The sequence below is a fragment of the Phasianus colchicus genome, chromosome Z, assembly GCF_987193195.1.
Source record: "Phasianus colchicus chromosome Z, bPhaCol1.hap1.1, whole genome shotgun sequence".
Classification (NCBI taxonomy): Eukaryota; Metazoa; Chordata; class Aves; order Galliformes; family Phasianidae; genus Phasianus; species Phasianus colchicus.
The window spans coordinates 31,177,294-31,291,867 of record NC_143476.1 but is presented as its reverse complement, the minus strand read 5'-3'; the positions used below and the strand labels follow the sequence as shown (position 1 = coordinate 31,291,867).

General features: G+C 40.3%; 4 protein-coding genes and 1 long non-coding RNA gene across 5 annotated transcripts in view; 3 read left to right on the top strand and 2 right to left on the bottom strand.

Moving 5' to 3' along the window:
• Window positions 1-30,011: 30,011 nt before the first annotated feature.
• On the top strand, window positions 30,012-31,979 carry LOC149912788 (uncharacterized). The gene is made up of 2 exons (XM_090131272.1): window positions 30,012-30,131; window positions 30,298-31,979. Exon 2 carries the CDS (start codon window positions 30,380-30,382, stop codon window positions 31,406-31,408), a length of 1,029 nt encoding a protein of 342 aa, XP_089987398.1. The 5' UTR covers window positions 30,012-30,131; window positions 30,298-30,379; the 3' UTR covers window positions 31,409-31,979.
• A 1,677-nt stretch (window positions 31,980-33,656) lies between these two features.
• On the top strand, window positions 33,657-36,276 carry LOC149912787 (uncharacterized). Its single transcript, XM_090131440.1, has 2 exons — window positions 33,657-34,162; window positions 34,329-36,276. The coding sequence occupies exon 2, from the start codon at window positions 34,411-34,413 to the stop codon at window positions 35,482-35,484; it is 1,074 nt and encodes a 357-aa protein (XP_089987566.1). The 5' UTR covers window positions 33,657-34,162; window positions 34,329-34,410; the 3' UTR covers window positions 35,485-36,276.
• Window positions 36,277-47,678: 11,402 nt separating this feature from the next.
• Window positions 47,679-70,912, top strand: LOC116239742 (uncharacterized). The gene is made up of 5 exons (XR_016461647.1): window positions 47,679-48,234; window positions 54,074-54,176; window positions 60,549-60,630; window positions 67,771-67,838; window positions 68,618-70,912. It is a non-coding gene; the product is annotated as an uncharacterized LOC116239742 (long non-coding RNA).
• Window positions 70,913-109,573: 38,661 nt separating this feature from the next.
• Window positions 109,574-111,866, bottom strand: LOC116236670 (uncharacterized). Its single transcript, XM_090131555.1, has 2 exons — window positions 110,890-111,866; window positions 109,574-110,723 (listed from the first exon to the last, which is right to left on the bottom strand). Exon 2 carries the CDS (start codon window positions 110,639-110,641, stop codon window positions 109,613-109,615), a length of 1,029 nt encoding a protein of 342 aa, XP_089987681.1. The 5' UTR covers window positions 110,642-110,723; window positions 110,890-111,866; the 3' UTR covers window positions 109,574-109,612.
• A 981-nt stretch (window positions 111,867-112,847) lies between these two features.
• The window catches only part of LOC149912786 (uncharacterized), a 3,452-nt gene continuing 1,725 nt past the window's right edge, over window positions 112,848-114,574 (bottom strand). Inside the window, exon 2 of the mRNA XM_090131146.1 lies at window positions 112,848-114,574. This exon is cut by the window's right edge and continues 167 nt beyond it. Within this exon, the coding sequence (XP_089987272.1) occupies window positions 113,631-114,574 (944 nt within the window). The 3' untranslated portion in view covers window positions 112,848-113,630.

The following is a 114,574-nucleotide window of genomic DNA, read 5'->3' as shown; positions in this document are numbered from 1 at the left end:
AACAAACAATAATAAAAATAGTAATAATAATAATAATAAAGGAAAAATCACAAGATAAAATAAACAATTTTTCTTTTATAAAAGGAAAAACAGTGGTTTTCTCTTTTTTTCGAACTTTAGAGTTTGCATGTAGGTTCTCACGTTTCTTCTTTATTTCCACCACACAGGAATGTACCCTTGAGCAGGACACACTGCCCTCATTTCCAGCCCAAGGACCAGCCACAGCACTGCACAGGCCATGGGTGTCCCCTTTGTCCTGCATCAGCACCCCCTCATGCATAGGGAGGTGTTTTACATACACACAATCAAATTACTGAAGAGACAATTTTGACTGTAGAAAAAGTAGTTCTATAGGATCATAAAACTCATGGAATTTTTATTCCTCTCAACAATTAACTGGTTAATGAATTGAATGCTTGAACTGGAAACAAAAAAAAAAAGAAACACAAACAAACAAACAAAAAAGCACATTTGTAAAGACAAACACATAACTAAAGCAAAAAAATTTCAGTTTAAATTAATGACAGCACCACCCAGGGTGGTAATCAGAAGAAGTTAAACCAGTCATATTCAACCCACAGCTCGACCCTACCTGTTCTGCGACCACTCTGTACCCCATGCCAGCATGGCAGCCGCTCTGCCCCATCAAGAGCCCTCGCCTGGTCCCAGGAGTACACCCATTGCTCACAACAACCACACAGTAGTGTCATGGTCAAGTATTTCACTTTTTTTAAGTTTTTGTCACTCTCTCTTTTCTTATGTTTTAGTTTTTTTTAAAAAAAAGGTTTTGTGCACTTATACACAATATCTATATTGCAACAAGGGATGCTCCAAAGTGCCTCCTTTTTTTTATGGTGTGGGCCAACAACATTAAAGGCAGATGTTGGTGGTACAGTCATGGAGGTTGAAGCTTCCTGCAAATATTCCATTGCGTTCTGTTGCCGCATGACAGATGGCAGCAGAGGGGCAGTCCTACAGAATGGTGTCTGACAGGGAATAGCATATGAAGCAAAAGTGTGTCACTGAATTCCTCCACGCAGAAAAATTGGCACCCACTGACATTCACTGATGCTTCCTGAGCATTTACGGAGACCAGCCAGTGGATGTGAGCAAAGTGAGGTGGTGAGTGGTGCATCTAAGAAGACAACTTTGCTGGTGCAGATTTTCACAAGCATGATATGCAGGCTGTTGCTCATCACTGGTGAAAATGCATAGCTAATGGTGGTGACTACTTGCAAAATGGTGTTTTGCAGCTGAGAATTTGCTCTGTCAAATAGTGTTATTGTGCTCTTTGTATCTATTTTTGCTTCTATGGTAATAAATAGGAGGCATCACTTTTGGAGTGACATATGGATTTTATATCAGCCCCAAAAAATTCCTCTTCAATCAGTGCAGCCCAGGCAAGAGAAGAGGTTGGGTGCCCACTGACTTGTGATAATTGTTTCATATTCAGCAATTGATATTCCTGAAGGAAGGCTTAACATCAGCCTTTACAACCAGTGAACACAGTCGCTTGGTATATGACACAACATAAACAAGCTGTGGCTGAGAAAATGTTTACAAGTTTGACATTTTGACCACCAGCACATTTGTGTCAGACAGTAAAGGCAGTGAATCTTTAATTAAGTCTCTAAATAAAGTTGCCAGAATTCCATAGAACTTACACTTCTGCACACTTTTGAAAATTAGGCTGTGGAATTGAAATAATGTCAAATCATGAAACAGTTATCTGTTTGGTCATTTCCTAATACACAGCATATGAGAGTTCATGCCACCATTTTATTTCTTCTCCCATCTTCCTGAGTTCTTAAGTAAAACTACAGCCTTTTCTTTCCTGGAAGGTAGCATTTCATTTGCTAAATATAAGTTTGACATTAAAATAAATGATAATGTTAGTACAGTTGAGGGAAAAGGCAGTATTTAAATGGTCTTTAATATTTCAAAATGAAATTTAAAATAAAAACTCCTCCTCAATCATGATTTTAATAATTTCAGGGAAAAATGGAAAATTTTATGATTAGGGTATTCCACTGCTAATGAACTTTTGTAATTGCATTGCACCACACTAGCTACTAATCTGACATTTTGAAAATTGACAGATTTCCAGTAATAATTTAACTCACAAAAGTAATGCAAAATGTACATTCTTAGCAGTATTTCATTTTTTCCCCATTGCTTCTGTCTGTCTGAGTTGTCTTGGGGAAATCAGAATTTGCATCTAAGCCCTAAAAGATCCTAAATGAGAACTGGGTCCTTGTCACTTTCAGTAGGAAGATTACCTCACTGATCCTGAGCGTTTCGAAATTAGACCATAGAAGCCCAATTCTGGGGTTATCTGGATCCCCTCCCTTCAATTCTAACAAAACTAAGAACATATTCTGATAGTTGCTGAGAAATAGCCACATTATGCTCATGGCTTATCTGGACAGAAAAAGATCAGTGCCAAAATTCCAAGGCTAGGATCTGTCAGTAATATGGTCAAAAGTGGAAGAGTTTAATTGTTTATTAGAAGCCTGTTAAGATGAAGACTAGTAGGATATTGGGACAGGCAGTGAGAAAAGTACTCATGGCATTCAAATCTAGCTACGTAGTCTTTTTTCTTCATTCTGTTTTGCAAAAAGCAATACATACAATACCACAACTGATAGTACTAAAATTGCTAGGAGATATTTCTGGGATATATATATTTAGCCTTGTGTCTTTATTCCTACTTATACATACTTTAACATACCACCATTTTATAAAAGTTCAAAGAAAAAAAATTTGCCTTAGATGGAAAAATGTCTTTCCAATGTTCAAAAAATGTAATCTATGTTCATATAGGATTTACAATATAGCGATTGCAGTTTAATTACGCTTACAGATGTGATTCCCATTGTGGGTCTCTGTAATACGGTCACCATCACAGTACCACAATTCCAGCTGCCAAGAAGGAATACGAGAGCTGAAGCCAGCTAAAGCTTTTTGCTCTCTGATTCTTTTGTTATATTATTCAGCTCCTATACTATACATCGATAAGAAACACATTTTCAGTCTTTATCATGTTGGTCTCTCTAAGTCATGAAAAAACACACCACCATTTGATCCTCTCACATGAAAAGTCTGTCTTTCTAAAATGAAGGCCACCCTCCAATCACCACTGTATTGAGATACAATTATTATTTGCAACATAGTCAGTCACAACCCATGCTGTTCCCCAGGCTTCACAGGCATTATTGCCTAACACAGACCTGTTAGAATGCGTCAAGAAGAGCACACAAATGTGGTCACAGGGCTAGAGCATCTCTCCTATGAAGAAAGTTTGTGGAGCAGAGCTTGTTCAGCCTAGAGAAAGAGCTTATAAGAAAGATGTGGAAAAAATTTTTAGTATATCCCATAGTGACAGAACAAGGTTTTAAAACAGACATATGGTAGATCTAGATTGAATATGAAAACAAACAAACAACAACAACAAAAAAAACCCTTCTCACTCAGAGGGCAGTGAGGCCCTGGCATAACTGCCCAGAGAAATAACACAGTGTGGATGCTCCATCACTGGAAGTGCTCAGGACCAAAGTGGATGGAGCCCTAGACAGAGTGATGCATGGGTGGCAACCAGTCCATGACTGGGTAGTTTGGACTGGTTGGGTTTTAAGGTCCATTTCAACCCAACCATTCTGTGATTCTATGTCCAACCTCAAAAAACTTAACAGGGAGGCTAAATTTCTAGCTAGAAAACTAACTCTTTTATCAATATGTTTTCACTGACTATTAGGAAGCAATGAACATATGACTTGGATATCTCACTTTTTGATTAAAAAGGAGTGAAATGTTAAGTGAAATGAATATCACCTTGAAAATATTGTTTTCCCACCTAAAAGAAAAAAAATATCAAGAAATGAATTTATACCACAGATCTGAAACAATAACGTAGGAAATTTCAGTAGTTATTTCAGCTAGGAATAAAAAATGTATTTAACTTGTTTTTGGTATGTGACAAGGAGCTTCAGTAGTTCATCTTCCAAATTAATGATTTATTGAGCCGTTTCAGAGTGCAAGGTAGTCTAATCACAGATTGGAACTAAGGGAAAGTCCAGACTAGTGCAAAACCTGATTACAGACATTATGCTTTGCACATATGGGAAAGTAATACTATTTTTTGTGCATCTCTATTTAAAATCTGAACTTTTCAGAAGGTGTAAAATCAGCAAGAGACCCACAACATCTATTTTTCATAAGTCTGCAGAAAAATAGTTGATTATATTAAAATGAGTTTCACCACACATTAGCTCTCAAACTAACTGAAGCATCTTCAAATGATGGGGTTAGCACTAATTAGTTAGACAATTAAACTGGCCAGGAAGTTGTAAATCTCTCTGTTCCAGAGGCTTCACAAGCCTTCCAGAGGATTCACAAACTCCTACCTGAGCATTTCAACTGTCTGTCTGTATTTTTAGCTAAACTGTGTAGATTGCAAATGTGCAATAAGGTACAGCAAGTATTCTATTTTCCAAACATTTGTTTTATTTATTTAAAAAAAAAAAATAGCAATGAGTTCACTTGTGTCTAAAATGACTGGAAAACAGGTCAGTAGGAGAACAATTGGAGATACGGGTGACAGCAGTGTGTCCTGGAATTCAGGAAGGCATAATGCATTTTGGGATGCATTAAACACAGCACAGCCATCCAGTCAGAGGCTGTCTGTATGTTTGAGGCACTGGTGTGCTCTCATCTTGAGTATTATGTGCAAATTTGGTTTCCAAAATATAAAAAGGATGTTAAAGTACTGAAAGTATCCAAAAAGGCAACAAAGCTGGAAGAAGGGCTGTAAGGCACAATCCTGAAGAGAGGCTGAGCACACTCAGGTTGCCCAGTCTGGAGAAGAGAAGGCCAGGAGGTAACCTCACTGCAGCTCCCTGAGGAGGGAAGCAAAGCGAGGTGCTGGGCTCTGCTCTTGGGCACAAATGACAGGATGGGAACAGCACTGAGTTGCACCAGGGGAGACACTGGGAAACTTTTCTGTACCATGAGAGTGGTCAAACTCTGGCACAAGCTTACTTGTGAGAAGGTGGGTGCCTTGTGCTATGTCTCAGTGTTAAAGAAGTGTTTGGACACTGTCTAAAATGTGTTCTGTTGGATGAGACAATCTTTGAAGATCTCTTCCAACTGAACTATTCCATTCCATTTCAACCTACTGAACTGTGGGCTAACAGTCCAACTATTTTTCTCTATGTTTACACAGGTACCTGGAACCCATGACAGAGTTGTTACAGTTCAGCAAGTTGCCTCGTGCTCACAGCTCTCCAGTTAGCTTTAGGATTAAAATAAAACATAGAACAAGACTCTTTGAGGAAGTCCAGAGTAAAAGCTCTACCACCTTTAAGAGTATCTGGAATTGATCCTTTAATTTAATTTAACTGAAAAAGATCTCAGATCAAATCCCTTCAATTAAACTAAATATTTAGAAATATATGAGTTGCAGGCTATCATAGATATTAAGTAGTGGGGAAAAAAATGTCTTGGGTAAAAGCATGCTAAGAAAAAAATCTTTAAAAGTTTAAGTACATCAGAACCTCCTAACAATAAAATATGTCTGGATCAATATTCCTAGACAACGACTTGTGATAGATGTTAGGAGAATCTATTGAACTGGTAAGAAAACACACTAATCAAACCCTTGTAAGTCCCTCCAGTGACAATGTTCTGAATGTGTAGTTAGTTTCAATATATGTATGTTTGATACAGTGCAATTTTTATCACCAGTCCAAAGAGAGATATGTAATCTGTTCCCATATAACTTCAAGACTGTGAATACCGTCCATCAGCCTGTAAAATATCTTAGTATTGATCACAGAAACAAGGCTGTCTTAAATAATTTATGCTTTACATTAATATGTATCATGATTTGAATCATTAAAAATGATCATTCATGTGAATGATTTAATTTTTTTCTTATGATGTCATTAAGATCCATGAAGTCAATCCAGCACACATTAAAGTTCACAGAAGAGCTTCCACTGGAATCAATGAGCTCTGAATTGTCTTGTAATTGCTAATCAGACAGAGACTAAGAGAAATTCCCTGTATCGTTATGAAGTTTTATGCAAGCACATTCTATGACTGCTGTGGATTTCTTTCAAAGAAAAGATGCCTACCTTTAGAGACAGTTGCACATAAACTGTGAAGAATAATTTCTCACTCCACTGGCCTCAACCAAAAAATGCAACATTTGTTCCAGAAGAACCAAGAGATATGTAGACCTGAATCAGAAAATTTCTCATTATCTGAGTAAGATGATATAGGATACACGCATCTGTTGTCATATATTTTAATAAAACATTTAGACTTGAAGACTAGGAAACTATCATATCACTTCCTTCTTTTTTCACATGCAGGCTTTCTTCTGAATGTGTCTCAGGTCAGCTTTCAGAAATGAAGTTTATGTGGTCTATAAACTTAGAGAATAAATCATTCAGTAAACACAATAGCTAAAAATTAATTGTCCATTCTCAAGACTGTCTGCCCTACCATAGAGGGCACGGTTACAAGGACAAACATCTACACTATATGGGAGATATACATAATCCATAGGCACCAGATTATCAGCTCCTTACCTCTGGTGAACAGCAGGATTGTTCCAGTGATGTAACTTGACAACAAATAAAGGGAAAAATTGTTCACTTCTACAAAGGATATTATGGGAAAGTTTTGGTAAACCCAACAAACACTTGAGAGGTTGAGTTCTATGGATCTAACACCACATGCATCTTTGTTGAGGCCTACCATATAGGGATTTTGTGTGGTTTAAATTTCACACACTGGCTGTATCAAGAGAAGCATGCTCAGCAGGTGGATGGAACTGTTTCTACTTTGCTCTCATGAGATCCCATCTGGACTACTGTGTCCATTTCTGGAGTTCCCAGCACAAGAAGGACATTGAGCTGTTGAAGTGGGTCCAGAGGAGGGCCATAAAGATGATCAGAGGGCTGGAGCACATGCCTTATGGGGACAGGCTGAGAGAGCTGGAGCTCTTCAGACCGGAGAAGTAAAGGCTCAAGTGAAGCCTTGTAGCAGCCATCCGGTACTTGAACGGAGCCTACAGAAAAGCTGGAGAGGGACTTTTTATAACAGCATGTAGCAACAGGATGAAGGAAAGGGACTCTGAACTAGAAGATGGTAGAATTAGACTAGATATTAGGTAGACATTCTTCACTGTGAGGATGATGAGACAGTGGAATAGGCTGCCAAGAGGTTGTGAATGCTTCTTCTCTGGAGGCATTTAAGGCCAGGATGGGTGGGGCTTTTGACAATCTGGTCTAAAGAGAATTGTCCCTTCCTGTATCAGGGGGTTGGAACTAGATGATCTTGAAATCCCTATCAAGCCATTCTATGGTTCTATGATTCTACCTAAGTGAAAATTAAGAACAGTAAGAACTGGACTTGGCAAAGCTTTTCCTTCTTCAAAATTCATAAAGTATTCTAAAAAGAAGGTAAATGAAGAGGTTTAAACACACTCTGGAAAGCATTTTCAGTCTCCCTTGTGGCTTGTTACCAGATTTTTGGTGCACCAGGAGTACAGAAAACTAATCTATCTACTGACACTATCTGTCCTTACCAAAACAATTATCAACAGCAGCAGAGTCCTGGTAACCAGGATGATGCAGCTCTTGTCACACAAGGAGGTTATTTTCCATGAAATAGGATGTAAAATGTGGTTATCTCCATTTCTTCGCTTAACTTTCAAGATTTTGCCATACTGATTTGAAAAAGTCTTCTCAAGTTCTGACAGGTCCAAAGTAACTTCAAATGTTTTTTCTTGACTAGATTATATCATCTGTGGATGTGCCTGTGCATGGCAGTAAAACAGTTAATTTGAGTAAAGAGGCCTATTTATATAGAGAAGACTATATGAAGAGATTGAGGTGATTTCTTCTCAAGAACCTAACTGATAATGAAGCTACAGTGAATTCTATGTATTCTCCTTCTAACAGGTACTGCAAAAAATACCATGACTGGTTGGATAGATGAAGGAGGAGCAGTGGATGTTACGTACCTTGACTTCAGTAAGGCTTTTGACACTGTCTCCTATAACATACTGCATAAGCTTAGGAGGTGATAAAATAGAAGAGTGGACAGCAAGGTAGACTGAAACCTGGCTGACTGGCAGAGCTTGGTGCAGAACCTGGTTGGAGGCCTGTAGTTATTACTGTTCCCCAGGGGTAGTTACTGGTTCCATCTTGCTCAACATCATAAATTACCTAAATGAAAGGACAGAGTGCACCTTCTGCAGATGATACAAAGCTGAGATGAGGCACACCAGAAGGCTGTTCTGCCATTCAACAAGACCTGGACAGGCTGAGAGTTGGTCAGAGAGAAACCTGATGGGCTTCAACAAGCAGAAGTGTAAAATCCTACACCTGAGGAGGAGTAACTGCATGCATCAGTACAGGTTAGGGGTGGACATGCTGGAAAGGAGCTTGGCAAAGAAGGACCTAGAGATCCTAATGGATAACAATTGGCCATGAGTCAACAGTGTGCTCTTGTGACCAAGAAATGGCCAGCAGGTTGAATTAGGTGATTCTCTCCCTCTACTCTGCCCTGGGGACAAATGTGGAGTACTGTGTCCTGTTCTGGGCTCTCCAGTTCAAGAAAGAGAGGGAACTGTTGGATTGAGTCAGGTAGAGGACCACAAAGGTGATTAGTGACCTTTATGACAGAAGGCTGAGAGACCTGGGACTGTTCAGCTTAGAGAAGAGAAGAACAAAAAGAAATTTTATCAAGGCTTATAAGTATCTACAGGCTGGGTGTCAAATGGCTGGGGAGAGACTCTTTTCAGTGGTGCCCAGTGACAAGACAAGGAGGAATGGGCACTAACTGGAATACAGAAAGTTCCATTTGAATATGAGAATGATCTTCTTGACTTTTAAGGTGACCAAGCTCTGGAAGAGGTTGCCCAGAGAGTTGTGGAGTCATCTTCTTTACAGATATTCAAGGACCACCCAAATGCCTAGGTGTGTGACATGTTATAGGGAATCTAGCAGCAGAGTAAATTTGACAGTCTTCAGAGGTCCCTTCCAACACCTACTGCTCTGTGATTCTGAGATTCTCTGATGTGAGAACCTTGTGATGCAAGTGATGGAGGCAACAGAATGGCACTGGAATTATTTAAATCACAGCAATAAATAATTCCAGTGAGTGACTGAAGACTCTTGACTTAGACTTTGTGTAATTAGTCAACCTGGAGTCACTTAGTGGAAACTGAGTCTATTAGAATGCTAATTGCTTTGCTGTTCCAAAACACGTGTGAAATGGAAGGCAACAGAAAGTCTCAAAGATAGTAAGACATCAAATACGAATTTCTCAAAGGAAGTGGGAAAAAAAAAAGAGAAGGACAGCCTGTGTTTATTTGTCCTCTTCTTTGTCTCATAATACATTACAATGGAATAGACTGTATGCACCACACTTCACAAAGTATCCTCTGTGAATGAGCACTAGCACCCTTCACATAGCCAAACATGTGCAAACAAGCACAGCAAAACAAAGGAGGCTCTCAGGGTCCTGAATGATGACTCTGATGTGTTTTGAGTTTTGAAAGAAGTGTTTATACAGGGAGATGAAGGCAGGACAGACACAATGCAGCTGTGAATTTCCAGGGAGGCTTGATGCCTTGCAGTTGCAGGCAGGAGAAGAGAACAAGGTGGTGCCACAGAGATCAAGATTAAAGGTCTTAGAGATGTTTAGTTTGGCTGGGATTCATTGCCGACATGAATAAATACTGGTATTTGTTTTAGAGTTCTGGCTGTGCTCTATCTATGGCTGTCCCATTTCACTAATTCATTATTTCCTCTCTTCAGCTCTCCTTCCCGTTATCCTACCTACTTCTGTTCCTTTTAACATCTCACTGTATTTTCTGCATTTATCCTCATTTCCTAAGTGTTACCTTTGCCATTCTCTATCACAGCAGAATCTCTAGATTAAGAAAGTATCCCATGTGTAAGGCCAAATTATAAAAGCTAGTGTAAAAAGTATTTAATTTAGTGAATGAAATCCTTTCACATCTCATAAATAAAATACCTGGCAGTTTTTTCTTAGTTTATTGAGATATCATTTAAAAGCCATTTGAGAAAGAAATTCAGTGCAGGTAGCAATATAATCCTGCGGCTTCCTTGCTCTTGAAGAGAAAATAAAGCACCAGTATCATTTTCCATTCTATCATATTTTGGCAATATCATCAAAATCAGTACAGTTTCATACATAATTGTAAAAGATTAAATGAGTTACCAACCCCTTTTCAACTATGGATAATTTCTTACATCATGAAGTTTCATACCGAAAACATAAACAGAGACAGACAGTAGCTAGAGCAACATCTAATTCTGGTGATCAATCACACAAACATAACAAAAAATGAAAAGTTAATAATAAAAAATGTAGTGAACGCTAATATTTCAGGTTACTCCTTAATAGAAATACTCTGACACAACCTTTTTGCTGAACACTTGTGTGCGATGTTCTTTTCAACATGTTATTCACAGGAAATTAAGTAAGGACAAAACAGGTTTCTTGTTGCTATGTTTACATACACTTTCTCAAGATAAAGTACTGCAGTAAAAAAGGCAGACTGTCCTAAGTATAGTGTATAGATTTGAAAAGCCTCTGGTTTTGTATAAGTGATGAAAATAAATCAGAGCAATATCTACACAAAGCTACAGTTTGATATATGAAGAATCCTCATGGCTATGTGTTTATGATACGATGAAGTCTAGACCTCCAGTCACAAAAAAAAAAAAAAAAAAAAAAAAAAGCATTTTGCAGTTGGGCTAAATCTTCATGCACTTGTGATTTGTAACTAACCTGCCTGTTTCCAACATGGAGAAACTTCATGATCTGTATGTATATACAGAAAAATTCTGGCAATGTAATTCATCCCTTAAAACAAAGTTCTTTTCTAAGTGAATGGACAATTAAAAAAAGGTTTACCTACCCCAGACAAGGACAGTGTATCTCAGGGGAATTAAATATAGGATGACTATGAACATACAGAGAGCTACAATCTTTGCCAGCCAGCTCAGGAATGGGACAGTCCAGTTGAATATGCTAAAAGAAAAATAAATAGAAGTCAGAACTTTGGTCATAATTCGTAAAAGCCTCTCTTGCTAAAAATCTAAACTTGTTGGCAATTCTTACGTATCATCTATAAGGTATCTTAAATTGCATTTAATCCAGGAGGAAAGATTTTGCTGACACAAATAGAACACCTCTGGCAAACAAATATGTGTATATCCCTAAATTCTTTGACACAATGCATCTCTGCTTATTTCCTTTATCAAAGCTGCCTTTTTTAATTATTACTTTTAAATAACACTGCTGTTAGACTTCACCATAGGATTCACTGCTTTACCTCAATCCCTTTATTCTGTTTTCTTTCCCTCAGTTAATATCTTTCCTAGTTCCAAAATTAACATGACAGGATTGTCATTAACTTAGGGCTGCTGCAGAGCAAAAGTAAATAAAGATGAATTTTAACAACTGATTAGCAAAAAAGAAAGCTTCCCTCAAAAATAATAAAAAATAAAAAAATAGCTCTAATGTTCTGTAACACTTTGTTCCTCAGACACCACATCAGCACTTGCTTCTCTATTCTTTCTCCAAAGGAAGCCAGAATTCAGCAAAAATGCTGAATAAGATTGGCATAAAACTGGGCATCACCACCAGCAAAAAGGACAATTTCTCTTCATTTTTACCGGACTACACATGAAGTCAATATCTCAACACTGAGAGTAGATTGATGTCATACTGTACTATCTACAGTATCTAGTACTATCTAGTTTGAATTTATTTTCTCAGGATATAAAATGTAAGGGAAATTATTTTATGATTAATAAAAGGCAGGGAAAAAAACTGATTAAAGAGTTGTTGAATATTTTGCCATCACAAAGTGCATGCTACAGTAGTCTCGGCAATTTACTCCAAAAATGAGCACCTAAGAAATTAGCTTAGGTTGCATTGCATTTTTTCTCCTCATGATTAATTAGCAGCATATTGGTTCACTTGTTTTATTGATATTTTTGTGTGAGCCAGATTGGATGTGGAAAACATCATTTAACATTAAATCATCTGATGTTATTCCAGTGACACAGGTTCTGCAACTGTATTGTCAGGATTTCTTGCAAAGATGAAAGAATTTAGGTACAAAACAAATGTTGAAAAACAAACCATCATTTGTGTGAGAAAGAGATGGTATATTCAGCAACTGAATATAATTTAGAAATCAGTTCTGAATATGCAGTGACAAGATGAAGGTCAGTTTCTCAAGAAACATGAGAGGCCTTATATTCACAGTTAAGATTAATAATTATTTGTATCACAAAGAAGCATTTCTGTGAATTATATATACAACCACTAATACCTACCATATCAAGAGCTGAACAGCAACACTGAGTGATTTCTGAAATTATTTATTTAATCTTTATTACATCTTTGAATCATTTCTAATAAGAACACTATAGCTCTGAGGAATAAGAGCAATATAGCTTCTGAGGTGGTGCATAGATCTAGTGCATTTCCTTTACTTCCAGGAAAAACATCTCTCTTAAATTCATTCATGTAAAACATATATTGTCAATACTGGAGAAACACAAAAACAATCTGTTTTCTAATTCAGCACAAGCTAGCAATATGCTATAATTTAAAGACATTCTTCCACTTTTCAAATACATGTAAGCTTTATCTCTTCAGTTAAAATACATAAATTCTGGTCTCTCTGTAAAATTATCTCGATTTATAATTAATTGTGTGAGAAAAGAATTACGTGAATGTAACAAAAACAGTATCCTCTGCAACAACTCTGGAACACAACAGTGATTACTCTAAGAGGTCCTGAGGCCATTTCTCTTTACAAATATTTTACAAGATCAACTTGTACCTTTTTTTGGAAATACATCTGCTTTTAATCATTCCCTTAAAACAAAAACAAACAAAAAAAAGCAAGAGACAGAAAGAGACAGAGAAAGAATCACTACTTCCCTACCCCTGCACCTCCTGAACTTAAAAAAGAATGTTAGCATATTCAAAAGCAGGAGTAGACAAAACAGTACAGGAAAGTGGAGACGGACAGAAGGGTAAGGACCCAGCTTTGCTTAAACTACCTCCATATGACCCACAACTATTAGCTACTTTTTATTTCCTGATCCAAAGATTCATGGAGGAAGTAATCTGGGTTAGGAAAAACTGCATTCATTTTCTTCCAGAAAGATCCCCATGCTAGCAAATACATCGTGTGGGCCAACTTGAGCAAACCGAGGCTTTTAATCATCCATTTTTCAAACACTACTGATATCACCTTTTCCAAAGAAAGATGGGCTGTGGAATTCAGTTTCATTATTTGTATGGCTACAAATTCAAAGTTTCTGGAAATAGTTGTTATTTACAGATAAAATGTATTATGCAAAGCAATTGACAGATTGATTACTATTTAACTTCCAAGATTTCTTTGCTTACAGAAGTCTTAAGGTATCTGAAAAGCAAAATGTTTTCTAGGGGATGACTTTAAGCACAAACTGTGAAAACAGTGTCAAATTGATATTGACTGAAATGTACAAAAGGGAATGATTGCAAAGTAAAGACTTGAAACCAAGTCCTTCTGCTACTTCACAGTAAAATGCAGGTTACAGGTTGATGAACTAATTGGGCAATAAAACAACTTAATACTAGTATATGTTTTTCAGACACAACTACATATTTAATCATTGAAAACAATGCCTTCTTGATGACAAGGGCACACTGCTGGCTCATGTCCAGCCTGCTGTCCACCAGGACAACCAGGTCCTTCTCTGTAGAGCTGCTCAAAAGCAAATATTCACACAAATGTCTGTTTGTTGTTTTGTTGTGTTCTGTTTTCAATAAAACCAACATTTGCAGCTAAAGCAAAAGCTTTGACTGTGTGCTGTATGTATATCTGTTACTTTGTAAAAGACCAAGTAGAAAAAGTTACCAGCTTATCTTCACTCAGCTTGGGGGAATTTACTTTTGAGAAATAGATGGTAATTTCTGAGTTGAAATGATAATGAGTGGGGATAGTCCAGAAAAAAAAAAAAAAAAAGGAAAGCAAGCTACTATTAAAATCAAATATAAAAGCAAGCTACTATTAAAATCAAATATAAAATATAGATGATTAATATAATGCTGGCATGATAACTGAACAAAGTAAATTGCCTGAAACACAAAAGTCTGCTAGTCTTCAGGCAATATTAACTTGGTCACTGAATACTCAAAACATAGAAAGTATAGCAGAGCATCACTAATAATGCTATTTATACTAAATCTTACAAACAAAGCAGGATTTTTTTTTTTTTAAAAGGAGATATTCAATTTACAGACAAAGCCACATTTTTAAAGGAATATTTCTATTAAAAAAATAAACAAATTATTTTACGCTGTCACCATATCACACACATTTCCCCATGACACTTTTTTTCTTCATAATCTCCAAACTTGCATACAGTGTTTCTGAAAACTTAAAGGTGCTAAGATCCACAGATACCCAAATCCTAGGAAAAAAAGGGCTGGGAAACCTTTTGGGAATAATGAGCTGGACAGCAAACTAAAAAATCCTTGTAGTTTAAGAGTGCATATTGGGCATTAAGCAAATCTATGGATGAGACATGATTCTACGAGTGAGCAAAAGGAGCAATCAGCAGCATTCATCACTGGAGAGGCTGAAGAGTTGGTACTGATGCACCCCTGCTTGAAGTGGACCCTTTTCAATACGGAGTTCTTTCAGGAGAGAAAACAGAAACAGTAAAGAGAGTTGAAGAACATCTCTCCCCCCACTAAATCCCTGATTCCTTCCTGACATTTTCACAGATGCCAAATAAACAAGTAGGATGACATCATCTTTAAAGCTTTGCCTGCCCCAGCTGCTCAAATGTGGATATGAGTTCCAGAGTTCCAGGCCATCAACTCCTGCTTCCCCAGTTCTGCTACTGCTGCCATCTGACTGTTAGATTGCATTGCACATGATCCACAACAAAGTGTTGAGAATAACTTATTCTATTCCCACTGTCCTTATCAGCAGAGTAGGCCTCCAAAAAAAAATCTATTAACTCATCATTTACTTTAGTACCACGGACAAAAGAAAGAAGCACTAGCCAGAGTGAAAGAATTTAACAACAGCGCTCATCTTCACTTTTCAGCATATGTTGTTGTTGTTGTTGTTGTTGTAATTGTTATAAATATTATTATTGTTATTGGTTAGTAAACAAAGTTTAAATGTTTTTCAGCCCTGGTTACAAACTCAGTATCCACCTGCCATCCAACAACAGCCGGGAATAAAGCTGCCACATATAATGTATTTTTTCTCATGTGTGTCTGCTTTCCATAGATTTCATTATTTCTCCTGGATTTGCCCTCATTGTCATATCCAGGATACAGCAATAAATAGTAAACAGGGAGAAGGGCTGTGAAAATTGTGTCATGGTCAAAACAACACACTTGAAGGTCAAAGATAAAAAAGAAGAGAGAGAAAGAGAGAGAGAGAGAGGATAGAGAGACCATCAGTACTGGATCCAGCCAATACCAATGGCAGTGTTTGGGGCAGAGTGAGTACCTGCTTACGCTTGCATGTGCCCTTATTTATCAGTCCCAATTTCTGAACTTCTGGAACCCTCTCTCACTCCACTTCTAAAACTGGTTGCACGACACCAAGCCTCTGCTGGTGACTTTAACTGTTTCTTGGGCATTGTTTTGGATCCTTCTCAGTTCCAGGAGGGATTGAGACAGCAGCTAACTCAATGGAAGACCAGGTTCTTCTACATGGCTTAACTCTCTTGGGGCATTGTCCATACCTATAGTACAGTCACTTGGAGTTCATCCCTTACCAGATACTGTAGATTAAATCAATTTTTTCAAAGGGCCACCTTCATATGGGATGATGCTTACTACACTGAAGTTATTTTCTGTTAACCACGTGGAAGGACTGTTTATGCACTCTTACAGAGCAGGTAGCAGTGGATATCCACAGAAAAAAAGCAAAGATCAGGCAGACTCTTAGACTTCTCCATATGGTTTTCAGGCACTGGGAGAACTCTGGTCAGAAGCTTTCAGTGTGACAGGATAACTCCTTAATAATTCTTAATAATTGACTTTTTCTTCCATTAGCCTGTCCGTTTTCATTCTAAAACGACTAAACATTAAGCAGCACTGCAAGTAGTTCAGCCATTTCACTGCATGTTCTTTTAGAGCCCCTGGGCAAACACTATTCAGTCCCCAATAATTTGTTGTTATTTTTCATTTTGTTGATTTGTTCCATAAATTATTTTACCGATGCTCCTGATGTGAAGCAGATCCTCTGTCACAGTCCCTTGTGCTCTTCCACAAGGCACATAGATGAAAAAAAAGCTATGTGTGGTAAAGTGTAGAGCACTACAGCGGGGGACGAATAACCTCATGAACCAATAAAGGCTGCGGGTTGACTAGTTGAAAAGGAGCTCTGTGAAGAATGTACGTGGATGAACTGGTTGGTCATGAGCCAGCAGTGTCCCCTTGTGGCCAAGAAGGCCAATGGGAAGCTGGGGTGCGTTAAAAAGAGCAGCAGGTGAAGGGAGGAGGTCTCCCCTTCTAGTCTGCCCAGTGAGGCCACATCTGGAGGAGTACTGCATGCAGTTTTGGGCTCCTCAGTTCAAGAGACAGGAAATTACTGGAGAGAATCGAGTAGATGGCCACAAAGATGATTCCAGGCCTAAAGTATCTCACTTATGAGAAAAGGCTGAAAGACCTGGGACTGTTTAGCCTGGAGAAGACAGAGTGAATCTTATCAATGCTTACAAGTATCTAAAGTCCAGGTGTCAACAGGATGGGGCCAGGCTCTTTCCAGCAGTGCCCAAGAACAGAACAGGGTATGATAGAGGACTGGGACAGGATGCCCAGAGAGGTTGTGGTGTCTCCGTCTGTGGAGATATTCAAAACCTGCCTGGACATCTGGATGCTTTCCTGTAGAATCTGCTTTAGCAGGGGGCTGGACATGATGATATCCAGAAAACTCTTCCAACTACTAGGATTCTGTGATTTTGTAAAGGTGGTAAGAAAGTTTGTTTCTAAGAAAGTGAATAGGGAAAAGGAAAAAGCACTAAAACTGCAATTGTTGGGTATTGCTCTTAGTTTATTTGCAGATGTTGACAGGACCAAAGCACAAACATTTACTGAATTCTGTTAAATACATGCTTTCTCCATGCTTGACATTTTTTAAAGAATAGAAGACACTTGTACTTTTTGTCGTCTCCCCTCTCTCATCAGTACAACAAAGCAAGAGCAGGGGATATTTTTGTGTTTTGTTGAAGGCTCTTTTGTTTTACCTTCATATCTCTTTCTGTTTTTGAAGTGTTACTGATATTCAAGGCTTTTTGCAGTTGAGCAAGCTGAAAATAAGTTACTTTCTTCACTGAGCTGTAGTTATTTCTTCTAGGTCAAAAAAGGTCTTAGAAGAGCTTTTTACTTCTGCCACTGGCCACTGTAAATCAGCACAGCCTTGCCGTCTGTAATGCACAGATAGGAACAAACTCAGACTATACTCATGTTTGAGTTTTAAGGGAAACAAGGTCTTGTTTACTGACTAGAATGTCTGACAGGGCAGGGTTTGTGAATTACCACTTCTTCCAGGCCTTATCTTTCTGTTTGTGTGAAGTCAAACTGTTGCTGCACTGAACAAAAGTCCTGCCACTGCATTACTTCTTCTAAGCTACAAATTTGACACCACACAGACACTGTGCTGGCTTTGATGTGAACTGCTCTGGCTTTCCCCAAAGGTGAGCCCAGCATGCAGTGATTTTGATCTTGTGTTTTCAAGAACTAACAAAAATGTCTTATCTTCCATATTTTATCCAGCTTCAGAGAAAACAAATTCTCAAACCTTTGCACTACATGAAATGCACAGGTTTTCCAACATACTGTTTATTTTCTCTGCTACTTCATAGCTGAGTGGCATGAAAAACTCCATCACACAATACTTAGAAAAACAGAAAAAACTGTGGTATTCCAATCTTGGTGACTTGATGAAAATTTCTAGCTGAAATAAAGCCTTGTATGGATTTTACCTCATTTTCCTAGAGGATGTATGGATAGCCTGGGGACACACCTTCAGAGGGCCAGCTGCAGGATCAGGGCTTACCTGGCAGAGAAGCTGAAAGTCACAAAGTGATTATGGTAGCTTCACTCACGTACCTAACAAAAGTTAGGTATCAAAGACCAAGATATATATAATCGGCAGAGAATGGAGAGTTCATCAGGTCAGAGAGGACAGAGAGCATCACTGTAACATTGAAATCAGTGCACAGAACAACTTTCTTATAATTCACACAGTCACATTTTTCCATGAAATATTCTGCTCAAAGCAAAGTCAAAATTTAGTGCCTGTGTGCAATCTGCAATACATAGAAGTTAGTTTACATAAGAAAACCAGGTAATAATTTAGTATTTTGACAGAATTTCTGCAATTTGTGTGAATGTTCTTTTAATAAGTGTAGAAGTCACTCATCCTAAGCAAAACTCTAAAGGAGCACTTCATGAGGCAGCAAAGTGACATAAAATAAACACAGAAAATTGTCTCATGTCATCTCAGGAACAGATAATATACTGTCATTAACAACACTGCAAAAACAATTGCCCAGTTAAAACCTTGATGTCTCACTTTAATTAGCTCAGTAGTTCGATGGGTTTATACAGTTTAAAATTCAGGGAAGAGAAAATAATAAGATTCTGTTTGTAACTAGAAATTTGCAAACTGGCTATTAACATAGCACTTAAAATAAGCATTTCTGGAAACCCTTTTCTGATGGAGTGATCCAAAACCTACTGGAGTTTTTCCAAGATTTCCATGCTGTTATCAGGCCTAAAGAAAACTGGGAGTGATGAACCACACAAGGAGTATGATAGCATAGAGAAGACTGGTGGTAATATAAGAATGGAAATGATGCAGAAAATCACACTATAAGAGAAATAATAATTAGAAGAGGCAGGAGGCATGGCACAAAGGACTGGTAGGTCCAGGTCACTGTTAGTGGGAAGGTGTTGGCAGGCAAAGCCAACGGAGAGATACTGCAAAGCTGGTCGCTGAGGATAGGGACAGTGAATTGGGGATAGCCAGTAAGCATGTAGAAATAGCTTCCTTCCAGCAAGTAGCTACATTATAAACATACTCAGTATTAGAGCTCTGTGACACAAGTGATGACAGTCTAAAAATATTTCCAATTTCTTAATGAAAAGGGGAATTATTTACCATTTCTGTTATCAAACAACCCTTGCAGATTGCAGTGAGAAAAACCCTGATGTTAAACAGGGTTTAACAGTTTGTTGTGATTTTGAGAAGCATGTTTATGCCTGAAAACCTTGTCATTAGTGTTGATAACATTCTCTTTTTCTAAAATGGTGTTTGCTGTGGATCTGTAGCCCAGGAAATGGAGCATGGGCACAACTAGCAACAGCAGGACAGTGTAGGCAGAGGATGCAGCCTCTGTGGCCACACACAGCTCATCCCACATTAGTGAGACATGTGGACCTGGAGCTGGATTAAACCTCTCTGAAGTGGAAAAAAGAACAAAAAAGGGTGTTTTGCACAGCTAAAACTCACTGCATTTAGTGAATTTGGATGTAAGTAGGTCTCACAGACTGATGAGCAAAGACCCAGCATACAGCTTCATCAAAGAGTATGCAAAAATAGCTTCCAAGTCAGAAAATCAGATAAAAGTGAGAACATACTTCTACAACAGAGATTTCTTCATAATAATAATTTTTATTTTATTTTATTTTCTGTTTTTGCAACAAAACAACCTGGGCTGATAATAATAATATTTCTGATTTACTGTAAACAATGTGATGATTTCAATTGTAACAATAAATTCCTGTCTTTATGTCTCAGCTGTGTTCTTGTTCTGTCTGTAATAAACATCATGGACACTTATAGCAGGTTAAAAAAGCATTTACACATTTTAATTCTTCTAATATCAGGATACAGCAATGATTATTGTATGAGAAAGAGGAAGTTTTTAAACTACTCTCAAGAAATAAATTGCATCACTTTGACTGAACCTTGGAGATTAGGGGAAAGAAGAAGCAACAGAACTGAAGAGATGAATACAAGCTCTGAACATCTTTTCAGGGCTGAGACTTGGAAATCAATCAGATAAGGCACAAGAGGCAGTGTTACAGGAATCAGCCCTGTGTGGAGCTATGAAGCTGCTCCAGGAAGATAGGCCCTGTGCAGGGACACAACTGCAGCCACACCATAGGCCATGGTGGCAGCTTGATCCCAGCACAGCACAGCAGGAGTGATGCTCTGCAGTGCCTGGCTGTCACCTGGGAGCTGTGCTGAGATGCTGCCTCCCCACTCCTCCATGAAGACTATGCTTGTTTGCAATCCCTGCAAGGCCTCAGAAAAGGCTGAAAGCTCAAATAGTCAAGCAGCAGGCAGCCTTGCTCTCATCACCAGTTCACTGCAGATTTGTTAATTCAATCAATGCACTCTTTCTGCTCTGCTATCTGCTTTTCTAACCCAATTTCCTCAGACCTCACCTGCTTGTTCTCAGTACAGAGAATGCATTTGTTTCAGTGTGAGAAAGCAGCCACTGCTAAATGTGGAGCTGGCTGCGCTGAAGCCAGTCCTGCAGGGAGATTGTTTGGGCACGTGCTAGCAAAAGAGAACACCAAATGATGCCCTCACAGGCAAGGGTGCACAACCAGATACGTGCTGCCAGAGGAGACCTCAGCACCAACCCCTGCTCCCAGGGCCACTTCTGAGCAGCAGGCCAGACCCCGAATGGGGTTCACACACTTGATGTGTTCCTTCAGACATTTGTTTTGTGGATTTCTGGCCTCCAAGAGCCCTGCTAGAGGAAATGTGTGTACACATATTCCTTCTGCCATCCTAGAGGGAAGGAATACAATCATGATAAGCATGATAGGCATGCTGTACAATCAGCAAGTGTGATTTCTGAGGAGATCAGTTTTGTAGAAGAGCACAGAAATGTATTTAAACTGCTACAGGTGACAAACATGCTACTGCCAATGCAAGGTATCCCAATCAGAAAGGACTGAAAAAAAAAACCTGAGTGAATTGGTCAGCACTAGAGATTAATTATACACTGCTTTTTCTAATAAGACTGCAGGTCTGCTCTGGTTCTGTAGCTGACAATGTCCGTTACTGTATTAGCACCAAATTATGCTGCTCAAACCACCTATGTCAGAACCACTCACAGAATTTTTAATTCATTGCCACAAACTGTTTGTATGTGAGTTAATAACAAAGATGAAACATCAGACATTAAGCACTGGGTCAGCAATGTGTTGTCTTCTACATCTCCCTGAAAAACAGACTGGGTGAGGCTGAGATGTTTACTTCTAAAATTAATTTTGTTTGTATATTTCCAAGTGTGCACTATAGGCTGATCGCTCAGAAAAATTTCAGTTATAAAACTGCCATGTGAGCTGTAGTGGGTCATGACATACTTTCAGAGTTACAATATTGCTACTTTGTTCAGTGTCATACATATGGTCCTTCTAGTTAAGTCAGTTCTTCAAATGAGGTGCTGTCAGTGCAAAACAAGTGAACAACTGAAGTGGACCCAAGTTAGAATACACGTTCCCAGAAAAAAGCTCTATCTGCTCAGATTCTCCCCTTTATTTGTTCCATATTGTTGCTATGTCTGAAGTCAGTCCTTCACACTGCCCTATGATCCTCATTCAGTTTTTCCTTTGTTCCCAATTGATCAAAATTTTAGGCATATGTAAGTACTGTGAAACATATGTGAAGCTACCACTTTCACTTTGGCATAAAAGCCTAGATTCCTTTAAAAACCTGATCCTTAGTCTTCCAGTGTTCAACGTATCCCAACACAAATAGCATTAAAAACCTTTGTCCTTTGCTTGTAGTTTTCATCCTCTGTAACTAGCATGAAATTCTTCTGTCAGTCCTCTCATTTATTTCAGCAAATTCTCTCTTCATAACAGTTTTGTCATTTTGGCTTTGGCTAAAGGTTAAGAAAACCCCTCTGTCTGGTGTTGATCAGCCAGCAGGGAATGCTTACAGCGTCTGCTAGTCAGCCTCTACTTTACCTCCCAAGAAACAAAACAAGTAATTCTCCAAGCCAGCTTCCCACAACCTGGAGGGCCTGGGATTTACAGCTTGTTTGAACTCTCCCAGATGGCAACACACCAGGCTGTTGCAACACCATACTTGCTGGCTAATCCAAAGACACTTCCTCATACTGATTTATTTGTTCTCTCAGCTTCAACAAGATATTCATTTGTCTCTCTCTCCTCTCTGGCATTTTCCTCCAGGTCCAAAGATGAAACAGATTATGCCTTTTACCATTCCTGTTCACCTATCAAAACACATACGTCTGAAGAACAAAAATCACATATGATCAAATGGATCAGACCTACTTGATGTTTCACATCAGTGACTTATGAATGACCTTGCAAATTTTGTTCAGATTCAGTAAGCACTTTCACAGAGTTCTCCAAGCTATTTTATCATGTGGGCTCCAGGGAGAAGGAGAAGGAAAGAGTGTGCAGAATGCTTACTCAGAGGAGGTGGACTACTAGGTATGCCCTGTAGACCAATACATCTGTGAATAGGAAGGTCTCCGCAAACAGTTAAAGTCATATAAGTCTATGCTTGGTAACGTGATTTTCCAGCTCTTGTTTTTATGGGTTTTATTCAGATATGCAGTAGTTATGACAGCTTTGAAGCAAAATCATTTCTGTCCTGACTGTGCTGTCCAGAAAGAATGTAGCTTGTGGAGTATGGAAAGCACTTCAGTTGTCCTTCAAAGCCCTTGGATCAGTCTGACATTAAAAACAAAAGAAGAAGTGTGAATGTGCACTTGTATTTATATAAAAATGACTTAGCATGCACTCCTTTCCTACATAGTTACTGATAATTCCTTCTGTTTTAATGTATCAAAAAGTGACTTGCAAAGGATGAAAGGATAAATGACAACCTGCTTGGTTTTATGAGGAGTCAAGAAACCCCACCATCTCCACTGCACAGTTTTGCTCTGGAAGTCTCTGGGAGAATCTGAGATGAGTGGATGACACATGACAAGGCTGTGCTGCCATTCAGCAAGACCTGGACTGGATGACAGTTAGGTGGAAAGGAACCTTATGATGAGAAGGGCAAGAACAGAGATTTACACCTGGGGAGGAGCAACTGCACATTTCTGTACAGGTTAGTGTTTGAACTGCTGGAGAAGAGCTCTGTGGACAAGTACCTGGGGGTCCTGGTGGATAGCAGGTTGGCCATGAGCCAGCAGTTTTCCCTTGTGGCCAAGAAGGCAATGGGATCCCGGGGTGCATTAAAAAAATTGTGGCCAGGAGATTGAGAAAGATGATCCTCTCCCTCTATTCTGCCCAGTGTAACCTACTGTAGAGAACCTGCTTTAGCTGAGAAATTGGACTAGATGATCTCCAGAGGTCCTTTCAATCTCTAATTCTGTGTTTTGGTGATAATGTGATCTCCTGAGTCTTGAAGACACTGTTAGGTTGATACCAGCCTTATCATGCAGAACCAGGACAACAGTTTGGAAGAAGAGAAGCAAAACTAGAATATATTTATGAAAGAGGAAAATGATGTGAAAGAAAATAAAAAATACAAAAAATACTTTCAAAGATTCCTTTTCAATTAAAAATAAAAACAACAACAACAAAAAAACCAAACACAAACCACACAACCCACCACTGTATTACTTCATTACAGTACACAATTTGTTTCAGAATGTAAGATTCCATGTATTATATTTACATGTCCAAATTCAAATCTATTTCTTATCTAATAATAGAATCATACATACAAGAGCATAAAGGGAGACAGAAATACTGAACAGAAAATTTCCAGATACATCATGAAAGATTTATAGTTACTAAGGTTTTTTATTGAAATTATTTTTTAATGTTCCTAAAAGCAGTTCTCCAATTTATTTATCATTAGAAATCCTTGTTCTTTTTCTTCAAAAAAAAAGAGGTAGTAGCAATTCACCTTTTTTCCTAAGACAAACTATGAGAGCCCTTCTCCCTTCTGCTCTTTCATTTCTTTCTTTTCATCCTCTGCTACCTGTGCCTACTTTAGATGCTTCTGCCTTTGAAACTCCTCCTGTAAACAACAACAGGCATGAAAGTAAATATTATTAGTTCACCTGAGAATGAAATGACCCTCATCTCTGTTCAAAGTAACTAAGAATACATATATACATATATACATATATACATATATACATATATACATATATACATATATACATATATACATATATACATATATACATATATACATATATATACATATGCATATATATGTATATATACATGCAGGGGTTAACAAAAAGACAAAATCTGCTTTGTTTCACCAGATCTGTAACTGAACTGTTAAGTGAACCCAAAACTTGTTACAACAAAATCTCTCTCCATCACTTTCCATTAGATTCTCAAGGACAGAGCCTTCCTCTAGTTTTTACTCAAAATGAAGAACTGGAAGGTCTGTAACAAGCATGTGCCAAAGTAACAAGTGATCACCAGATCGCCACTTCATGTATCACATTTTTGTATCACATCTCATCAACTGGGACAGCTGGCTGCTGAGCAAAATGTACACGCATATTCACAATACCAGAAATCTACTTATTTCCCTGAGATTCTAAGAATCCTTCAACTGCTTGCTTTAATGTAATTTTCAGATGAAGATCTCATATAATGGTCAGATACTAATTGAAGTACTCTATGTCTGTTCTCTGCCATTTTAAAACAATTCTTTTTCTTGTAAGACAATATCATTTATTTGCTGTTTTTTGCCATATGATCTGCCTAATGCTATTTCTTCTTTATGAGAACATATACACGTGAAGTCTGAAAGTTATTTTCTCAGCCAAAGCAGTCATACAAATCAACTGCACTTTTGCATAAAGAAAAGAAAACAAAACAAAACAAAAAACCTGTATAGCACTGTTCTCATGTATCTTTAGATCTTAAGAACATTTCCCACAACCTATAAATCTGTTTTATTGAAGACTGCACTTAATAGTGCAATTAATTAAACAGCTACAATGGGTAAGCTGTATTTGTACACAGTCTCCTCTCTGTAAATCTCACCTCTCCTTTTCTTTATTCAAAAAAGCTAAGAAGGCATCTGTAAAGTATTTGAACTCAAGTTCAACGAGAAATACTGGTATAATGGTTTTATGATTTTTGGTTATTGGTATTCCACATCATAACATCATGTAGTGCACTGGGAGTTAAACTGTTAATGCTCCAGTTCCAGGTACCTGTCCGGAAGAGAAGAACTACACAGCTCAGGGGGCTTTGCGGTCAGAAAGGAGATATAACCCCTGGCAAGATCATCTGACCTCTCTTCTTCATCAGGCTCTCTTCCCTGCTGCTCAACTGGACTGCGCATCTCACCTCAGCATTATGGTGAGGCCTATCCACTTTCAGACACTCTCTCTCATTATATTTTATTTATTTGCTTCAGTTCTAATTATTTTGTATTACGGTGTGTTATCTTGCATTCCGATACTATATTTAGTAAATTAGTTTGTTTCTCCTCAGATCGTTGCCGCTGTTTTTAATTATTTTGGGGTCCCCTGTTTCCCTTTTCTGGAGGCGTGGATAACTGGGATGAACCAGCTCATAAACAACCAGGATTTTCCAGATGAACCAAGTGCAAGACAATCCAGTCTGGTATAATACACCATTTTCCTTATGTTTTGAGACAGAAAAAAATCTGGATCTGCCATCTCCAACATGTTATTTTATATCCTTTTATTATCTACATCTATAGTGACATCTGTATTTGTATCAATTTACCTATATGTGATACTTGCTCATTCTGCAATACCCAAAGTTAAAAAAAATGCACTCAGATGCCTAATAATCGTAATTTCAACCCTATGCAATCAGTGACTGTAATTACGAACAAAATTTCATGATAAGATTAATTAAGTTTCAAGAGTTGGATTATTATTCCTCCAATAAATTTATTTCAAATAAAATCAAATAAAAATATGTCTCTAAATCAGGGCCTCAAAAGTACTCATTTCCTCCTTTTTCCCCCTACAGTTATGTGCTCTGATGAACTCCCCACTGTGCTAAGGGAAAACTGCCCACACAAGCAGAGAGACTTTTAGTTAGGTCCAGCTCATGCACAGTTTTGATGGTGAAGGTCCGGCAGCCCAGAATGATGTAAGTCAGTTCTCACAACCTTGAGTTTTGCCCTTGGATTCTGCATTACAGTTCTCAGAGTTTGGAATAAAAGTGTTAATTAATAAGCCAGTTTCTTATACTAATATCTGCATATTAAGATCTGAACAAATGTTTTAACAGAAAACCCACAAAATATTATCAGATACAAAAGTCTTTCCAAGTAAGAAGCAAGTGAAAACATCCTCCAAAGTTCCTTAAAATTAATTTAGCACATACTGGTGGATTCTGTCTTTTCTTTTTTTCTTTTTTTCTTTCTTTCCCCATTGTCAATAAATGAATTATTTCAGTAAATGCTCCTATTAGTTTAGCTGGCTGCCTTGCCAGGTTCCTGCAGAATGGTTTCACACACAAAATCATGCTTCACAGAGTTTCTTTCATAATATTTAGAAGGTTGAGACTTTGAGGTGGTTTGATTTCACAGATATAGCTAAAATAAATTCTAAAATGTTACAAACATACCCTTTGAATTTCCTGTTCAAATGGTGGCAGGCTCTTTCCATTTAAAATCTATAATATTTACAGAATTGTAACAGATGTTATAATTGTGTTGGACATTCTGAATTAAATCCATAATGAGAACACTTCTGTGCATTCCTTCTACTTCATACCTTATTTGCTTGCAATAAATTGGGCATGCAAAGCTTAGAAAGGCTTTTGATTTTTCATCACTATGTAACTGACAGCAGAGGTGCTGTTTACATCTTTAATTTTATGAAAAGGAAAAAAACCCAAAGATGTTTTTAGCTTAACAACTCTGCAACACTTAGCAATAGGGGGAGTAGTTTGTGGCTGAATAACTTTGAATCCATAGCTTTTTCATTTATCACAATGTCCCAGTGGAGGAACTGACTGATAAGGAAATTTTCTCTGTAAATCTATAGGAACCAGAGAAGGACAAGAGAAAGGTGTACAGTACTATGCTTGAGCACCTGGGTACAGATTTCACCTTGATAGTGCCATTTAAAACAGCTTTTGCATTTAATCTCAGCAAACAAAGTCTTGAGATGGCTATAACACTAATATTTTTAAATTTTTGCTTTATTTTTATGTGATATCTAGCAAGCCTCCCTTCATGGATAAACAAATCTCTAGGAGTTCTGATAAATTACTGTCACTGAAAAAACAATAACATCAAGGTGGAGCCTTACTAAGTAAGAGCAACATACAAAGGCATAGAGTAGGATAGCTTCAGTGTACTAACCAATTGACCACAAAATAATGATGAGCCCCTGAGAATGTTCATACCATGGTTAAGATAAGCATGCATCACTGTAGATATTTCTCAGTGATGTGGAATTTACAGCCTCCAAGGTTGTCTTCTCTCCTGCTAGCCTCTGTATCCTTCCTACTTTCAGACAATGAATGTTCTTCTTCCTCTTTGGTGATGAGGGTGGAGAGCTAGCATACCACCTGCATAATTCATCAGTAACCTATCGCAGGTTTATGCTAAAGGAGCATCAGCACTTCAGAGCTTTGCTGAATTGCATGTCATCCAGGTTGTTAAGAGACTCAGAAAACTTTTTAAAAAATTGTGTTACAATATCATTTATATTCAGTTAATCATGAACCTGGTGTGATAAGCAGATCATAGAAGCCTACATCAAAACATTCCAGCAGCCAGACAGAAGAAATACACTCATCTCTGAGAAAATTTATCTGAAATGGAAATATGTTTTAATAACACTTTTTTTTTTTTTTTTTTCCTGTCATTCTGCACTGTGTTAAGGAACTGCTATTTCAAAACATATTACATATTCATACTGATGTATCAAGATGTCCTGGCCTAAAAATAAAAAATAAAGATCTCAAGGATCATCCATAGTACTTACAGAAGAGCAAGAAGACAGGTGGGGATGTGGCATCATGCAGTTAAAGACAGAAGTAATATTGTGGAAGAGAAGAAGGATCACAGAATCATAGAATAATAGAATGGCCTGGATTGAAAAGGACTGTAATGATTATGTAGTTCCAATCCTCCAGCTATGTACAGGGTCACCAACCACCAGACCAGGCTGCCCAGAGCCACATCCAGCCTGGCCTCAACTGCCTCCAGGCATGACGCATCCACAGCCTCCTTGGGCAACCTGTTCCAGTGCGTCACCACCCTGTGTGTGAAAAACTTCCTCCTAATATCTAACCTAAACCTCCCCTGTCTGAGTTTAAAGCCATTCCCCCTTGTCCTATCACTATCCACCCTAGTAAACAGTCGTGCCCCCTTCTATTTATGCACTCCCTTCAAATATTGGAAGGCCACAATGAGGTCTCCCCAGAGCCTTCTTCTCCAAGCTAAACCAGACCAGTTCCCTCAACCTTTCTTCACAGAAAATATGCTCCAGCTCTCTGATGATCTCAGTGGCAGACTTCTGGACCTGTTCCAACTGCTCTCTGACTTTCATGTGCTGGCGGTCCCAGGCCTGAACGCAGTATTCCAGATGGGGCCTCACAAGAGCCAAGGGGGACAATCACCTCCCTCTCCCTGCTGGACATTCCTCTTTAATGCAGCCCAGAACACAGTTGGTCTTCCAGGCTGCAAGTGCACACTGCTGGCTCATGTCCAGCTTCTCGTTTACCAGGACTCTCAAGGAATTATTCCCCCAGTCAGTGTAAACACGTGGGACAGCCCCAGCCCAAGTGCAACCTTGCACTTGGCCTTGTTGAACCTCATTAGGTTCACATGGGCCCATTTATCCAGCCTGTCCAGATCCCTCTGGATGTCTTCCTTCCTTCCAATGTTTTGACTGCACCACTCAGCTTGGTGTCATCTGCAAACTTGCTGAGAGTGCACTCAATGCCATCACCTATGTCGTCAATGAAGATGTTGAAAAGCACCAGTCCTAAGACCATAGGATTATAGTCCTTCCCAGCCTGTTTCCAAATCTGAATTTGGCCAGGACAGAATAAATAATGACTCCATATATAATTCACTTAAGAAATATATCATATGTAAAATTTCTGGCAAGTTATTTTGAAAACTGGCGTAGAGCAGTGAATATAATTTCAGCTGTATTTCATTCCATCACAACCTTTACTGAAAATAGAGTTTTACTTACTGCCAGCCTGATACAAAATAATGTTTGTAAAAACTTTCCTGTGATTTGCATCTAATAGCTCAGAAGAAAGCCATATTTTACTTTCATTCAGAGATTAAATATGACATAGTTCATAAAATAATCTACATTTTAAAGCTTCAGACCTACCCCGCCTCCCATAGACTCACGGCCCATTCCCCACAGGAGGGATGCAGTACTCCGAAAGAAACATATTCTCTAACTGATAATGGAAGATAATCCTGGAAAGCACCAGGAAAGAGCTGACAGAAGAGCAAAGAGGGAACATTTGAAACAGAATTCCTGAAGCAAAAAGAGGAGAATGCCAAACCCAATTTCTACCTAACACATTAATGAAAAATCCACGATTTACTACTGAGAAAACGAGGAAGTACTTGAACAATTAGAGTTGGTTTAATCAGAGAAAAAGAAAGGCCTGTGCATTCATGTCAAATGTCAAGCATAAAAGGTTGACAGGAATGGAGGGGAAGGTACAGCAAAACAGGAACAGGAAAAGGAGGCAATATCTGAAACACGGATGGGTGCTGTGGGGGCGGACAGCCCATTGTGATGTCCCCGAGCAACAGGCTGTGACATCACCGGGTGACAATTGTGACAGCTGTGCCCTCACTGCTCATAGTGGGGTGCCGGCAGAGCCTGGCTCAGTCTGGCTCGTTCCTGGACCGTGCTGAGCAGCTCTGCGAGGCTTGGAGGTCGAGCAAGTTCTTGGCTGTGCTGTGCTGGGTCGTGCCTGGGGCTGCTCGCAGCATCTCAGTGCCTGACCCCGCAGCATCGCTCCTGTTTCCCCGGCCCTGCCTAGTGCAGGCAGCTGGGACCCTACTGAGCACACCCGCAGCAGCGGAGGTGAGTGGTGCGGGGACACCTGGGTCCCTCAGGGCAGCCGTGGGGAGCCTGGCCCCGTGCCAGCGGGGAGCACGAGACGGCCCAACAGTGGGCTTGGGGGGGCTTTCTGCAGAGGACTCGCACACCCTGGGACAGCGAGTGACTGTGACCTCCCTTCCTCTTGCAGGGCGAGACACCACCGCCGCAGCTGCTTTGAAGGAGAACAACTCGTCATCCTCGGTTCTCCCAGTGCCTGCAGCGAGAAGATCATGGCTGCAGAAGAGGCATGGATGTGTCCTGTCTGCCGCGAGGTGCGGCAGGACGTGGCCCAAGCTATTCCATGTCATCACAGCTTCTGCTTTGGCTGCATCCAGCGGTGGGCGAGGCTGAGGGACAGCTGCCCGCTGTGCAGGACAGCCATGGAGACCATCCGGGTCTCCGTGCGGGGAGACAATCGATACGTGGATTGTGTCGTCTCCCCGCCTGCAGTGCCGGTGCCCGTCGGCTTCGGCACCACCACTGCCACCGGTCCCGACAGCAACGAGGACCTTCTTCCACCCCTTCCACCACTGTCCCCTGAGCCCATGGCGGCGGAGCCGGAGAGAGTGGGCGGCCTCCTGCTGGGGGAGTGGGCGGCACTTTTCAGGGTCCGACCAGACATCCTCGACCCGGTGCTGCCCTGGCTGGAGCGGGAATTGTGCCGCAACGGCGAGCTGCGCTGGTGGCAAATCAAATGTCACAAGAGCATGATTGTGGCATTCCTGTGCCAGGTGGGGCCGGACAGGGACATCCTGGTCGACTGCACAGAGCAGGCCCTGGGACCCATCACCGCACCGCTCATCGACGGCCTCATCGCAGCCATCGAGAGCCGGTGCAGCCAGGCGGCCCGGAGGCTGCTGGGCCTCGAAGACCCCGGCGCTGCCCAGGAGCACGAGGACGGCTCCGAAGACCCCAGGGCTGCCCAGTTGCAGGAGGACGGCCCCGCGGCCCCGTCCGGTCCCGGCACCGCTCCGCAGGGGACCGTCGACCCCAGCGCCGTGCCCTCCGGCAGCTCCGCGGGTCCCGACGCAGAGGAGCTCCCCGGCACGTCCAGCGGGGCCCTCGGCACAGGTCCCGGCGAGGAGCCGGCTCCCGAGGCAGCCGGTCCCTCTGCCCAGCGCCGCAGCCGCGGCCCCTCCGCTCGCGGCCGGGGCAGGAAGCGCTCGGCTGGGGGGCGCCGGCGCCCCACCAAGAGGAGGGCCGGCAGCGCCCAGCGCGATCCTCCGCCCTGCAAGAGGCGGCGCCCCCGGCCCCTCTAGCGGGGTCACGCATTTCCAATAAAAGATTAGAACGCACAAGCACGAGTTGTTCGCAGTGTCTGTTCTTTCCGAGGTTCATTCTTCACGCACACACCCTGCACACACTCTGCCATACGAGAGCGGTGCTCTCTGCACCCAGTGTGGATGTGCTGCCGTTAAACAAACCCTTCTCCTGGGCCTTTTGTAGGGAATGAGCTACAAATCATATAACCGTGATACACACTCATGGATAGACTGCAATATCATTCATGTTCACCTCCACTTCTCAGTCCTGAGTCCATCTCTATTTTGTATCTCATCCGAGCCATATCATGTGCCCACCAAGTCGAAGATAATTCACCTGTGTTGTCAAGACCCAAACTTATGTTGCCAGTCCAGACCTAGCTGTGAAACTTCAATTCTAGTAGCCCAATCCAGCTGACAGCTGTTTTGATGTATTTCAGTGGCACAACCCTTTGGTACGTCAGCTGCACGTTTCTGGCACTCAGCATACCTTACAGCTGCACAGGATCTCTGGGATGCTGAGTCACACAGGCTTTCGGTCACCTGGGCAAACCCTCTGCAGATCGGGTCAAATTCTTAACAACCAGCACGTGATGCAGTCGTAACCCAGACTCAGGCTTTACAGAAAAGAGGATGAGTTCTTGACCTTAGAAAGAAGATGATGGTGGAAGCATCTCTGCCCACTGGGGGATCATGTGTTCAGTCCAACATCTGTGGCAGTCTAAGCCCCAGCTGGGGCTTGCAGCTGCCTGGTTTTCTGGAACTTCTCTGTTCCAGGACAGGTGTCACCTCCTCCTGGCAGCCCCGCACCTGGGCACTGAAAACACTGATGGGTTTAATCACCCTGCCAAACAGTGCTCCCCATACCCTCTTGGTGGCTCAGCACTTGGGTCTTGATACAGACGCCCTTTATCACCCTGACCATGGGTGTCCGCACACCCCGCGCCAGAGTGAGGGAGGAAGAAGGGCACAGAGGTGCACCTCAACTCTGCTCACACAGTGTGGATATCTGCCTTCTTGCTGGTGATGCTAACCACACTGCCAGGGGCCAGGAGTAGGACGTACCGGTCACTGTCCTTCTTAATAAAGTTTTAGAAATGGGTGCAGCGTTCTCTTTTCTTGTCAGTGGGGACATCTCCACTGCCATTACTTTTCAATTCTGATAGCGAGTGGCTTATCAAGTCCATCTTCCAATTCCTTGAGGACTCTGGAATGGATCTTGTCAGTTCCAGGCATGTGTCCCAGGCTCCTCGGGTGGCCTCAGACTTCATCTTCTTTAGTGACGTGAGGAACTTTTTTCACTCAGAGGGGGGTGACACACAGGAACAGCTTGCCCAAGGAGTTTGTGGATGCCCCATCCCTGGATGCATTCAAGGCCAGTCTGGCTTTGGGCAGCCTGGTCTAGTGGTTGGTGACCCTGCACATAGCAGGGGGGTTGAAACTAGATGATCATTTTCAACCCAGGGCATTTTGTGATTCTGTGATTCTATAAACTCGGTTCTCTTGGTGACTGGCAATGAAAATTGGTCACCTCAGGTTGAGGGATGAGCCCTGCATGACTCTGCTGCCGAGCCCTGACAATACCCCAAGAGACTCCTAAGCCACAGGAGAGTGTCTGATGTCACTTCTCTTGATTTGATAGGTGTCTCAACCAGTCCTGGAAATGGGACAAGAGAAGCCTCCAAAAGTCCAGGTACTGGGACCTATAGGTAAGGACATGTACAAGTTTAGGGGGAGCCCTTTCCCTCCACACCTGACACGCCACTTTCAGCTCAGATGCTGGATCCAGGACTGGTGATCTCTCTCCATGCCTCCCCGTTTCATCCTTTCCTCCTAAAGTTGCTATGGCAAGATTTCCAAACGTTAAGTAACTTAAGGCTTGCTTTGATTTCCCATAAAACTGTACAGCTTAGGTAGATATACTGGTGAGAGGGCCAAAGCCTACAGGATAGATAGCTGTTCTATATAAATTTCCCACTAAAATACATGTTTATATATGGACCATCACTGTTATTTCACATCAAGCCATCCCAAAGGAATTCAGGAATCTTACCTGCACCCAGTCCCTACAGGTGGGATGCAGCACTTAGAAAGAAAGATATTCCCAAACTGAGAATGGAAAGTATTCCTGGAAAGCATCAGGAGAGTGCTGACAGAAGAGCAATGAGGGAACATTTGAAACAGAATTCCTGAAGCAAAAAGAGGAGAATGCCAAACCCAATTTCTACCTAACACATTAATGAAAAATCCACAATTTACTACTGACGAAACAGAGGAAATGCAGGAACAATTAGAGTTGGTTTAATCAGAGAAAAAGAAAGGCCTGTGCATTCATGTCAAATGTCAAGCATAAAAGGTTGACAGGAATGAAGGGAAAGGTACAGCAAATCAGGAACAGGAAAAGGAGGCAATATCTGAATTACGAGTGGGTGCTGTGGGGGCGGACAGCCCATTGTGATGTCCCCGAGCAACAGGCTGTGACATCACCGGGTGACGATTGTGACAGCTGTGCCCTCACTGCTCATAGTGGGGTGCCGGCAGAGCCTGGCTCAGTCTGGCTCGTTCCTGGACCGTGCTGAGCAGCTCTGCGAGGCTTGGAGGTCGAGCAAGGTTTTGGCTGTGCTGTGCTGGGTCGTGCCTGGGGCTGCTTGCAGCATCTCAGTGCCTGACCCCGCAGTATCGCTCCTGTTTCTCCGGCCCTGCCTAGTGCAGGCAGCTGGGACCCTACTGAGCGCACCCGCAGCAGCGGAGGTGAGTGGTGCGGGGACACCTGGGTCCCTCAGGGCAGCCGTGGGGAGCCTGGCCCCGTGCCAGCGGGGAGCACGAGACGGCCCAACAGTGGGCTTGGGGGGGCTTTCTGCAGAGGACTCGCACACCCTGGGACAGCGAGTGACTGTGACCTCCCTTCCTCTTGCAGGGCGAGACACCACCGCCGCAGCTGCTTTGAAGGAGAACAACTCGTCATCCTCGGTTCTCCCAGTGCCTGCAGCGAGAAGATCATGGCTGCAGAAGAGGCATGGATGTGTCCTGTCTGCCGCGAGGTGCGGCAGGACATGGCCCAAGCGATTCCATGCCATCACAGTTTCTGCTTTGGCTGCATCCAGCGGTGGGCGAGGCTGAGGGACAGCTGCCCGCTGTGCAGGACAGCCATGGAGACCATCCGGGTCTCCGTGCGGGGAGACAATCGATACGTGGATTGCGTCGTCTCCCCGCCTGCAGTGCCGGTGCCCGTCGGCTTCGGCACCACCACTGCCACCGGTCCCGACAGCAACGAGGACCTTCTTCCCCCCCTTCCACCACTGTCCCCTGTGCCCATGGCCGCGGAGCCGGAGAGAGTGGGCGGCCTCCTGCTGGGGGAGTGGGCGGCACTTTTCAGGGTCCGACCAGACATCCTCGACCCGGTGCTGCCCTGGCTGGAGCGGGAATTGTGCCGCAACGGCGAGCTGCGCTGGTGGCAAATCAAATGTCACAAGAGCATGATTGTGGCATTCCTGTGCCAGGTGGGGCCGGACAGGGACATCCTGGTCGACTGCACAGAGCAGGCCCTGGGACCCATCACCGCACCGCTCATCGACGGCCTCATCGCAGCCATCGAGAGCCGGTGCAGCCAGGCGGCCCGGAGGCTGCTGGGCCTCGAAGACCCCGGCGCTGCCCAGGAGCACGAGGACGGCTCCGAAGACCCCAGGGCTGCCCAGTTGCAGGAGGACGGCCCCGCGGCCCCGTCCGGTCCCGGCACCGCTCCGCAGGGGACCGTCGACCCCAGCGCCGTGCCCTCCGGCAGCTCCGCGGGTCCCGACGCAGAGGAGCTCCCCGGCACGTCCAGCGGGGCCACTGGCGGGGTTACAGACGAGCTCCCTGCTGCACCCAGCCCCGGGGAGCGGGAGCATCCCGGCCAGGAGCCGGCTCCCGAGGCAGCCGGTCCCTCTGCCCAGCGCCGCAGCCGCGGCCCCTCCGCTCACGGCCGGGGCAGGAAGCGCTCGGCTGGGGGGCGCCGGCGCCCCACCAAGAGGAGGGCCGGCAGCGCCCAGCGCGGTCCTCCGCCCTGCAAGGTGCGGCGCTCCCGGCCCCTCTAGGGGGGCTTCCATTTGCGGCATAAAGAAGGACGTTGTATTGTTAATTAGTGATAAAGCTCAACAATAACTTGAGCCAGAGTTCTACGCCCACAAGGCGCCTAACTCTTACATGAAACCAGTCTTAATTGCGCGGAAAAACTGTTGTGTTGCGCGGTTATAAAATGTGGTAAACACCTACAATAAATGCCTTTTGTTCAACACCAGAGAAGGAATCCGCACCTCATTTGCCTCACCAGCAAGAGAGCCCGGGCCGCCCTGCGACATACACTCATTTCTAATAAAAGATAAAGACACAGAAGCACGTGTTGTTCCCAGTGTCCGTCTCTCCAGACGGTTTGCCCTTCATGCCCACACCCAACACTGTGCCACATGAGAGCCAAGTGCTCTCAGCACTGCTGTGGATGTGCCACCATTAAATCCTTCTCCTGGTCCCTGTACAGGGTGTCAGCTGCAGAGCCACTGCAAGTGGGATCCTCTGAGGGGAGGGCGAAGGCAGACAAAATACTGGAGCTGAGTAGTTTTGGGCGGGCACTGCTCTGTATTCGCCTGGCACAAACATGGAGCAGCAATTTGTATTTCTAGAACTACCACGGTGACAGCATAGGAATGAGAAATCGGAAAAACAGGGAGATGAGTTGGGGGGTGGGAAAAGGTGTCAGATGTAGTTGTGGGACAAGTTATTCACTGCAAACAAATTATTCAGTTTAGGTTGAGGGTTTTACCTCTCTACTACACAACTCACTGTTGATGATATTTTCCTACTCATTTAGACTTCCCCTATTAGGGTAACATAATCTTCTGGTTTTACCATCTGAAGCTTTTCTGTAATTACTTCACATAATGTATGGAATATCACTTTTGCCAATTTATACTGTTGTCCTGGTTCTGTTCTCTCCCATCTCCTTGTACCTTCCCCCCCCCCCCACTCCTTTCACTCCCAGTATAAGAAGCTGAAGAACTGAAACGCCCTTGGCTCTGTGCAGTGCTACTCAGCAACAACTGAACATCAGTGTGTTGTCAACATTGTTTTCTCTTCAAGCCAAAACATTCCAGACTATGAAGAAAATTTGCTCTGTCCCAGCTGAAACCAGAACAATATCCACATCTTATTCCATAGGATTTACATCATGTTCATGTTCCACAATTTTCTATGCATCCTAACTAGTTACCAGTCTTGCATTTGATGTCTACACACACATTTTATTCCCATGGTCTGTGTGCCATCCCTGTAAATTGTCCATGGAGTTCATTCAGTCCATGACTTTGGGCTCCCTCCATCATAACAGTCACTTGAGGCAGAACAGATGATGCACGCTGAAACCAGTTTGCTTCCATCAGAATTTATTCTTTAATCTGGATCATTCTTCATGGAACACTAATATCAAGGCGTATAGCAACCACAGCAGTGATGGCATGCAGAATTATGTAGCAATTAACAACCTACGATTCAAATTATTGGCTGTTCCTACTCAACCCAGTCCTTGAGGTACACACTGAATATCACCATCCTTCTGCGTTACCCACCACATGCATGCAGGTCCCTGAGCAAAAGCAATCCCGCAAATAGGCTTGCCAGTGCCAGAGGCAGAAATAACCCAGACTGTCTTGCCTACCATGTTCTCTATGTGCATCACAGAGATTTCATCCCCTTCTATAATACAATAGGGCAAATCCAGTCCTGTTGGTAGATCCACAAGAGTTGACAAACCAGGTTGCTTTTGCTAAATTTGTTCCTGATGTTCGAATTTTCCAGCACCCACTGCTGTCAACTGTTGTATTGTTTGCAGTTTTTCAGACAAAGGGAGTGATTGGATCTTTTTCGAAAGAACCTGAAAAGGGCTTGAGGATATGGGTGCTGGGAGGCAGGAAATAATATGTCTGTGTTCTATGGCTCATTAAAATGCTTTTTGAAGGATGTCACCACTCTGTCAGCGTAAACTGTCAGATGTCTTTTGAGACAGAACTCTGGCTGTTCTGTCCTGGTAGGCAGAATATGTAAGTCTAGGTCACAAAGAAAATTAAAAATAAGAAATTTTAAGAAGTCTTAAACAAACAAATAAGGACATTACTCTTCTTGCTATGTTCTCACTTGCCTGTCTTTTAATGATCATGAAATTGGATTCAATATTTGGAGCTTTTTTTACTAGGTTTGATATACTTTTTGAAATCCAACCACAACAGAATAAGCTAGGACAAAAACACCATGCCATTACCTAGCTCATCCTCCTGGAAATACAAGAAGATTGTTTTTCTACTTTCAAGCACTTATTACCCGCAATTATAAATTACTCCAGGAAATCAGAATTTCAACAATTAAAACAGCTCATTGCCAAAAGTGCTTTTTACTGTTGGGCCTATGTCATAAGAACTGTAATTGTCCTGGCACTTATACTCAGTCTTAATCCCCCCAGAAAGCCAGTCATTTCTAGGCTATCCAGTTCTGCTGAGCAATACCAGGACACAGACTGCTTCACTGCCTTATGCTGCCCAAACTCCTGCCTTGTTATTTCTGTGGCGAAATACCACAATGGTTCAACCAACTATGCCAAGAAAACGAGAGCCAACATTCCTATGAGCATGCTGTCTTCCCTTTGCAAGGAAGAAACAGTGAGAAAGCAGCAATAGCCATCTTACAGAGAGCATGCACAGTGCTGCTGATGCTCCTGCTGTGCAGGGAAAGTTCTGGAAGATCCCACAGTTTTAAGCACTGGCTCGGCAAACAGCTGGGCATCTCCAAGGACTTTCAGCCTCCTGAGGTAAACCCCCTACTTCAGGGAATCATTCTTATCAGCAGTCTAGCTGTGTCTGATCACAAAAAACACTTATAGCAATCTTGGTCTTTGAGTCAACACAGGTTTTCTAAAATTGTTTATACTCTGGGTTTAAAGCAGCTGAATTTTGTTTTCTTCCTTAGGACACAGTGGCATCTAGTGGACCGAAAGGGAGGGGATGAAGCAGGCAAAAGGTATGTAAAAACAAGATTTATTGCAACAGTACCTTCATATTAAACTGTTTTTACACATCCATTCAGAGATTATGGAAATTTTCAACTCCACCTGAGACTTTGTCGATTAAGAATTTTTAGAGAGAGAGAGAATTAGATGAATATCTATATTTCTGAAGCTGTCCTGATGGATTGAAAATAGACACTGAGATACAATGGACACTCTTAGTTGTTGCCATTCACATATTAACTGCTTTTATTAAACCAAAAAACCTTGCAATCCTTCCGTGGTTTTGTGACTACATTTGTGTTGAAATGCTTTCTTTATTTAAGGTCTGAGTAGATGAGTCAGAAATTTTGTTACTTATGCTGTTCAGTGACTTCATTTCAACTCCATTGAAACCATGCTGGGATGGGACTATACTCAGTTAACTGAGTTTTAGGTTTGGCTAATGCTGGCAATCTCAGTGATTAGAAGAATTTAGTAGTAATATACTTGAGAAATCTGGAGCCTAGATCAACCATTTGTTTTGATATCTTCAACTTGTTAAAATTTCACATCCAGAAATCTTGCTTTTTTTTTTTTTTTTCCCCCAGTGATTTTCTTTTTTGTCAATATTTGTCACAGTGGTGAGTGGTAAAGATCTCTTCTGTTACTGGAGCTAAGAAAAAGGGGGGGCAAAAGAAATATCTTGAGATTATTAATGCACAGACATTGAGCTAGTGAAATGGTCTGTAACTAATGTCTCTAACTCACTGAGTAAGGACTGTATTCCAAAGTTATCGATTTCATCTTAATGAGAGGAAAAACTACATCTTTCCACAGCTGTTTTCAAGCAGCTTTCATTAGAGACCAGTCCAGCTGGAAATCAAAATACCCCACTTTGGTTTCAAAGTCAGCACTAGGTCTGTCGCTAGGTAATACTCAATTTCTTTTCAGTATTGAAGTTAAAGTCCAGGTAACCTCCAAGAGCTTCTTTCTAGTTTTGACAGTCTGCTTGCCCTTGCATATAAGAAAAATAAAAATGACTGAGACAAGACATTCATATGGTACACTTGGTAGCTTTAAAACAAATGTTACTCATAGCCACTAAGGAATCTATTTTCCCTTTGAAATATGGATGCAATATTGTTAGCAATAATGGGAGTTAAGAACACAGCCATAGGAGAAAAAGGCTCATGTGTGAAGTAAGGGAGGTTCTAACTTCTACCACAAAGAGAAAAAAAAAAAATAACACCATGACAAAACCTATAAGAAAGCACAAGAAAGCAATATTATTATTATTGCCAATGGAAGAAATGTAATGGATTTCATCACCTTCAGTCACCTGTTCACTCTCACCATACTTGTTTCTGTACATTAGTGGAGGAGAGGAAAACAAAAAGTGAAAACCAACTGAATGCTGTTTAGTTGGTTTGGGAATGCTGGGAAATACAATTAATGCAGCATATCATTGATTTGGAGCCTTACCTTGCAGAATTCTATGATGACATATTAACACATTTAAAATACTCTAATATGTTTAGACAAAATAAAAGGTGAAGAAAAAAAGTTATTTTTTACTAGTGAAGAAGAAATTATTTTACTTAAAACCCTCTTTCTTAAAAACTATGTAGCTCTTGAACGCAGATATGGCAAACATCTATGTTCATAAGAGCTGTTGCAGAAACACTGCATTTTTCATGAGTTACAAGGAGATCTTAAGTCTTGTCATTAATCTCTTGCCAGAAACAAAAAGGAGGGCATGTAAATTTGGATATGTCTAGCTTAAAAGAAGCCTAGTTTTAGATTAAATGAGATATAACATAAGTTAAATCAATAAAACCCTCTTCAGCAGAGAGGTTGAGAAGAGTAATACAATGCTAATCAAGATTACATGATAGGTTATAGTCTTGTATTCCAACAGTCTATATTTGAGCAAGAAACTAACATTCTTTTGAAAATCTAGTATATATTATCACGTCCTATTCCTATTGCAGTATGCATCAATGAGAGAAATCCTCTGACAAAAACTCAGTAAAAATGGATATTCTGCTTGAAGCAAGATAGCTTTCATGGAGTAGTTGCCCAGATTTGCAAACCCATACCCAAATTCATGTACAGAAAGCCAGGGCTGAGCAGAGGACAGTGTATTACCATTAGAAAATATTCGTAAGGAGCAAGACCTGCAATAGAGAGCTGAGAAATAATAATCAGTAACAGATGTTAAGGATTACATGGTGAGTGAAACAAAAGAAACAAACTGCTTCATCTATGGCTATGAATATTTTACAGTGAAGATCTCTGAGCTCACAGAAAAAAAAAGTATGTTTTTCATTTTACAGCCTATTGATGTGTCACAGCCATGAAAAAACATAATAAACATTGGTCTCCTAGAGCCTCAACTCACTTAGCTGAAACAGATAAAGACAATATGTAATATTCAGAAACATGATGAAATGAGAGCAAGGAAAAAGTGATTTTTGAATCACTACAAGGCCATACACTGGAAAACCTGTCTGGTATTCTTTGTGTTCCTTCAGAGCTTCTGAATGCTGCTACGTGTTTGCAAAGACGTGTAAACAAAAACACTTACATGAAACACTATCTGCTCCAGCTTAAATGGAGAGATAAGGATGATACGTTGCAATACTCGACCTTGAAGGGTCAAGGTCGAAGGCATCATTATTCCTCCCTTGTCTACCAATGTTGTCAATGTTGTAGAAGGTCACCAAGTTGGCCAGGAATGATTCATATGCTGAACTGATGTCCAGAGAGACTGGGTTCTGGAGGCCATATCTTCAATAACATGCTGGATTATTTTGCAATTCCTGTTATTGTAGCTATCCACACTTGTCAGACATTTTAAGAACTGCATACCCTCCGCCTGGCTTTTATTCCCATGCAAATGGTGACTAGTGCACATCCAAGTCTATTCATAAGAATAGGATACAGGGCCATCAGGATGACTTCAGTGATTGTTTTTTCCCTTTCTTTTGTGGTTATAAAACTGTAACTTTCTTTTCTGGTTACCTGTGAGGTGGTTTCAAATCCATGGTGATTGTTCAAAGATACTGGAGTATATTGTTCCGTAAGGTTTCCTGTTAACCTTTTCCTTTTCTTTCCTTGTAAGATTTCTATAACGCTGCTTCCTATCAGTAGGCAGATGTGTATTCTGAATGCACTCAGATTAAAGTGTACCAATGCCAAAATATGTCTACACTTAATTAACAGAAAAAAAAAAAAAAAAAAAAAGAGAGAGGAAAAACAATAAAAAATAAAAAATTAAAAAAAAAAAAAAAGAAGAAGAAGAGGAAAAAAATCCCTGATCTGATTACCTCACATCTTTTTCATTACCCAATAACTTGCACAGTCTTGTGCTTTTCTGGAGTTCTTTATTAATCTTTCATTATCGCATAAAACTGTCACAAAAATATCCTGTTGATTCGAGAATATTGCACAAATGCATGCCTAAATGATTTGCACTGCTGATGTGTTTTTTGTTGTGTGTTTTTCTTTTTTTTTCCCAAGAGCAGAAGGGACTCCCCACCTTCCCAAAATTTTCCTGTTCCATTTTTAAGAAGTGGGGAGAAAAAAAGCAGAAAACAAAAATGTGCTCGTGACGTCTCCAACCTGATAGAAAACTTGTGTGGGGAAACAAACAATACTCCAGCATACCTTTATGTGATGTAACATATGGCTGAATGCTTTAAATAGTGTGTGTATAATTTGGAGTTACTAACTGGGATAGCTAAATAATTACAGATGAAATTTAGGCTCCCAATGAATCATTGCTTTGCACATCTTTCCAAAAGTGGTCTTAGCTGTCCTTCTGTGACCACGAGTACCTTCGCACCACACAGCAAGAATCAACAATGACAGTAACTTTCATCATAGAAATAGAATTAAAAAATACATAGGATGAGATTTGTTGAAGCAGCTGGAAAGTATCACAATGAAATTCGGAGAATTGATGGTTCTTTCTCCTCTACTGTCTTACCCTACTTCCCAAACAAATTATTTCTCTGGCAAAATGCATGATAGTTCTTTTTGGCTGAGAACTAACTTTCAGAATAGACCTTCTGCCTAATTTCAGTTTATTCTATGCTAGGATACAAAATGCAGCACTTACTTCTTTCCAGTGAAAAAATATACCAAATTTTAAAAGCAAGTTTTGGAAGGAGAATAAAGTATGTCACACAGTGGTGTACTCCATACACCAGTATTGTACTGGGAATTTGTGAAGAATGAAGTTACGTACTTAGGAGCAGAAGATAAATATTTTCATGGCTGTTAATTTATATATTAGCTGCCAAGTTCTTAACTGAATTACAGCTTAATGTATTTCTCCTCAGCAGTAACTGACTATATTTTCAAAAATTGCCATTGTTATTGTATCTAATAGAAGAACAAACAGAAATCAAAGTAAGAGTTATTATTTCATGAGAAGAGAGCTAAAGATGTGCTCCATAAAGTCCATTATCTCTCAGGATATTTTATTAATGATATTAATATCTGGGAACCACATTAAAATAATATCGCTCATTAATCTTAAAAATATATTGACCACATATGCAGTCATCTCCATTTTGTCATGACAAGCCAAGCCTCTAAAAGAGCCAATACCTGAAGAGCTAATTGTGAGGAAAGCCAAAAACAGATACCTCACCTTGTTTTTTCCAACAGTTTCCACAGCTTTTTAAGAGTGAAAAGAGATGCCAGTCATCCATTTCCTTCTATACTTTAGCTTGCACACTAGAGTCTACGCTGAGGCACTGTGTTGGATACAAGAACATTTCTGTTACAAGTTGGTGTCGAAATTTTTGCCAAACATTTTGAACATCCATTTCATTCAGATATTTTCATTTATTGCCCATGTGGGTTAATAGCCTCAGTGTCACCCCGTGGTCCTGCCTAATTCTATGTAGCTTTTCTAAAGTCCCAGCCATGTTTTTATAACAGGAAAGGTGTAGTGTCACATTAAATCAGATCAGTCTTTGTGGAGACAAGGTGCTACTGTTTGATTTTGAAGAAGTCAGACATGGTTGATCTAAATTATTTCAGTTATGCAAAAATAAAATCTGCCATGCCATGGCACCATGGGATTTACACTGAGATAGTCAGTTCCACATGAAACTTGCCTTTCAATGGAGTCTTCAGCATTCATACCACTACTTCCTTGCCAAAACATGGAAAAATAGAACTGTCCATTCATTTGCCTGAATTAATATTGACAAATGGATAAACTCTTGAAAACCTCAAGATTTCCTCAACTAAATGCCTGGAATGTGATGTAATCCTCTGCTAAACTTTAAATCGATTAGTTAATCTCCTACATTTTTTTTTCCAAACATGTAGTTACTGTTTTTTCCCGTTAAACCTTCTAGTCTTTTTGACAATGGAAATAGAAAAAATAAATGTGATTCTTTCTTTTCTAGTTGTTTTTGTGGTTGAACACTGTTAAGTGCTGTTCTTTCATCAACCTTCTCTTTTCTACATTCACTGCTCTGATTTTTCCAATACTTTCTTGGAAGGAAAATGAAATCAACCAGTTAACCTAGCTGGAAAAAAAATAATTTTGTTTCCCTACATATTATGTTGCACAGAATTGTTTAAATGATGTATGTGTGTATGAGAAGTAAAGCATGTCTTTACCTTGAAAGATGGAATTGAGAAGTATATTTGCGACTTTCTAGAGTTTCAAGTTAAGATTTTGAGTTAAAACAATATGGGCTTGTTATATACTGAGATTTTCAAAAGGTACTTTAAATATTGGTTGCACAACAGAAGTTATAATTATCCAAGATTATTTTTAAAATTCTTAAAACTCACAGTTGGCAGACCAAAAGGCTGACATTCTAGGCAAAGGATCCATCTTACTCTCTTTACTTTAAATGTGTCTTTCAATCTAACATTGACATAGAATGAGTTTTTGCTTTGTTTTTCTAGTAGAAGAATTCATTCAGAACAACTGGTATTTTTTCTTTACCCATTTTGAGTTTTGCTTCTTCAGTATTTGAAAATATTGTGGATATTGCTGAAAAATAGTAATAGATCCATCAAATCCGGTTATTTTGAACTAAATGGATGCTAAAATGGGATTAAAGGTCATCTAGGAAGACTTTTTTGCCTTTTGATTTAGTGTCTCCTTTGCACTTAAATACACTAGGTTACCAGGCTAGAACAGATATTTTCAATATGGGCCAAAAGCCTGCAAGTTTAGTGTTTTAGGTCTGAGACCTATTAAAGCATTGATTTTGCTGCCACTGTTGCTGCCACTCCCTTACTGAGTTAGGTAACAACCAATTATTAGCTATGAGGCTATATGCAGAGAAGATGATCTGTATATCTTAGTCTTGAATCATAGAGTAGTGCAGATAAAATACACTTATATCCACTACTGCATTTGTAGGATGTCTGTACTTTCTCTCAGCAACCTGAATACAAATTCTGATCAGCACATAGAAACTTCTTGAAGGTCAGGAACAAGTTTCATCTTTACTATTGTTGAATGATGCTAAATGTTAAAATCATCTCTACTTAGAAAGGTATAGGGTATGAGCTAGCATTGACATTTAGAATAATATGCTGCTGCTGACATCTTGTGGAAATGAATGATAAAGCAGCTGGGAAATTTTATTTAGGACACAACTACAGCTGAATGAATAAATGGTAAAAAAGATCACCTAACTCCGAACATTATAAAATGTAAGAATTCAACAAGGTATGCAGCTATCCTGAAATAAAAACTGCATTCTCTTTGTTCGTTAGAGGAAATGAAAGGCATATATATGAGAAAACACAGGCACATTTGTTGTTTTAGATAAGAGATGAAACTGTTTTGTTGAATTGGAGAACAGGCAAGTGAAGAAGGTAAGCTGCTGTTATTGGCGGTAGAATAGGAGACAGTGAAAAGAAATGAAATGTGAAAAGAGCTGGAAGAACTACTACAGTCTTACCTTCCTTCCCTCCAGCCTTCTTAGGATCAGCATTATGGCATTTTCCTATTACGAAGATAACCATAATGGGGAAAGCAGATATTTTTAGGGTTGTTTTTTTTGTTTGTTTGTTTGTTTGTTTTGTTTTGTTTTTCATGACCAGGTGGTCACAATATGTATTTCATCTGTATAAATATATAGATATGTATATGTAGACACACTCACAAAAGATGGAGGTGTATTCTTCTATGCTAAAGAAGAGTTCAGGAATACAAAGTTTTTATTTGCATGTCTGTATTATTGCTACTTAACTGTTTTTAAACAACCAAAGAATCATTAGGATAATTAAATTTTATTTTTTTTAAGATGAACAGAGTATCCAACTGTTTCAGAGTGTGACAGAAGGCATGCTGACAGACCTCACTGTCATCAGAACAGGCTATTGCAACCAGCCTGCAATACTGGGAGCATTCCAATCCAATATAGCCTACCATAATCATTTGACTTCACTTTCATGCCCCATGCAGCATCTTCATTGAAGCCTGTTTTCAAAAGTGTGCATTACATTTCTCGCTGAGCATATATGCTTCTGCCCTATTACATACTTAATTGCTTTATGTGCCAATATACTTGATTCTGTGTATGCGGGTGCATGTGCATATAAATGAATTAAAAATCGTCTTCTGATGAGTTCTGCATTGATTTCACTTTTATTTCAAATTGCTTTAAGAGCTAAAAGGTATTGTATATTCTGCATGAGAACTTTACAATGATAATACTGATAACGGATATGAATTTTCTGAATTTTCCATTGGTAATACATAACTAAACTGTATTGAAATCACAACACAGTGACAAAGTGATTCATGTAACAGTTTATCACTGTCTAAGCACTTGCATGCCACAGCAATACAGAGCTCCATATTGCAGAATATATATTGCAGAATCTCTCTAAAAATGTGAAATAAGCAACAGACTATTGGTAACACGTTTTAAATTCAGTGCAGTTTTGTAGGCTGACTGTTAAAGGAAACTGTAACAATGTTCATCCTGCCAGCAGTACAGTTTCCTACTCATACTTCTACAATATAAGTCTTAAGACTTTCAGGCAGGATGCTATAATTATTATTATTATTTTTTTTTTAATGTATATTTTGCCTAAATGAAGCACAAACATTTTATTAAACCAGAGCTGACTAAAGTGAGACTGGGTCTTAGAAAACAAACTAAGTTTATGAATAAGTCTGGGCAATCATCATCATGAAGAATAAACCTGTTAAAGAAACTAAGCTATCCATAGTAGAGCACATAGCTAACCCATTGTTTTTTAAATTCCAGTGCAGAATGTCATCTGGAAAACCACCCACTTTACACTTTTTAAAGCTACCATTTTAACTTTTTATTACATTTTAAAACTTATTTACAAAATTTTGTTGTGACCAGTCATATGTTTTAAATTTACTTCTAGAATCATCCAGAAGTAAACACTAAAATTTCTGCCTGTGTACTATAATAGTTTCAAATGGAACCAAAGCTATACATCACAGCTTAAGAAGTTGCTTTCCATAATAAATAGCTTGCTTATTTTAAAATTTGGAAAACAAGGTAGTTAGTAAGCATTAAGAGGATTAGATAGGTGACATGGTTGTATTCACCAGCACAATACGTATATTTATGCACTATGTTTATGTTATTTATTTTCATGCTTCTAAACCACAACTAATTAGATGGCATAGTGCATCTGTATGTGGTTGAAAACATTTAATACATTGAATGCATTTTGGAGTCCCAGTAAAATTTCTTGCTGTGTGGACTTGTGTAGTGCACTACTCTAGAGACACACTAGACAGCCTTGCTCAGCACACTTCCTCCTGTAGCCAGACCCAACCATCTGTGTGTTTTGCCCAGGCTAGATTTTGTCCTCAGGTACAACATCATGGTAATACAGTAATCTTTGTGGATTTACTCCTGACATCTCTAAGGATACAAAACTATTTTGATGGCATGCATTCTTAAAAAATGAGGTAGTCATCTTCCTCCAGTGTAAAGGAGATGTGCTGATTTTGGCTGGCCTCAGGTGCTCCTCCTCAGCAGAACAGGGGAAGGAATGTAAAACAAAAAGCTTGTGTGTTGAGATAAGGACAAGGAAATCACTTAACAATTACAAGTAGGAAAATAACTGACTAAATGTGGGGAAAAATAATTTACTGACACTCTAAGTGTGTTTAGATAGCGAGAAACAAAAATATATTTTCCCCATTCACTCTTTTTCCAGGCTCATCTTCATCCCTTCACACCCATCTCCTTTACCTCCTCTTCCTCTCTAAGAGGAGTTGGGGGTATGGGGAACAGGAGCTATGGTCAATTTGTAACAGTTCATATCTATTGATCCTTCTGCTGCACCACAGGCTGCTCTCCTGGGGCTGCAGCTCCAGCCAGTACTGCTCCTGAGTGGATCAGGCCTCACCTACTGCTGCACCGGGGCTCCTCCGTGGCTGCAGGGGGAGATCTGGATGTACAGCCTGCTCCTCCACGAGCCTCTCCTGGGCTGCAGGGAGCTGCTGCTCGGCGCCTGCAGCACCTCCTGCCCTCCCCCTGCACTGCCCTCGGTGCCTGCAGGGCCGCTTCTCTCCCATTGCTCACCCCTCTCTCCCAGCTGCTGTCACACAGCGGTGTTTCCTCCCTTAACGCTGCTCTCCCAGAGCACAACCGGCATCGCTCACGGCTCAGCTCTGGCAGTGGCAGGTCCCTGCTGGAGCAGCTGGAGCTGCTCTGCTATCTTGGGGCACTGCTGGGCTCTGCTCACACAGAACATCCCTGCAGTTGCTCTGCTTAAATATGAAACCATGAGTACTATTAAAGTATATGGCAGTGGTGCTGAAGGTATGGTAAGTGGACCATGAGGCAGCAGTACCTTGGGGCCGAGAGGGCCAGCCGTGCCCTGGTGGGCTGCGGGCCCAGTGCTGCCACTGGGCAAGGGGAGGGACTGTGCCTCCTGCTTTCCAGCACTGCGTGTGAGTTGGCTGCCACAGTGTAAGTAGGGCGTAAAGCTGTTAGAGAGTGACAAAAGGAAGCCTAGAAAGATGGTGAAGGGTCTGGAGGGCAAGGTGTATGAGGAGCAGCTGAGTCCCTTCAGTTTCCTCAGAGCAGAGCAGAGGAGCTGAAGAGAGGCCTGATGGTGGCTGCAGCTCCTGACAGGGAGCGGAGGGCAGCGCTGAGCTCTGCTCTGTGTGACAGCGACAGGGCCCGAGGGAATGGCATGGGGCTGTGTCAGGGGAGGGGCAGCTGGGGGTCAGGGAAAGGGTCTGCGCCACAGGCGGTGGGCACGGCTAGAGTTCAAAGTATGTCCAAACGCTTTGAGACACAGGGTTTGAATTTAGAGTGGTCCTGTGTGGAGCCAAGGGTTGTCTTCGATGGTCTGTATAGGTCCATTCCAACTCAGGAGATTCTATGGTAACCAAACAGAAAGTGAGCTTTCATCTGAAAGGTCTTATTTTTGCGCTTTCCATTTATTTGAGAAAAGATAAAGGCTTCTGACCGGAAAATAATCCACTCAAAAGCAGTTAAGATCTTTAATGTGGCTCTTTACTTGGCTGTAAAGGGTTTTTCGCTTAAATCTTTATCTTAGGTTCTTTCTAGTTTTGTTGTTTTTATTATTATTATTATTTTTTTTTAAAAGCATTTAAAAAACAGATGGGGGCAAGCTGATAGTGCTGCATTTACTGTTCTTTACTGTTGTGTTCAGTGACAGCCGGCATATGTCTATTCCATCCTAAACAATACTATCCAAATCACAAAACAACACCACTGTCAGCAGATTATTTTTGATTATTTATTCATCAATGAGAACAAATGGCTCCGTGCAAAGCACATAAAAACAACACCTTGTAAAGCTGGCAAGAAAACATCCTAGTTTAAATTTCTATGACTCGATTTTTAAGTGATACGATGCAATAAAAAGATAAGAAAAGAAATAAAACAAGTACTATTTGCTACAGATTTCTTCTGCAATATGAACCTGAGTGAACATTGATCTAAAAAATAAATAATAATTTAAAAAAAAAAAAACAATGCTAAGTTTGTACAGTATTTAGTGAGCTTAACATCTAGAGAAAATTTTCTACTCGGAGTAGTTTATGGTTAAAGAATCGAGAAATATGAAGAGAAGAGGCTGCATACCGGGAAGTTTTTTAGGAAAAAAACCTGCAAATATGATATTGCATATAGACAGAATATCCAGTGTTTCAATACTGTCACATTTCACTGCTAAAACTGTCAGTGTTGCCTTGTGCCACGCTTGCCTCTTGTTTTCTCAAAATCTTCAGATCATGGTGAGAATCAACATGCATTCTGAACACCCAAAAGATGATCAGATACAATATTCTGACTCAGAAGCTTTTGTTCAAAATGCCACCCTTGTTTTACCTAAAAAATATAGCTTTTAGTAGTTTGATAGAAATACCATTCAGAGTGTGCGGAAAGAAAGGAGTGCTGGGGAGAAAAAGAGATCCTGCACAGAAGAATGTGAATTGAGACTGAGGCAGGTAGCCAAACTTCTTTCAATTGCCCTGGAAATCAGTAACATAGAAGAACCATTCATTTGCACAGTATGAAAGCAGGTGTGCAATATGACTAGAAGGGAAGAAATGGCAGTGTGTAGTCTGAAAAGGTGATAAATGCTGTAATTGTTACCTGCCCCACTTGGTCTCCCCAAGCTCGAATTTGGCTCAGAAAATGCTGAAACAAAGAGGTATTATTTAGGTCATTAGTTATATTCACTTTTGCAGAATGGTGGCTTTGAGTGTACAAAATTTGTTCCAGACTGTGTTAGTTAAAAGGTTTATAGCACTTTGAAAATAAACTGTAACATCTAAAAGCTAAATTTCAACAACTCACAGACCAAGGAGTCAGAAGAAAATAAGTGGTACAGAAAAGAAAAACAATTAGGAGAGAAGAGACAAAGGTGGTTTCCAAACTTGCAGTTCATCATGAGATAATAATGGGATGTTTAGATCAGTCATAAGATTTTTAGGACTTATGACAATTTCTGTAAAAGACTGACAAGTCTGCAAGGGACTTGCGTGCTTCTTTGTGTATGAGAACAGTTCAGCAGTATTCCCAATTTAAAGTTTCTCTGTGCCCGAATAAAACTAGTAGTTATGGTAGTGGAGAGATAAGAAAAACCAAATAAGGGATAAACATCCCATGACATTGGAAATGACAACTGTAATCTCACTGGAGGAAAAAAGAGACTGAAATATATTTAAATCTTTTCCATTTTGCCTGGAGGAAGGATGCAAAGTCAAAACAAATTTCTGTTTTGAAAACTGAAGCTAGCAAAATCTTGTCAACCCAGTAACTTTTAAAAGTTGACCCCTAAGAGTCTTTTGGAGCAACTTCCTAGGGAAATCACTGCATTGTTTAGGATGGCAGAAATCTCAGGACACATTGCCTCTTTCAGTTGCGGTGCTCTGAAGTCATATTAGTCTCAACCTGTTTTAACATGAATTCCTAAACCCCTGATTTACACACGTAATTAAATTTGATTTTTTCAATCAAATTGTGGGTTGATTGCGTAGACTGCAAGGAGAAGAAGTTCTGGAAGAGATAGAACATGGCATGAGATAAAAACAAAATAGTTACTATTTATTAAAATTCCCTCCCTTCATTGCAAATGAACATTCAAATATGACTAACAGAATGTAGCAAACAAACACAGTTATTTCAGTAAAAAAATATTTTCTGTTCTTCCACATAAATTTAACACCAAAACAAATGTTATGTGCTCTTAACCACTTGAAAGAACAAAGCGTCCCCAGAGATGGTGATGCTTGAAGGCAGAAGGCCATTCTTCTTATTGTTCAAGCCTTGTGGTAAATAAACAGAATTTTGCAGTGTCATGTTTTCTCTGGATTAGACAGTAAATAGTATAGAATTAGAGCACAAAATGTTGCGTTAGTTACAGCTGCTCTACTTGAATTTTTAAGTAGTATGACTAACAACTTCGTGGCCAACTAAAGCACTGAAGTGTTTTATTTATACTTTGTATTTATACTTAGAAAAAAATTTGCTAATCACTAGAGCAACATCAAGTGCAAAAATTATCTGGCATGGTGAATTAAGTTCTTTATACTGTAGAAGGTCTTACTGAAAGCTAAATTGGACTGAAGTCCAATATGACATCTCTCCTCAGCACCAGACTGATTGATGTAGTAATAACTAAAAGGCAACAGTTTCTTTTTTTTCTTTTTTCTTTTTTTTCTTTTTTTCCTTTTTCTTTTCTCTTTTCTCTGTCTTTTTTCTCTTCCCTCCCTCCCTCCCTCCCTCCCTTCCTTCCTTCCTTCCTTCCTTCCTTCCTTCCTTCCTTCCTTCCTTCCTTCCTTCCTTCCTTCCTTCCTTCCTTCCTTCCTTCCTTCCTTCCTTCCCTCCTTCCTTCCTTCCTTCCTTCCCTCCTTCCTTCCTTCCTTCCTTCCTTCCTTCCTTCCTTCCTTCCTTCCTTCCTTCCTTCCTTCCTTCCTTCCTTCCTTCCTTCCTTCCTTCCTTCCTTCCTTCCTTCCTTCCTTCCTTCCTTCCTTCCCTCCTTCCTTCCTTCCTTCCTTCCCTCCTTCCTTCCTTCCCTCCTTCCTTCCTTCCTTCCTTCCTTCCTTCCTTCCTTCCTTCCTTCCTTCCTTCCTTCCTTCCTTCCTTCCTTCCTTCCTTCCTTCCTTCCTTTTTTATTTTTTCTTTTTTTCTTTTCATTTGTTTCTTTTTTTATGCTTAAATATGAATGAAAACAAGATAATATGTAATGGGTACATTCTTGCACTGACATTTTAAAAATTGAAATTTTATTTTTTTATGCAACAAACAAAAAATTTACACAAAAAAAAGTGCAAATAACATGTGGCCTAATTAGTCTCCTGTTCTGCCCAGGTTTCCCACATTTAAAATATGAAACAAAATGGATAGCCTTTTCATTGGTAATTAACAGTGTGATACCATTCCTATCAAATTGATTGTTGTGGCATCTAATAATAACAACCTCATCCTATATTTATGTTTGATCCCTGAAATATCAGAACATTTCTGGCATTTAAGATGTTTTTGATAGTAAAAAAAACTGGGCTTTTCTTCTTTTTGTTTTTGTTTTTTTTAATATTCTGGGAAACTTGTAGTGTAAAGAAATGCAGAAAAGATCATTCTGAACAGAAAAGTCTAACTAAAACAAGTCTCATATGGTGAATAGAAACAATAAAAAAATAATTTTATAACCAGCCTGACTGGTAAGCAAAAAGGTGAAAATCCATTAACAATTTTCCATTGTATCAAGAACTGCCGAGGTATGCAGTGTTGTATTTGAAGGAGTGCTTTCTATGTGCACATACAACATTTAAAACAAAACATTTTTTCATAAGCATCTTTATTTGATTCTTTTTACTCCAAGGGTGTTGTGCAGAAATCTGATTCAGACTGAATGCCATCTGCTGAAAAACACTGGAAGGGAATTCTGCCATCGCTTTAATGTCTTTCATGTAAAAGACAGACCTAACTCTAGATGTTCAAATTCATAAATGCAGCAGGCAAACTTCCAACTGTGTAGACAATAAGAACAAGTTCTTCTATACAGCCTGATCTGCCTGCCTGAGGGTGGCAAAGTTTCCCAGCAGGTTCTCTCTCCTTTTTCTGACCTGAACTGTGGTATCTCCAGCAAGTCTCTTTAGCAGGAGTGGTTCTCTCTACACTAGCTCCACGGGTCATACTACAATAACCCCTGGCTGTACTCCCAAGTACAGAGCACTCTGCATCTCAGTATAACATGCTTCTTATTTCTATTATTTCTTCTCTTGTAACTAGAACACCTCCTTGCGCCTCCAGTAGCAGTATCTCCATACAGTGATACAGTGACTAGTCAAATCAATACATAACAGAATTAGTATTTCTAAACTCTGTTTATTCTGAAGAGTCTTCCAAAACCTGTTCTTGAAAGAACAGATGAAAAGAGCAACTAGACAGTGATTTACAAAAGAAAAGCAAAACCATACTAAACAACAACAGAAAAAAAATAACCAAAACAGGAATTTCTCCTTAAGCTCTGGCTTTAAATATTTTATGATTCTCCCCCTAGTATAGAAAGATCAGGTGTGACTACAAGAGCAAATCTGTTTAAATATGGGGCTTGAAAACCTACTCTCAGCCTGTTGCACACAGTGATTATCCAGCTGAATACTATTTGTGTAGTGCAAACTGAGTTTGGAAATATTGCACTACTGCGGGTATTACTTCTCTTAAAAAGCAACTAATCAATTTATCTAGCTGACATCTCTCAGTCGTCATTCAGAAATATAAACTGCACTTAGGTTTGCAAACAGCACTCTCCCAAATCAAATACACAGACCAGAACGTCACTACTCAAACTTATATTCATGACACTGAGACTGTAGGATTTCATGCACAAGTACGTTGGCAACTAACCCTCCCACATGTGCAGGAAAGGCTTCTGTGTCAATGGCCCACATCTGATGATCGCAGAAGTGCGGTATGGTGTTCTGATCTGCTTCTATTTGTCTCTTATCCAGTAATAATACCAGTTAGCCAGCACTGGTCACCATGCTTGACATGCAACTGGAACAAGGTTCAGTGTCTTGTCACATAACAGTGAAATTACATTCATATTAGAGTAGTGCTAAAAAGGCATGCATTTGCTTAGCAATTTATCTTGATTCCTCCTTTTTCCTTTTTTCTATCTAGCATGGTAGAGATATATGGAAGTAATTGCAGAATCTATCAAAAGAAGTTACTCCGACCAGAGAGCCCACAACATGAGAGTGATTAGAATTACATGCTAAAAAAAGTAAGTACTTCTTTGTCTATTGTATTTTGATTACAGCTATGAGCTTTCAAAAGCAACACAATTATTCTCTAATTGCTAGCTATTACTGTGCTATAGGCTGAAGAGAAAATTAAAGATCTAAATTTCATTTGAGCTGGTCTGGCACAGTGGTGACAGAATCCTTAATACCAAATGTACTGCAGCTGAGCCAGCATTTCTAGAGAATAGCAGGGTACATTTTACAGACTGCGAGTAAACATCTGCTATTCAAGCCTCAACTGTGTGCCAAAGGCTTTTGCAAAGATGTTTGTCTGAGGCAGATGCAGCCTCTTTCAGAAAAGGCATGTGCTTTGACTTGTTTTATACTGTTAGTTTTTGATAAAAGCCTAGCAATAGCAGACAGAAAAACACACAGCATGTCAGAACAAGACAATTTCTGTGCTTGTCAAAAAATTTGTGGCCAGTTCTCAGAAAGGGAGCCAGTATAAGTTACACAGCCAAACTAGCAAATGTTGCAGATCTGAATGCTCGTGTATGGATTTCAACCCAGCAAATTACTACTACTTGGATGTAAAAATCAGCCCCTGCTTTTTGCTGGTTGAGGGCTTGGGTTCATGATTATGCCTGAGAATTAGTTAATTTGGAAACAAGATCTAGTACTTGAGAGATGTTCTATAAGCTCAGAATGAATCCATACTAAGAAACTTTATTCTTTTTTAGAAGTTATACATTTCTCTAAAAAATGATATTTAAAAAAAATGAAGAACAAAAAAATACTGGTTACTGACTTTCTGAAAGTTTGTCTGACATTTTCAGTACAAATATGAAAAAAAACAGAGAATTCTTCACCTTATCCACAACCTTTAATCACATTCAGACTTATACCAGAGATTTTTGTCTGCTGTATTTATAAGTCCTTCACTCTGAATTCAGATACATTTATGAAAACATTTAAAAAAACACAAGAGCTGACAGTGAGAGCAGTGCTCTTGCGGAGTGTATACATGAAGCAATTAATTGCAAACAATAGCACTGTAATAAAACAAAAGATTAAAAGATTGTTTCAGATAACCAATAGTTACTGCAGCCTTCATGAAGAATGGCAATTCCACGAATATCATATACCAAAAGTGATGTACACAGAAATGTATTTTAGAATTTATCTCAAATTTGATTTATCTAAAATTTATGTAAGCAGTTCTGGTTTGTTGGTGACAATGGTTTTGGTTTTGGTTGTTGTTGGTTTTTTTGTATGTGTGTGGAGGGGGGGTTGGGTTTTTTGGGTTTTTTTTTTTTTTTTTTTTTTTTGAGAGGATTTATTTTATTTTGTTTTAAAGCAAAGCTTCATCTTTGTATCACCTAAAATAATGGAGATTGATTAAAATGGGAGTGAGAAAGACACATTCTGACATTCTGAATAAGAACATGTTTTTCAGTTTGCTAGGTGGATTCTGATGAGCTACCAATCCAAGTGTTTTTGTTTTAGTTTGAAGAGGCAGATAAAAAACAAATACTGTTGAGCTGTCTGCCCTGATGACATTGCCTACACCTTATCTGAAGTATGCGTTTGTTTTCTTCCAAAATTATGGAGCAGGACACCTCGTCTATCCATAGCATCATGACCACTGAACTATGGCACTTTCTTGTCAGTTAGAGCAGCTTTATGTAGGATAACATATTGTGTACTTGAAGAACAGTGTGGACATAGCTCTGCAACCAAAAGCCACTTTTCACTTCTGTAGGAAAAAGTGGTAAAAAGTCATCTCCCAGGATATTCTGTACTCTGTTAGCCCTATCACTTTAGAGGTAAACAGGCAATTACAGCTTAAATTCGTAGTGCATTATGGATTAGTAATGCCTTGTACTCAAGGTACCCTTCAAGATCTATAGATTTCTTCCTACTTTAGATCTGAGAGGGATGTGAGCATCACCCAACTAATCTATCCCAGTTTGTGGGACATCAAATCAACTATGAAGATTATCCAATTCCAGCATTCACTGCTCATCTCACTTAACTTTGGTACATAAACTTTCAGGTCTAGCTGAAAGTTTTGGAGAGAAGGTATCCCTGGAGGGAATTTTTTCCCCTCTTTTGAGATATTTGTAATGGCAGAGTGAGTTAGAATTGAAGTTAACAGACACTCAAACAAAGCACAGTGGACACACAGCGCTTTACCAGTGTCTTTTCAAATCAAAGCCAAGAAATTGTGAAGAGCTACAAAGAGAGAATAAAAAGGCTCTCCATTTTCTGGCTGAAAGAAACTCATAAAGGCCAGGGCACAAATCGAAACCAGCAAAGAAAATTCAACAAAGTATTATAGGTATGAAAGAACAGCAGCACTCCATAATTAATTGCTGGAAAGCAATAAACAAAATTTTCATCTTTTTAACTGATCACACTATAAGTATCCTAAATCTGTCAACATATCTCAGCACTACTTTCAGACTGTTTTAATGTCTGAGTTCACTTGTAATAAGTAACAAGCATCCACAGCATGTAGAAACTGTTCCTAAGTCTCTGCAAGGCACAATAAAAGTCTTTGTGGGGATGGTATATAGCCACAGGGAGAAGCAGGTGTGGAGTATTTGAAGAAGTTTGCAAGGAGTATATGCTTGACAAACCCTGTCAGAGGTCACTGTTAGGTACTGTAGTTAGAAAAGATAAATTTCCCTTTAGTCCTGGTTACCTCGACTTTTTTTTGTTGGGAAAGTCACATGTGTCTTCCTCTTCTCATACAAAAACCCCGAATTCTTAATTAACTCAGCAGGAAATACAGATGAAAAGCAGGACATGACATGAAAAACAGATACTATCCGGCTTCACTGGACGGACTATGTTGAAGGCTAACAATAGGCAACTTACAAGCCAGTTTAATATAATCATTCCCATGTAAGCTTAGCAATATAGCCAGAAATAACTATGGCACTGTTTTAAACTATAATGATTTTTTAAAATGTCACAGTGAGATCACTTATGAACATACACACCAGTAGAATTACATCTACATTAACAAAAATGCCCTTTTCTTAGTGTACTAGATGTTGCTTTCTGAAGAGACTTATTTATTACTATTTTAAATAAGTTTCTTCTTTAAGTGGTTTATTTGTTTATTAAAGTGTATTCAGACAGGAAATATTTGAAGAAGAGTCAATTGCTTTGTCTCACACTACAGCATCCAAGACAGCTATAACAATAAATGTTGTTTAGATCTCAGCTCTGTAAGCATATTATAATATAATAAATCAGTACATAAAGTTTTAAAATATGCCATAAAATCTGAACAATTTGCTGAAATGTTTGTTTGTTTTTTTTTTCCATTTTTGCACTCTAATTAATTTTTAGGGAAACCAAACATGTGGAATGGATATCATTAAACACTGACAAGGCTTTGAAGCCTCTATAAATTTGGTCATGCCTCTCTACTCACAAAGGAATGAATAAATCCAAGGAAAACAATTCAATGATGTCAGTATAACTCCATTAAAACTGAGAGCAGAATGATGCTCCAAATAGACATAGCTCAGCCTCTTCAAGAACATGCCATAAAACTGTGAAATAAGCAACTATCTTATACTGCTCAATAATGCACAAACTGTATACAGCTGACGTTCACAGCCTTTTGAGGCTTCTGCTGCAAATTATCATGTCAACTCTGTTGAGATCAAAGACTTCCATTCTCATGTAATCAGGGTATAAAATCCAGAAAACCTTGGCATTGTCAAATGCTGAAAGCAATTTGCTCCATGGTGCTACTGCCTATTGCTCCTGGGCAGCCATTATGATAGTCTGTCCTCTGGTTGGACTCTGTTCTCCTAGGTCTGCTCTAAATATGAAAACATTGCAGAATGTCCCCAGAGATGGCATTTCAATTTTCACTGGTTTTGTAAAACAAATAAACTTACTTCTGGGCATACATAACAGCTTCCTCAAACAGTTGGTCACATCTTAGTGAAGATCATGCAGTATATCATGTTGTTTTGTAAATACTGTCTGCTATGAAAATTTTGATATTAAACTATTAGGTTTGCAAATGTAACACTAACTAAAAATGCTAACAAATAACCTACTATGCTGCCATCAGCAATTTAAATATTTTTTTTTAAATAACCGTATCTTAATGCCAGATGCAACTCAAGATAATCAGCAGAAAAGAACCCACTGACTTCACTGTACAGTATTACTAGCTTCCCAGACCTTTGAGGATATAACCAAGCTAGATATAAGGAAAAAAGAAGAAGTATATTAAAAAACAAATTAGTACATAGATTTGTTAGCATCTGTATGTTGAATTTAAAACAAAACTTTCATTTCAAACACTCTTCTTGGAGGTAAAACATTGATTTTTTTTTTTTAATTTTTTTTTTTTTTTTAGAAGAATGAGTCTTCCTTTAGCAGATCAAGGCCACAAGTTTTTCTTGTAGATAGTTTTGTTTTTCACTAGAGATGTCCATTCATTGATTCCCAATGTCAGAAAAGAAGTTGGAAAGACAAACGAAGACAAAAATCTTCCCTTTGCTATTTACCTTTCCATACAATTGCTTTTAGTGAGGCTGAGATCTACGTTGTAAAATGCCCCGGAAGGAAAGTTTGCCTTCATAAATGGTGGACGCTCTGGAAAATATAGTTCAATCCTCTTGGGAGCCTCCTATGAAAAGCAATCTAAGGGTGGAAAAGTTTCTGAATAAACCTTTTTCCTCTACAAGTCATAGATAATCTACAAATTAACTACAGCTTATCCACAGACAATTCATGTATTTTCCTTCATGCTGGGAGATGAATACAGGTAGATATGAAATCAAGAAGTAAAGAAAATATTTGCAATTTTTACAGTTTTTTTACTTCCTTCCCTCACTTAAACACTTACCGTTTCAACTCAAAATACTTCAGACATATCTGCCCAACAACAGCACAAGTTCATGGCAGTGAAATTCTCTTGTGGCTCTTCTTACCAGTTCATGGAGAGCACAACAACAGCTGAGAACTTGAAAGGAGGATGCACTCTACTCTGAGATATAAGCAAGCAGTAATTGATCTCATTTATTGCATTCCAGAAGCAGTTTGCTACACAGGCTAATCAGAAGAGATAATGCTGTGGCTTGATTGTCAATTTTGCTCTAGTGCTAAGCTAAGCAACAACATAATTTATTTTGTCCAGGATTATGTGCTGAGCATTTTGAGAATTAGGTGCTCAAATACAATTACAAAATCAAATTGAATTTATAACACAAAGGGATCAGTCTTTCCAGATTTGCACTTACAGATTTAAGTACTACAATTTCTAATCAAGTCAGTGTTCTAAATCCAAAATACTAGGCAAATGCATCTTGCATACCTATGCTTAGATTTCAATAAGGATTTTGGTAATAAATTTTTAAAAGATATTGAGAGAAAAATCCATATTCATTATTTGCAGTTGGAAAAAAAAAAATCACAGCATTTAGAAAATGTGGATGAAGCTCTAGATATATACAATTCATTAATGTCAACAACATGTGGCTGGCAGAAACCTCGACTTTGCCTCTGCTCCTAAGGCATTTTACATTTAACTTTCTCACTTTAAAAAAGTGTATCAGCCTTGAAAACACTTTTCAAACTATTGTGACTGTAGTTTTCCCAGCTGCAGCTACTCCCCCTCATGCATTCTATTTCAGCTTCCTACTGAGTTGGTAATAGTGATGAGGAGTATGAGTGAGAACATAAATGATCTTGCTAGATACATCCCAATAAAAGTGTACTATAATTTGTACTATGCATTTGGGATCACTTAATAATTGCATAATGTGTACTGTCTTTTCTTCTTTTATTATACTGTACAATCTGTGCGAATTGACTTACTGACTGTAAAAGTAGAAAAAAAAAAAAAAAAAAACAGGTAAAGATGGAATATAGAAAGAAAATATCTTTTATAGTAACACTGAAGAATCCTCTCAAATATAGCAAGGTTTAAAGACTGGTTCCTATCCAGCTTTCACAAAGCTGCACAGCACATGAGACAGGGTGCAAGGCAGCATGTGCACAAGCTGTTATAAATATTTGTTTCAGCACTGATAACAATAACAACTCCATGTGTCAGTGAAAGTGACCTACCAAGCCACTTGAGCTGAATAGTAAAGTCATTCAGCTACATGGTACATGACCACAGAAACCTTAGCTGCTGTTCTGTCTTACTCCTCCAAGGTGCTGCAGGATTTATGTGTAGTGACACCTGAGAGCAGATTTCCAGAATTAAACAAAGCAGCCTGAGCTCTCGTATCTTTCTCAAGTAATTACTTACTGACTAGAGGAACAATCCTATCCAGTCCTTCCTAGCCTGCTCTTTTTCTTTTCAGTTTATCCCTTTCTATGTAAACTATAATTCTGTTTATATGTTCTCTACTTGTTCCTTTTCACAGAGAGAACATTAGATTTGCACAGGAGATAGAGTCGCATGCATTCCTGCTGTATTAAGAAGTACAGGAGGTTTGAAACACTACTGTAAGTAGGGAGTGGAGACAGTGTTTTGCCTGATATTCATAATTGCGTTCAAATACTCAGCTGGATTCATAATTCTGGTCTTTGAACCACAAGAAACTAACTCAAGTACACTCTCTGTCACATCTGTCAGCATCGTGCTGCTGTGCACTGCAAGCATTTGTCCATAAATACTCTATTCACAGCCAGTAGGATCAGGTAAAGATGGGGTAAGCAAGCAGTGGGCCTGGGGATGGCTGCAAAAGGAACAAAATATCACTGTGCAGAAGCTGCCAGTGAGTTCTTTCATTATAAAGCAGCAGGCTTTAACAAAACCGCAGGATCTTGTCAGTACCTGAAACAAGGGAAATGCCTATGCAAATATTTTGCTGGGATGTGTTCAGAAATACAAGTATTTGCATCTGGAAAGGAAGAAATACTACAGAAATAGCACATTCACTCACACACAAAAGCAAAGCTGAATTACATCTAAAAAGGCAGAATAGTATCAGCCTGAAGGCAGAGATTTTTAGCCAACTTTTGCTTGAAAATGGCTTGGGACTGTAAGCAAGGGGATTAGCACTTGTCATTTGATTTTTCTTACTTCAGAAAAGATGGGGATTTAGTACAACCTTTGCAAATACACATGACTTCATCACAGTTGCTTCAATGCACCAGTGATCTATAACATTAACAAGCCTTCAAGATTTGCAACTTTGAACCAAAGAGAAAATAAAACTAATTAGTTCCATATTTGGACTCAACCTCTCCATATCTGCAGTCAATTTGATAATATTTTAGTTGTTTTTCTGCATGCCTCTTGCCCTCCTACAGCTCATTGGGTTTGGAGAAATGAGTCAGCAGGTCATGGAAGATGGGGAGAAGCTCCTTGTTAATGTTCACATTACCTTCTGGTAATATTATCATGTATCAGGCACCGTCCCAGGGATCAAAGCCAGCACTAAACTCCATCTTGTGCTTTGTTTGGTTCTGACACAGCACAAAGCAAGGGAGACTAACAGCATTTTGGAAGTGGATAAAAAATGTTGACAAAAATCCTCTAAACCTGCTTGCTCTAAACCTTTTTATGGCAAAAGCGAGTTTTGAGAGAGCCTTGGGTTTCAAGACATCAAAAACAGTTGTTTTCAGAAACTGTATGAGGTCTCAGAGCAGATCTTTGTGGTCCTCAGAGCAGCTGCAGTGCCCAGCTGTGCAAAGAAGTACAAAACCTGAGCTGTTACTCACAGGTTTTCTAAAGGAGATCCAAAAATGGTAAAAAGCAGAATGGAAAACCAAGATTAATTAGAAGCCTACAGAAAGCTGAGATGAGGACGAAATGTACGGAGAAGAAAAGACTGATGTTTTTACGCTATTTCATTGTTTTGAGGAATTTACTTTTTGCAACCTCAGGCACTGGCTTTCAGGAGTCTTGCATTGTCATCTTCACGTGACAGGTGTGACATGTAGTATTTTAAGAGCGACCTGACCACAGAACTGCAATTCACAATAAAAGTTACTGTGAATAAAGGTTTTTGCTGAACCTGAGTGGTCAGAAAAGTAATGGATTGGATAATGGCTATGAACTGCATTAATTGCAAAAAAAGAAAACATTGCCCATTCAAATGGATGAAAATTATAAGAAAATTACCATAAATAAATGTGGACATTAGTAATCAAATACAAAGCTAGTAAGACAATAAAATAAAAGATTTATACAAGTAGTTTAAAAAAATGCACACAATTATGTGTTGTCAATGAAAAACACTTGATTTCTAAAATAAAATGTATTTTATAAGAAGATGATGACACTAGAAGAAGTCAGGTGATGAGGGAGCAACCTCAGCATGTCAGCATCAGGCCAAAGGGCTGTTACAGAGAGAAGAAAACTGACCACATCTGCCATGATGGTCTTAAATCATTCAAATCTGAGGTCAAGCATAGCAGTGTATATTCCGTATGCGCTGATACAGATTCTCTAAAGCAGAAATGCTGGATCAACTACTTAAACCAGTTCATTAGAACTTTTCCATGAATGTTTCTATTCTTATAGCGCTGTTTACAGGAAAATTTATTTTGATTGAATGGTGCATATTCTGCTCCAGTCCACACCAATTTAGCCTGTACTACGGCAACAAAATCAACCTAATTTTTTTGAAAACTGATCAAGAATAAGATGCTGACATAGCCTGTTTCATGACATAGCCTGTGTAAAGTCTCATCCAATTTCCTGGTTAAGTAGATATAGTCTCTAATTTTAATGTGCTGCTATTTCTTCACCAATTAGTATCAATAACAGTTTGAATGAATGAGTCATTTTGCCCTGCATTTTTGCCTTACAGTGCTAGAACTTGAGATTTTCATTGTTCTTTATTAAAAATAATTCTTAAGATAAAAAATAAGATTACAAAATACTCTTCAATGTAAATTTCTCTACTGTAAGTTAATTATAAGTAAATTATTTTAGAACTGTACTTGAAAATGTAAACCTACTGCACAAGGAAATATCAAAAAATTGGTATGAAAGAAAGAAAGAGATAAAAACAGGATTGTACAAGCCTTAGAGAAACAAAACTTTGCAAACCTATACTTCACTATGTTTGCATTTTGATAGCATAACAAATTTGAGTTTTCCCAACCATCATTCATCTGAAAGGTGGAGAATCCCTTTTTCCAGCTCTGCATCTTATATGAGACAAAGGATTAGATCAGATTTCTTTTTAGCCTTTTTACTTGTGAGCTACAATGGCAGAAAAAAAAAATACCAATATCTGTTTTATTTCATTTTTTTTTCTCCCTCTTCTGTATGCTTTACCTTGTTTTTATTCTGTTTCAAAAATACGTTCTGAAACTACATGCTGAAATCACTATTGACCTTTTTCCACCTAGATTTATTTTTACAGTTTTTTCAGCAGTACTAAGAACACAGTTGAGTATCAATCATCAGCATTCAGTCTTGCACAATAAACTGAAGTGATGTATCAAATTCATTTTTAGGGATATAGAAATATCACCTGGTATTTTGAAAGATGCAGTCATTTTGATTGAGACTAGAGATGTGAAGAATCACAGAATCACAGAATCATAGGGGTTGGAAGGGACCTCCAGAGATCATCGAGTCCAACCCCCCTGCCAAAGCAGGTTCCCTACACCAGGTCTCACAAGTAGGCATCCAGGCGGGTCTTGAATATCTCCAGAGAAGGAGACTCCACAACCTCCCTGGGCAGCCTGTTCCAGTGCTCCGTCACCCTCACCGTAAAGAAGTTCTTGCGCACATTTGTGCGGAACTTCCTGTGCTCCAGTTTCTGGCCGCTCCCCCTTGTCCTGTCTCCGCACACTGCTGTAAAGAGTCTGGCCTCGCCACTCTGTCCCCCACACCTTAGATATTGATAGACCTGGATCAAGTCCCCCCTCGGTTTTCTTTTCTCAAGGCTAAACAGACCCAGCTCACTCAGCCTTTGTTCACAGGGGGGACGGTCCCGGCCCTTCACCATCTCTGTGGCCCTCCACTGGACTCTTTCCAAGAGATCCCTGTCTTTTTTGTACTGGGGAGCCCAGAACTGGACACAGTACTCCAGATGAGGCCTTACCAGGGCAGAGGAGAGGGGGAGGATAATCTCCCTCGACCTGCTGGTCACACTATTTTTAATGCACCCCAGAATGCCATTGGCCCTCTTGGCCACAAAGGCACACTGCTGGCTCATGGCCAACTTGTCATCCACCAGGACACCCAGATCCCTCTCTGCAGAGCTCCTCTCCAGCAGGTCATCCCCCAACCTATACCGGTGCATGCAATTACTCCTCCCTAGATGCAAGATTCTACACTTGCTTTTGTTAAACCTCATCTGGTTTATTACTGCCCAGCTCTCCAGCCTGTCCAGGTCTTGCTGAATGGCAGCACAGCCTTCAGGTGTGTCAGCCAATCTTCCCAACTTCGTATCATCAGCAAACTTGCTAAGGGTGGCCACTATCCTCTCATCAAGATCATTGATGAAGATGTTGACCAAGACCAGATCCAGCACCGACCCCTGAGGAACACCACTAGTTACAGATCTCCAACCAGACTCTGCACAGCCAATGATGACCCTCTGTGCTCTGCCAGTCAGCCAATTCTCAACCCACCTCACTGTCCACTCATCTATCCCACACTTCCTCAGCTTTGTTATAAGGATGTCATGGGAGACAGTATCAAACGCCTTGCTGAAATCAAGGTAGACTACATCCACTGCTCTCCTCCCATTCACCCAGCCAGTGACAACATCATAGAATGCTACCAGGTTGGTCAAGCACGACCTCCCCCTGGTGAACCCATGCTGACTACTCCCGATAACCTCCTTTTCTTCCAGTTGTCTGGAGATGGCATCCAGCACAACCTGTTCCATCACCTTTCCAGGGACAGAGGTGAGGCTGACTGGCCTGTAATTACCTGGATCTTCCTTCTTGAAGATCCCTTTTTGAAGAGAGTGACATTGGCTATCCTCCAGTCCTCAGGCACCTCCCCCATTCTCCAAGACCTCTCAAAGACAGCAGAGAGCGGTTCAGCAATCACCTCCGCCAGCTCTCTCAGCACCTGTGGATGCATCGCATCAGGTCCCATGGATTTATCAACACTGGTGTTGCCTAGGCACTCTCAGACCGCTTCTTCCCTGACTAAAGGGAAGTCTTCCATTCCCCAGACCTTCTCACTAACCTGCAGGGTCCGGGATTCCCGAGTGAGAGCTTTTTCATTGAAGACAGAAGCAAAGAAGGTATTGAGTAACTCTGCCTTCTCAGCATCCCCCGTTACCAGAACACCCCCCTCACTTAGTAGGGGAGCCACATTCTTCCTAGTATTCCTTTTACTGTTAACATACTTTAAAAAGCCTTTTTTATTATCCTTTATCACCTTTGCCAGATTCAATTCCAGGCGGGCTTTAGCCTTCCTCGTCACATCCCTGCAGGCCCTGACAACATTTCTATATTCTTCCCAAGTGGTCAGACCCTTTTTCCACATTTCATGGACCTTCTTCTTTCCTTAAAGTTTGTGCACGAGCTCCTTGCTCATCCATGCAGGTCTCCTGCCACCCTTTCCTGATTTCTTGCTCACTGGGACGCACTGATCCTCAGCTTGGAAGAAGAGCTGTTTAAATGCCAACCAGCTCTCACAGGCCCCCTTACCTTCTAAAACCCTAGTCCATGGGATAGCTCCAGGTAGAGATCAAAGTTGGCTCTCCTGAAGTCCAGGGTAGCAATCCTACTTTTTGCTTTGCTTCTTCCACTCAAGATCTTGAACTCCACCATCTCGTGGTCACTACAACCCAAGCTGCCGCCGACCTTTACTTCCTTGACAAGCCCTTCATTATTAGTGAGAATAAGGTTGAGCAACAACCCTCTCCTCGTCAGTTCCTCTACCACCTGCATTAGAAAGTTGTCTTCAACACATTGCAGGAACCATCTGGACCGTGCATGCCTGGCCATGTTGCTTATCCAGCAAATATATGGATAATTGGAGTCTCCCATAAGCACCAGCACCTGGGATCATGACGTTACTTCCAGTTGCTTATGGAAAGCCTCATCAACCTGCTCCTCCTGATCAGGGGGCCTATAGTACACTCCCACAACAACGTCACCCATACCAGCCTGCCTCTTGATTCTCATCCACAAGCTCTCCACTGCTACACCACTGTCCCCCAGGTGGAGTTCAATACATTCTAGCTGCTCTCTCACATAAAGAGTATTTCCACCACCCCGCCTCGCCAGCCGATCTTTCCTAAAAAGCACATAGCCCTCCATGACAACATTCCAGTCATGTGAGCTGTCCCACCATGTCTCTGTGACTGCAATGAAATCGTAGCCATGCGACCGCACACAGATCTCCAAGAAGTCTTCAGCTGGAGAAGATTGGAGAAGCTGGCAGAAGAAAAGGGAGAAACAATGTCTTCCTCTGCCAGTGGGCCTCTAAAACTTCATGTTTTTACCAAAACTGGATAGTGGATGACTACTAGCAGACCTCATTCCAGAGATCCACAAAGTACCACCAAACTCTTGGACCTTATGCATTCTACATCGTCTAGTTCCCTTTTTCCAATCCTCTACTCCTTGCAGTGCCTATATGGCTCTCCTGGCACCTTCCCACTGAGTCTTCTCCACAGCTATGACAAGTGTAATATTCCTCAGTTCCTCCTTCAGAAAGCATCTATAAAATGTTTTATCTGTGGCATGACTGTTAATTGATCTTGAATTTAGAAGGTCACGGGTTTTCTAGAAAGAGGAAAATGGTGAAATCAGAGTAAACTGACAGGGATCTTAATTTGTCTGTTGCTGTGATGCAAGGTAAGGAATGTATTCTATCATGGATTTATTTATTTTTTTTTTACATGACCAGTAGAGGAGACACATTTGCTGAGGATATATTGAATAATCTTTTTAAGTGGAAATTATATCAAAAGGGATAACTGTATTGAATTTGAAGGGTTTGGGCAAACAATATAAATGGGAACAAGACCAAGTTTGTTCTGTTTTGTTATCCAGTATTCTGGTGTTTTGAAAAAGAAGGGGGATTTTTGGAGCCATTTAGAATGGAATAGGGTGGTTCAGTTGGAAGGGTTCTTAATGATTATCTAATCCAAATGCCTGGCCACTTCAGACCTAATTAAAAGTTAAAGCACATTATTGAGAGCGTTATCACAGAATCATAGAGTTATCCCAATGCCTGTTGACCACTGAATGGCATGGGGCTTTCACTACCTCTGCAGGAAGCCTGTTCCAGGGCCTGACTATGCTCATGGTAAAAAAGTTTTTTTCAGTGAACATCCCCTGGCATGGTTTTGACATCTGAGCATCCCCCGGCACGGTTTTGACAAAAGCAAGAACCGAAAATACTCTGAAGAGGCTACAAAACTCTCAGAAGCAAACAATTTTTTTTTTAGGATTCAATAATATAAGCTTATCTGTAGAAATGTATATTTGCTTCAAGAGGCAAAGGAAACTTGCTGTTTGTCCTGGCTGGCAGTCTTCTGGAGGAATGTATGGAATTGAACACATATTCCTCTATGAAAAGACTGTGAGAAACCACCACTCACAGTACATAAGACAACTCCCTAAATAATTTAAACCTAAATAATTTACCATAGTGAAATGTTGCTGATATTTGCACTGATATGAGCTTTCATCTCTGTGCATTTTCAGGTAAGAGAAGGAGCCCTTCCAGCTAAATAAAGAAGAAACTCAATGGAAATCCTGTTTCTGCAGAAGAGGTATAAGTACTAATAAACATTTCCTTGCAGAATTTTTCTTCTCTATAAATGAAATAAAAGGTTCATTAACATGACTAATTAATTTTGTCCTTTATTCTTCATTTCAGTTTTAACCTACTAATATTCATAATTAGGTTCATAAAAAAATCATTTTTTAATGGAATGGAAAAATATGAGAAAAAAATCATTCTAATTAGACATAGCTATTATTTCAAATACGCAATAGATCTCCAATTGGATACTATGGGAATTATCATCCTTTTTGCTATTGAAATTAAGAAATCATTTGATAACTCAACTTTTCATAGATTATTGAGGTTTCAGGACATTTGTTTCTCTTAATTAGGTTGTTTAAGTACCAGACAAGATTTGCTAGCAGAATACAAAAATCCTTCTGGCTCTAAAAGAATTAATTGTACTTTAACTATTATTTTGACTTTTCAACATTTTTATAGTCCAAAGACACATATAACAATTGTATGTCAATTATTCCCTTCATCTGTGTTGCCTGCAAACTGCCTTAAGGAGGTTTAATTCCTCCTGTAATCTCTTCTCAAATCTTATTTTAGCATGGCTGAAATTCTGCCATAGTTACCAGAGGTGTTTAAATAAAATTTCTTCAATCTATTAACTCTTATGATGGAATTAGATTTTCCATTTTTAAGTTACTGTGTGAGTAATGCCAAGGGCTGCAACATCATAGCCTGATACTGAGGTCAGAACAAAGAACTTTTAGCACAAAGCAAGAACAGAAATTTCTAACTTTGAATTCATTTTAGGCAGAGGATTTTCCTGCATCCCGCTGTCTGCTGGCATTTAGCCACTTTCAACAGCAAGTACACCAAGAGCAGCTGCTGGATTCTTCCAAGGCAAGATATCGCTATCAGTAATGAACAGTCACTGTACATGTAAATTGCCTGCGAAAGGGATTGAAAATAAATTCTTTTGCTGCTCCTGAGTAAGGCTTGCACAGGAAAAGCATAGCTAAATTAGTAAATATTTTTGTTTCTATTAAACTAATAAATGAGGCTGCTAAGTGACCAAATAGTTCTGAAAAACCTTCTCAGAGTGTCATACATTGTCATACTGACAATGGTTAAAAAAATTTAATGCAAGCACCAAGTAAATCCCTTTTTCCAGCATCTTATATGAGACAAAGGATCAGATCAGATTCCTTTCCAGCCTTCTTACTTGTGAGCTACAATGGCAGAAAAAAAAAACAACAAATTTTCAGTGGTGTAACCTTAATTATATTTCAAGATCCCACATTTTATCCATTATTTCATAATGGGCCATGTATCTGAGAGTCGCCCTTATATTTCATCTAGTTTGGGTAGATCTGTTTCCTTGGTTGTTGCTGTATGATTCTAGATTATGTAGCTAACATAGTTCATTTATTATTTTTCTATAAAATTAGGTTGTAGGGAAAACTTTTCCTGCTTATTGTTTTTATTAAGGAAATTGAAATACTTGCATTTCTTCTATTGTACATTCAAAATCTTGTTTCAAACTAATTTCTGAATAAAAGCCTTAATTTACTGCTCATTTCCTTGAAGCACTTAAGAAACAGACTCTAAAAAAGCATAGTAACGTCAGTGTATGAGAAATTGATGTATATCAGAAGTAACAAAGGAATAAAATTAATACATTACTGTGAAATTAATTGAAAATTACAGGGGTTTTTAATAGGGGGGTAGAAGAGCAAGACCAATTCCTAGTTTGAGACAGTTTCTTGACATTCGACAATCGATACATCAATTTTAGTATATTCTCCTTTTAGCACTTTCCCAAAATTCAGTTTGAGGCGTTTCTTTGAATGATGCCAGAACTTCAGATTTGCACAATACTTACTTACTTATTGATTGATTGATTTGTTTGGCTGGTGGTGAAAATTGGCGTGGTAATCCTGTCAATTGAAGTCCTCTGAAAAACCTCATGTTGCATGACTAGAGATATCAAGGCAGTGAAGCTAGATGTATAAAATGCTGGTGTGGGGTGAATATGGCTAAACTGTACATGCAGACAGATTTTAAGCACCAATAAAAATTGGTTGCGAAAACATATGACTGCAATTGAGCAGCTTTAATCACCAAGACACTGATGCTAAAAAACTCCTTTTGAGTGTTAGCATGAAACTAATGCGGTATGAGAGGAGCTTTCAGCAGTTTAGATGAGCGTTCGCTGCGTAGCAGACAAATAGGCTTTGTGCCCGAGAAGCTTCTCTCATAATCTCAATACCAGTGACATCTGGTGCCCAATTTGAGACATTTCTGTCTTTAATTTCTCACAACTCCATTTTAATAAAAGTTAAGTGAGACATACACCAGTGATGGCCCTATATCCCATAAAATATGATTCCTTATGAGAAGTAAACACATTATCTTGGAAACCTGCATTTTGTTTACCTGCTTTCTAATAAGAGGGGCCGTTCATCAATAGTCATTGTCCTATTAAACTTTTACTATTAATTTGAAGGCTAAAGTACAGTGGCTAAAAATCAACTTCAGCAGAAGCCTGTAGATTAGGTGGGGATAAGAGAATTAAAGCAGACTTCAAGTGGTCAAATCTCATTCACTGACTCACTTCATGGAACTGTGCATCTTATGATGCATTGAAGCAAACTAATTTAGCCATTTTAATTAAAGAAAAAATCCAAACATCTCATTGGCAATCAGCTTCTGCTGAGATTTGAACAGCATACTTAACGGCTTCTAATGTTTAAAGTCAGCTTTTGTACTAATAAATGACATTAAACTTCTACTGATTTCACTGATGATTTTGGATGGCACAGGGGTAAGAATTTTTAAATTCAGACAACAGAGAAAATTGGAGGGATGGGATTACCAGTTGTGGAGCAATTTTAATGTGTCTCAATTCAGTCTCCAGTGTATTACTTGATTTCTTGAACACTAGTCTAACACAACTGTCACTAATCAGATGGGGCTTTTTTTCTGTAGCGGAAATCTTTGTGTGACTGATGAAGTCAAACTGTTTTGAAAGCCATTCCCAGCACTTGTGAACTTTTATGTATACTAAAAGCCAAATTTTACAGTAATTTTGTGCATTTTATTTATTAAAACACTTTGAACCCCTTGAATTTTTATTTACTAGAATGCAGTTACAACACTAGAGTCTTTTTTTTTTTTTTTTGTATGTGTACATAATTCAGAATCAACTACCTGAGACTTTTAGTTAATTGTTCAGCACAGTTTGGAAGCATTCTTCCCACCATGATTCCAAATTAATCTATTGCATAGGAACTTTTTGTTTCATTTTCTTATTTAATATTTAGTATAAATGTTGCCATTGATCAATAAAGTTACAATCCTTAGAAGGTAAAAGACAAAGCTCAGATTCATACAAAAAAAAAAAAAAAATAGATTCAGTTCTACATGGCATAAATACTTTTCTAAAAAAATCTATTTCATTTCATGAACAACATTTAATTTAAAAATTAAAAATAATTAGTTTGAGCTGAGAGAAACAAATATTTGGCAAGTTAAAGTATTTTGCTCCTTTGTTCCTACAAAACACTTTGATTCAAATGTGATTTTTATTTTATTATTTGTGGAATAATGACAAAACAGTAACTGTGCACTGTATGATCATTTGAGGTGAGAACTGGCACAGAAAATATAGTTAAACCACAGCTATACCTATTATTTTTCAAGAATTAAAATTCTGTGTGCTTGAGACATCTGTATGCCACAAAGCATTTTAATATTCCAAAATAGAAGTGTGTGTTACAAGTATCCTGCTATGTTGATTTTTTTTTCTAAATTGTTGGCACATTTTCCTGTAGAGCTTGATTTTCAGGTGACGAAAGTTGAGGTAGCTTTATGGGTTTCAGTGAACTCACATCAAGATACCCCACACCAAATTATAAAAAACTCCTACTAGATTTACCAGAAATGATGAAATAGGTTGAAAAAGTTAGTCATGTCAGAACCAAAAATTAGCTTAATTTCTTGTATAAAATTGATAATATTCAAATGAAGTTAAGTCATGAAGAAATATCCATAAGTGCTTCAACACACATTTGCAGAGTTCAGTCATCACATTGGCATCATGAGGGAAGAGCACTTTCTAAATTAAAAGGCAAAAAAATCAGAACATCCAGCTAAGTCCTTAGCAAATTTTTATGATTAGAATAGTCAAAGAAGACTGAGAAGTAGGAAATCTGCTGTATGGGTGAAAATGGAGGGGAGAAATAAGTGTTTTTTCCATTAAACCAGAAAACTATAAAATCCACAAACATTTAAAAGCTATACTTGATACAAGCATGCGTGTCAGCATCTTTACTCATTAAGTTTAACAAAACCATTTCTTTTCAGTTTCTCTTTTCAGTTTCTCATGACACAACAACAGATCTGCCACTGGCTAGAACTCTATACATGCAAGCTCAGTGCCTCGGGCACAGTTTTCTGAAAACAAAACAAAAAAAAGAAACAGTCAGAATAGCTCTGCCATCAACACAAAAACAGAATGACAATATATTTTTATGCCCATGTGAAAAACCAGTGGCCACCTTTTCTTTGGCTGCATAAACATTTAAAATTTGTTGGTAGAGGGAAGAGGGAAAGGATGCATGGAGCATGTTGGTTCTCACCAGCATAGTTAGGATGGTGGAAGACCAGGAGATCGCACATGGTGAGCAGATGATTCAAGACACAGCTATATATTGTGCTCCCTTTGAGCAATGTGACATCAATGCCCTTTTTGGAGCACAGCGCAGCCAGAGGGCTCTAATTTTAAGAGGGACAAATTATTTTAATGCAGATGCACTATAGTTGGAACTCATCCTTGGTGTTTGTGTTGTGATAAATGTAATCCTCCTCTGATTGTTACCAGCTGCTTGAGAATGGAGTCTGGAAAGTCTTTGGCAATGATAGCAAGTGGGAATTGCCCTATGTGCCTAGAGGCACTCAGGACCATGAAGGGAAAGTTGTCTGACTTAGCAGTGTGCAGGAAATAGGAGAGAGGATAAACAAGGGAAGGAATATGATTTCAGAGAAGAAAGGGTAATACAAGGAAATACTAGCAGAAGCATTTATTTCCTTTCTCACATTCCTCTGGGATGATTTATAAACAATATCAAGCTCTTGTTTTACTTATTTTTTGTCTTCTCTGTCATTTTCTTATTAAAGCTAAGTCTTTCTTTAGTACATACTAGCATTGTCAGCATAACTGCAGACCTCATTTACATCTGCACTCCAAGAAATGGTGTTGGGGCATACTTTTCTATTCCAGTATTTCAGTCAAGACTGAAATTTGGCCAAGTAGCAGTGAAAAGCACCACTGGACAAATAGTTTCACATCAAAGCAAGTTTATCTGTTACTTTAACTTCACTAACTGTTCAAAGCTGCATCTCATACATTACTGTAAGCCTGTGCTTGTTACCAAGACATAATTCTTCGGTGTTAAATTTGCCAAAGATAGGTGACTGAGCTGAAACCTGGAGAGTCTTAATGGTGACTACTCAAGACTTTTTCTTTTTTTTTTTTTTTTTTCTTTTTTTAATCTCCATGCTTTTATGAGCATCCTGTGTTGGCTTACATTTGAAACCACCCTAAAATAATCTCACATGCTGTGAATTACAGCAAGGGTACATCATGTGCTTTCTTCATGCTCTTCTAATTTTGGTCCTGCTCCTCCCTCACATGTATTCTCCAGTACATGCAGGAGTTATGCCACATGCTGCTGCTGTTGAGCATCTCCAGAGACTGTCAGGTGATTTTAAGCACTCAGGCTTGAACACCATTTCACTACAGCAGTTCCTCCTGATAAGTGCTTGTGGTCATGAGAAAATCCTTCCCATAGGATGGGATAGTTCAGTTCAAGGGTAATGCAAGGAATTTTTCTACTCGATGCATTTGAGATTCACTTTAAAGCCCACCCAGTTCCAATCCCTTGGGCAGGGCTGCTTCCCCCCAGCTGAGGCTGCCCAGGGTCCTATCCAGTCTGGCCTTGATCATCCTCCAGTGATGGGGCACCCACAGCTTCTCTGGACAGCTGTGCCAGGGTCTCACTGCCCTCTGAATAAAGGATTTATTCCTGATATCTAACCTAAATCTCCTTTCTTTTAGTTTAAAACCATTCCCCCTTGTCCAGCTGCTATTCCTCCTTCTTATAAGCTCTTTTCAGGTACTGGAAGGCCACAGTGAGGACTTCCTGTAACCTTCTCTTCTCCAGACAGAAAAAGCCCAGCTCCCTAAGCCTTTCTTCATGGATCAGGTCCTCTGATCATCTTAATGGCCCTCTTCTGGACCCAGTCCAACAGCTCCACATATTTCTTGTACAGGGGGACCCAGACAGGATCTGTGCCTGGAGTGGGCACAGCACTCCAGATGGGGCCTCACAAGGGCAGAGCAAGAGGAGATAATTAAACCTTGTCGGAACAATCTTGCTTTAGCCTTTGTTATTAATGAGGCAAAAGGTTGTGCTTTTTCTCTTCCTCTCTTGCTCTTTTTCTCTTTCTTTCTCTCTCTTTCTCTTTCCCTCTCTCTCTTTCTCTGTCTCTCTCTTTTTCTGTCTCTCTCTTTCTCTCTCTTTTATAGAATCATAGAATCATAGAAAAGCCCAGGTTGGAAAAGACCTTAAAAATCATCAAGTCTAACCACAACCAAACCATACTACCCTAACAACCCTCCGCTAAATCATATGCCTGAGCACCACATCCAAACGGTTTTTAAACACATTTTTTTCTTTTTCCCTTTCCCCTTCTCTTTCTTTCACCCCCTTCCCCCTTCCCTCTCCTTTCTCCAGACCCTTCCCTTCTCCCTATTCCCCCCTGCCGTCCCGTGAGCCGCCGTGCTCTGTTCCCGGTCCCGCAGCGCCGCCCCGTGGCCGCAGCCGGGCGGTTCCCCGTGGGTTTTACTGGGAATGTCGGAACGTCGCGAGCAGTCTCGGCCCTTCGTCAAAATACTTAGCGAGGAAGGGAAGCAAAGGAAGCAAAAAATGCCACCATGCATGGGGCTTGTATTATCTACTTGTCATTAACTATTACTACATATACAGAGTGTAGCTAAGCTGAAATACAGATATGAGATTATTGTGCTTCTTTGTCCTTTTCAATTTGTAGTGTCTGATGTCTAATTGCAAGAAGATTACATCAGTTTTGCGCCGACAGATCACGAGGTGTCCTGCTCACTGTCCCATCCCTGACAAAAATCAGTAACAAATGTATGCGAGTCCGAGTTTTTTGGACGTAGGCACAGTTCTAAGACCCACAGTGCACTGTAGTGAGGAGTTTCTCCATTTAAGCTGTCAAAAGAACACCTCCTTTCTTTTTTCCCTCACCAGCTGAGTGTTGAACATTATCCTCTTTCTTCCGTTGCCTTTTTTGTGTGTCTCTTTGCTTTTACTGCATCATTTAAAACGTAATAAAGCAATAAGAATTGCTCTCTGCAGAATGTAGATGGATGTTTTCTCCACTTTTGTCTCCATGTGACACTTTTGTCTCTGTGTTCACCTACCTTACTTTTACATGTAATTTGCAAACTTAGTCATTTTTAAGACAAGCAAATCCTCTAAATATGCATCTAGGAAAATTGCTTCTGTCTCATCTTCAGATCCCAGACAGTGTTCCCTCACTGAATGTGATTTCTCTACAGTCTTCTGACTGCTTAGCTCAAAAGCTGCACTTTTAGCTGAGTTGCACGCAACAAAGAGTTGTGACAAGCATCTAAGTATAAAAAATGTTCTATCATCTGAATTTGGAATTAGGCTGAAATGTTTTAAAGTGTGAAACTGTACTATTATCATCCGGGGAGTACAGCAACCAGCTCTTACTCCTAAAGCAGACAACTGAGGCTGAAATCCAAGTGATGAACAGAAAGTCATACATAAAATAACAATATTTGTTGGATATTCAGCACATTAGCTCTTAAATAAATTCAATAATTCAAAAGGAATTTATTCTGAAATATAAAAACAAAATAATACTAAATAAAGAATGAAATAAAATCTTCTAATGAAATAATTATCTTCCAAAATCCCTTGTTCTTCTTCTTAGATTTCTAAGTAGAGATTTTTCAGCCATGGTCTTTATTTCCTATAAACTCAGATACACTTTGAAAACACATCAGAATGTCAGATGTAAAATCCTAAAGTGAATGTGACGGTTGGACTGGATGATCTTATAGGCCTTTTCCAACCTTAGTGATTCTGTGATTTACAATGCTTTTTTTTCATTTCCCACCCAAAAAAAAAAAAATAATAATAATAATTTTCTATAGTTAGTATCTGATTCTTCCTTCAGGTGGAAATCACTTTTTTAAGTGGCCTCTGCCTGTGACAGCCTTGGTGAAAGAGCCTCACACACAGTTTGATTATTTTTCACATCTATTTTCAGATCTTCTGAGACACTAGAAAATAATTTCCACCAGAAGGTTCTTCCAGATTCATTTCCAGAGAAAGAGAAATGTCTGGCTCCTCAGTTCAAGAAGGAAACTACTGGACAGAGTCCAGCAGAGGGCATCAGTAATTCAGGGCTTGCTGCACCTCCCTGATAAGGAAAGGCTGAGAAACCAGGGACTTTCTCAGGCTGGAGAAGACTGAGAGGGGATCTCGTCAGTGCTTACAAATATCCGAAAGGCAGCTGTCAAGAGGATGAGGCCGGGCGCTTTTCAGTGCTGCCCAGTGACAACACATGGGATGACAGGCACAAACTGGAACACAGGAAGTTCTATCTGAACATGCGAATGAACGTCTTTATTTTGACAGTGACAGAGCACTGGAACAGGCTGCCCAGTGAGGCTGTGGATTCTCCTTCTCTGGAGTTATTCAAAAGGCATCTGGATGCTTTCCTGTGTAGCCTATTCTATGGAACCTGCTTTAGCAAGGGTTTGGACTCGATCTCCAGAGATCCTTTCCTACCTCTAAAATTCTATGATTCTGTGCTTCTGTGAAAGAGAATTTTTGATCCAATCCATATCTATCTTTCTCAATACCAAGCTTGTATTTTCTCATCTCAGTGGATGTCAGGGGAATGATCTGAAGAAAAAAACATTTGAACAGTATATATGTTGACTTCTTTTTTTGAGCCTTTAGAATCTCTTATTCTGCAAATGGTTGGGGAATGCATGTTCACATCTGAGTTAGTAATCACAGCAAAAGAAGACTTGCCAGAGCAATGTCAGAGGACCTAAGGAAACACTTTTATCTATGTTGTTATAAAACACTCTGAAACTGAGAGTAAGTCAATAGTTTTTTGATATACCCACGTCAATTTTTATCTAGTTAATATCCACACATTTGGGGAATTTGGTTAGTATAAAAAGTAATTTTGGAAGAAATTAAGTGTATAGCCATACAGAGCTGTCGAGAGAGAAAATTGTGAGTTAGAAGATATAGAACTCTGTGTTGAACCTCAGGCTTTTCTGCTTTCTCTATTAATTTCTTACTCTGTTTTGAACATGAATACAAGTCCTTGATCACGGAATGATCATATTCTGGCATCTCCTGCTCACCTGATACCTGATCTTACATAAACTTGGTTTCTAGAATAAGAACTGTAAGAGTATGGGCTGATAACTCTAGAGTACCGAGTCATCCGTGGGTTACCTAAGTTAGCTAAGTAATCTGAACATTTTAATAGAAACATTTCTTAGAAATCTATTTTTGAATAGATATTTGGAAATGAAAAAAAGAAGCAGATACTCTGTGGAATAGGGGAAAAAGAAAAAGAAAAGGGGTTGGGGGGGGGGGGAAACAGAGAACAAGAAAGATTCACAGAGATTTGTTTTCAAAAGGAAAAGTCAGCAAAAGGAAAAAGAAAAAGAATACTGGATTCCTTATATGAGAAAACAATGGAAAACAAAGCAGAAAAAAAAAATCATAAATATTTTATTTAGGTTTGCTTTCCCTCCTTGTCTGAACTGCAGTTTTCTTGCTTTTTGTGCATCTCACCCTCCAGGTGTTACCACTTCCTTTTCATTTTTGAGTCCATTCTTCTGTGTGATGGAATATTTTTACTTTCTCTCTCTCTCTGTTTCAATTGTCAAGACTTCTTTTAACCTTATGCAAAAACCTGCAGAACCTTTAAGATAAGAGCTTGGGAAACACTAATATTTTTGGTAGTTTATTTTCTATGAGATTTAAGTAGGTGTTACATTATGTTACTTTGAAGTATTCAAATCCGAGAAGTTGCTCAGTAAAAAGCTCCTATGTAGTTTTATCTCCTCATGGCTGTAGGGTTTTTTTGGTCTGCATAAGCTCATTCTACCGCTGCTCTCCTCTCCCTTTCTTTAACTTTCTTAGACATAAAGACTAGAAAACTTTTTCTTGTAGCAGAGGGTAAAAAGCAGGTTGCTTAAATTTCTCAGATAAAAACAATTGCACTCTCTCATGGACTGGTTAAGTTCTAAGTACGGTTTCAGCTCTTATCCTGTCTACACAGAAACCCGACGTAAAATTTCCCCTTTTCTCAATAAAAAGGTATGGCTGAACATGGAGATGAAGTTTAATTGTGAAAAAGCTCTCTTCTATTTTTAAGATTTTTCCTTGTATTGAACCACAGTCAATGCAGCAGAATAATATTTTGGCAGACTGGAAGAAATTCCTCAATTACCATTCTTTCAAAAACTTAATCTGTGGCTCAGAATGACTTAGAAACTTAATTATTTTTAGCAAATAAATTGGGAACTTCAGTGCTGAGATTCGAGATGTGAGACTATCAGTTTCCATCCAGCTAAAGACCATGATTTCAAAAAGTGGAACAGTGTGTCTTCATTAATCTCACAGAAAATTTATGAATATCCTGAAGTCTGTAGGTGCTCCCTTGGGATTAACCTCAAGTGGACTATGATGGAACAAAATGTTGCTAAAACCTAACCATTTTATATGTGACCCATGATGCTTTCCAATTTAATGTTAATTGCAAATGAGAGATAAAAATGGCCTTTTTTATTTTGTTTTTAAAAATGTGGTCTCTTTTGGATGCTGCTATTTTTGAGGTTCTGTGTAATAAGGTAGAAATAACTACCTTTTGTTGAAAATGTAATTAGATATTAAGCTTGTTAATCACTATCACTTTTATTGATTTTGTTTCAGAAGTTCCTAGAAGACATTTTGAACAGAAAACAGGAGGTTTATTAAGTATTTGATACTTATCTTTTAAATAGTTCTTATGAACTATTTAGCTCCTCCTCCATCTGGACTGTCACAAGTCCATGGGACCAGATGGGCTACACCCTCGGGTGCTGAGGGAGCTGACAGGGGTGATTGTCGAGCCGCTCTCAGCCATCTACAAGTGCTTCTCGTACTAGAGAGCCCAGAGCCCAGAGGACTGGTGGCTTGCTGATGTGACTCCCATCTACAAGAAGGTCCGTAAGGAGGATCTGGGGAACTATAGGCCTGTCAGCCTGACCTCGGTACCAGGAAAGTAATGGAGCAAATCATCTTGGGTGAGATTGCATGGCACGTGCGTGGTGCCCAGGGGATCAGGCCCAGCCAGCATGGGTTCATGAAAGGCAGGTCGTGCTTGACCAACCTCATCTCCTTCTACGACTGGGTGACCAGACTGGTAGATGAGGGAAGGGCTGTTGATGTAGTCTACCTAGACTTCAGCAAAGCCTTTGACACGGTCTCTCACAGTATTCTCCTATGGAAACTGGCTGCCCGTGGCCTTGACAGGTATAGCCTTCTTTGGGTAAGGAACTGGCTAGAGGGCCATGCCCAATGGGTAGTGGTTAATGGAATTAAGTCCAGCTGGTGAGCTGTTTGTTACAAGTGGTGTCCCTCAGGGGTCAGTACTGGGGCCCATCTTGTTTAATATCTTTATTGATGACCTAGATGAATGGATTGAGTGTACCCTCAGTAAGTTTGCAGATGACACCAAATTGGGAGCTGGTGTGGATCTGCCTGAGGGTAGGGAGGCCCTTCAGAGAGATCTAGATAAGCTGGATTGCTGGGCTGAGGTGAATGGGATGAGGTTCAACAAGGCCAAGTGCTGGGTCCTGCACTTTGGCCACAACAACCCCATGCAGCACTATAGGCTTGGAGACGAGTGGCTGGATGACTGTGAAGAGGAAAGGGACCTGGGGGTGTTGGTTGATGCTTGGCTGCACATGAGCCGACAGGTGGCCAAGAGGGCCAACAGCATCCTGGCCTGCATTAGAAATAGTGTGGCCAGCAGGAGCAGGAAGTAATCATCCCCCTGTACTCAGCACTGGTGAGGCCGCACCTCGAGTATCATGTTCAGTTTTGGGCCCCTCACTACAGGAAAGACATTGAGGCCCTGGAGCATGTCCAGAGAAGGGCAACGAAACTGGTGAGGGGTCTGGAGCACAAGTCTTATGTGGAGCAGCTGAGGGAGCTGGGATTGTTTAGTCTGGAGAAGAGGAGGCTCAGGGGAGACCTCATCACACTCTACAGCTTCCTGAAGGGAGGCTGTGGTGAAGAGGGGTTTGGCCTCTTCTCCCTGGCAACAAACAGGACCCAGGAAAATGGCCGCAAGTTGTACCAGAAGAGGTTTAGGTTAGACTTAAGGAAGAACAACTTCTCTCAAAGAGTGGTCAGACACTGGAATGGCTGCCAAGGGAGGTGGTGGAGTCGCCACCTCTGGCAGTGTTCAAGAGATGTCTGGATGAGGAGCTGCGAGATATGGTTTAGTGCTTGTGGTAGCAGTGCTAGTGTGAAGACAGTTGGAGTAGATGATCTTATAGGTCGTTTCCAACTTTGTGATTCTATGATTCTATGATTCTATGATTCTATGAAGGGAAATGTGTTTGGCAAAATCATAATTCACAGATGTGAAAATAAATTGATGCACAATTCTAGAAGCTTTGCTGTTTTTACCTAGCTTGTATCATTACCAGCTGAGATTCTTCTCTTTGGCTCTGATTTATTTAATTTTTTAAAAAAGAGAAGAAAAAAAAACCACACAATTCTCTTGAAGATTTATGAAATATTTCGTAGTTATTCTAACTAGTCTGCTAACCACATACATTTCTGAAAATCCTCTTTTTTTTTTTTTTTTTCCTGCAGAGAGGTAAAATACAGGAAAAACAAACATCTGGGATTTAACTAATCCCAGCTTACAACTGATTCCCTTTATAAAACCACAGAATGACTGAGTTTGGCAGGGAACTACAGAACGATGCAGTCCATCTCTAGCTTTCGCAGGGACATTCAGAGCCGGGTGCCCAGGACCACATCCAGGCAGCTTCTGGAGATGGCTTTTGAGTGCTGGAGATTGACTTTTTGGGTCTCTCCAAGGAGGAGACCCCACGGCCACTGGGCCCCTGTGCCAGAGCTCCATCACCCACTCTGTGCTGAAATGCTGCCCCATGGTCAGAGGGGTGCTCTGTGTTGCGCCCAGTGCCTCTGGTCCTGGCCGCCACTGAAGACAGCCTTGATCCATCATCTGTGTACCCTTCCTTTAGGGATTTATGGACACTGATGAGATCCCCATGAGCTTCTCCAGTCCCAGCATTCTCAGACTTTCCCCACAGAAGAGCTGCTCCAGGCCCTGCAGCATCTTCATGGCTGTTTGTGAGATTCCCTCTAGTAAGTCCAGATCGTTCTCATATCACAGAGCCCAGAACATGACACAAAACTCTGGGTATGGCACTTATGGTACTTATAGGTAACAGTGCTGAGCAGGGGTGAAGAACAACCTCCCTTTCTCTATTGGTGATACTTTGCCTGGAGCAGCCCAGAATGCTGTTAATCTCAGCAGCAAGGACAAATGCTGGCTCATATTCAACTTACTATTTCCATTTGTACCTCAAGACTTTCTAAAGCTGCAGAACTGCTTATAGCTGGCTGCCCCTAGCATGTCCTGGTCTCCGGGGCTGATCCTCTCTCAGCACTTCTCCTTGTTGTACTGCATAAGGTTCCTATCAGACACAGCCCCCCACCTGTCCTCGTCCCTCTGGATGGCAGCACAGCCCTCTGGAGAGTCTGCCATCACTCCCAGCTGTGTGTCATCAGTGAATTTACTTCAGGTACACTCTATCTTTGTCCAAATCACTACTGTTGAACAAGATTGGATCCAATATTCACCCATGTGTTATACCACTATCTCCTCACTTCCAACTAGATGCACACCACTGACCTTTGCATGACATGCAGTCACAGAATCACAGAATCACAGAATGGCCAGGGTTGGAAGGGACCTCAAGGATCATGAATCTCTAACCCCCCTGCCACAGGCAGGGCCACCAACCTCCCCATTTATTGCTAGACCAGGCTGCCCAGGGCCCCATCCAATCTGGCCTTGAACACTTCCACGGACAGGGCATCCACAACCTCTCTGGGCCTGCTCCAGCACCTCACCACTCTCTCTGTAAAGAATTTCCCCCTGACGTCCAACCTAAATCTCCCCTCCCTCAACTTAAAACCATTTCCTCTTGTCTTGCTGCTGTCTGCCCTTTCAAAGAGTTGATTCCCCTCCTGTTTGTAGGCTCCTTTTAGGTATTGAAATGCTGCAGTGAGGTCACCCTGCAGCCTTCTTTTCTCCAGGCTGAACAAGCCCAGCTCCCTCAGCCTGTCTTCATAGGGGAGGTGCTCCAGTCCCCTGATCATCTGTGGCTCTCCTCTGGACCTCTCCAACAGCTCTCTGTCTTTCTTGTACTGGGGGCTACACACTTGGACGCAGTATTCCAGTCAGTTTTCAGTTCACCTTGCTGTCTGCTCATCCATCGCATACACCATGAACTTCTTCATCAGACATGCTTTTACTTGACCAAACATACACAAATGAAGAACGAATGGTTCTTTTTATGGCCCGACACAGAAGTTTCCTCTCCAGTTACCTGAATGGTAGGCATAGGAACAATGTTTATTTATGAGCTGCTTAAATGCTGTCTATGACACATTATGTTATTAAGTGAAATGGATTACAGAGTATAAGAGGAGTATTTATGGTGGGTTTGCTCTTTTTACTGTTGCAGCTGCTGGTGCTGGTGCTTAGGTTTTTTTTTTTCAGTTCAGCTGTTTCTGGCTGCCCAACAATACAGTTAGCAACAAAGAAATATTTTAAATGTAGACAAGGATTGAGGATTAGTCACCCTGACTAAAGAAGAAGAATTCAATGAATTATTGCATTTCAGTCCCAGACAGACATGGGTTGTAGAATTAAAATGTGAAAAAGAGTTTTGAGAGTAAGAGAATTTGAAAAACAACTGAACCAGAGCTAGCTTGGCAACAGTCATTAGTGCAATGCTGCTCCTCAGTATAGTGAATGATACTGCCCTGAGTGAGGTAAAGCTGATAATCCCAAAGCTTCTATTCATAACAGCTGGATGCTTTCCTTCTTTCTTTTCAGATTTCGTTCACTCAGATGTGTGGGTCACTTTTAAATATTCTTTCTGATGTGAAATTCTGTAAAAATAATACATCTAGGTTTCAGAATCAAATAAGAGGACATCTGCAGCACTAATTAACCAATGCAGAAGTGGCTACTTCCATTGTAAAGTTTTCCTTTTGAAACAAAAATGAAAAGTACCTGTGAGGTCATTCATGGCTAGAGGAAGAACTGACAGTCAGATGGATGAGATCTGATAAAGCTGATCCCAGCTTGTTCATGCTTCCCTACTTATACAAAATAATGTCAGGTTACAAAATGCAAGTATTAAATAAAACTGGATGCTTTATATCTGTGGTTTGTTGGTTTTTTTTGTTTGTTTGTTTGTTTGTTTCTATTTTTTTTTCTTCACTGCTAGGAAGTGAACACAGTCACATAGCTATCCCTATAGGCTCAAGCTTTTATCAGCATGATGAGCATATCTATGCTTTGTTTTGCAGTGCATCGAATCCTATATCTCTTCGTGCACTGACTGATAAATAACTGCCTTACTCTCAAAATGTAGATACATCTCCTTTGCAGAGTCTTCCTGCACATAACTAAACATATCTGAGCAAAGTGACCCAAAGATTAAGGGTGAGCTCTACCATGAGATTTTTATCTGTGAGTACGAGACAGAACTCTTTGGAGCAAATGGATTCAAGTTTATATGACAGAAAAAAAGATGATATCTCAGATGAGTTAAAAAGAGTTAGATGAGATGAATCCACCAATGGATAGTGGAGATATATAGGATGCTTGCTACATATTGTGTCAGGAATGTAAAGAATGAAACACTTAGGAACAGTAAAACCATCACCTCTAAGGACAGGTCTGTTGATTAGAGAATCAAGAAAGAAATGTTGCTCCTTCTAGTGTTCTGAGCCGTATATACAAGAATTGATGTCACTTCCATTTTCTACAGCTAAAAGAGATAATACCACTTAGACTTCCCTTTCTTTCTAATTTCCATCTATTAACTCTAGATATATTCCCATGCAAAAGATTAAATTCTTAATTTCAGACAACTCCAGCTCCAAAATTCTTAATTTCAGACAACTCCAGCTCCATCTATCAGCTATTATTTACTGAATATATTAGCTATTTCTAACTTTGTGTTTCTTAATAGTTTGCCAACTTTGCTAGCTTATTTCTTCACAAATTTGTCTTTATAATAATCAGACCACTTTCCTGTGTTGTTTTTTTTTGTTTTGTTTTGTTTTCTGGTTGTTAATTTGTTTATTTTTCAGAAAGTCCACAGTTTTTATTGTTTATTTCTAGTAAAGTAGTAAGCATAATTGAGCAGAGGATTCCAGACATTATCAAGAAGGCGAGAAAAAAAAGGGAGATTTTTCCACAAGTACATCTCTTTTTCTGTAGAACTCTGCCACTGGATGTCCTAAACACCAGCTGTCCAAAAAATGGTTCTGTGATTAGATAAATTCGTGAAAGAAAGGTTCAGGAAAACTTTCAAGTAAGATGATATGCATGTAATCCCACCAAGCCCTGGTGTCTGTCTTCTGGAAATCCCCAAATGGCAGACAGCCAGATGCTGGAAGACTTCTGCAGCAGAAGTGACCAAACGTATTTCTCTCTGCCTATGAGATGCCATGCCTGTGGGTATAAATAATAAGAAATATGCTTGGGAATATATATATATATTTTTTAAACTCATGTTTTCTTTGATGCCTACTAATTGAAGTAATGTTTCTCACCTCCTTCTTCTATGTTTATTTTTGTTGTTGTTGTTTTCAAAGGTTCTTTCTCCTTCTAGGTTCCTATGTGGTATTTCTCCTTTCTAAAGAAAGCTCACATCTCCTCCTGAATTAGAAATATCTATATGTTTCCTCAATGTGTTTCTTGTTCCTCTTTCTAGAACAGTAATGAAGTCATTAAACAAGACCATTCTCTTTGTCAGTGTCTAATGTCCCACAGGCTCTTTATCCATGGAATTTAGTGTGCTGTTAGAAAAGGCTTGAATAGACATTGTAATGATTGTTCTCCATCCTTTCCAAGATGCTCTTAATGCTGACTTCCAAGTTCCACTTTGGGGGTTATTAAACCTCAATTATCCTTCCATACTTAGACCATAATTTGTACCTCATCATGATTTCCATATTTAATATTTTCAAGATATTTTCAGATATTACGCAGGTATTCTTGAAGTGGCTGCACATTGTATTATGTTTCTCACTGAGCTTGCACAAATTGTAGGGGAGTGGAATAAGATTTGAGAAAGGTTCAGATGAAACAACAGAGAACTGTAGGATTGCTTCAGCATCTTAGGCTTCTAGTACATACAATGGAGAGAAGAGGTAATGGGGTTGCATTGATGGAGAGAGCTAACATTAATGTTAGGATATAATTACTTGTTTTTGAGAAAACTATCTCAGGAAACAGAATTCTAAATATGAGATAACTCACTTTCAAAATAGTATTGTTCTTTACAGAACGAACAAAAATAAATAGTGAGCGGAATAAGAAAATCTAAGATGGATGGAGACAAGAACAGAACTAACAGAAAGTGGAAAGAAAGTAAATAACAACAACATGAAAGACTGTGACATTGGGAATTGTAAGACCTGAGGATAACTGAGGATTTGTGCTAGTAACTAATGCTAATGCAGAAAATAACATGAAAAGACATAAGCACATGGGAGTGGGAATATGAAAAGAAAGCAAAAAGCATTCCCAGTGAAGGACAGCATCTAGAACTAAACTAGATTTAATCATTCTTCTGGTGATATTGAAAGTTCCATTGAGCAGTTACAGTGTTTTCTGTTACAGTGAAGACAAATGATAAAGGCAGGTGTCATACAGTGAAAGAAAACTGCTGAACCAAAGAGGCAACAGTCACCAGAATATACTGCATTGTTTTAATACCAACAGGCAGCTCAGCCTCACTGTGCCACTCTCCCACTCTCTCTCTTTAACCAAACAAGGGTAGAAGATAGGAAGAAAGGGGTCTCGGGGAGTAGAGTAAAGGCAAGGAGATCAATTGCCATCATGAACAAAACAAACTCAGCATAGGGAGATTAATGTAATTTATTGCCTACTGCTAACAGATTAGGGCAGTGAGAACTAAAAGCAAGCTAAAACCACCCTCTCACCCAAGCAACACTATGGAGCAGGGAACAGGGGCTGCTCTCAACTGGTAAAGCTTCATCTCCGCTGCTCCTTCATAGACACTCTGCTCCAGCACGGGGGCTCTGATCACAGAAGTCACCTCTGCAGGCTCCCAGTGCCAAAACCTTACTGCATAAGCCCAATACAAGTAAGCACTGGTTTCTCTTTCTTACTAATTGGGAGAAATGATGGAATAACCCTCTTTTTTAATAGTAACTAAACCAGTTAATTAGTTGCAAAAATCCAGATCAGCTGGTTGTCATTTGTACTGAGAGAAGATCGTACCTTCAAAAGAGTGTGCTTTCTTTCCCACTTCCACTGTATTGCATCACAGTGAGTCATAGGGTCTTTTTTTCCAGGCTAATGCTAAGAGATGGTGCAGCAAATCAGATGTGACACAACAAATGAATCAAAATGGTGCTTGTTTTTACACATCAAATTCCTAGCATTTTTAAGCCATAGGACAACTTGTTCTGTGAGAGGAATTGACAGTTCTATAAAATATACTCCTGAATTTTTTGTATTTTTAAGTAACATCATTATGGACAATCAAGTTTTTAAGGATTGCTGACAGTGCACCCCAAAACAGGTAGTTCCTATTAATGAATCAACAGTGCTGAAACTTGAGCTCGGTGCCTTGAAAATCCTGAAAGATCCAAGCAAGTCAGTGCCAGATCTCACCAGCACAGGGATCTCTTGTTGGCTGGTTCCTCTGTGTCTTTCTTCTGTAATGCTTTGCTTGATGCACTGGCTCAACCTGAAGACTCTACCAAGGGATCTCCCCTGATTTCTTCAGCCTACGACAGTCATTTCTGAAAATGGTCCTCTGCTTTCAGTCTAGAGTAACCTATGGAAAAAACTAACAAGAAGTTATGCTAACATGAGTCTGTGTGAGTCACAGTTGAAGCTCTATTAATATCAGCTGATTTTGAAGTGGTAACTACATTTTTCCAATTAAAAAAAAAATATTCTGCCACAAATTTCTAGACAGCTCTCCAATTACCACCAAGGTCTTCTGTGTCAGTAGTTTCTCAGACCAGCCTACTACTGCAATGTGAATTTTTTGCAAGAATGCATGTTGCTGACATTATGAAGTGGTTTCATTCAGAATAAAGCCACTCTAAGAGCATGCTGAATTGTGAGAGCAAGAGGAAATCTGAATTTCTGATTTCAGCTTTTCACTCTCTGTTCTATTAGACAGGTGTCCAGATGTAGCACCCAGGTTGTCAGCTCATCAAGTGGAGTGATCAGTGGAGATGATCAAAGAACTCTGAAGGAAAGTTGGGCTGTAGATAAAAGCAAATGTAGTGTCTCTAGGAGACAGAATACTTTGTCTTTTGCATTTGTCATCAGAAACACAAATTGTGGCAAAGTATTAGCGGATATTTCATATATGAACTTCAATCTTTCTTATCCAGAAACACAGAGAAGTCCACATTTTGCTCTAAGGGGTTTAAAATCTATACATACTCTTCAAGTTAAATTGCAAGTTTTCTTAAAATAAATATTTGCAAAAAATAGTGGAAGGTAGATTTGTTCTTCTTTTTCTTCTTTTTCTTCTTTTTCTTCTTTTTCTTTTTCTATTTCTTTTTCTTTTTCAGAACAAGGAAATATATATTTCTGAATAACTTTGTTGAAGAGGGTGATGACAGCTTCTATGGAAAGGCTAACTGGAACTTTAGACACACTGATTTTTTTTTAATAAAAATTCAACTTTTGTTAGTATATTACAAAATAAAAAAATCTTAAGATATATGATGAGACATGTAGTCAACACCGGGTTGGACAAATACTCACTCATCTTGAACTAAAACAAGTTTAATTATTTAAACAGTTACTTCATCATAAGTTAAGTAAATTTTTGAATTTTATTTCTTGTCTAACAGAATTTCATTTTAGAAGAGGCAGCATTTTTTCTGGTACACTAACATTGTCACAAATCTACATTAAGGTGGAGAATATCCCAGTAGGAGCATATTATAGACAACATAGCTAGCATGGGGGGAGCTTTTGTTGGCATTGTACACACCTGTTGAGGAAGGAAAACTTGAACATAACAACCATAATGAGTAGAACACATCAAGTGTCTCCTGGAGTATGCTTGGTTTAATTTAATATGAAAGAAATCCGGTTTGTTCTTAAAGACTTCTCTGTAGCGTAAACTAGAGGGCATCAAATGAGGACCAATGGGAAATTAACCAATTTAAAGTGGAACATCATTGATTCTTGTATCTTGGCAGCTAAACACAAATCACATTTGCACCAGATGTGTACAGATCAGTAATTCTGAGCACTGCCTTCCAAAAGAAAGAATACGCTTTTTAGGAACTACTAGAACTACTCCTTTGACCATGTTTAGGCTACTTGTCAAACCATTCAGTAAAAACCTCCATTCTTTCTTCCCAAAACCTTATACAGGTTTGCCAGAAGATATCCCTGGAGTTATCACCCTCACAAATGTCCACACTTCTCCACACTCAGTCCACAAACCTATCCCCATTTCACTGTATTCTTGATGTCACTTCCTCATTTAGTTCTGGCCTTTCTGGTGATTTCTTACCCCTCTCTCCCAGTTGCTGTCACACAGTGGTGTTTCCTCCCTTAACTTTGCTCTTCCAGAGCACACCCAGCATCACTCACGACTCAGCTCTGGCAGCAGTGGGTCCCTGTTGGAGCAGCTGGAGCTGCTCTGTTCTGACATGGGGCACAGCTGGGCTCTGCAAAAACAAAACAACACAAAACAAAACTCAATAATGTTAGTGGATACTAATCAGAATCAAAGTTGATTGTCCAAAGATCATTTAGTCAGGAGTGAACAGCTAAAATTAGGTCAGTGCAATAGAGAACTGATCAGAGTTGTGACAAAACTGGCATGCATGTACACTAATCTAAAAATGATGACTGTGGTTTTGATTCAAGGTAATGATTTTTCAAGCAGATGACCTGGGACTGCCAAAAGCTACCTGGGTAATTTGAACACCATAGTGGACCTTAGGGTCCATCAGAAGGTGTCAGTGAGGATCAGCATTTGTTTCAGAACATAGTCTAGAGTATATTCAGGTATACAGGACGTGTGCTGCAGAAGGGTATAATTATCTCAGCAATAAACTCCAAATAATTTTTTTATTTCAATTACTATTTTATGCTCATTTCTCACATCTTCAAACTGTAAGACTTTAAATTCGTCAGATTCATACGTCTCTCAACATATGAGTAGCAGCAGTGATGCTAAGCAAGGAATGTAACAGAATAATATAACAGGTCCTGGAGTTCAACAAATTAAGAAATATTGGCTTTTGACATTTATAAAGGCAGTGAAGAAATACATTATTTAAATGCTGGGTTGAAATCTTCCCAGTCTTTCTCAACATATTTTGTACTTAATCAGTTGTAGAAGGAAAACAGTAACAATAGATTTCAAAATGCACTGCTGAGTAAATAAATAATTCTCTTGCTAATTCTGGAAGTGAAAACAAAGGATGATAAACAAGATTCTGAATAAATCCTAGCATCCTTTGCATGGGTCACGTATTTGTCTGGCTGTATACTAAGGTTTAACATTCAAGCCATAAAAGCCTACATTTATTCCATAATTGCTACAGAAGTTGTTAATATGCTGAATTAAAAAAAAGGCAGCTCCCATTCTTCTTCCTTTTCTTTTTCAGTGTTGTGGAGTAATTAGAAGTGACATACAATTTCACTCACTTTGTGTTCTAACATAAAGTGCTGGCCATTGGATAGTGTGAGCAGGACAGTGAATGTCATGCAGCAATGAACTTCCAAAGCATACCTTGTATGCCTCTTAGATTTTGCCTTTAAGGTAATGACTGGATAATAAATTCTGATTATTTCTCAGTGTTGACTGTACTGTACTGAGGACCCCACATCCGGACATAGCACTCCAGGTGAGGTCTCACCAGTTCAGAGCATAGGGGCAGGATCACCTCCCTTGCTCTGCTGGCTAATTTTCTATTAAGATCATGTTTTCACTGTTTACTAAGCATCACCACATTTTTCAATGTGTTATTATTATTTTTTTTAATTTCAGTTTTGTAATTTATTATTAGAATGACTTGATAAATACAAATGACTGTTATGTTTCATACTTACATTCTTTTTCAGGTGTGATATTCTACAAACATATTCAATGTCCTCCATGTGGGAGACAAACACAGAGAGAAAAAAAAAATGAAAAAAAGAAGCACTAAAAACTACAGTTTTTATGACTTTACTAACTGGACTTTTAAAATGCAGCACATTTAAATTCATGGATTAGATCTGATTCTGCTAGTTCGTATCCTCTCTCTTTTTTTTTCTTTTTTTTAATTTCAGAACACTGGCTTTCTAAAAGAACAAATTTGGCCAGCAATTGTAACACCAAGGACAGATGGAATTAAATTATCTTGAGAAGGTGAATGAAATACAATTTAAAATTTAAGATACTACTGCTCGTGTGCCATTATAATGAGATCAGATTCTTGAATCTTTGAGGTCACTACTTTGACTGCTTGAAATAACATCCTATGTATCTTGCAAGGGTGCAGGAAGTTTTAGTGATACAAGTTTTCTCTTGCAAAAGTAGAAAACGCAATTTTGGAAGAATGAATCCTTGCTGCGTTGGATTTTTTTCTGTGATAGATTTTGAATACTAGAAAAATTAAACAGTGGTGTTACTAGAAAAAGAAAGTAGGTTGCTCTGAAAGTTATGCCTCCTATTTATTTCCTTGGAAACTGCAACAGATACAAATAGCAAAATAATGCTGTTTTATAGAACAAATTCTCAGCTACAAAACGCTACTTTTCAACATATTGTCACCATTATCTGTGCATTTTCACCATCACTGGACAATAGCTGGCATGCATCGCTTGTAAAAATCTGTACTAGCGGAGGTAACCCACTGTTTTACAGATGCTACAGCAGCATTGTTGCAAGAAATATGTTGCCCATACAATCCATCTTTCATTGGCCCAAACAAATGGAAGTCAAAAGATGCCTAATCCAGACCATACTATTGGTACTGTAGCCAATATTGACAGTGTTCTCCACAGTGTTTTAACTAGTATGGGGCCTGGGGTCTTCTCTGTCAAAAAAGAAGGGTATCTTCTTCTCTGGCCTGACTCTGGAAGTTCAAGCCTTCAGCTTAGTAAGCATCATGATATAGTGATCAGAGTAGATGGTTTGTCTGAGTTCCAGAAAATTCAGAAGTATCCAGAATCCATCCCCTTTCCTATTCCAAAAGACACCTCGCATCAATTTACCTACTGAGGACTGTGTCTTGAATGTTTTCTTCAGTGGGGAATTTGCAGTCACTGTTCCATGGACTGCTGTTGTGACTTCGGCTCATCATGGAGTCATCACTTCTCATCATTGGTAATGATGTGATCCAGGAAACTGTCACCTTCAGCTTTGTATTGGCACAAAGGTCCTGACAAACTTACATGCAGCATTTTTCTGTTCATGTGTGAGCATTCATGGGACCCATCTACAGCAAATTTTCTGACATTCCGATCATGCCAGTTTTCAATGCACTGATGCCAAAATTCAGCTCTGTATACTGTTCCATGATTATAGCCAACAGATTTGTGTGAATGAGCTGATTAACATGCTCTCCATTTTACAGTGTGACAGCTGTCTGGAATATGGGTTGTCTTTCACATAACTGTCACCACTGCTAAAACACTGTTTGGTCTCTATCAGCATTCAGCAAAGAGTCAATGAATGTCAATGAGTGCAATTTTTTCCACATGGAGAAATTCAGTGACACACCTTTGCTTCATCTGCATTTCCAGGTGAAATGCTATTTTGTCAGACTGCCACTTTATTGCCATCTGTTAGATGGAAGGAATTGCAGTGAAATATTGGTGGGAAGGTTCATCTCCTGCTGCCATATCACTATCATTCACCTCTGATGTCATGAGCCAACATCATAAAACAAAAAGCATTATTTTTGGAGCAGCTTTTGTATGTGCAGCCTTTCTATCTAACTGCACACCAGACTGGCCAATGAAATGAAACAAAACATGCCGTAAGATTTCATGAGTACTGGCTGTAATTCAACTACTAGCATCTACAACACTATCTTAGTATGAATGACCAAACCAGGGAGACATAAATGTTTGCAAAGCTATGAAGTAGAAAACGTTAAGTGAATCAAGTTATCTTGTAACCATAGCACAATGGATCGATGGAGAAAGCAGAGAGCTGACAGCATCAATTGAACTGCCTGTTCTCAGTAATAAGACTCTGAAATGAAGCAGAGACAGGAGTCCATTTCTACCAAGAAGAAAAATCTTTGTGTTGTTGCTTACTCAGACAGCAGCTTATTCATTAATCTACAGATATAGGTTAGGAGGCCCAGACTCTAATTAAGCTTGTCTAAACATAAGCTTGTCTATGCTTATGATGCAGACCTACCATGCAGTACTATTAACTCAAAGTATTCTGCATGAGTTGGTTACTGAGCTAGATGAAAAGTTTCAAAACTTGAAACACATACCATGAAATTCTGTTAATATTTTGAAAATTTTCACTGATCATTTCAAAGCCAGTGAAGAAAAAAAGGAAAATATTGTCATCAAATACTTTAGTTTGGTTTTCCTCCTGATTATTCTGAGAGACAAGATCAAGAAGAGAGTTAAAATCAGACAGAATCAAACCACTGGAATAAGCCTCAGTTTGTGGGAGAAGGATGCTGTAAGACTCTTCCTAGTTAATGGTTGTTCCGTAATCTGTGAGTTGTCAGCTGTCACACACATAAGGCATTTGTTGTATTTTCCTAATATTAACAGTACCTTTAAACAGTTGGGTTCCTAATTGACTATTAAAAAGCATATGTCTCTAGGGCAATTTCAATTCAGAGATATTGCTCACAACAAGATAGAACTGTGAGTTTGGCTTCAAAAACGGACTGTCTCATCACACAGGAAACCAATGCTTCTGAACTACACAACTGATAATCACTGATTTCAACATTTTTTAGAGTTTCAAAGTTGCTCATTCAACTTGTGACTAGAATTGAATCATTCTGTGGTTTGAGGTTTGGGGGAATTTTGAACAAAGGAAATGTATAATGTGACCAAAGCAATTCAGATATTACGATCTAAGTTTATGAATACTTTCCACCTTCCTGAACCTGCAAATTGTTATTGCACTGAAGGAGTAGTAGTGAGAAACCAAAACTTACTAATACCACTTCCTTGCCAAGTAATAGTTTTTCTGAATTTAGAAGATAAGCATCCCATTTTGGTACATGAGGGTCTTATTTTTCCAACATGCTAGACTGAGATTAATCAAGATCTGAGAGCAGGTTGCTCTCTCAAACTAAATTAGAAGTTCAATAATGTAAGTGTTTGGGAATTGTCCATTGGGAAAAGTGAGAGCACAAAACAGTGAAGACTTCCACAATGCAGTAGCATAGAAACTTTCACTTAAACATACACTTTAACAGGAAACACAGATTTCTCACTAATTTTTGTGCAGTAATACTACATCAGTAACTTGAAGCATATCAAAGAACTCATTTTTTAATGGAAATTCTATTGAATCTAATGCATAATTTGGATAGTCACAATGTCTCTGATTTTTTTTTTTTTTTTTTTTTTTTTTTTTTTTGCCACTTGAAGATTTACCCCCATTTGAAAAAGGCGTAAAATATTAGCAGTTGTTGTTGAAGCAAAAACTGCAAGCTTGAAGACAAGCATTCTTAAAACCAAATACAAAGTCTTCCGCGGGGGTGGTTCACCACTTCCTGTGGCTGCCTTGCAGGAACTCATTTAGCAGAGAAGATAAAAACAAGAGCTTAATGATGAATAATTAAACACCAGAGATGACTCTGGATCAGGATTTCTTTATAGTGCATACTGGAGAATGATATTGTGGATTATTCATTTTTCTTTAGTATAATTTTGTTCTTATGAAGTACAATGACATTAATATAGTTTCAAATTAAGAAATGTATAGATTTCAGCAGACAGACACTACTTTAATAGAAGACCCACTGGAGAGAAAGAACTTGGAGGTCAAGGTTAAAGATTAAACATAACTTGATATGGAGTCCCACTCAACAAATTTACCCACATCCGACAAACCAGCCATGAACCAGAACCAGATCAACAGTTCAACAGTTTTTGCATCTTAACCACAGTTCTGTTGCAAGAACAGTTTTTGTTCTGACTCCCTGTGTAAGTTATGACCATCTGCCTCTTCAAATGAAAGTCTCTGGATTGTTACAGACATCTGATATCTGCATACTAGGTGTCCTTTTCCTTGAATATCTTAAGTGTAGCAGGTGCATTATAGTCAGTGGTAGAATGTAACACGCCAGGCACATAAGGTTTGTAGTCTTCTAAATCTGAACACAGTGACTACAGTGTTCTTCTGAAATACAGCAAACTAAACCATAAATACTACTGTGACTCAGTTGAGATTATGTGACATTTAGCAAAACTTGAACTTCGTAGAGTGCAGCATCAACATTTACCATAAAAGATCACTCTACAATCATTCCCACCATTCAGTAAAGTCACTGAAAAGAAGTTAGATGGCAATAGGCTATCTTTAAATGTCCTCCACTCTCTGTAGTACAATGGATACGCCAAGGCTTAACTTCTGTGCTCTAAGAAGCTCAGCAAAGGCAAGCAGCTTAACATATTTAACAATAATCAGAGTAAAGGAAAGAAGAACAATTCTGCTGGCAACAAAAAAAGTCATCACTCAGTACAAACTTGGGCATTAAAATGTCTCTCATGAACACTGCATTAGCTGAAAATTAAATGCAAATAAGCTACCATCTTTTTTTGCTTGTTAAACTATTTAGAGAAGCTGGACTCATGAATATACACATTTAAATTTTTGTCTCTTTCCTTTAAGATGTGTTTCTAAGATTATTTTTACATGGCTCTAGAAATTCTGTTGAATGTGTGTATGTTCAATGTCTAGAAGTCTTCAATGCAAATTTGTTGAGCATTGACTTTTAATGATGTAGGCATATTCTACAAACTGATGGAAGTTTTAAAAAACAGCACAAAGGAAAATGAAAGAATGCTGAAATGCATTATAATGCTGTGCACAGAAGATAAAATGTTCACATCCTATTTTTAAAAAACTAAATTAAAATGTGTGTTTCTTGCAGATTCCTTTGTTAAGCCAGCTTTTATTATACGTGTGGATTCAATATTTAGGTTAGCACTGCTATGTTCATATAACTTTGAAAATATATCCCACTGAATCAAAACCCAGGACAGCAAGATTTTCAACACCTCCACTAATGAGGCATCAGTATCTTCTCTGTAACCTGTTACAGCGTATCACCACCCTCATTGTAGAAAGTTTCTTTGTTATACTCACTCCAAATCTACCCTATTTCAATAGAAGACTGTTGCCTCTTGTCCTGATACTACATGTCCTGGTAAAAATAAAAATAATGAACTTGCATTGCAATTTATTTCCTCTCAAACATTATTAAGAAAATGACTTTTTCTTGAAGAAGTATAGATTTGCAATGAGCACCTCCCACACAAATCTCTGTGTGTGTGTATTGCTGTGTTTTTCCTAACACAAACTGATTGAAATATTTTATTTTTTACCAAAAAAGTATGAAATTTAGAAATTACCTGTTGTAACACCAGATTCCTCTAATGAGTGCTAGTGTAAAGTTACTTAACAACTAGCAGTAATAGCTGCAATAAAAGACACGGGTATCTTTAGATAGTGGATTGTTTGTTTTCCGTAGCTATTTTCTTCCAACCTTCAGAACAAAATTCTATCCAGAAAAGCTGCTGTAAAATGAAGGTCAGTAGATTTTATTTAAGAGAGAAAAAAACTCTTTGTAAGGTAGCTGCACCTCTAAAAAGAATAATAGTGAATAGTTACGGTCAGTTACTCCTGTTGAATCCTGCTGAAGCAAATATTCTGTGGAAGAGAAGACAAACTGTTGACTATGGGACTATATCCTTTCTACACAGTGATATTTCCCCATTTAATGCTAAAAGGTTGAAGAAGTGTATCTGTAGCATTATCACTGTTACTGTGAAACTAATTTCTAGAATGTTCTAGGGCCTAAACCTGCACTTCTGAGTCATTGTTCCATACAGGGTTCAGGTGCCTGCAGGGCAAGGCTGCAGCTGAACCTATGTAATACATAAAACCATAGAAATCAACAAGCATTGCAATTGTGAAGGACTACACTGTGGGCCTCAAAGAAAAATTAAGAGTATTCCTACAGATTGGAACTCACTCGGTTGTTTTACTACTGAAAATTTTCTCTTTTTTAGCATACTCTCACAGTCAGCTTTTACTCTGTAAATTTACCACAAGTGAAAGAGAGATCAATATCATTCAGAAGGCTAAACTAAATGACAGTTAGTTCCTTGATGCCCAAGTTTGTGATAAGTGAGTTATAGACACTGAACAACAATATTAAAAATTGGTAACTACATTGATTGATTTCCTGATATTTTAGTATCCCTTTCAAAGACAGATTTAGGTTTAGCCGTTCATTATTTTATAATAATTATTATTTTTAATGTTTTTGAGACTATATTATAATGAACAGGCACAAATAAAAGGAAGCTAAAGAAAGATGTGGCTGTTACATTGAAATTTGTTAAGAGACAGGGGGTAGTACCCATCTATCAACACCGTATGTTTCCTATTAAGAAGAAAAACACCATGTGTGTTTCAAATACTGGTGGCTATCTGATAACCTAAGGAAAGATTTCAGTTGCAGCCTTAGAGGAGAAGGCAGAGAAATCACTCTCTGAGCAAGATACTACCTTCAGTTAATAAACAGTTCAAGCCAAAGCCAGACAATGATAGCTGAAATATGAAGGAAAGCAAAGAGTACCTAAAGAAAGACCACTTCATCTCAATAACTGCCAAGTAATAAGTAAATAAGAAAGTGCCCCAAAGGTCAACCATGATCTGATGCACATTCTGTGGTTTTTTTTTTTCCTAGTTTAATGCAAGATATAATTCCACAGATACTTGCCTTTGAAAGAGAAAAAGAAATTACAATAAAACTGTGTCTTTTTTTTTGTAATAGCTACATTCAGGCGGGCAATATAAATGTCAAGATGCTAGTAGCTGCCAGTCCTTGAAAACCAGTGGTACTGTAAATCAACACCAGAGTATAGCATCCAGTCACTGTCTGTTCTTCTCACTGCTTCATTGAACAGGATGGAAAAAAGAAGACTTGCTGCACAAGCTGACAGGAACCAAAGAACATACAGCCTCTTTAGTGTTCTTTTTAATTCAAGACTTCTCACATTTTTAGAAAACAGAACCTCAACAATAGTAATATGCAGAGCAAAGAAGGCTGTAACTTCCAGTCAGTTCTAGAAGCAATGCTGTAATAAGCCCAAAGGGAAAAGTTGGCCATAGAAACAGTAAAAACAACTGTGACTAAAACAAAGGTCAAGATCTTAACCAACTAACCCACAGTCCTTGCCCAGAAAAATCTCCTAGAAAACTCAGACTGGTTAGAAAACAGGCTGAAAAAGATTGGCTAATTTTACAAGGAGAACAACATTTAGAAAGGAAAAATGTTCACTGCCAACCTTATAATGGAAAATGTCTAGAAAACAAACAAAAATTAAGCTTTACAGGACTAGCAGAGAACTATGGATTAAAAAAGTCAAAAGAGTTATAAAGAATGCATCTATTAGGTTAATATTTGTTTCAACTGACTTAAAGGAGGAAAAGTATAAGGAAGTAAAAGTCAATGCATGTATGTTGCTATGTGCAAGGAATCAAAGTCAGACTCCCTGAGACTGAGTAAATGCAGAATAGATAGAAGTAAAAAGAACAGGTCAGGAGTATTACTAAAAGGTACAGATGTCTGCATGACCTTCTCAGAGCAAGCATAAACAATTTTATTTCTAGAAAAGACAATACACATCTGAGAAAAATATTGTGTATTCCTATGGAGATTTTAGCTGCTTATTCTTGTTTTTAATTTTTGCTAATATTTAAGTGTTTCTGCTCTCTTTGTAGAAACAAATGAGAGGAGGATTATCTGCTTTATTCTTATTACTGGTTTCTTTCTAAATGCGAAGACTGTATTGCACTGTACAGCTGACTATGTAGCTCCTTGGTGAATAATACAGACATATGAGTTGCTTCACCCTCACACAAAGGAATATTTTCTCATCTGAAGAAATATGACATTGCATGTTCAAATAAGTTCACAATCACTAAAACACAAAACATGAAAGACAAAGATTCTTATGAAAAGAAGGTTCCACCGAAGTTGTATACAGAGTGGTAGTACTTGGTACTGACAGGAAATCCTTGCATTAAACTGTCTTTCTAACACCTAAAGGCAAGATACAAAGCCTCCTGAAATCAAAAAATAGCTTTTAAGTAATTTCAAAAGATTTGCATCAGGTTCTTGAAGTTGAAGGTTAGAGATGATGATGCTGCTTCAACAACACATTTGAGTTGTGTCAAAAGCAAAAGATTTGAATTCAGCTGTTCAGCTTGGATTACTGCAGAAAACATGTATCTTGAAATAAAGTCTGAAACCTTGATCCTTAACAGGAAGATGAGTGCAATACCAATGCCATTTTCTATGCAGAGCAACCAATTTGATGGCTAAGACTCACTTATGCTTATATTGTATTGCTTAATGCAACGCATTTTGTTGCAGCCAGAACATCCTAATACATATTTGGCTCAAAAGAAAAAAAAAAAAAGTTGCTTTCTCTATTTTTCTATATTAAAAACATCTTGTCAATAGGCAGTTCCTTACATCTGGAAGAAAAAAAAGAAGTGCTATCAAATCTTTATCATTTTTGAGAAATGAGATAAAACATTTTTCACTATATGAGTAAAAAAGTAATTCTAACACATAGCTCTAATGGCTGAAAATATGATTTCTACTAGTATGGTGAGTCTGAATATGTCATAAATAACTGCAAATATTCCAATGAAATTTTGTAAAGCTGGTCCAAATGATATTTCATTATTTAACATCTTACTATTGAGTACAGGACCAACACATTACTCAAAAAACAGATCACAGTCTGAGAAATAGTTTTTGTTCCTTGCAAAGAACAGGAATCGCTGAAGTTTTACATTAATTTCTTCCTTTGTTTAAATGATTTTTATTTCTTTAGCGTGACCTCTCCCTCCTTTGATAAGGAGCATGCTTCAAATCTGGCAATCACTGTAGCCATACCCAGATCTCAGGCAATTTCTTCTTACTTTTGGTGCACAACTTACTGTACCCTCACATGAAAGCAAGCAAACATACAGGCATGTCTTCCCTTAGTTTCAAAAAAAGCCAAGCCACCTTCCTGTAATTGCCACAGAAGGCGAGGCTGTTACCATGCATGTGGGTGGATGGCAAATCAGCCTCCTTCCTGACCTCCTCGTGACCCTGGCAGCCCGAATTTTCTACTGTAGGTAGCAGGGTAGTAGCTGTTCTTGTGAGAGGTGATACCCCAGTCTTCAGCATGACTTATGATTATGGTTATGATGGATAAGCACTCGAACTAGAATTTTCTAGGATGTTGCTAAAAACTCAAAAATAAGTTGTGATTCCAGGCAGACTTTGGAAGGTTGTGGAAACACTTTATTTTGTTGCTGGTGACACTGGTATAAGGTGTGGTATGAGAAAATGAAGAAATCTTGAGCAAAAAATCATAGAATCGTAGAACCATCATTACGTTTGGAAAAGGCCACTAAGATTATCTTGTCCATGTGGATCTTTACAGGGCTGTGATGCATTTATTTAATCCAATTGAGTTTTTCACCATTCTCTATTATTTGAACCAAAAAGTAGCTGGAGAGCACTCTTCTGCATAGCACGCAATGGTATAATATGACACTTTGTCTGTAAATTAGAAGGCAGAGCCACAGGAAAAAAAATACTTATTTTTTTCAATGCTAAGGGAAGTCTAGTTTGAATTATGGGAGTCAGTGGGTTAGATTCACTTCACCTCATTTTAATTGGCCAGAAGTTGAATGTTTATTTTAAATTAAGGTGGGAGCTCTATCTGGTCAGCTTTTTGAAGGGTTGTTCACCATCTGTCTAGTTACAAAATGAAGTATCTCTTGGAGGTCTTTATGTGTCTCCATTAATTTTAAATAGTTTCCTCAATGCACTGGACAGGATATCTGCGATAAATAGCAATAGTTAAATAAGATGAATCCTATATATAAGTCACTTTATAAGTAATATCTCCTATTTATTTCCATGGAAAGTACAACAAATGCAAAGAACACAAATTTTCATCTACAAAATACCCTTTTTCAACATCCATTAGCTATGCATTTCCACCAGCAGTGAACAAGAATGTGCATGACATGCTCATAAAAATCTGCACCGGTGCAGGTGACTCACTGTTGCCATTGCCACCGCTGAAATGCATCGCCCACCCCCATGGATGCTCAGCAAGTGCTGATGAATGTCAGTAGGTGCAGTTTTTTTTCTTTGTAGATTAATTCAATGACACACCTTTGCTTCAGACTCATTTCCATGTCAGAAGCCATTCTGTCAGATCACTCCCCTCCTGCCACCTGTCACAAGGCAACAAAATATAATGGGATACTGGAGGGAAAATTCAACCTCTACTGCAATACCACCAACATCTGCTCTGGTATCATGGACCAACATCATGAAATAGAAGCAGCCCTCATATTTATGTACAGATATAAACATAGACATAATATATATATATTTACATGCTGATATATGCATAAATGCATTTGTACATGTGTACACATGTATCATACTTTATCATTGAGCCCAATCATATTTAATAGGCCTTGAAAGGCCTATTTCCTCAGGGAATCCCTTCTTTTGAATCTAGCAATCTATCTTTTCAGCAATTATCTTTTCAATCAATTTTCAACAAACCAGTTCTTCATAAAGGAGCTTATGTTTCAGTTTCTTGTAGGTATATGCATCTTTCATATTTTTCATATATCACAATTAACTTCTGATTTCCAATATAACTGTACATCAGCCAGTTCAGATAGTCCAAACAGAAAAATGGTATTTGTCTTCACTTGTCTTTAGAGAGATTACTGGAAACCAGATAAGATGACAGGCTCCTTAGATCAGTGCCAGGTCACTGAAAGAAGTTTTCATCATTTTTGATGTTTCTTCCTATTCATTAAAGCACTGACACAGAGAGGCTTTTCTGTGAATGACATCAACCAATTATAATCATGACCACGTATTCATCTGAGAATACAAATTAAAACTATCAGTTTCTGAGTAAACCAGGTTGTCTTAGACTACTGCCAGAAGAAAGGATCAACATCTTTCTCGAAAAAAAATATCTGAAGATTAAAGCAATTAGTGCATTATGCCTTCACATATTATGGAAATAAGGCAACTTTTCTTGACTGCTCATGATTTGTTCTGTTCAAAACAAGGATCATCCTCTTTTCATTGTCAGTTGAACAAACTTCAGTGGAAAGGTGTCATGTGCAGCAATGCCATGTTTACTTTTCAGCAACTTTTTCATAGAATCACACAATCAGTAAGGCTGGAAAAGATCTCTAATATGATCTGATTCAACTTTCAACTCATTATCATGTCTACTAAACCATGTCCTTCAGTGCCTCGTCTGCATATTTCTTGAACACTTCAAGGGACAGTGACCCAACTCCTTCCCTGTGAAGCCCATTCCAATGCTTGATCACTCTTTCAGAGATGAAATTTTTCCTAATATCCAAACTGAACCTCCTCTGGTGCAACTTAAGGTCATCACAGTTACTCAGGAGAAGAGGCTGACCCCCATCTCACCACTCCTTTCATGTGGTTGTAGAGAGTGACAAAGTCTCCCCATACCCTCCTCTTCTTTGGACTGAACAATCCCAGTTCCTTCAGCCTTGCCTCACAAGACTTGTGCTTCAGACCTTCTCTAGACATGTTCTAGGGCCTCAATGTCTTTCTTATAGTGAGGGGGCCAAAACTGAACACAGTACTCAAGGTGCAGCCTCACCAGAGCTGATTACAGGGAGAAAATCCTCCCCCTGCTCCTGCTGACCACTCTACTTCTTACACATGCCAGGATGCCGTTGGCTTTCTTGTCTTGCCAGGCACACTGTCAGCTCATGTTCAGCTGAGCACTGACCAACACCCCCAGATCCTTTCCCCTGCACAGCTTTCCAGCCACTCTCCCATAAGTCTGTAGCATTTAATTTGTGACTGATACTACTCTTTTTTAATTCTATTTGTTTAAGGCAATTAATTTAATAGAAGAATCCCTGTTTTTACTATACTTCATTTTTACACAGCGAAGACCTTGCGGATGATGTTTCTCTGATGTACCTAGTATAACTATTTCTATTTATGCATTTTAATTCACTGAAGCCCTGAAAGATTTAAAGAGCATCATCAATTCAAATACTTCAGGGAGACATACATAATTATGTTGTTTCATAGTGGCCACAATAACCTTCCCATAAACTACTTGTAGTCATACAGGTTTTATTCATTTCATATCTCTCTAGGGAGGTCTGTTGCCTTCCAGGGGCCTAATCTGTGGCATCAATGAGAGGCAACTTAGTCTGATAAACCCAAACAACTACTATTCTCTCCTACAACAAGGATATAAAAAATGTATATATATATATACACATTAAATGAGACAGAATGTCCTTTGGAAGGATGTTGAGGAGATCAGGAGTACAGTTAGTGCTGTCCTCAGACCTCAAAGCTGGAGACTGGGTCCAGGAAGAAGGAGTCGAACAGAGCAACTGAATGATCAGCTATGTATTGGTGTCATACCCAGGAGTTAAGTTTCTATGATCTTGGAAGTACCTCTGAGAGACCAGGCATGTCATCAGACAGGATGCAACTACCAAGTGGGGCAACAATGTTGTGGACAGCAAACTGTCTGGGCTGATCTGCAGAGCTTTAAACTAGGTTAGGTGGGGGAAAGAGATGTAAGTTTGAGTGACAGAGTCAGGGAACACTGTCACTTTAGAAAGCAGCAGTGCAATCACTCAAATTCATCGAAGAGGAAGTCAGAAGAGCTCCTCCAAGAGGCTGATAGCCCATATTGCCTGCCTCCATACCATTGCATGCAGCATGGGAAATCAACAGAAGTTGGAAGCTTTGGTGCAGTTAGAAAACTATGAGCTACTTCATATCATGAAAATATGATGAGATGAATCATGCAACTGGAATGCCATAGTTGAGGGCTACAAGTTTTTTCAAAGGGATAGTTTAAGCAGTGGGAGCAGGAGGGTTACCCTCTATGTTAAGAAGTGGATAGATTATGAATAGCTGCCTCTAAAAAACATGATAGCTTGTGGGTTAAAAATAGGTACCAGACCAATAAGGGTCATCTGATTATCAAGGTTTGCTACAGGCCTGTTGGTGAATTCTTTCTTCAGCTACAAGAATAATCACACTCACAGGCTCTCATCCTAATGAGGGATTTCAACCACCTACATGGGTGCTGGGAAAGCAATATAGCAGGCTGCAAGTAATCCAGGAGGCTCCTGGAGTGCACTGAGGAAAAGTTCCTGGTCCAGGTACTCATTAACCTACCAAATGAGAGGGTACCATCTCTGATACATGAGACAGGAGGAATAATAGCAAAGGACAAGGAAAAAGCTGAGGTACTCAATGAGTTCTTTGTCTCAATCTTCACTGGCAATCAGAATTCCTATGTCTCTCACATCCCTGAATCTCTAGACAGAGATTAGAGAAGCAGAATTCCTCTCACTGAAAGAAAAGTGCAAGTTCAAGACCATCTGCTGAAACTGAACGAGTCTATGGGACCTGATGAAATGTATCCCAGAATCCTGAAGGAATTGGATGATGTGGTGGCCAAGCCACTCTCCATCATATCCAAATAGTCACAGCTGTCATGTGATGTCCCCAGTGACACAAAAAAGGAAACATCACTCCCATTTTTAAGAAAGACAAAAGGGAAAATCCAAGAAAATACAGGCTGGTGAGCTTCACTTCTGTTCTTGGGAAGATCGTGGAACAGGTCCTCCTGAATCATCCTGGAATTTTAAGGCACATGCAAAACAAGGAAGTGATCTAAGTCAGCCAGCACTGCTTCACCATGGATGGATTATGCTTGATCAGTCTGGTAAGATCTTCTGGCCTTCTATGATGGAGTGATCGCATAAGTAGACAACAGAAGATCAAATGATGTAATCTACCTGGACTACTGTAAGGCCTCTTATATGGTCCCACATCACATTTTTATCTCTAGATTGGAAAGATATGGGTTTGAAGAGTAGATTATTCAGTGGACAAGGAATTGGTTGAATGAGATCCCCTGGGAAAATGTCCTTAGGTACAAAGGAACAGAACAGAGCTGTTTTGGATTTGTTTGATGGTTGCAGCCAGGGGATTGTGGTTAATGGCTTTATCTCCAGGTGGAGGTCCGTGGTAAGTGGTATATCCAAGGCTCTGAACTGGGATTACTGCTTTTCAACATCATTAATGACTTGGGTAGTGCACACTTAGCGAGTCTGCTGATGACACCAAGCTGAATGGTGCAGTTAATATGACAGAAGGAAGGGATGACATCCAAAGGGATCTGGACAGGCTTGAGAAGTGGGTACACAGGAACCTTATGAGAGTCCACAAGGCCAAGTGCAAGGTGCTGCACTTAGGTCATGAAAATCCCAAATATGTGTATAGACTAGGAGAATAACTCACTGAGAGCAATGGAGAAGTAAATCTTCACACAGAATTCATTTATGATGCTATAAGAAGAGGTGTGAAAAGGAAACAAACAAAATACAATGCAGCAGCTCCAGTATTCCAAATTAAAAAAAAAAAAATCTTAGTTCTTCTGTTAGTGGAATCTCTTCAAATAAAATAGTACTTTTAAGTGCAAGACTGTCTCATCTTTGCTTCTCTTCCAAACAATGTTCCTAGTTATGAATATCCATTTCTCTCAGATTTACCTTGATCTTTGCATAGTATTTAAAAACTGGCATTACTGAGCCAGCTACCTAATGGTCTGAGGGTAAATTTATTACTTGATTGTTAGTCTTAGATAAGAAAGCACACATTTTTTCCACATAAGCATTTTTCCTTTCAAAAGAGCTGAAAATGAAAATAGAATTAAAATCTATATTCCTGATATATTTTTAAGAAACAACCTGTTCTATCAACCCTTATGTGTTTATCAGCTTTTCCAAATCAATAATATATCTGACTTCATTATAAATGCAAAATATTATGCTTGCAGAAAGGAAAACAAGAAAAGCACCTGTTACTGTCCTTTTTGCTTGTAGCCTAGGGACATATCTAATTGCTTTACTGTTTTCAACTATGGTTCAATGCACATGATCCATTTGCCTAGGTGATATTAATGATTATAGGTGTCACACATTACAAAAGCTAGGAGCTTTGAGTTCGTAAAATATTTTTGTTCCATATGTCAAATCTGAACTGAATCTGAACCAACATGTAACAGGTGCATGTGCTGTTATAAATCTTCACATGATAGGTAAAGATTACCTGACCTGACAAGAAGAAAAAGGTCTAAGAATTAGTTTTATTAACATGGCTTAGACATATTTGGTCTAACTATTTAAGCAGCTTTGTTTGGATAGCAAAACACAAATGCCTTGATTTATACTCGTGTAAACTTTCAGACCTTGCCTTTCATTTATAATGTTCTATTTAATAAAATGTAAAAATAATACTCATTTGGCTAAAAAACAAATAAATAGTCCTCCATTAGCTTCAAGAAGTTACTGCAAAGATTAATTTCACACAGTACAATTAAATTCTATGCAAATTCTTGTTTATCTTCTCTCTGACTGTAACACACAGAGATTCCAGTATGCTTTAAGTGTCAGCAGATGAATCAGTTCTATATGCTTTCGTTGCTTCTTTTGGTCTTAAATGAGGATTGTAGCAACAGGGAAAAAAAAGCATAAATGAAGAAGACTAAGTGCAGTATTCATAAATAACTCTCATAAAGAAGGAAGCTGCTCTGTTTGGTTACTCCAGAATCAGTTCTAGAGGATATATATCTCTGAAAATTTCTTCCACAGCTTTTCAGTAGAGGATCTTGTCATTGCTAAGGGGTTTAATGATCCCTTAAGAAATCCAAGCAGCTTTCAGTAGCAAGAAAACTGCTATGAGATTAAAAATGAAGTAAACAATACACTAAAAATGTTAACAGGAAATACTGAGTAGGGTGGTGAGGCCCTGGCACTGCTGCTCAGAGCAGTTGTGGGTGCACATCCCTGGAGGCACATGGGGTAATGTTAATGTGTTAATAGTGTGCCTAAGGGTCCATTGCCTTCTGTAGTCTTTAAAAATTTACTTCAGAAACTGAATTCCTTTCCTCCTTCTTTGAATTTAATTATCAAAGAGCAGGTGCACAGTTAGGTAAGATGTTAATTACTATTTGCCAGAAAAAGCTTTTCAATCTGTAAAAAAAGGTATTATAAGTTTACAGTACAACTGTTCTTAAGAAAGAGCAACACACTTCCAAGCCCCAGAAATCTGGAAGATTTTTTTCATATCTAAAGAACTGGATCTTGTCTCAAGCTTCTAGGTTTATGTGCAGAAGATGTAAACTGAGTGAAGGCTCATGGGACATTCCTCAATAACAGCTGAGGCTCAACTCATACTTCTTTTCCTTGTAGGGTTATAACGTAAAATAGTAACTAACAGCCCTTTCATGCTTTCAAAAATTTCCTCATGTAAAGTTGTCTGGCACATAAACTACATTAGTCTATCCACACAAAATTTGAAAAGAATGTAATGACAAAGGGGAAGCCTTTAAGTTTTCTTTACTGGAACATCAGCACAGGTTTTAAGTAAAAGAGAAGAATCAGATGTCAAGCAATTGATATAGGTAAGAAAACTTGAAACACTTTCCTAGAAGAGAAATGATGCAGCTAATTGGAAGGCTGGATGACAAATTATATAGAGAAAGGACTCAAAATCGGAATTAGTTGTTTGTTGAACTGCACTGGAGGTTTAACATATAAAAAGACAGCTCAGACAATGAAAACACAACAAGAGAAGGGATACCAGAGGAAATGCAAAGTCAGTTACAACTATCTTTCTTACCACTATTAGTTCCTTTCAGTGTCAGTAATACTGTAGCAATAGTTAAACCTGAAATTGCCCTCCTTGATTTACTCAACAGATTTATATTGCATTATTGCTAAAGGCAACTGTCTGCCCTTGTCAAACCAGTGAGCAGAAAGTTCCACTATTGCTCTAATAAGCCTGATAACAGTATTGAAAAGCAATGAACAAAATTCTAAAATAACTCACAAAACATCACATTTTGCTTCAAAATTTGTTGGTTTGTTTTTTTTTTTTTTCCATTTTCTCCAGAGATGGCAATGTGAAATGAGAGAAATGTGAAACAAACAAAAAGACTGATGCACATAGTTCACATGGTAAGCAAGCCACAAAAAGAGCAACGTGATGGAAATCATATTCTGAGACAGACTCTTAATAACTCAGATACTCTGAATTACTTTCAAAAGGAAGTGGTTATTTCTGTGGCAGGAGGAAGGGGGGGGTTGGAGTAGGATGTCAACTATCACATGATATTTCACTACATTTACATTATGTAAATATGCCTTATATGCCTTATGCCTTATGGAAGTCACTTATTATTGTCAAAAAAAAATATTAAATATACTTTATCCATTTCTCAAAACTGCCATAATAGGATTGAGAGAACACAAACTTACATTTTTGTCCTGCTTGCAGAATCTGTTTTTCAGTATTTCCTGTCAACAGTGGGACTTGTACAGTATTGAAGAACTAAATACAGGACTGTTTTGGAATCAGAATGGAAGTGAGATGCAGTGCACGGATGGACATGAACTGTTATGCAAGGTCATTCAAGATGTCCTAATAATCATCTTGCTTGTCCAGACTTCTGTGTCTTTGCTAACATCAACCAGGAATATGACAACTGGGGGTGTGAACTTTTCCTTCATCCATCCATTTGCCTTTCTCATTCCTTCCCAAATCCTCCTCACTTAAACCCTAACTGCAATCCTCTCAGCATATTTCCTTCCTTATCTACAATTAGAACTGAAAATAAAATGATAAAGTTCTGACTGTAAAGGGGAAGTGCCAAATTCTTGTGATGAGAGCTGATTCTTCTCTCTGAGTATTGATTTATTTAAACAGAAGCAGGATAAATGGAAATGACAATGAAGCAGAATTTACTTTTTTTAGTGGAACTTCAAACATAGCAGCTTTCAAATCTTAGAGATCATAATGCACAGCTTTTAGGGGAGGCTTGCTGAAGTCTATTGCATGTAGACTGATGACACCAAGCTGGGTGGTGGGCGAGGCTGAGGGACAGCTAGAGGGAAGGGATGCCATACAGAGGGACCTGGACAGGCTTGAGATGTGAGCCCCTGCCAACTTCATGAAGGTCAACAAGGCTGAACATGAGGTCTTGCACTGGATCAGGGCAATCCCAAGCACAGATAAAGGCTGGGTGGAAAATGGCTTGTGAACAGCCCTGAGGAGAAGGATTTGAGAGTGTTGGTTGATGAAAGACTTAATGTGAGCCAGCAGTGTAGGCTTGCAGTCCAGAAGGACAACCATATCCTGGGTTTCATCAAGAGAAGTGTGGCCAACAAGTTGAGGAAGGTGATTCTGCTCCTCTACTCTGATCTCGTGAGACTCCATCTGGAGTACTGTGTCCAGTTCTGGGCCCCCCAACATAAGGAGGATATCAAGGTGTTAAAGTGGGTCCAGAAGAGGGCCACAAAGATTATCAGAGAGCTAGAGAACCTCTCCTATGAGGACAGGCTGAGAGCTGGGGCTTTTCAGCCTGGAGGAGAGAAGGCTCTGGGGAACCTTACAGTGGCCTTCCAGTACCTGAAGGGGGCCTACAGGACAGCTAGGGGGAAAATTTTATAACATACTGCAGTGACAGCATAGAATTATAGAATCATAGAATAGCTCAGATTGCAGAAGGACTTAAAGACCATTGAGCGCAGCCACATCCTAACCAAACTACCCTAACTCTAACAACCCTCAGCTAAATCATGTCCCTGAGCACCACATCCAAATGGTTTTTAAATACATTCAGGGATGGTGACTCAACCACCTCCCTCAGGAGCCTATTCCAGTGCTTAACAACCCTTTCTGTGAAGAAGCTTTTCCTGATATCCAAATTAAACCTCCCTTGGTGCAACTTGAGCACATTTCCCCTCATCCTGTCACCTGCCACCAGTGAGAAGAGACCAGTCTGCTTTTGTTGCACTCAATTTTTAGGTACTTGAAGAGAGCAATAAAGGTGCTGAAAGCAGTGGCCCCGCATTGGGCGTGGGCGAGAAGGCCGAACGGCGGAGAAAGACGGACACTGGGAACAACTTGCGCTTCTACGTTTTTATCTTTTATTGGAAATGCGGGAGCCCCGCTAGAGGCGCCGGGGGCGCCGCCTCTTGCAGGGCGGAGGATCGCGCTGGGCGCTGCCGGCCCTCCTCTTGGTGGGGCACCTGGGCCTCCTAGCCGAGCGCTTCCTGCCCCGGCCGCGAGCGGAGGGGCCGCGGCTGCGGCTCTGAGCAGAGGGGCCGGCTGCCTCGGGAGCCGGCTCCTCGCCGGGACCTGTGCCGAGGGCCCCGCTGGACGTGCCGGGGAGCTCCTCTGCGTCGGGACCCGCGGAGCTGCCGGAGGGCACGGCGCTGGGCTCGACGGTCCCCTGCGGAGCGGTGCCGGGACCGGACGGGGCCGCGGGGCCGTCCTCGTGCTCCTGGGCAGCCCTGGGGTCTTCGGAGCCGTCCTCGTGCTCCTGGGCAGCGCCGGGGTCTTCGAGGCCCAGCAGCCTCCGGGCCGCCTGGCTGCACCGGCTCTCGATGGCTGCGATGAGGCCGTCGATGAGCGGTGCGGTGATGGGTCCCAGGGCCTGCTCTGTGCAGTCGACCAGGATGTCCCTGTCCGGCCCCACCTGGCACAGGAATGCCACAATCATACTCTTGTGACATTTGATTTGCCACCAGCGCAGCTCCCCGTTGCGACACAGTTCTCGCTCCAGCCAGGGCAGCACCGGGTCGAGGATGTCTGGTCGGACCCTGAAAAGTGCCGCCCACTCCTCCAGCAGGAGGCCGCCCACTCTCTCCGGCTCCGCCGCCATGGGCTCAGGGGACAGTGGTGGAAGGGGGGGAAGAAGGTCCTCGTCGCTGTCGGGACCGGTGGCAGTGGTGGTGCCGAAGCCGACGGGCACCGGCACTGCGGGCGGGGAGACGACACAATCCACGTATCGATTGTCTCCCCGCACGGAGACCCGGATGGTCTCCATGGCTGTCCTGCACAGCGGGCAGCTGTCCCTCAGCCTCGCCCACCGCTGGATGCAGCCAAGGCAGAAGGTGTGATGGCATGGAATTGCTAAGGCCACGTCCTGCCGCACCTCGCGGCAGACAGGACACATCCATGCCTCTTCTGCAGCCATGATCTTCTCGCTGCAGGCACTGGGAGAACCGAGGATGGCGAGTTGTTCTCCTTCAACGCAGCTGCGGCGGTGGTGTCTCGCCCTGCAAGAGGAAGGGAGGTCACAGTCACTCGCTGTCCCAGGGTGTGCGAGTCCTCTGCAGAAAGCCCCCCCAAGCCCACTGTTGGGCCGTCTCGTGCTCCCCGCTGGCACGGGGCCAGGCTCCCCACGGCTGCCCTGAGGGACCCAGGTGTCCCCGCACCACTCACCTCCGCTGCTGCGGGTGCGCTCAGTAGGGTCCCGGCTGCCTGCACTAGGCAGGGCCGGGGAAACAGGAGCGATGCTGCGGGGTCAGGCACTGAGATGCTGCAAGCAGCCCCAGGCACGACCCAGCACAGCACAGCCAAGAACTTGCTCGACCTCCAAGCCTCGCAGAGCTGCTCAGCACGGTCCAGGAACGAGCCAGACTGAGCCAGGCTCTGCCGGCACCCCACTATGAGCAGTGAGGGCACAGCTGTCACAATCGTCACCCGGTGATGTCACAGCCTGTTGCTCGGGGACATCATAGTGGGCTGTCCGCCCCCACAGCACCCACCCCTGTTTAAGATATTACCTCCTTTTCCTGTTCCTGATTTGCTGTACCTTCCCCTTCATTCCTGTCAACCTCTGATGCTTGACATTTGACATGAATGCACAGGTCTTTCTTTTTCTCTGATTAAACCAACTCTAATTGTTCCTGCATTTCCTCTGTTTCATCAGTAGTAAATTGTGGATTTTTCACTTATGTGTTATGTAGAAATTGGGTTTGGCATTCTCCTCTTCTTGCTTCAGGAATGCCATTTCAAATGTTCCCTCATTGCTCTTCTGTCAGCACTCTCCTGATGCTTTCCAGGTATACTTTCCATTCTCAGCTTGGGAATATCTCTCTAAGTGCTGCATCCCACCAGTAGGGACTGGGTGCAGGTAAGATTCCTGAATTCTTTGGGGATGGCTTGATGTGAAATAACAGTGATGGTCCACACATAAACATGAACTTTTGTGGGAAATTTATATAGAACAGCTATCTATCCTGTAGGCTTTGGCCCTCTCACCAGTATATCTACCTAAGCTGTACAGTTTTATGGGAAATCAAAGCAAGCCTTAAGTTACTTAACGTTTGGAAATCTTGCCATAGCAACTTTAGGAGGAAAGGATGAAACGGGGAGGCATGGAGAGAGATCACCAGTCCTGGATCCAGCATCTGAGCTGAAAGTGGCGTGTCAGGTGTGGAGGGAAAGGGCTCCCCCTAAACTTGTACATGTCCTTACCTATAGGTCCCAGTACCTGGACTTCTCTTGTCCCATTTCCAGGACTGGTTGAGACACCTATCAAATCAAGAGAAGTGACATCAGACACTCTCCTGTGGCTTAGGAGTCTCTTGGGGTATTGTCAGGGCTCGGCAGCAGAGTCATGCAGGGCTCATCCCTCAACCTGAGGTGACCAATTTTCATTGCCAGTCACCAAGAGAACCGAGTTTATAGAATCACAGAATCACAAAATGCCCTGGGTTGAAAATGATCATCTAGTTTCAACCCCCCTGCTATGTGCAGGGTCACCAACCACTAGACCAGGCTGCCCAAAGCCAGACTGGCCTTGAATGCATCCAGGGATGGGGCATCCACAAACTCCTTGGGCAAGCTGTTCCTGTGTGTCACCCCCCTCTGAGTGAAAAAAGTTCCTCACGTCACTAAAGAAGATGAAGTCTGAGGCCACCCGAGGAGCCTGGGACACATGCCTGGAACTGACAAGATCCATTCCAGAGTCCTCAAGGAATTGGAAGATGGACTTGATAAGCCACTCGCTATCAGAATTGAAAAGTAATGGCAGTGGAGATGTCCCCACTGACAAGAAAAGAGAACGCTGCACCCATTTCTAAAACTTTATTAAGAAGGACAGTGACCGGTACGTCCTACTCCTGGCCCCTGGCAGTGTGGTTAGCATCACCAGCAAGAAGGCAGATATCCACACTGTGTGAGCAGAGTTGAGGTGCACCTCTGTGCCCTTCTTCCTCCCTCACTCTGGCGCGGGGTGTGCGGACACCCATGGTCAGGGTGATAAAGGGCGTCTGTATCAAGACCCAAGTGCTGAGCCACCAAGAGGGTATGGGGAGCACTGTTTGGCAGGGTGATTAAACCCATCAGTGTTTTCAGTGCCCAGGTGCAGGGCTGCCAGGAGGAGGTGACACCTGTCCTGGAACAGAGAAGTTCCAGAAAACCAGGCAGCTGCAAGCCCCAGCTGGGGCTTAGACTGCCACAGCTGTTGGACTGAACACATGATCCCCCAGTGGGCAGAGATGCTTCCACCATCATCTTCTTTCTAAGGTCAAGAACTCATCCTCTTTTCTGTAAAGCCTGAGTCTGGGTTACGACTGCATCACGTGCTGGTTGATAAGAATTTGACCCGATCTGCAGAGGGTTTGCCCAGGTGACCGAAAGCCTGTGTGACTCAGCATCCCAGAGATCCTGTGCAGCTGTAAGGTATGCTGAGTGCCAGAAACGTGCAGCTGACGTACCAAAGGGTTGTGCCATTGAAATACATCAAAACAGCTGTCAGCTGGATTGGGCTACTAGGATTGAAGTTTCACAGCTAGCTCTGGACTGGCAACATAAGTTTGGGTCTTGACAACACAGGTGAATTATCTTCGACTTGGTGGGCACATGATATGGCTCGGAAGAGATACAAAATAGAGATGGACTCAGGACTGAGAAGTGGAGGTGAACATGACTGATATTGCGGTCTATCCATGAGTGTGTGTCACGGTTATATGATTTGTAGCTCATTCCCCACAAAAGGCCCAGGAGAAGGGTTTGTTTAACGGCAGCACATCCACACTGGGTGCAGAGAGCACCGCTCTCGTATGGCACAGTGTGTGCAGGGTGTGTGCGTGAAGAATGAACCTCGGAAAGAACAGACACTGCGAACAACTCGTGCTTGTGCGTTCTAATCTTTTATTGGAAATGCGTGAGCCCCCCTAGAGGGGCCGGGGGCGCCGCCTCTTGCAGGGCGGAGGATCGCGCTGGGCGCTGCCGGCCCTCCTCTTGGTGGGGCGCCGGCGCCCCCCAGCCGAGCGCTTCCTGCCCCGGCCGTGAGCGGAGGGGCCGCGGCTGCGGCGCTGGGCAGAGGGACCGGCTGCCTCGGGAGCCGGCTCCTCGCCGGGACCTGTGCCGAGGGCCCCGCTGGATGTGCCGGGGAGCTCCTCTGCGTCGGGACCCGCGGAGCTGCCGGAGGGCACGGCGCTGGGCTCGACGGTCCCCTGCGGAGCGGTGCCGGGACCGGACGGGGCCGCGGGGCCGTCCTCCTGCAACTGGGCAGCCCTGGGGTCTTCGGAGCCGTCCTCCTGTTCCTGGGCAGCGCCGGGGTCTTCGAGGCCCAGCAGCCTCCGGGCCGCCTGGCTGCACCGGCTCTCGATGGCTGCGATGAGGCCGTCGATGAGCGGTGCGGTGATGGGTCCCAGGGTCTGCTCTGTGCAGTCCACCAGGATGTCCCTGTCCGGCCCCACCTGGCACAGGAATGCCACAATCATACTCTTGTGACATTTGATTTGCCACCAGCGCAGCTCCCCGTTGCGACACAGTTCTCGCTCCAGCCAGGGCAGCACCGGGTCGAGGATGTCTGGTCGGACCCTGAAAAGTGCCGCCCACTCCCCCAGCAGGAGGCCGCCCACTCTCTCCGGCTCCGCCGCCATGGGCACAGGGGACAGTGGTGGAAGGGGGGGAAGAAGGTCCTCGTCACTGTCGGGACCGGTGGCAGTGGTGGTGCCGAAGCCGACGGGCACCGGCACTGCGGGCGGGGAGACAACGCAATCCACGTATCGATTGTCTCCCCGCACGGAGACCCGGATGGTCTCCATGGCTGTCCTGCACAGCGGGCAGCTGTCCCTCAGCCTCGCCCACCGCTGGATGCAGCCAAAGCAGA

Bases quoted from the DNA above. Each gene is read 5' to 3' on its own strand.
- LOC149912788 (XM_090131272.1), top strand. From the start codon at position 30,380: ATGGCTGCAGAAGAGGCATGGATGTGTCCTGTCTGCCGCGAGGTGCGG.
- LOC149912787 (XM_090131440.1), top strand. From the start codon at position 34,411: ATGGCTGCAGAAGAGGCATGGATGTGTCCTGTCTGCCGCGAGGTGCGG.
- LOC116236670 (XM_090131555.1), bottom strand. From the start codon at position 110,641: ATGGCTGCAGAAGAGGCATGGATGTGTCCTGTCTGCCGCGAGGTGCGG.